The following is a 144,179-nucleotide window of genomic DNA, read 5'->3' as shown; positions in this document are numbered from 1 at the left end:
GAAGAAATATTCTCTAAAAATAAGAAAGAAAAAATAAAATATTAAGAAGAACAGCGTAATTATTTTGGTAAGTAAAAAGTTTTTTGCTAATATATTTATATACAATATGTGTTGTAGTTTTTCTTTTTAAAAGTCATACGCCCTGATTATGACAGTAGACTAAGGTCGCAATATAGGCAAAATATTTTTTTAAAAATTAAAAACAAAAAGCTGTGTTTATTTTTCTTTGACCTCAAGCCGAAAAATTTTATAATAAAGTAAAAATAGTCCAAAGATCAACCATAAATATTACAATAAATATTATAAAATTCTTTAAAAATTCACGTCCTTAAAAAAAATATTCATAAAAAAATTCCGTGTCCTTGAAAAACATCTATGTCCTTGAAAAAAAAAATATTGCTTAAATAATTCCATGACCTTGAAAAAATATTTTTTAAAAATACAAGTCCTAGAAAAGAATCTTCTAAAAAAATCCAAAATTGAGAAAAAAATACTTTAAATATCCACGTCCTTGAAAAAACTATTACTAAAAAATCCATGATCTTCAAAAATACTCTTTAAAAAATTACGTCCTTGAAAAAAGTCGTTAAAAATTCACATCCTTAAAAAATCTTAAAAAAACCCTTTTCTGTACAATACAGACGTATCTCGCTTGAGCCTGACTTTAATGATCTGTACATGGAATGTCCTTGAAAAAAATATTCTTTGAAAATCCACGTCCTTGAAAAAATATTATTAAAAAAATTCCATGTAATTGAAAAAATATTCATTAACAATCCACAAACTTAAAAAAAATTATTCCTAAACAAATTCCATTTTCTTAAAAAAATAAAAATAAATATTCTTAAAAAATAAATCCACGTCCTTGAAATAAATATTACTAAAAATGCATGTCCTTTAAACAACAATATTGAAAAATCTACGTCCTTGAAAAAATACTTTAAAAATCCACGTCCTTAAAAGATTAAAAAAATCCCCTATCCTCCTATCTCGTTTGAGCCTGACTCTGATGACCTGTTCGTTGAATGTATGGCGGCAGCAGTTAGATGCCGAGGTAGAGCTGATTAACGTATTCATATGTACATTACATATACATTATCAATCCAACATTAGCCCGCTTTTGGAAGGTCGTAACCGACTGGCCTTAGGTGACTTTAGGCAGCGACCATAGTTTTATAGCGCTGGATGAGCCGATTGGTAGCTCTACGTTTCGCACGGTCAATGGCGACGCCCTTAACGGAATTAGCAGAAAGAATCACAGTTCGCCACACAAAATCATTGTATCACCTGGTCTGACAAATGACATCAACAGGTAACCTGTTGTATCTTTTGGGCCTGACCAACTCCCTATAATCGTTTCCATTAGCGGGAAAGCTAGTTGGCCTAGATTTAGATAGTTCACCAATCATCGCCAACCGTGTAGCAGAAAAAGTGTTGAAGGACATCATCACTCTTGCTGCCTTCAGCTATATATCTGCAGATCGAATACCCGAAGTGAGACCAAATTTTCCTGCAGAGCTGGAGTGTCTGGCAAATGAGCGTAATGAGTGACTCCGAGTGCGAGAGTAACGGTGCTAACACTGGAAGTTAACAGGTTAGTCGCTGAGCACAAGGGAATCTGAAGAGTTCCAAGTTAGGAGACGCAATTAGGAATTGTAGGCAACGTTTAAGTCACACCCAAACTCTGGCGAGAATTAAGATAGAACTTCAATCACGTTTGGTGCCGAAAAGGTGAACAAGTTAGTTTAATTGACCATTTGTCGAGTATACCGTAAGTGAAAGGACGAAGAGAAAATTTCTATGTTTCTTAAAACGCTTCTTAAAACGCTTGTACCCTGAGGGAATCTCCACGTTAATGCTGAAACAGATGAATGAGTCGGGAGTCCTCAATCTGACGCAAGCCCATATCGAGCCCGAAAATAAAATGCCGGCAAAGGTTAATCGTACAAACTGTACGTCTCTGTTGCTCGTATCCATGATCCATTTACCCATCATCTGCAGCCTGATTTAACAAAAGCCTTTCATGTTTCATGACATCGTATCCTAAACCAATTTGAACTCCTATTAATCCGTTCCTAAATCTACGGGCACTCTGTTTAGTACATGCGGAGATGATTCTGGGGGTCACATTTGAGAATATGTTCACGTCGTCCACGAATGCCACAGCAAGCTGAGATATAGGAGAAAAGTAATTAAGTTTCTAGCCGGTAGCATATAAGGCGTTACTGATAGCTGCAACAGGATGCCTCATGTTATCCATCTGCATGAGGAGACGAAGCGTGGGCCCCGAATGGAAGAGTATTTGCTCGGGTGTAAACGTGAAATTCATTCTAAACATCATACAGATGACAGATGATGTTCTTCAGCTGCGATAAATTGGGGATGGTCTCCGATGACCGCATTCTATGTCAATGGCTTCTTCGACTACTTTTGTGTAAATCCTATCCAAACCTGCCTAATAGGCTTGCTTATACTGGGACGTTTGATCTCTCTCAAGATAGTGAAGATCCCTCTTGACATGCCTTGGTGGAGGGATCATATTTCTTAAAGTATTTGTAAGTTCTTCAATTTTGAATATATTTTCAAGAATATTTTTTTTTTCAGTGTTTTTTCTTCAGTGTACTTAACTTTTAAAGGAAATTGAACGTTTTTAATATTTAAAACAATTGCATGCAAACTGCAATAATTATTGTGAGCATTTTTTTTGCTTTACATTTGCATCTGTATGCACTTTTTTGCTGTTGTTAGTAATATTTCTATTCTATTCATTTTATTCAAATTCAAAAACAAAAGAGGTGTGATTTGTGATCTGTCAAAGTCACACAGCTTACCAACAGATCACTTCCAACGTCAATAACTTTTCACATAAACGTCAACGGTAGTTGTTGTGTGTGACGCCCGCCTGGCGTCTTTTTGCCGCCTTCTGTATCCACGAGAAGGTTTGTTGTCAATGTTTGTCTGAGTGTTTTCAGTTAATTTAAATATGAATTTCATTTAAATCTTTAGAACCCATGGTAAAAAGTAACCAGAACGTTGTCATGGTTAAAAATCGTGTTTGCCACTAAACTATGCGTTGACAGTTTGTCAGGGCTGTTGAGGGACAAAAATTATAATTTTTTTTTGGTTTTTGTGATATTTCCATTACTAAACTCAACCTTTTGTCACTCACAGAAAAGTTATTGGATAAAATGTTATTAATCATCGTAAATATGCAACAAAAAGCTAAGAAAAAAAATATGGCAACACGCATAGATTTAAAGTTATTTTCCTGTTGACAAAAAAAAACTATGACTATTTGTTTTGCATGTTAGCAACAAATAAATCAACTGTCTCTCAACTAATTTTCAATTTAAAAATCAAAAAGTTTAAATTTTCATTACAATTCAATTTGAAAATATGACTAAACAATTTAACCGGTGGAATTTCATGAACTAGTGGTTGTTGCAGGGTCTTGAGTTCGATACTCCGTGACCATTTTCAAAGTCTTTCGGATATTCACAACGTATCTATAAGTAGAGTGGTACTATGTGCGACACGCCGACATGCTTAATCCGGCTGTGGATTTATCTGAAGGTGTATGAATGTGGCTGCTTCGATTGGTTGTAACCACAAAGCTACTAGATTTATTTGGGAAAATGTTTTGTCATCAATTCTTCCCCTATAGGAATTTAAACGGCTGCACCATCCCGAATATAGTTGAGCCAAAACTGCTCAGGTTTGTCGTGGCAACTGAAGTTTGTCAGCTGCGTTAGAAGAGAGATATACTCCGAAGACCGCATGTACGCAATAATTGTTCAGGGTATCTGCAACTGCATAAAAGTGAACGCTATCCAAACCAGATTGATGAGTTTCCAGATCTAGGAGTTATCTCTTATATGGTAGGACCTCTATCTCTCTCTAGATCATGAAGATCCCTCCAGGCATGCCTGGATGGGGAAGTCCTATCCACCATACCGTGATTGGAATGACTCCCACTGTAACACGCGAGCAAGTACTGCAACGAGTGTATGTCAATGTGTTACCGCACTGGATGAATTTTCGACTCCTCCTTCAGATGGTCTAGTGATAATATGAGGAGGCACCCTGTTGTAGTTCTCAGTGCGATGTTCTGACGGGTTTGAATACTGTTCCATCGAGTTAACGAATAACAGACTGACCTATCGCTTTATAGGCGGTCAGCAAGTTTTCTTTGTCTGCACCCCAAGCGAGCCCCAAGGAACTTGAGGTCCTTCTTCCCACATCACAGTTTGTCACAGATAGCTGTGGTATGCATATCGAATGGTACCCCAGTATCTTGGGGTAATTACCAATAAATTTAACTCTACGCTAATCTCCGCCATGGTGATCTGAGTTGCTTTAGACTTAGTGGTAAGATCGAGCAAATAGAATTTAAGCCTTGGAAAAATGGGAAGGTACCCGAAGCCAATATCGTACAATCATCCGCATACGTAACAATCACAATGTCGTCTGAAGGGGGTGAAATACAGGAAAGTTCGATTTTAAACAGTTCCGGAGATAACACCCCACCTTGGGAAACTCCCTGTTTCTTTCTACGGGGCTTCGACTTCGAGAGTGCCTTAACTTTTGCCCACAATTGACTAATTTCGGCCCCGGCAATGTTGCAGCTCCTCAGATGATCTAGCCACTTGTTCCGCTTGTGCTCACCGTATTAACTTCCAGTATAAGCTCCCCAATCCTGTGGTCACTAGAATGGACTCGACGTAGCTTATCACTTTCATTCGTTTGTCCCCCCGCCCACACTGGGAAATTTAATCACACTTCGTGTTTTCGAACAGCAGGTATATAGCGACCGGCTGCAGCTGTGAGATGTCCCGGAATATTCTTTCTGCTAGCCGAACCTCAGAAGGCTTGGGCAGTTCTCTGAAGCGGTGATTGGAGAACTCTCTGAAACTAGGGCACTTAACCTTGCCATGTTGTTGTTGTTGTAACAGTGTTTGTTATTAAGTTTATATGTTTGTTCTTCTGTTCAATCTGGCTCTGGGTCTATCTCCAGTTCCAGGAAAGTGGCTGCTTCGATGGGATGTAACCACAGATCCACTGGAGTTAGAAGAGTAGGTTTGGCTGGGCAGTTGAAAAGGTGTTTTGTGTCGTGCGGGCCCATGCTACATACTGGACAGATGTCTTGCACGGCGCGGTCGATTTCCGCCCAATAAGAATTTAGGCGACTGCAATATCCCTAGCGTAGTTGAGCCAAAACTACTCTAGTTTGTCGTGGCAGCTGACGCTCCTCATCTGCAATAGATGGGGGATGTATTTCGAGGACTTTATTTTACTATAATTGCTTAAGGCCTTGGCAACTGCATCCGTGTGAATACTATTTAAACCTGCTTGATATGCTTGTTGATCTAGGGGTTCTCTCCTGTATCGTTGGAGCTCTCCCTCCAGAGCATGGATATCCTTCCTGATCTGCCTGAATGTGTCGGGCCTACCCATAAGATGGTGATTGGGATGGCTCACACGGTAACATCCAAGCAGGTACTGCAACGAAAGCTTATCATTGTGTTGATTTACTGGAAGAATCTTTGCCTCCTCATGTAGATGGTCCACTTAAGATTTGAGGAGGCACCCTGTTGCTGTTCTCTGGGCGGCATTCTGGCAAGTTTAAATCTTTTTCCAATTCGTATCCCATAATCTCGGGGACCGGACTGGCGCCGCATAGCTTACCACAGACCGACCTATCGCGTTATATGTGGTCAACAAGCTTTCTTTATCTGCAGCCCAAGTGCTGCCGGCTAGGGACTTGAGGACCTTGTTCCTAATTTTCAGTTTGTCGCAGATGGCTGTGGCGTGCGCGCACGTCGTGAAAGTAGTGTCGAATGTGACCCCTAGAATTTTGGGGCAGTTTGTGGTCGGAATTCTGCTACCGTTGACCACGACATTCAATTCTCTTCCAAACTGCGCTGTCCATGTGGTGAACAGAGTGGCTGTTGATTTTGTGGCGGAAATCTGCATATTCCTCGAATGGAAAAAGGTGTTAAGATCATCATCATGTCATCAGGATAGGTACCCGAAGCCAGGATCGTGCAATCATCCGCATACGCTACGATCTCGATGCCGTCTGGAGTGGACGGAAAACAGGAGAGGTAGAGGTTAAACAGTTCCGGACATATCACCCCACCTTGGGGAACTCCCTGTTTCACTCTACGAGGTTTGGACTTCTTGTTCCTGAATTCCACGTACGACTGGCGTCCACACATATAATTGACTATCCAACGTTTAAAGCTTGGCCGGAGGGTTGTCTGCTCAATGTCCTCAAACAGCGTAGAGTGCCTGACTGTATCAAAGGCTTTTGATAAGTCAAGCGCCACCATCACTTTTCTATCGCACGGCCGTCTCTGGTTGAGTCCTTGACAAATATGTGTGGTAATGGCGTGCAGCGCAGTTGTCGTGCTGTGCTGCTTACGGAATCCATGCTGATGATCGGCAACTTGATAGCTATTTCTGATACTGGGGAGGACTAAGGCGTCAAGGGTCTTTGCTACGGGCGACAAAAGCGAAATCGGCCTATAGGATTCACTTTTGCTGGCATCCTTGCCGGGCTTCCGTATTGGGACCACCCATTTTCCAGACTTCGGGAACAATGAGGGTGGATAGCGACAAGTTGAGAAATTTGGTGAGATACTGCACTCCCGGCTTATCTAGCTGCTTCAGCATTACCATGGAGATTCCATTCCAGGACCCAACGCTTTGGATGATTTAGCGTTCCTGATGGCATTGGCAACATCACTCATTGTAAACTGTGGTGGTTCCTCCTCGGCAGGAAGAGATCTGATGCGACATAATACTCTTCTCTTCGCCCTGTCGCTCTCGGGGTGCTCGACAAACTGTCGATTGAAATAATTTGCGCATCTCTTCGGGTCATTCAACGTAACGCTTGTACATATGTTTGTTAGCCTTGCCATGATGGACAAAAGTGCGGAATTCAGAGATGAATAAATCGGCCGGCCTGCCGACGAGACGAATACAGGGGGATGGTCTGACCTAAGGGGGTTGCCAGATGACGTCATTCGTCAGACTAGGTGGAACGATGGTTATGCCTGGCGAACTCTGGCATTCTCCGCTAATTCTGGTAAGGGCGTCCTCATTGACCATGCAAAACGTAGAGCTGTCAATCTGCTAGCCAGCGCTATACACCTACGTTCCTTACCTCGGTCCGAAGGCCGCAAATCTTGATTAACTTTAAAGTCCCCTAAAACCAGTCGGATAGTACCTTTCAAAAGCGGGCTAATGTTGGGCCTCTAACCTGAAGGGCAGCTATTAAAACATACCCCCCATATATTCCAGTTTTAGCCATCACAACGCTTCAGGCTGAAGTTTCGACCACAACTTCAGTTTCCAGCACAGCCGCGACCATGAAGTTCTTCCGATCCATAAAGTCCACTATTTTTAAATTTTACCTCGGAGTTCATTGCAATTAATTTGCAAAAATGATGCATTTCCAGTGATTGGTACAGCAACGACCAAGGTTAAGTGCTGCGTGTGCGGTTGGTGTTGGGTGGATTGCGGCGGAGTCTCGTATTCTGATGATGAAGATGACTCATTGGGGGCTGTGTTCTCGCAAAAAAGACCGTGGCGTAGTTTCTCACATAGACACACGCATCTACTCACGACACTTATTGCAAATCATCGAAGTTTGAATGTGGTGGATGGGGATGTGACAAACCGAGCGCATCCAAGTTGGTCCCTGGGTTTCTTCCTCACCTCACCTCATAATAACGATACAAATATGTATATGGCTCATTTACTCAAAGAGTGGCATAACTCAAAAAATGAGTTTTCTGAGTTAGCAATTTCTATTATTTTATGACCTGTACTTTATCCTGTGTCAAATTTTCATGCTGTTCATCTATTAAGCTCGACGAGTTACAGCTGATTTACTACGAGTTTCGCATAATTCAATACAAAAGTTTTAGGAGTTTATGAAGCAATAAAACTCTTCAAATCATGCTTGATCTTGCACAGAAATTTAGCACTGATACCTGGCTAGCTATTTGCAAAATAGGGTCCACGTAGTTATTTTGTTTTTTGTTGTGTAATATTTTTTCAAGTTGGGAAGTCAAATTTCAATCGCCAACTTAAAACGCATTTTTCTCGAAACTCGATTTTTTGAAATGTGTCACTCTTTGAGTAATTGAGCGATATGTACAATGAGGCGGGGACGTACGCAAGGTGTTTTCAAGATTCCGCGGACATGCTCATTTTGGTGACTTGCAATTATTTAAAAATTCATAGTTCTAATATTTATTATCGAATAATTGAATAAGAAAAAAATAAGATCTGATATACTTTTCGCCTCCGAAATTGTAAAGAATTCCTATATATTCCTGCTTCTAGCTTATCTCTATTGACACATATGTATATGGTATGTATGGGGATAGCAGTGACGAATAGAGCGGTATGCAAGCCTGAAAAGAAACTGTGATAATTCTCTTGTGTGGTCTGGATAACCTAACAAATTGTATTTGCACACATTGGACACTGATTAAATACCCAGGTAAGTTCAATCTGTCTGCACATAAAATGATTTTCTCAAACATGATATTCGAAACTAAAATCACCACCAGTTTTCTTCTTAGCCAACAAACAGACTGGAATTGTTTGACTTGCCTTCGAAACACAAGTTATCAACATCAATTTTAGCCACTTTTAAATATTTACCAATATTATGAATATTTAACTAAAATAAATTGCATATTAATAATATTTATTACTTTTAGGCGATAAAAACCTACGCTTTTTTTGCCATTCCATATGGTGAACGAGCTTTGCTTGCAAGCCGTTGTTGTTCATTCTTTGACATATTTCATTGTGCCTTGCTATTCGTCTTCATGGGAATTTCAATTTGGTCGTTTTCTTTATATTTGTGTGTTGCACCCGTGAATTGAACACTTAGGTGCTCACCTATCCTATCTATCTAGCAGCCTGCTTGCCTACCTACCTACGTAGCGAGTGCACCAAGGCATAGAGTCGTGTACCAGTGCTGTTGACTGGTATGGTGGATGTTTGTTTGTGTGTAAGTACGTACTTGGCAACTGCGCATGTGCAAATTGACAAGTTAGACGACACAAAAATATGCACATGTCAATACACAACATTTTGATCAATATTTTTCTCAATGCCACTACCAAACTAAACGACTGCGAAGGCAAAACCCATACATATTATCAATAGCCAAAGCAAACTTGCTTACAAATATACAAAGGTTCCCAAATCCACAATAAATATGATGTATTGCTTGAAAAAAAAAAAAAGAAAAAATAAATATCAAAGAAAAATAAAATTAAATAGAAAAAGCAATTGGTTGATGTAGAAACGACAACCGAAACAAGTATTTTAATTTTTGTTTGTCTCTTTTTTCAGTTAATGCACAGTGCAACTGAAGAGTTTGCAATCCTTAACAGATAAAGTCTAATTCTACATTTCGCCACTCTGATCTTATATATTAAGACCTTCTAGTATTTTATACGAAGACCTTCTTGCATTCTATAACGGGTGACGTAGGGGATGGAAGATACCAAGCAACGGTCCTGACCGGTTTTAACATGGCAAAGCCCAGGATTTATCTTGGTCCCTCTTTCATCTCAAGTGGACACTGACCTCCCCGTGGTGTCACCTGGGGAACTGCCTTTAATACCCGTTAAAGGTAGTGAGCTAACATGTGCCGCGCGTTCACCCATAAGAACGTTAAAAACTTGGGTTTGGGCGTCGGGTTAGTAACCCTCCCCTAGAAAAAACAGCCTACTATGAAAAAACGAAAGAAAAGAAAAACAAACCCCTCTAAAGTTGACAAACCCCGCAAACGTTTTAAGGACCATGATCTGCGAATCTGCACCTGGAATGTTCGCACTCTTTATAGAGAAGGTGCAGTCTTCGCATTGGCAGACGTACTTGAAAAGTACAAGACCGATATTACTGCCATACAGGAAATACGATGGATTGGGAAAGGCGTCACAACAACACCTAAAGGTGGCGCACTGTATTATAGCTGCCATGACGTAAAGCATGAGTTTGGTTGTGGATTCGTAGTTAGTCGAAGACTAAAACATCTGGTATCCAGCTTCACCCCAGTGAATGAAAGACTTGCTGCAATTCGAATAAAAGCTAAATTCTTCAACATAAGCTTTATTTGCGCTCATGCTCCCACTGAAGAAAAGGACGAACAGACCAAAGATATATTTTACGAGCGCTTAGAAGAAACATATGACCGTTGCCCTGCCCATGACATTAAAATCATTCTAGGCGATTTTAATGCCAAAATTGGAAAGGAGAATATTTTTGGCCCAACAGTCGGGAAATTCAGTCTCCACAGTGAAACATCTGACAATGGTATGAGGCTGATAGACTTTGCAGCTGCAAAAAACATGGTAGTTAGCAGTACCAGATTTAATCATGTCGATATTCATAAGGGCACCTGGCTGTCTCCAGATCAGAAAACAAGAAACCAAATTGATCATGTTGTGATAGATGGAAGACATTCATCGAGCGTGTTGGATGTACGATCGTTCCGAGGCGCAAACAGTGATTTGGACCACTACCTTGTTGCAGCAAAAGTACGCACCCGCTTAAACGTAGCAAACAAAGTACGAACAGACACAACACGAAAGTTAGACATCGGTAAGTTGCAATCACAACAGATAGCCACAGCATATTCCACTCAACTAGCCCAATTGCTTAATCAAAGCACTCCTCATCCCGATAACATATCAGCGCAATGGCAAAGCATTGCCTACTCCATGCAAACAGCCGCAAAATCCATACTTGGATACCAGAGACCTCCACCAAGGAATCCATGGTATGATGAGGAGTGTCGTGCTGCCACCGAAGAGAAAAATGCGGCATATAAGGCTACTTTACAATCCGTAGGAACGCGTAGCGCACGAGAGAGATACAGGGAGAAAAGGAGAGAGGAGAAACGTCTTTTCCGCAGGAAAAAGAGAGAGATGGAAAAGCGGGAGTGTGAAAAAATCGAGATGTACAGGAGTCAGAATGAAGTCCGAAAATTCTACCAAAGAGTCAAGCATCAAACTGATGGTTTTGGTACAGGCACATCCTCCTGTAGAGACCAGCAAGGTAATTTGGTAACTGATACAGATAGTGTACTCAGGATATGGAAAGAACATTTTTCAAATCTGTTGGTATCCAATAGCAGCGAAGATGACGAAGATACCACAGTCCCAATCCCAGAAGATGGTATTGAATGTATACCGCCCAGCCAAGATGAGGTAAAGACAGCAATAAATCGGCTGAAGAATAATAAGGCAGCAGGGGCCGATGGCTTACCAGCCGAGCTGTTCAAAACCGGAGGCGACACGCTGATAAGGTGTATTCATCAGCTAGTTACTACCATCTGGCAGGAAGAACGAGTACCCGACGATTGGAACCTGAGTATCCTGTGCCCCGTCCACAAGAAGGGAGATAAGTTTGTATGCTCTAACTATAGGGGCATAAGTCTACTCCCTATTGCCTACAAGATCGTGTCAGGGATATTGTGCGAACGTCTAAAGCCTATGGTCAACGAGATAATTGGACCATACCAATGCGGCTTTAGACCTGGCAAGTCCACCATTGACCAGATATTTACCCTGCGGCAAATCCTGGAGAAGACCCAAGAGATGGAGATCGACACCTACCACCTTTTTGTCGATTATAAAGCAGCCTTCGACAGCCCGCTGCGTTCCAAGGTATTCCAAGCCATGTCTGAATTTGGTATTCCCGCAAAGCTCATCCGGCTTTGTAAAATGACTTTAACTGACACGAGGTCCTCAGTTAAAATAGGAAAGAACCTCTCCGAAGAGTTTGGTACCAAAAGAGGTTTCAGACAAGGAGACAGCCTTTCGTGTGACCTCTTCAACATCCTGCTAGAAAAGGTTATACGAGAGGCAAACGTCAAAAGAAGTGGCACAATCTACACCAATAGTCACATGTTACTTGCTTATGCTGATGATATAGACATCATGGGCCGATCAGTAAAAGAAGTAACTGATACCTTTATAAAGGTCGAAGGAGAATCTGCTAAAGTGGGTCTGGCGGTAAACGGTGAGAAGACCAATTGAGGTAGTAAAAGACTTCGTCTACCTCGGCACCTCCGTAAACACAACAAACGACATCAGTTGTGAAATAAAAAGAAGAAATGTATTGGCCAACAGATGCTACTTTGGTTTAAGTAAGCAGTTTAAAAACAAAGCCACATCTCGTCAAACAAAAATAACGCTCTACAAAACACTGATACGACCAGTGCTGATGTATGGCTCCGAAGCCTGGGTACTTGCGCAAGCAGACATGGCAGTGCTTGGTGTGTTTGAGAGAAAAATTCTTCGAAAGATCTACGGACCAATCTGCGTTGACGGTGAATATCGACGTCGCATGAACCACGAGCTGTATCTGCTATACAACGACATCAATATAGTTAAACGTATCGAGATGCAGCGATTGCGTTGGCTAGGCCATATCATAAGAATGAGCGATGATGAACCGGCTAAAAAGGCGCATGAATACATGCCACATGGCGGTGCACGCAGAATTGGCAGGCCAAGGAATAGATGGCGCAAACAAGTGGATGATGAGATGAAAAGGCGCGGTATTCGTGCAAAGTGCAAAGCAACAAATAGAGAGGAATGGAGATCTCTTCTTAGTTCGGCCTATAGAACAAATGTTCTGTAATGGGCCAGCTAAGTAAGTAAGTAAGTAAGTAAGTAAGTATAAGAAGTCTTTCTAGTTTTCTTTGAGAACACCCTCTGGTCTTTTATAAAAAGATATTCTGATCTTCTGTAAGAAGGCCTTATGGTCTCCTATAAGAAGACCAACTTTTCTTCTATAAAAACACCTTCTAGTCGTCCTCTATGGAGTCCTTCTGGTCTGGAGATTTTTTCCGATATTTTATTACATGTCTTTCTGTCCTTCCATAAAAATACATTCTGGTATTCTATAAGAAAACCTCTGATCATCTACAACTCACCACTGTCCCCAAGAACAGTTTACTATTTTATGGTAAGCCCATATTGGCAAGTACCTACAAACGCCTGTACGCGATATTGCTTTACACATATCGGTGGCGGTGACAACAACGACAGAGGATACAGCCAGTCAGTCAGTCAGCAATTACCACCTGCTTATTTGTGCAGCTACATATGAATAAATAGAAGTGAATATGCATAATGTTTAAGTGTAATTTATGCTGTTAAGCCCGTAACAAGAACAACAAAGACTGCCAAGAGAACTTGTGCAAGATATGCTCTGAAGACAAACGTTTTCTACGAGTGGGTTTATTCTTTTGGCACAGTGTGTTCTTGCACATTCAAGCCAAGAAATGTGCAATAATAAATTGCCCAAAGGAATTAGGACAATTATATTAATAATTTTTAGAGCCGGCAGCGTCAATGAATAAATTTATGAATAAAAAATATTTTTTTATAATAAAAGAATTATTACAATAACTTGGAAAAATTAAAATGGAAATTTTTAGAAACTTACATACAATTTATTTAATTTTCACACATTAACAATTATTTCATAAAAGCTCATACAAGTAATGAAATATGGAAAATGGTTTATATTTATAAAAAAATAATAATAATAATAATTGTTATGTACATACAAACGTATGAGAATATCAGAAGAATTGTTTTACACTTCAGACATAAGAAAATTTGTACATATTTGGTCTGTTCCTTTACTTCTGAAAATAGTAAAACCGGCAAAAGTAGTAAAAGTTTAAAACCGCTCCCATATGAATTGTATTGTGTCTGAAGTAAAGGAACGCTTTTCGAGTAAAAAGTGGTAAAACTTGAAGATTCTTGAACGTAAAGGAACAGAGCTATTGTCAGTTTTCCTATACCTTAAGTTGAATTTGAAAAAGCTTTATCTACATAACAGCAGTTTGACCATAAAATTTAATGGACATTACTCAAATTTATGACAGATATTGTATGTAAATTGATTCTTTATCGCAAAAAAAGTCTTTCGCTGAAGTCTTCATAAGTCAGGTATACCTATGTGTTGACTTTCTGATTTTTTTAACCGAGAACCTTTCTGATTTTCTAAAAAAATTCTAGTTATGAGATAACATTCTGCGTTTTTAGTCTTCCTTGAGGAAACCTTTTTCTTCTATGAGATGACCTTCAGGTCTTCTATAAGACGAAGTTGTGTAAAACGATATTCCTAAAAAAAATTCGATTCTGTAAAAAGACAACATGTAAAACGTTTGGAAGTCATGTTCAAATCTGGACCGTGTTTACTACTTACTTACTTAGCTGACCCATTACAGAACATTTGTTCCATAGACCGAACTATTGCTTCGCTTTCTGGAATTCCGCGCCTTGTCATCTCTTCATCCACTTGCTTGCGCCATCTAGTCTATGGCCTGCCAATTCTGCGTGCACCGCCATGTGGCATGTATTTATACGCCTTTTTAGCGGGTTCATCATCGCTCATTCTTATGATATGGCCTAGCCAACACAATCGCTGCATCTCGATACGTTTATCTATACTGATGTCGTTGTATAGCTGATACAGCTCGTGGTTCATGCGACGTCGATATTCACCGTTGACGCAGATTGGTAGGTAGATCTTTCGAAGAATTGTTCTCTCAAACACGCCAAGCACTGCCTTATCTGCTAGCGCAAGTACCCCGGCTTCGGAACCATACATCAGCACGGGTAGTATCAGTGTTTTTATAAAGCGTTATTTTTGTTTGACGAGTTGTGGCTTTGTTTTTAAAGTGCTTACTTAAGCCAAAGTAGCATCTGTTGGCCAAAACAATTCTTCTTTTTATTTTACAACTGTAGTGCGATTCTCTAACACATTTTTTGATTTACCGACAAGAATCGGTAAAATTAAAATGCTTATAGATTCGGTAATTAACGATATTTTTCGGTAAGTTAGCGACCAAAAGAAAGTAGTCGTAAAGTTCTGCCGATGGCAACAGTGTCGTCAAGTTTTACTTGAACTTTTCATTAATAATTTTGCGTTTTAATTTTACCGACATTTGTCGGTAACTCAAAAAATGAGTTAGAGAATCGCACTACTGATGTCGTTTGTTGTGTTTACGGCGGTGCCGAGGTATACGAAGTCTTTTACTACCTCAACATTATAGGAACCAACTTTAACAGCTGGTCCGAGTTCAATGGACCATCAACTTGTTCTTCTCGCCCTTTACCGTCAGACCCACTTTTGCAGATTCTCCTTCGACGTTCATAAAGTTATCGGTTACTTCTTTCACTGATCGTCCCATGATGTCTATATCATCAGCATAAGCAAGTAACATATGGATGTTGGTGTAGATTGTGCCACTTCGGAGAGGTTCTTTCCTATCTTAACTGAAGATCTTGTGTCAGTTAGAGTCATTTTACAAGCCGAAAGAGCTTTGCGGGGATACCAAATTCAGACATGGCTTGTAATACCTCTGAACGTAGCGAACTGTCGAAGGCTGCATTATAATCGACAAAAAGTTGATAGGTGTCGATCTGCATCTCTTGGGTCTTCTCCAGGATTTGCCGCAGGGTAAATATCTGCTCGATGGTGGACTTGCCAGGTCTAAAGCCAATTATTTCATTGACCATGGGCTTTAGTCGTTCGCATAATATCCCTGACACTATCTTGTAGGAGATAGGGAGAAGACTTATGCCCCTATAGTTGGAGCACAAAGTCTTTTCTCCTTTGTTATGGACGGGACACAGGATGCTCAGGTTCCAATCGTCGGATATGCGTTTTTCCTGCCAGATGGAGCTAACTAGCTGATGAATACACCTTATCAGCGTGTCGCCTCCGGTTTTAAACAGCTCGGCTGGTAGGCCATTAGCTCCCGCTACCTTATTATACTTCAGTTGGTTTATCGCTGTCTTCACTTCATCTTGGCGGGGTGGTATAAATTCAATACCATCTCCTAGGATTGGATCTGTGGTATCGTCGTTGACTTCGCTGCTATTGGATACCAACCGGTTGGCAAAATGCTCTTTCCATGTCCTTAGCACATTATCTGTATCAGTTACCAAATTACCATTCTGGTCTCTACAGGAGGATGTGCCAGTGCCAAAGCCATCAGTTTGATGTTTCACTCCTTGGTAGAATTTTCAGACATTCCTTCTCCTGTACATCTCGATTTGTTCACACTCCCGATTTTCCATATCTCTTTTTCCTGTGGAAAAGACGTTTCTCCTCTCTCCTTTCCTCCCGATACCTCTCTCGTGCGCTACTGATTGCAAAGTAGCCCTATATGCCGCATTTTTCTCTTCGGTAGCAGCACGACATTGCTGGTCATACCATAGATTCCTTGGTGGAGGTCTCTGGTATCCAAGTACTGATTTTGCGGCTGTTTGCATGGAGTGGGCAATGGTTTGCCATTGCGCGGATATCGGGATATCGGGACGAGGAATGCTTTGATTAAGCAATTGGGCCAGTTGAGTGGAATATGCTGTGGCTATCTGTTGTGATTGCAGCTTACCGATGTCCAACTTCCGTGTTGTGTCCGTTCGCAATTTATTTGCTACGTTTAATCTGGTAAGTACCTTTGCTGCAACATGGTAGAGGTCCGAGTCTATGTCTGCACCTCGGAACGATCGCACATCCAACACGCTCGATGTATGTCTTCCATCTATCACAACGTGATCAATTTGATTTCTTGTTCTTTGATCTGGCGACAGCCAGGTGCACTCTATGACTATCGAGATGCTTAAATCTGGTACTGCTAACTACCATGTTTCTTGCAGCTGCAAAGTCTATCAGCCTCATACCATTGTAAGATGTTTCACTGTGGAGACTGAATTTCACGACTGTTGGGCCAATTCTATTCTGCTTTCCAATTTTGGCATTAAAATAGCTTAGTATAATTTTAATGTCATGGGCAGGGCAACAGTCATAAGTTTCTTCTAGGCGCTCGTAAAATATATCTTTGGTCTGTTTGTCCTTGTCTTCAGTGGGAGCATGAACGCAAATAAAGCTGGTGTTGAAGAATTTAGCTTTTAATGGAATTGCAGCAAGTCTTTCATTCACTGGGGTGAAGCTGGAGACCAGATATTTATACCTCCGACCAACTACAAATCCGCAACCAAACTCATGCTTTGTGTCATGGCAGCTATAATACAGTGCGTCAGCTTTGGGTGTTGTTGTGACGCCTTTCCCAATCCATCGTATTTCCTGTATGGCGGTAATGTCGGCCTTGCACCTTTCAAGTACATTTGCCAATGCGTAAACTGCACCTTCTCTATAAAGAGTGCGAACATTCCAGGTGCAGATTCGCAGATCATGGGCCTTAAAACGTTTGCGGGGTTCGTCAACTTTAGAGGGATTTGTTTTTCTTTTCTTTCGTTTTTTCATAGTAGGTTGCTTTTTTCTAGGGGAGGGTTACTAGCCAGGCGCCCAAACCCAAGTTTTTAACGTTGTTATGGGTGAACGCGCGGCACATTTTAGCTCACTACATTTAACGGGTGTTAAAGGGAGGTAAGTGTCCATTTGAGATGAGAGAGGGACCAAGATAAATCCTGGACTTTGCCATGTTAAAGCCGGTCAGGAGCGTTCCTTGGTATCTTTCATCCCCTACGTCATCCGGGTTTAACATCAAATTTAATCACCAATGGGCATAATGTACCTCTAAGATATGTACCTTCATTAATAAAATACATATATAGACGTATGCATAATATGGATGGATGTATATCCTGAAAAGTTTGTATACAAATGCACAATATCTTGGATAAATCCAAATTTACCTTCTTTCAGCATAATAAAGTGAATGGAAGAGTGATTATCTGAAAAGAAAAAAATAAGCTGTGATTAGTATTTATAATGACGGAATGTAATGCGAGGGAAGGTAGTATTAAAAGGACGCTATTTTGGCACAAATTGTTAACTTTACTGCAATTATCTATTTCCGAAAATGGTGCCAATTTATTAATTTGTTTTGAACTGAAAGAAAACCCGACTTCGGCGTGTACCTTAAAGCCTTGAACTCCATTTGTTCGCTGAAATAAAAATATATTTCATATCTATTCTGATTATTAGACTGCGGAATCCTATGCAAATGCATATATGGTTAGGATGGTCGTAGAGAAAATCTGATTAGACAGAAACTCGTTTTATTACAAAATAAAACGAATTAGGCCCAGAAATTTATGCATATTTTGCATATTCTGCATATCGTGCATATTTTGACATATTTGTACATATCTGCATAAAAAGAGCATATGCAAAACCATATGCAAAAATATATTCAGGGATTTGTGGTCTAAATATCCTACCAAAATGGCTGAAATTTGGTATTAAGTCTTCGTTAGGGGTATGCAACTTTACAACTGAAATCTGTCCGCATAGGCCCACGGCTTCATATAGGCCCCATAGAACGGTACCTACCGATATTCGGTATTTTGATAGTTGTAGCCTCAATATCCCACCGAAATGACTGAAAATTGGTATTTAGTCTTCTTTGGGGTATAAAACACTCCACCTGAAATTTGTCGGCATAGGTCCACGTCTTCATATAGCCCCCATAGTATGGGACCTCCTCATTTTCGGTATTTTGAAGGTTGTGGCCTCAATATCCCACCGAAATTACTAAGATTTGGTATTTGGGTTTCGTTGGGGGTATAAAACTTCCCACCAGAAATTTCTCGGTATAGGTCCACGTCTTCATATAGCCCCCATAGAACGGTTCCTACCGATATTCGGTATTTTGAAAATTGTAGCCTTAATATCCCACCGAAATGACTGAAAATTTGTATTTAGTCTTCGTTGGGGGTATAAAACATTCCACCTGAAATTTGTCTGTATAGGTCCACGTCTTCATATAGCCCCCATAGAATTGTACCTCCGGATTTTCTGTATTTTTAAGGTTGTAGCCTCAATATCCTACCGCAATGACTGAAATTTGGCATTTTGTCTTCGTTGTGGGTATAAAACTTTCCAACTGAAATTTGTCGGTATAGGTCCACGTCTTCATATACCCCCCATAGAACGGTACCTCCCGGTTTTCGGCATTTTGAAGGTTGTGGCCTTAATATTACACCGAAATGGCTGAAATTTAGTACTTAGTCTTCATTTGCAGTATTAAACTTTCTCCCAGAATTTTTTCGGTATAGGTCCACGTCTTCATATAGCCCCCATAGAACGGTACCTCAGGATTTCTGGTATTTTGAAGGATGTGCCCTCAATATCCACCCGAAATGGCTGAAATTCGGTATTAAGTCTTCGCTGGGGGTATAAAACTTTCCAACTGAAATTTATCGGTATTGGTCCACGTCTTCATATAGCCCCCATAGAACGGTACCTCCCGATTTCTGGTATTTTGAAGGATGTGCCCTCAATATCCCTCCAAAATGGCTGAAATTCGGTATTAAGTCTTCGTTAAGGGTATAAAACTTTCCACCTAAAATTTGTCGGCTTAGGTTCAGGCCTTCATATAGCCCCCATAGAACGATACCTCCCGATATTCGGCATTTTGAAGGTTGTGGCTGTGGTTATACATTTCTCTATTTTATTGACTTGTTTGAAGGGAATTTTAAACAGAAAAATTGTACACATAGACATTTTTGTACCTATTATTGAAATATTTGTTGCATAAGAAAATATGTAGAATGCATAAATTTTGCATATGCAAAAATTTATGCATTTTGCATAATTTTGCATATGTCATATGTTTCGATTGCAATATAATCAGAAGCCAAAAATATTCCCAGTCCCAAAATTTGACATGAATCGGACCAAAAATAGGGGTTGCATAAAATTCCGCTGTCTACTGATTATTCATTGCACAAATCCCTCTGAAAAAGAATTAATATCAATTTAGGGATATGCTAAATGTTGCCTATGAAAAGTAGACTTTAAAGCAGTTTTTTCGAAACGTTTATGAATATAATTTTAATTTATATATTCTCATTATATTACACTTCATTCAAATGACGATGAGATGACCTTAGATTTTATAAATACTAACAATCTTTCTCGCACACTAGTATCCGATAGACGACAAATCGAAATAAATAATTGTACACTAGGGTTATGACTTTTTACAGCCTCGTATCCCTGTATGATATTTTGATGACTTTTTACCTAAGATTACATACAATCTTAATAAAAAAGTGATTCGATAAAAAAGCTTCCGCACAAAAAGCTTTTAAAGTTTTTATTTTTCCGAATTTTGGGAAAATGTTTGAAATCACTGTGGGCCGATATTTATCTTAAATCAAGGTATAGGTTAACACAATATAACCAAGATGACATAGCTGTTTGTTTTTCATTAAGTTTATCCTCATATCATTACATATATATCATTTATATTATATATAACTTCATTTCATATATCATAAAATTTAAAAGTGGTTTGTATGGGACCTTATTCAATATTTAAATGGAATAAAAATTATTTTAGTTATTAATAGGCAAAAGGACATTCATTCGTGCAAAAGGAAATATTTTGTTGAGGAAAACAAATTTTCGTAACATAGTATTTTTTAATTTTTTTTTTTCAAAGTGGTTTGTGCGGAACCATTTTTTATAATAAAATGGAATTAACGTTATTTTAGGCATTAATGGGCAAAAGTTTATTCATTCTCACTACAGGAAACCCGTTTTGAGAAAAGATGTCAAAAAGTCATTTTTCTCATCTATGAGAAAAATTAAATAAATCGCGGTCAAAGTTCACATTTTTACGGTTTTTTAGGTTTTCGCATTTTTGCTGGGAAACCGCAAGCTATATCAAAGTGGAACTAAAAAAATGTTGTAGTAGCAAAAATTCTGTACAAAATTGTTCTTTATGATATTTGTGTAGGTTTTACCATTTTTGAGATATATAAGTTTTAATTTGGACAATTCACTGACTATAACGTCTCCTTATAAAAAATGTCATGACTGCAATTTTCCAATTTAAACTTATATGTATATCTAAAATATGGTACAACCTAGTAATGAATTACAAAAGCAAGTCATGTAGAGAATTTTCACAGCTATAAGATGAAGCTGAAGAAATGTACATACGCCAGAATTAATTCCGAAAATTCTACCAAAGAGTGAAACATCAAACAGATGACTTTGGTACAGGCACATCCTTCTGTAGAGACCAGCAAGGTAATCTGGTAACAGATACCGATAGCGTGCTCAGGATATGGAAGGAACATTTTTCCAATCTGCTGGTATCCAATAGTAGCGAAGACGATGATACCACAGATCCAATCCCAGAAGATGGTATAGAATGTATACCGACCGGCCAAGATGAGGTAAAAACAGCAATCAACCGGCTGAAGAATAATAAAGCAGCAGGAGCCGATGGCTTACCAGCCGAGCTGTTTAAAACGGGAGGCGACGCGCTGATAAGGTGTATGCATCAGCTAGTTACCACCATCTGGCAGGAAGAACGCGTACCCGACGATTGGAACCTGAGCATCCTGTGTCCCGTCCACAAGAAAGGCTATAAGACTGTATGCTCCAACTATAGGGGCATAAAGCTTCTCCCTATTGCCTATAAGACCGTGTCAGGGATATTGTGCAAATGACTAAATAATTGGACCATACCAATGTGGATTTAGACGTGGCAAGTCCACCATTGACCAGATATTTACCCTGCGGCAAATTCTAGAGAAGACCCAAGAGATGCAGATCGACACATATCTCCTTTTTGTCGATTATAAAGAAGCATTCGACAGCCCCCTCCGATCCAAGGTATTCCATGTAATGTCTGAATTTAGTATCCCCGCAAAGCTCATTCGGCTTTGTAAGATGACTTCAACTGATACTAGGTCCTCAGTTAAAATTAAAAAGAACCTCTCCGAACAGTTCAGTACCAAAAGAGGTTTCAGACAAGGAGGCAGCCTTTCGTGTGACCTATTCAACATTTTGCTGGAAAAGGTAATACGAAATGCAAATGTCAAAAGAAATAGCACAATTTACACCAATAGCCACATGTTACTTTCCAGCAAAAATCCTCATTACAAACCTGCTTTCCGACCCATTATTTTAACAGGGGCATGTCGCGCGATATATCTGGTTATTTTGTAACCACTGAAAAAAGTAGATACTGAGTAGATTCTGACTGACTAGCTTATGCTGATGACATAGACATCATGGGACGATCAGTAAAGGAAGTAGCTGATACCTTTAGGAAGGTCGAAGCAGAATCTGCGAAAGTGGGTCTGGCGGTAAACGGCAGGAAGTAAAATTCTTCGAAAGATCTACGGGCCGATTTGCGTTGACGGTGAATATCGACGTCGCACAGTGGTTCAGAATGGTTTTTTCCTGGTCAAAATTCTGTAACTTTTGAACGGATAGAGATATTTTCATAATTCTTTTTTTGTTAGACAGATAACACAATTTGCTTTCAGACGAAGTATAGGCGGTAAAATTCGGTCTGGTTTTTTAACAATTTTTATCAAAATATGTGTGTTTTTGTGGTTTTTATATCTTCCTACATATTAATGATGGTCAAACACCAACAAATAAACAATAAAATTACCAAAAAAACTAAAAAGAAAATTCAAAAAAAACTTCGAAAATTTTTTTTTCAAAAATTTGCAAAAAATTTAATTTTTTCAAAAATTAAAAAAATACTCCTTGGGGTTTTATAACACTTATACAACTCGTATATAAACTCATATACTCAAAAAAATTTTAATTTGTATCAAAAAGCTGTAATTCATATGGAAAAAGTATAGAAAAACGCATAATTTTACCCATGTAATTTCAATAAATTGAAAAAAGTGTTAAACGGACGGAACGGGACGGGTACAAAAGTATATATGGGCTGAAAGAGGAGACTCTCGGGTATCTTTCTGTGGAAACAGAAGTTTGTTCCACGTTGTTCCACAAAAGTTCTAGTCCACTAAATTTGGAATTTCATAAAATTTAGTACCGGAGGAAAAATAGATCATGTTGTGTAAACGCTACGGTTATTTACTAAAACGATTTTTAAAGGCCACAATCCTGCCTACCTTACATAAAAAACAATGAACCCAATATATGTTATAGTTTCCGAGAAATAGCTACGTCTTTCTCCAAAAATGTGCAAAAATTACGTATTTCTCAAAAATGGGGAAAATGTTCGTCTTTAGGGGCACACCACGCCCACACCTTCCAATATTTTGACCTAATTTTTTGGTTTCCTTAGTTCCAATATGTTTACTATCGCATCCCATATAGAAATTAAATATCTTTGACAAAACAAAATTTTGATTTTTGGCCAGGAAAATCGATTCCTGAACCATTGTGTGTCGTATGAACCACGAGCTATATCAGATATACAAAGACATGAATATAGTTAAACGTATCGGGATGCAACGATTGCGTTGGCTATGCCATATCATAAGAATGAGCGATGCCACATGGCGGAGCACGCAGAATCGGCAGGCCTAAGCTTCGATGGATGGATGAAGAAATGAAAAGGCGCGGTATTCCAAAAAGCGAAGCGAAAAACAGAGAGGAATGGAAATCTTTTCTTAGTTCGGTCTATGGAACAAATGTTCTGTCATGGGCCAGCTAAGTAAGTAAGTAATAAGATTGTCTCAGGTCCCATATCGATAAGACTTGCCGTATTTAAGCAAAATCGCAAAACCCTAACAAAAAAAACAAAACTAAAGTAAAAATGCGACCTGAGCTTCTTTATCTCAAAAATGGTACTACCTGGGAACAAATCATACAAGACAATCCTCTAGAGAATTTTCACAGCTATGACATTTTCTTTAGCCCCATTTCGATAGGACTTTCGGTTTCCAAGCAAAATCTCGAAAACCTAAAAATGGGAACTTTGACAGCGATTTATTTTAAAATACCTACGGCGATGTTTTCTTGATTTTGGATTTTTCTCTTCTATGAACATTGCTGTTTCAGAATCCGCAAAAACTTCCCAGGTGTAAGCGGTGTTTATTTAAAGTTAGTTAAGGCGCACCGTAAATGGCATTGTTCTATAAGTCCCAATTTACATTAGGCGAGTTTACTTCAAACCCGTTCGTGGGTATTGATTTGGTTACGAAGTTTTTCGGCAAATCACACACACGCGACCCGAACGCAAAGTAAGAGAGCAAATGTTTTGATTTTTTTACTTCAGTCTTGTACTGAATTTCATGCAAGCAGGTTGATGCCGCTTTATTTGTTTATTTTTGGGTACACAGAAAAGATTTTGCAGTTGTACAGCAAATATGTGGAGGGAAGAATTTGAAAATGATTTTTGTTTTGTATTAATATTTTTAATGACGCAGAATGCCTCGTCTGCAATGCAACAATAAAAAATGTATGTATGCTTAGAAAGTTTTAAAAAATCATTTTTATACACAATTTGTTTTTTCTCTCAAAAAAATTAACATATGAAGAAAAATACTTTTCAAATTATGAAGTTATTTATATTATTTTAAATTTAAGTCATACAAAGCGAAAGCGCCAACAATATATTTTTCAGTTCACACTCAATATGAAAATCATCACCCTGTTCTGTCAGTGTAATTTTACCCACACATAAACAATTTAAGCGCTCGCTCTTCTTGGTCGGCTATGGTTTACTTGCGGCAATTGTCAGTTTGTGGGTGAGAGAGGGTGTTGAGAGGCAAAGGGTTACCATATACCTCACCTCTCTCTCCTTCAAACTTACAATTGCCGCAAGTAAACTCGCCTAATGTAAATTGGGACTTAGGGGGCATACAGTCAGTGCATTGTCCCAATTTGAACTTCTATATCTCAAAAATTTTAAAATCTACAAAAATATGATGAAGGTCAATCTTGTAGAGAATTTGAACAGCTACAATATTTGCTCTAATCCCGTTTAGATAGGACTTGCGGTTTCCAAGCAAAATCCCAAAATGCTTAAAATGTGAATTTTGACAGCGATTTATTTGAAAAGCGCTCCGGTGATTTGTTGTTTTTTTTATTTTTCTCATTTATGAACATTCTAGTTGCAGAACCCGCAAAAACATTTTGGTGTAAGCTCCTTTCATCTAAAGTTGGCTCAAGAGCACAGTGCAAAATTTGCCAGACCTTAATCGTCGTATTTTGCACAGCTTCAGCCATCTAATAGAGATAAAGTCGTAATTTTTCGAGTTGATTTTACAATTTTGCCAAAGAGTGCAACTGTAAATTCCAATTCTAAGATACGAAAGCGTTATAGGAGTATTCGAAAAAATATAATTTAACACTTCACAGAATTCAATATTTGAATTTTTTATTTTTAGTCTTGTCTAGGTGTTATCCACCTTAAATTATGAACCGAACATCATTCATGTGCGTCCATTTTACCCATGTCAATGTCGTCTGATAAAAAACAATTAACTGAAAATATGACTATGTTGTGCAACAAACAGCAGCAGCAACAACAACAACACATTTGAAATTTCTAAATTAAGCATTGACAAAACAGGATTTCCATATGCCTGCCAGTCTTTTTGCCTATGCTCTTTGCATAAATTGTTAATAAAAATGTTTAATTTTAATAAGGAAACCAACTGCCGTGTGCTTAGCTAGCAATCAATTAAAGCGTTTTTGCCGGTTTGCTTCATTATCAACTTTTTCTTCTTCTTCTTCTTTTTAATTTTCAAAGCTTCGTTGAATTCTTAGAAGACAACAGAGACAATTTTCCGTTTGCAAGTTGTTGCATTGTCTACCAGTTTTTTCTTTGCAAATTAAAACTGTTTGTCAGAAGAGAGATATGAATTCCTTTGGCAGGCAACCTGGTTGGCATTGTGAGTGACGTTGTGAGCCGGGCTAGGTAAGCTATACAAAGACACATTCATCGATAATCACCTGCTGTGTTATTAATAGACACAACATGTGCGAAACACCTACCATGTGGGCTAGGCACACACACAAAGAACTTGTGGCGTTAATGGCTGTAATAATCCTAAGCAGCCGCAAGAGGTAACTAACTAAACAAGGAATCGAAGCTAGTTTGTTGTGTTGCAACTGCAACTTCATATAAACCCCTGTCTTGTTAAAAAGCAAATGCCTTGCATTGGCAATTAATAGTTGTGAAATCAACGTTGTCGTCATCATCCTCATCATGCTCATCCTCATCGACATCATCACCAACTTTAGCCAACTGCTGAAAGATCATCACACTATCACAGCACTTAGTAATGTCAGGCATTTAAATATGTTTCACTCACTGGCAATGTTATTGCACATTGACGCAGGAGCGACCAACAACTCCACCTTGCAGTTAGCCACAAGTCAACCTGTACAGTTGTCTGTACTTAAAATGGTTACCTAATCTAATCGGGAGCTTGAATGTATTTCTTTTGCATTTGTGTTGTATAGCTTCGTTTTGTTGTTGTTGTTGTTGTTGTTGAAATTCCACAGTGTTTTCTTCCTTTCAATTGAAGTTTATTATATGACAAATGATCATAAAATAAGGCCATTTCAAATTTCAAATACTTGCCGCTTATGGACTTGTGTCGTTTATTTCAATATTATTCGACAGCTACTCAGATATAGCTGCATTCCGTCCAGAGTCCGGTGGTCTAACTCTCCACTATGTTTGGGATGGGCTGGCCGGCGGCTGGCTGACTGGCTGGTGCTACAAGTGTGGCTGTGAAAAACCTGCATGGAGTGTGGAAATTCGCATTAATGCGCGTATATGTATTTGTATCATAATTAGTATCAATTATGGCCAGTTTTATGTTTTCACGACTGGATGCCAAAGATTATGTGCGCGCGGTAGTAAACTCTAATCAAAGTTATTGACAGCGTGTCAGAGAAAAGTTGATGGCCATAAAACATGTTCCCATGTAGGTATATGGTTGTTGTTGTTGCTGCTGTTATTATATAGCAAGTGTGACTATATGTGATATCAAAAGGAAGCCGGTAAACTACACAATTATGGTACAATATCGATATTAAAAAGAAATTTTCAATGAACATTTAGAGTGATCATCAAAACAATAATTATGAAATCATTGGTATGCAGATACACATTTCCATATGCATGAAGATACAACACAGAGGCAGAGGCTATGGTAAAAAATCTTCTTGGAAGTTATGTCCATGTTCATTGGAGCACAAATATTCCAAAATCAATTTAAGAGTTATGTCCGAACATCCAAATTTATTATGGAGCTTGTATCGAAACCATGTGAAATGTCAAATGACATACTTCAACATTCGCGACATCAGTATATACCGTTATATGGTACCAAAGCACACTTCAGGTTCCTAGAGTAGACTTCAGGTTCAGACGCCAAAGGTGGCTAAAATCTTCAACATACCCCCAATCCTAAGTTACCGTTATGTGAGAACGTGTTTGGTACTTTCGGGCCATTGCTTCCGGAAGTATGGGCAAATTCAAGAAAAGGTTAACACTTTTATCCGAAATAGACTTTAAAATGTATTAGCGAACAGGTTTCAATCTGACTAAAGCCAAAATTGTTTAACTGTTGAGGAGAAGATGCCGTGAGGTTTGGACCGATATAGTCCATCTTTGAGTTTGAGGTAAGTTTTAAAGAACGAATAAGAATGTATCAGTCTGCTGTGCCGACAGAGATGCGAGTATACCATCAACCTCGAACCTAAATAAAGGGAGATTTTGGACCATTATCTCAGGAAGTAAGAGCTTGCCGTCGTAACTGATATAGTTCAATATAGTTCATATTCCAACCTGATACATGACTAGATGAAATAATACAATGTGAAAAGTTTGAACCTTTCAGAAACTCAATGCGAAAATTATCTTGCGGTAGCGTCTGGGAGCTTTTGGCCATTATCTCCGGAAGTCGGGACTTACTTTACTTACTTAGCTGGCCCATTACAGAACATTTGTTCCATAGGCCGAACTAAGAAAAGATCTCCAATTCTCTCTTCGCACTCTGGAATACCGCGCCTTTTCATCTCATCATCCACTTGTTTGCGCCATCTATTCCTTGGCCTGCCAATTCTGCGTGCACCGCCAAGCGGTCCGTGTTTATACGCCTTATTAGCTGGTTCATCATCGCTCATTCTTATGATATGGCCTAGCCAACGCAATCGCTGCATCTCGATACGTTTAACAATATTGATGTCGTTGTATACCAGATACAGCACGTGGTTCATGCGACGTCGATATTCACCGTCAACGCAGATTGGTCCATAGATCTTTCGAAGAATTTTTCTCTCAAACACACCAAGCACTGCCATGTCTGCTTTCGCAAGTACCCAGGCTTCGGAGCCATACATCAGCACGGGTAGTATCAGTGTTTTGTAGAGCGTTATTTTTGTTTGACGAGATGTGGCTTTGTTTTTAAACTGCTTACTTAAGCCAAAGTAGCATCTGTTAGCCAATACAATTGTTCTTTTTATTTCACAGCTGATGTCGTTAGTTGTGTTTACGGAGGTGCCGAGGTAGACGAAGTCTTTTACTACCTCAATATTATAGGAACCAACTTCCATAGTCGGTCCGAGATCATTGGACGCATTGCGCGTCGACACCATCAACTTGGCCTTCTCACCGTTTACCGCCAGACCCACTTTAGCAGATTCTCTTTCGACCTTCATAAAGGTATCAGTTACTTCCTTTACTGCATAAGCAAGTAATATGTGGCTGTTGGTGTAGATTGTGCCACTTCTTTTGACGTTTGCCTCTCGTATAACCTTTTCCAGCAGGATGTTAAAGAGATCATACGAAAGGCTGTCTCCTTGTCTGAAACTTCTTTTGGTACCAAACTCTTCGGAGAGGTTCTTTCCTATTTTAACTGAGGACCTCGTGTCAGTTAAAGTCATTTTGCAATGCCGGATGAGTTTTGCGGGGATACCAAATTCAGACATGGCTTGGAATACCTTTGAACGCAACGGGCTGTCGAAGGCTGCTTTATAATCGACAAAAAGGTGGTATGTCGATCTGCATCTCTTGGGTCTTCTCCAGGATGTGCCGCAGGGTAAATATCTGGTCAATGGTGGACTTGCCAGGTCTAAAGCCGCATTGGTATGGTCCAATTATCTCGTTGACCATAGGCTTTAGTCGTTCGCACAATATCCATGACACGATCTTGTAGTCAATAGGGAGTAGACTTATGCCCCTATTGTTAGAGCATACAGCCTTATCTCCCTTCTTGTGGACGGGGCACAGGATACTCAGGTTCCAATCGTCGGGTACTCGTTCTTCCTGCCAGATGGTGCTAACTAGCTGATGAATACACTTTATTAGCGTGTCGCCTCCGGTTTTGAACAGCTCGGCTGGTAAGCCATCGGCTCCTGCTGCCTTATTATTCTTCAGCAGATTTATTGCTGTCTTTACCTCATCTTGGCTGGGCGGTATACATTCAATACCATCTTCTGGGATTGGGACTGTGGTATCTTCGTCGTCTTCGCTGCTATTGGATACCAACAGTTTTGAAAAATGTTCTTTCCATATCCTGAGTACACTGTCAGTATCAGTTACCAAATTACCTTGCTGGTCTCTACAGGAGGATGTGCCTGTACCAAAGCCATCAGTTTGATGCTTGACTCTATGGTAGAATTTTCGGACTTCATTCTGGCTCCTGTACATCTCGATTTTTTCACACTCCCGCTTTTCCATCTCTCTCTTTTTCCGGCGGAAAATACGTTTCTCCTCTCTCCTTTTCTCCCTGTATCTCTCTCGTGCGCGTTGCTACGGATTGTAAAGTAGCCCTATATGCCGCATTTTTCTCTTCGGTGGAGGAGGAGTGCTTTGATTAAGCAATTGGGCTAGTTGAGTGGAATATGCTGTGGCTATCTGTTGCGATTGCAGCTTACCGATCTCTAACTTTCGTGTTGTGTCTGTTCGTACTTTGTTTGTTATGTTTAAGCGGGTGCGTACCTTTGCTGCAACAAGGTAGTGGTCCGAATCAATGTTTGCGCCTCGGAACGATCGTACATCCAACACGCTCGATGAATGTCTTCCATCTATCAGAACATGATCAATTTGATTTCTTGTTTTCTGATCTGGAGACAGCCAGGTGCCTTATGAATATCGAGATGATTAAATCTGGTATTGCTAACTACCATGTTTTTTGCAGCTGCAAAGTCTATCAGCCTCATACCATTGTCAGATGTTTCACTGTGGAGACTGAATTTCCCTACTGTTGGGCCAAAGATATTCTCGTTTCCAATTTTGGCATTAAGATCACCTAGAATGATTTTAATGTTATGGGCAGGGCAACGGTCATAAGTTTCTTCTAAGCGCTCGTAAAATATATCTTTGGTCTGTTCGTCTTTGTCTTCAGTGGAAGCATGAGCGCAAATAAAGCTGATGTTAAAGAATTTAGCTTTTATTCGAATTGCAGAAAGTCTTTCATTCACTGGGGTGAAGCTGGATACCAGATGTTTTAGTCTCCGACTAACTACGAATCCGCAACCAAACTCATGCTTTACGTCATGGCAGCTATAATACAGTGCGTCACCTTTAGGTGTTGTGGTGACGCCTTTCCCAATCCATCGTATTTCCTGTATGGCAGTAATATCGGCCTTGTACTTTTCAAGTACGTCTGCCAATGCGAAGACTGCACCTTCTCTATAAAGAGTGCAAACATTCCAGGTGCAGATTCGCAGATCATGGTCCTTAAAACGTTTGCGGGTTTCGTCAACTTTAGAGAGGTTTGTTTTTCTTTTCTTTCGTTTTTTCATAGTAGGCTGTTTTTTCTAGGGGAGGGTTACTAACCCGTCGCCCAAACCCAAGTTTTTATCGTCCTTATGGGTGAACGCGCGGCACATGTTAGCTCACTACCTTTAACGGATGTTATAGGCAGTTCCCCAGGTGACACCACGGGGAGGTCAGTATCCACTTGAGATGAAAGAGGGACCAAGATAAATCCTGGGCTTTGCCATGTTAAAACCGGTCATGACCGTTCCTTGGTATCTTCCATCCCCTACGTGACTTACCTCGCGACTTACCCTCGAAAAAATTGTACCGTCGTAACAGGGCCCCAAGGACAACCTGCTGAAAAAAATTCAAAACGATGCAAGAGGAGCTCTTAGACTTTACATTTACCGAATTTTTTGTGGGAGATACCCTAAGGATTGGACCGATATTGTCCATATTCTAACCCGATCTATGCCTTTAAATATTATTACCATATTCATATGACCAAGTCAGTTACTCCCTTCAAAAGTTACTCCCTTCAATTTTATCGAACATATTGTCACTCTTTTGGGGGAGGTACTGGAAGGAGTGGACCGATATGGCCCATATTCGAACTTAAACTAAGTTTGGACAAAATATTTCGAATGGAAAAGTTTGGACCCAATCTGTTGCTCCGTTCGAATGTTATCGAGCGCACCAGCCCGATTAGACAGACGGACGTGGCTAAATCAACTCGAAATTGTCTGAAACAGATTTCGTCCAAACATATTCTAAGCAGTCATATTCTAGGAATAAAATAGCCTATTTTAAAAATCTGGCAAGCAAGCATCATAATGGCACAAAATATATTGTTGCGCCAACAACATATATACTAAAATTTTCAAAATACCCTACAATATCTCTTCTCTGCTTGATCCGTATAACGAAGTCATCACCCTCATTTCCTAGTACTGTCGCTTCTGCTGGAAAATTTGGTAGAGAGGGTCTGGAGTTATGATGATTTTACAGAAATTTCTTTCAGCTACTCAAGGGTCTAACGGAATAGACAGCTTTCTAAAGCCCTTCATGGTTCAGTAATGCACGACGGTCAGATGTTATGAATTCGAGAGACCTGTTATCAGACCAATTGGCACAATGGTGATGTCTGGAGACAATCTCCTTTTACCCTAACAGGAACGTCTTCATCCAACTTGCAAAATAAAAAAATATATATATATAAATTTTCCGTATATTTTAATAACCTCCACCATAGTGTGATGAATATATTTAGTTTGTTTTTATACCCCCAGCATTTATGCTAACGAGGGTATATACACTTTCATACGGGCAAAATGTGCCTAATCGAAATAATGGTTTTAGACCCCAAGTATGCTTGGACGAAAACCGTTTCAGACAATTTGGAGTCGATTTAGCAATGTCCGTCTGTCTGTCTGGCTGGCTGGTGCGCACGATAACTCTAGAGCGGATGAGCATATTTGGTCCAAAATTTGGCTTTCGTAATAGTTTGTCCAAACTTAGTTTAAGATAAGGTACCTCCCCCACAAAAGTTCGAAAATGTTACACATCCTAATATGTATTCCAGATATAGATCAGTTTCGAATTTAGGCTATATTTTTCCACTTCTTCGGGTACCTCCCACACAAAGTTTCGGATAAGTTCACTTTAATATCTGCCATCGGATCACTTTGATTTTTATTGAAACAACTTGCATTCGCTGCCTCAATTATAACGGTAAAAGTTTTTTCAGGGGCAAGTCCATATTCATTGAGAAAACAGCGCGAAAGGTGTAAAAACCCCTATGCCCGATAACTCTCGAACAGAACAACCGATTTGGTTGAAATATGGCATTCGTCATATTTTTTCCAAACGTAGTTTCAGTTCGAATATAGGCAATACCGGTCCACAACTTCCGGTATTTCACCCCAATGGTATGCACGATATCTCTTGAACAGGGCAACTAATGTCCAAACTTTGGATCTCCTAATATGTTATCCAAATTTAGCTCTAATTCTGAAATGGCCCATAATCATCCTCTTCTTAGGGTACCTCCCCCACAAAAGTTTAATATTTGTGTCTAAGTGCAGATTAAGGCCCGTTCGAAGATCCTTTGGAAATGTATTACGATGCTGTTCGTTGTTTTCCTGTTTATATCGACAAGTCCATGCTTCCTGGCATACTGGACCTACTGAAATGACTAGTGGATGCGATATCTATCGAAAAAATATGACTCCCAAAATAAGATCCACTTCCATAATGGACTATGTCGTCAATTCCTTCAAGTGCCTGTTCCGCAACGTTTTTGAACTTTATTCCTAATCCATATTTCTCTCGCAAAGTTCAAATGTCCAAAAAGGCCAACAATTCTGAAAAGACCCTAAATACATTCGATCTGTCCGTAGATGAAAGTTTCATTTCACATAGGCTGAGGGTATATTTCTGTCGGCAAAGCCGACTGATACTTATTTACTTGTTATTTTTGTTACTCTTCGAAATAATCATTTGCGACCCCATAGTCACGTTAAGTTTGAGTATGGGCTATATAGGTCCACGTTTTAGTATAGCCGCCATATAACGGCACCTCCGGTATTTTGAGGATTTTAGCTGCAATTTTTGACCGTTCTACCTGAAATTAGACATTTGTGGTTCTCAGTGGTCACAAAACTTCTCCACCAAACATATTTACATGATTTGATTTCAGTTTCTTTAAATTTTTAATTTAAATTAAATTTAAATTTTTATAATTAAATTGATCATTTCGTTTATAACAAATCGAAATATAAATTCTTGATCAGCATAACATTCTATGTATATATAGCCGTATCCGTCAGTCTGTTGAAATCAAGACACAGCTCGAAATTTGTAAGATAGAGCTTTATAATTTGGTATAGAAGTTTTTAATACTTACGTTTGGTATTGAATTCGGTCCACGCTTTGATTTATTTCCCATGGAACGCTACCTGCCTTTTCGGTATTTTGAAGATTATAACCGAAATTACTGAAATTTGGGCTATACAATTTTCAACCTACAATTTTTCGTTATAGGCCCACGTCTGCATATATCCACCATAGAACGTTACCTCTCGATTTTCGGTATTTTTAAGACTTTAGCCTCATTATCACACCGAAATAAATTTGGTATCGGCTAAGCGTATTAGGCTACCGACTTTGGTCATAAACACCATAGTCTCCTTCTGTCTTATAAGTCTTCATATATAAGGCTAAAATTAAAAAATATATATTTAACTCAGACTTATGTGCTGATAAAAATAGTCTGTAAATTCCACTTAACTAACCGGCCACACTTGTGTGATGTTTATCCTATCAGATGTTTCAATCATTGCCATACAAAAATAACTCCATTAATTTTTCTCAAAACAAACTGAATTTCCACCCATCAAACGGCGGAGCATATACATTCTTATCCGAACAAAAAGTCTTGTTTTGTAATCAGTCAGCGTGGCACTAAAAAATCTATCAACTTGACAAACATTTGATTTTTATCTAAATTACAGCTGCCCAGTTTTTTTTTTTTTTTTTGCTAAAGAAAATTGAAAATATTTCATTTGATAAAATTTTAGATAGCCTTTAAGCAGCAGGTTTCAATTGTAAAAATAACAAGAAGATTGAAATAAAAAAGAAATAATTATACATTTCAGTGCAACAGCGTACAGATTGATGTTAACACTTTACGCCTATGGCAACCCAGCAAAATGTTCGATGCCAAAGATGACATTCAATCATGGGTACAAGTGATCTAGCATGTCATCTTTTTAGCATCTTCATCGATGAATTTTATATGAGCGTGGACCCCAAAAGATGACGTTCTTTTCTGGATCCTAAGCATGTCATTTTAACCAATGCGTTGACATGTCATTTCCACCAATGCTTTGGCATGTCATTTCCACCAATGATTTGACATGTCATTTTCACCAATGCTTTGACACGTCATTTTCACCCATGCTTTGACATGTCATTTTAACCAATGCTTTGGCATGTCATTTTCACCAACCCCTTGGCATGCAATTTTCATGTCTTGTTTGGAAAATGGAAATGCTGTATTGAAATATGGTTTTCATGAAAAACAAAACTCTTTATTAATTCAAACGAATTCATGAAATAGCTACAATTAATTTATCAGTTTAGTTTTTGAAAAGTTTACATCCAAAATTGCAATGTAATCACCACCGCTGCAACGCAAAAGATTACTTCCTCCGTTCTCCGCAACTGATATTCTTTCATCTTACAAAAGGTTTTTTCAATTATCTTCCCATCACCAGTTCAGATTTCAACATGGACTCCAAATGCACTCCTTTAAGTATTTTTATTTCGTAAATTACTTTTATTTTATAATTTTGTTATTTTATAACAACATTTTGGTAATTTATACTCTTTTGTTTAGTGACGGAAATATGTAGGGATCTACAACCCGGCTTGCTTTAGGGATCTCTAAGAACAAAATGTAACGAACGGGGAGGAGAGACTTTTTATGGAAAATACCATTTATGCTTAATTAATTTATTTTTAATTGTTTCTTTCAAAAAGTAGTTTCTTCTTTATTTTCAGATTCTTGTTCATTTTCGTTTCGGACGTTTTTTTTTTTTCAAATTTCAAGAAGCGAGATTTGATTGATTTCATTCTATGTCAGATTCAGAACAGACAAGGGAACTTTTAAAATAGCAATGTGTACAGTCCGATTATATTTTTAGCTCGATGGTTGGGACTTCATATAATACCAATTGTTTAGAAGTTTTAGTTGTTTGATATGCAGGAAATGTAAGATAACATCACGACGACAGTTCTAACAACTTTGGTCTGTTCCAGAAACTGCAAGAATCTACTTATTTTTACTACGATAACAATTTTTCCTTTATGTTACCGAAAAAAATAGTAAAAATTAGTAGATTTTTGCAGTACTGGAACATACCCAAATGAAAATAAACAGGTGTGTAAATAAAAACACAAACATCATCTCTATTGGATCGATGGAATGGGTACAAATGGTGATGAAAAGATCGGATCTTTCACGACTTCCTTTGCAGTGGTTCAAATCCTAATGAAAGGATCGGATCTTTCACGACTTCCTTTGAAGCAATGCAAAAGATGACATGAAATCACGTCATCGCAAAGAACCCCTTCCGTCAAATATTGCTGGGAAGGCAAGTAGTACATGTTGGTTAGTCTATACGAAATGTTCAATATTGTTTGGGAATAGTGATGATGAATGGCATATTTTCTATGGCAAATATCACAAAATTTAATTTGATTATACCTATATTTTAGTCACGGTAATCAAAAACAAAGGTACGAAAGGTGGGCAAATTAAACGTACCTTTTATTTATGTACAGATAAATCGAAATTGAAATTTTATTATAGCGTTATTTTGATATGCAAAGCATTTCAAAACACGCAGATTTAGTTGCCACTTGGTATTTCTTTGTCAAAAATATTTTTTGTTCACTCTGTTCAAATAGCCTTCATCGCTTGTAATCAATTTCTCTGGCCAATAAACACACACTGTTAGTTTGTAAAATAGTCTCATATCAATATGCCAACACAAAATAATGTTAATCCAGTTACCGCATTTTCTTCATTGATTGCCAATAATAAATGAACGGCAGCTAAATGAAATTTCCAAAGCATAGTTTATTTGGAGGCTTGAGTGAAAAATGTTATCTAAAGCATTATTTTGTCTGCTTCCATTTGGATGTTTTCTTTTTCAACATAACTGAAGCATCTTCTTCATGTCGTCAGCCTGTAATGTATTTCTTTTATTTTTCTTCCCAGCAATTTACAAACTGCCAACAAAATTCAAAAATAAATTCCTGTCAAAATTACCAATTGTGGCCATTAATTTAACGGATAGCCGAAAGCTATTCAAAGTTGTATACCGTTCATGTTCTATTTCTTTATTGAACATGCTTCGATCATCATTGCTGTGCAAAGGAACCTGTTTAAAAATTGTCTACAATGTTTCTGCTATATAAAATGTTCGTACATATAATGTATGGTTGAGAATATTGATTGGATATTTTTTTTGTTTTGAATTCCAGAATATTTTGCAAATCTGCTAAAGTGCCAGATGAAATTATTAGTTACGGTATTTATTATGAAATGAATTAAAGTCAGAAGCAATCAATTTTATGACAGCTTAGAGAAGTTGTGGACAGGTTGTATGTATCTATGTAGGCAAATGGAATGTTTGAATGGAGTAAGTGTTTGAGTTGAAAGCTAATTGAGTTTAGGCGCATTGGCAATAATCTATAACCAAAGAAAGACGTTTTAAAGAAGTTGAAAACATTTCCGTAGCATAGTAAGAAAAGATCAATTTACACTAAGTTATTTGTTATTGAACGAAATAATAGAAATTTGAGCAAATAAACAAGTACAAAACAATCAGCTTGGACAAAAGCAAAATAACTTCAGTCTGTGATTATACAAAAAAAAAGAAAACTATAACAAGAGTTGTGGACTTAAGTTTACTATGAACAGGTCCTCAATTTTAAAAATAAACTGAAATCTAATTACATAGGTAGTTTTGCAAATATAATATATAATTGTTTCGGACACATCCCACACAAAGTCTCTCATATCAATAAGTGCACCCCGATTAATATTAGCTCAATAATATGGGACCTACTGCTTATCGCCGAGTCCGAACGGCCTATCTTAAGACACCAGTTATTAGAGAAGTTTTACATTGCTGAAATACTCAGGAAGTGTCGCCAACATTACTGGGGGGATTTTGTCACCGTTGAAAATTTGACGTTGACTGTAAATAGTGAACCAAAATATTCCACAGCCTGACCCCATCAGCACCAAACAAGTAAGAACAGCGTTAAATTCGTTCGGCCGGGCTCATCTTATGTACCCTCTATAACGAACTGTATTGCATTAAATAACAACCATTAGTTTCCTTTCCATTATGAAAGCACTAAGCTCTTCCCGCTTTAATGCTTATTCCATGGAGGCATAGAATATTTTAAATCATGAAAATCACTTTATACGAAGGTCACTAAAAACCTTCTATCCTATGCAACACGCAGTCTCGCCAGGCGTCATTTGACATTTTTTTCGAAATTTGGCAGTTTTTAGTCTAAGAGTATTCAAGACAGTTTGACATACGACCATGTGTTGGGTTGTTTCCAGTAGCTTGATTGAGACACCTCCAAAATATGGTTTTTGAACGTTTTTACAGCATCTTCTGGCGATCGCTGCCATTTTTCGGGTTCATACGCATAGTTCCATGATTCGTCATCTGAATCCATTTTATAAAAGTCTTTTGAAGAGCCGCGATTGTATTTTTTCAAAATTTCATGCACAGGTCGTCAGGGAATCCAACGAGAAAACCCCAATTTTTGCCGCCAAGTGCAAATGCAATTTCAAATTTTAGTTGGTGGAATAAATGCTAAAGGATGCCTCTATCTCACGGTATATAGCACTGCGTTCTTGCTTAATTTTTTCTGGCACAACGACCGTGATTGGACCACCCTCAAGATCTTGGTTTTTTTTTGGCGAGTGTCAGCCACGATTGAATTCATTAAACCAGTTTTTTATAGTACTATAGGATGGTCCTTTATCGACATAATTTGTGAAAAATTATCGGACGAAAATGTTTACAATTAAATTCCAATTTTTGCAAACTGATTTTTTGCAAGTCACTGTAAACAACTCAACATATGGTCGTATATGCAACTGTCCTGAGTACGCTTAGACTAAAAACTGTCAAACTTTCCAAAAATGACGTCTGGCGATACTGCCTGTTGCCCAGGCTAGAAGTTCTTTTTATTTATTTTTTTTTATTTCAAATATTTATTACAATAAAAAATTACAATAAAATTATATAAAAATGCACTAGCATCTAAGGTTATCGGCTAACCATGGAAAAAGTTTTTTTTAGTGACCCTCGTATTGATAATTTTCTGCGTGAAGGTTTTCTACCCATTGAGAACCCAAAATGCCAAGTTACATCCACTTCAGACGGAAAAAGTAGCAAAATCCTTTAAAGGAGCTCGCTTGGGGTGTCATCCTTGCTCTTTCAAAAACATGGATGTTTTGTACCTGTCATAACGTATTGTACTACTAGCGAAGACTTATTAAAAAATTTCAGTCAGTTCGGTTGAAAAATGTGTCTAGAAAGAAGACTAATGGCCTGTTTCTCTAAAGTGATTCGAATTAATGAAACAGGCCATCTATACGAAATTTCAGTTAATTTGGTTGAATAAAATATGTTCAAAATATCCCATCCTAGACTTAATAGAGGAAATTTGGTTCAAAATTCCGAAAATCGAGAGGTACCCTTCTATGTGGGGTAGATGAAAATGTGGACTTGTAGCGATAAACTTCAAGTGAAAAGTTGCATGCACCCACTGAAGACTAAATTCCAAATTTCTGCTATATCGGCCGCATTCTGAGACCACACAGTTCAGAATACCGAAAATGGAAGGTACCCCTCTATGAGGACTATATGAAGACTAGAACCTATACCGATAAACAGCAGGTGAATTGTTTTATACAACTACCAACAACTAAATACAAAGTTTAAGCCATTTCGGTGTGGTAATAATGAAACAATCTTCAAAATACGGAAAATCGGGAGGTAGCGTTCTATGGGTTCTATATGAAAACGTGGGCCTATAGAAACATTTCCCTTCTGGAATGTCTTGTATCCCCATCGAAGACTTAATACAAGATTCACCCATTTCGGTTTGATAATGAAGCTAAAACCTTTAAAATACCGAATATCGGGAGGGAACGATCTTTTATACACCACTGAAAACTTAATACCAAATTGCATAAATTTCGGTGTAAAAATGACGTTGAAATCCTCAAAATATTCGGGAGGTAAGGATCTACGTGAGCTACATGAAGACGGGGACCTATACCGTTAAATTTCTGAAGAAGAAATCTCAAATTTCATCCATTTCGTTGTTATATTGAAAGCAACCTTCAAAATACCTAATATCGGGAGGTACCGTTCTATGTAGGCTATATCAAAACGTGGACCGATATAGCTCATTCTCAATAACAAATATCCTAAGAGTAATATAAACATATTAGCAATGTTTTTTTTTTTTTTTTGTTTTCAAACACAGTTCACACCAACAGTTTATTCTCGCATTTCGGATTTCACTACATTATTGACATTTTTATTTTACAACAATGACATGTTCTGAAGAGTTGTGTACTACATTCCAGGGAATATTTTTCCAAAAAATATTCAGAAAAAATAACGGTTTTGGAGATACGGTGCGAAATGTATAAAAATTGTGGAATTTTTGCATATGTTTTGAAATTTGAGGCAATAAATGTAGTTTTTCGAGTTCATTATTTCTCCAAATATTTCATTCTTGTCCTTATCTACAAATTTACTTCAGAGGTCAGACGATGATTCGCATTGGTTTCAGAGATATAGCCCCGAATTTCTTTAAAACTCAATATTTAACTGTGTTTAGATGGGGCCATAAAATCCGAGCTGGATCTGACACAACAAAACCCAACTAGGGTTTCTTGTCGTTTGGGTCTGTACTTTTAAAAAATCCTCAGCTCGAATTGTTTGCACAAGATCACCTTAAAAATATTGCACGGTGTAATTATATTATCCATATAATAACTCTTCTTATTGAACTTTTGCGTAGAAAGTACCTGAGGGAATGGGTTGACCATCGTGGAACTGATTCTAATATTGGGAGTATATTCTTTCGATCATTTCGTGTCAAACAACCATTTTAATTGGCCACACTAGGACTTTTTTGGGGCTTTTCGCTCAGTAGTCAGGAAGTATGGACTTGTCCACGAGAAAAATTATATCATTGCTGTCCGAATTGAAGGAGTGTTATCCATAAAATTTTCAAAACATTCACAAAACAGTCCTTAAAGGTTACTTAAACGAACATTTTTGAACTTTTGTATGGGAAGTACGGGAAAGGGTTGTGCGATATAGTCCATTATTCACCTTGACAGGTGCACAGGTTTTGCCAACGTAACTCACTCCTTTCAATAGGAAATGGGCCCACAAACAATTTTATTTGGTTGCAATGCCTACGAAAAACATTATTTCGTTATAAACACGACCGTAAGACTTTTGTAAGGGCGTATCCGAAAATTTTGGGCTAGTAATTCGAACTTGATGTACCTTTGCAAGAAGTTTTATGACATGCTAATTTTCGATCAAAGAGGAAGTTTAGTTCGTAAATTATCGTGTTCTTTACTCATTTTAGTTTGTGCAGGCTCCTGTTTTTATAGCTATCAGGAATTAAGGACTTGAAATAAAATTGTGACTGCAATTGTACCGCCGCAATTACAACCTTCTGTAAAGTTAGAAGGAAAGTCGAAAATGTCAACTTTTTTTTATACTTCTCCACTTTAGCATTGGGTGCTGGTCTTTTATAACGCGGATCCACCCGATCAATCAAACTATTGTGACTCCACTAATATGACTTCACTAGAACATTAAAGCCAAAATATAGGAAGTTTGGAATTTCCGAAAAAATGTATCGCCGCAAAAAACATCCTACTGTATACTTCTTTTCCAGAGACTTTTGATTTTGTTTATCAGGTCTGAATATTTCCGTCTATTCATTTCTTGAAGGCCGTCGTTCGTGAAGGCCACTTTTGGTCCACAAATTTGCATCTTCTTAGATATTTTCCCAGTAGTTAAATGTACAGATTGAGCAGATGGAATGACAACACCTACGTATTTGTATATAGTTATTTAATCTTAGTTTTTATTTTAAAATCCTCAATTACTCAATTTATTTATTTCATATGTAGTCAAGTCCATAACATAAGACAAAGCTTAATGATGTTCTAAACAAAATTTCGATTTATTGAAAATGCATGTCCTCTGTTGCAAGTACTTTGCTCATATCTTTAGTTTTTACCGAATATTTCGACCATTTGTTATACCATTCGCCGTTGGACGACTATTGACCTCTTTCCTTTCTAATTCATGCATATAACTAATAAAAGTCTATACCTGTTAATTCATGTTATTTCTAATATAACTTTATCATGTCATTTAAATTCATTTCAATATACTAAAGCTTCTTGTAGGATTCCGACTAGTTCAATTAAAAGTAATTTAGTTTTTATGTATTTTTAATAGTTCAAAAATATATTTATTCATTTTCTTACTTAAGTGGTAAGATAATTTAAATCGATAATAAATTTTATGTTGATTTGTTTTAATGTTAAAAATATCACATACCAAAGTTTATTAATATTTTATGACTAAGTGCCCGTTATGAATCGTTTGGTAGTTTTTGTAGTTGTGACTTTTATTCTGTGACAATTTGATTTCATATTTTTTATGGGAAATATGAAATACATTTGTTTTTTTAGGGTTTCTGAAGGCAGTGTCATTTATGTCGGATGTACGTGCTTTTTGAAAGTGTTACCAATAATAATCATTGTGTTGAACATTTATATAAAATACGAGAATATAAAAAAATAATAATATGTCGTTGATAAAACTTGGATAGAGGTGTTTATTTTCTCTTATACCTTATTTAAAGTTGTTTCTTGTAATAAAACATTTAACTAAATAGTTTTTATTTTGCAGAATCTTGATGATTCTTTCTTTTCATTTATTTATTTACTAGCAGACCCCGGTTCGCGTTGCTGGCCCGTCGTAATGAGTTTTAATGACAACTTTTTATGGAGATTGGTATTTTCTACCTCGCTTCTGGTATTTTCTACCTCGCTTCTTCGTCCATTATCAAACCGGGGAGGATTATAAATATATCAAAAGATTTTGTCTGTAACCTTTTTTTCTCTTACGGACTTTGTAAATTTTTTTCGCCCATTAATGCTGTTTAGAAATTATCATCGGCCATGCCACCTGCCTTCTTCTAATTATTAAAGTTAAAAAAATGAGTAAGTCGAATTCTCCCGCTTATTGAGACTTATATGTTTTAGTTCTCTTGGCCGCTGAACCTCACCATGAACCTCGAAAATTAATTTGCAAGCCGATGCACTCATAAGCTTAGCAAATATAGTGATTATAAAACAATAAGCATCCGACATTCGCGTACAAATTTAGAGCATTTGGGACCAAGGGACATTCCTGAACATTTTCTGAAAATTGCATGAAATTAGGTTTAGTAGTTTTCCAAAAATAATGTTTTGAAAAAGTGGGCGTGCTCATTAATTTTCAATATATAACAAATATTGCCTTCCAAAATTTATGCTCAAACCGATATAAGCACATATTCGGCTTATACATATAGCGTTTAAAAGAAAGGCGAGGGGAAAATACCCCACATCCTCCGAAATTCATAAAATATACATAACAACAGCAAACCTTCAGTTTTTGCTGCAAATTTCATGGAAATTGGTACAGTAGTATTGGAGGCGTGGTCAGGTCTTTAGGTCACATAGAAGTACCTGGATAATTTTTAAACCGATACATTCGTAATATTTGCAAATATAGCGTTTTTTTTAATATCGCATGGCGGATATTCCGCGCCACCTTTTGGAATTCAATAAAATATGTAACCTTATTCGGCAGCCATCCCTGAACATTTCCTGACAATTTCAGGAAAATCAGTTCAGTAGTTTTTGTGCAAAAAATTTAAAGTGAAAATTGAAAAAAGTAGTCGTGGTAAAATTTTCTTTCCATAAAAACCCAAGTTGGGTTATGACGGCATTTGATTTTTGTTCATAAATATTTGGCGTTTTTTTTAATATGACAAAAGGAAGTACCCCGCCCCTTCGAATTCGAAAAAATATGCATCCTATTTTCACCGGGTCTATCTCTGTATATTCCCTGAAAATTTTAGAAAAATCGGTTCAGTAGTTTTGTGGATGTAACATATTGAAAGTGGGCGTGGTCAAGTTTTTGGGTCCCAAATAAGGTAAGGTCGGAGACATAACCACAATTGCCTCGGAAATTAATTTCCAAAACGGTACATTCGTAGTTATTGTAAATATAGCATTAATAAAAGGTTATATAGGAAGTACCCCGCCCCTTCCGAAATTCAACAAAATAGGTGGCCTATTTTCACCACGGGCTATCTGACAGTTTCAGATAAATCGGTTCAGTACTTTTTTTTGCAGATAAGAAAAAATTGGAAAAAAATTCTTTTCAATTTTTCTTTGCATAAAACCTAAGTCGAGTTCTGATGAACATTTCAAATTCATTTATAAAAATAGTTCCAGACGTTTAGACTTATTTATTTATTATTATTGTTGTTGTTGTTATTATTATTATTATTATTATTATTATTATTATTATTATTATTATTATTATTATTATTATTATTATTATTATTATTATTATTATTATTATTATTATTATTATTATTATTATTATTATTATTATTATTATTGTTGTTGTTGTTGTTGTTGCATGGAGAAGTATGACTCAATAAAATAATCACTCTCGGGCTTTACAAAATTTGGACCAAGGAGAAAATTTTCTTCCATTAACCACAAAGTATACGTAAACAACGTTATTTCAGCTGATGTCGTAATTTGAAAAGAATCGTACAAGGCTTTTCCTATTACCTCCATGTTTCTTGAAAGAATACCATTAATCGTTTTCCTACAATAAAATTTAACAAAGGGAAAACACATGCCCAGAAGAAGTGATGTTTGGCATTCGACTCTAGCCTTAGCTTTCTTCTTTTATTTAGAAAGATAATTGCCTCATGTGGGTCATTGCACCTTAAGATATTATTATCACTAAGCTATAAAAAATACTCTACAGAACAGACAATTCGCAATTTCCATTTTACTCATTTTCGCGCCTTGGTTTTGTTTCTGTCCTTCTAGCCCACAACAAACAAACGAGAACGATTTCCCGCGTTTTCTTAGTTCCTCAGTCTGCCACTCATTCATTTATTTGAAATAAAAAATAAAATTAATGGAAATGAGTGGTACTCTTTGAAAAAAGAAAACTTTCAATGGGTATGGTGGCTGCTAGATCTACTTTACTCATTTGCATTCTTCCATACCCACCCACAATGTCTAAGAGTAGTAAAACAGTCAAGACGAAACCTCTAAATGAAATTAAAAGCAAGCATACATTTTTTAACAGCATCACCCACCAACTGCTATTATATGAAACCACCATGATAACAGTCCCCCCCAACCAGCAGCCGCAATGACACCTACATTCATAGTAAGGATAAATGATGTTTGTAAGGAGACCAGACTATGGAAAAAATAAAACAAGAACACAAAACAGTTGGAAAACTTTGTCCTTGGCTCTTAAAAGTTAGGTCCTGCATCTTAGACGTAGAAAATGCGCGGTAAATGTCACAATCTTGGGTTTCATTTCCAAAGTGGGAGGAGGCGAAAGCAAAAGCTTTCTGCCGCATTTACACATTTTTCATTTCCTCATTTGCTGATTATGCACTTTGTCGCCTCATCTAACTACCAGACAGCCTGCTTGGTTGCCTTGTTCTTGGTGTTCCAATTTATTACTCTCGACTTCAAGGGTTCACAGTAACGTCCTTGTTGTTGTTGTTCTCATTTATTTTCTTGGTTCCTTCACTTTTCCATGGTCTCATTTCGTTTCGTTTTTTGTTTTTTTTTTAGTTCAGTTATTAACCCAGTTTTTAAGCACAGTCTGAGAGAAGACGTTTCAATTTTGTTTTTCTTTAATTTTCTTCATCTGTTTGCTTCCAGCCATGAACAGGAGAATAATGAGGTTGGGGGTTCTAATGAATGAATGACTGAGCATTAAGTTTTCTTGGCGGTCTGATGTTTTGGGTTGTGGGAGTTTGCTCTGCTTACCGGGTGTTTTTCTTTGCACTAATTTTCTATACAGCATTTATTCTTGTTGTTGTTGCTATTTTTCTGTAGTCATGTCGCGGCGTTCTTGTTTTAATTTTAATTTTTCCTGCACTTGTTTTTCTCATTTTCTTTCAACTTTTTCCTGTCTAGTGACATTGTGTCGTCATTATATTATTTGCCCTGCTTTTTGCAAGGATTATATATTTTCTAGGTCAAGAACTTTTGGGGGAGTGTCGTCGTCGTCGACGTCAGTTTGTTTTTCTTTAGACTTTGTTGTTTTAAATGTTCCACAATAAGAAGGTCATCATTAAACAGAAATGAGTAGAAATTTCAAAAATAATAAAGGGAAATTAAAGTGGCCTGATTAATGTAAAATTAAAAAAGGTTTTAAAAAATATATGTATATACTTTATCGATACTTCTCTCAATAAAAATTAGTATTTTATGTTAACATTTAAATTCTTAACAATAATTATTATGACATTATGGGCCATTATTACATGCTATATTTTGCTATTGGATGGATATTAAATCGCAAAATAAGCCAATTTGTCGCCATTAAAAACAAAATTTTCACATTAAAAGTGAATGTCAAGAAGGTCCTCCTTGAAATCTATTCATCACTTTTAGCTTAAAGTTAACCGGAACGCTATAAATCTGTTCGGGAAATCCAAACTAAACCATAATTGAAATTAAAAACCATAATATTGTTTTGAAATGTGCTTACTCATTTTTTTATGAGTATTTTTAAGTAATTCCATTTTTAGCTTTAAAATAAATGTAATCAATTGAACACAAAACAATTAATCATTTTTATCAAATTTAGCAGGGACAAAAGTTGTTCGGTTCACATCATTAATTTTGAGGAAAGATATCATTTAGTGGGAGTTTATGTACTGAACAAATGTTACGCTACAGAATGAAATATCTAAGATATTTTTCGGTTCCTAAAAACATCTGTCATACAGTTGAACAACTAAATGTTTGCAGCAGGGCTTCGGAGTCTAGCCATTTTTGGTCAGACTCCGACTCCAGTTCATTTTTTTCTCGACTCCGACTCCAACTCCGGAGTCGACTCCGAAAATAGATAAAATAGAATTCACAACTTAAATTACAGTCATCTCACTTTGAACTTTCAAGATACATTACATTGGGAGGATACCAATTTTTTCTCGTTGACAATAGGAATACAAAGTAACAAGCACTTCAGCATACTTCACACTTCAGAACATGTAGCAAACCCCTTCAAAAGACCGAATATGTCGTTTAAAAAATAGCAGGAACATCGTCTTTAAGAAGATTCTAACATTTCTCATACAAATTCAGCAAGAAGTCTAGTAGGTCTTCCGTATGATTTCCCTTAAAGTACTACAAGGTCTTTCAAAGAAGTCCAACAGGTTCTTTCACAGCATACATAAATGACTTCTAATAAAAAAACAACAAGAGAAGACCAGTGAGTCTTCTATAAAATGGCCTGTAAATCTTCTAAAAGATCTTCCCTAAGTACATTTGGAACATGCAAACATTATTCCAATCAATTGACCCAAAAATGTTTCCGATATGCATTTTGTAGTCAAAATAGAGATTAAAAGTTTTTTAAATTATGATCATTTAAATAATTTAAATTGATTTGACAAATTTTGATAAATGTAGAACAGATTGTTGCCCGGAGTCGGAGTCGAGCTTTTTTTCACGACTCCGGCTCCGACTCCAGCAAAATTTGCTAGACTCCGACTCCAGACTCCGACTCCGAAGTCCCGGTTTGCAGAAGATAAAATAAAAAAGTACTATAAAAAATGTGCTTAATCGAAAAAATGGTTCCAAATCCCAAGTATATTTGGACGAATTCCGTTTCAAAGTGTTTGGAATCAATTAAGCCCTGTCTGTCAGTCTGTCTGACTGGTTCAAAATTTGTGCCTCGTAATATATCTTCCAGACATAGACCAAGTTCAGTACCCCCACTCAAAATTTCAAGATTTTTGCACAAGTTTAGGTTTAACGGCGTGTTTCAAATCGTTTTGAAAAATTTTGCATCACGTTTCCCTCGCGGTTCCTTTTGCCACGGTACAATTTTTTTCTGGGGCATGTCAATACTTCACGAAGTAATAATGGTCCAAAAGAATCAAATTCCGGCACCAACTAAAATGGCAGGACGTTTGTGGTCTAATTTACAGCGACACAGTGTAAAACTACTGTGGGCAAGTCCATTTCTGCTCTAAAAAATCCAAAGTGACATAGTTAAATGGTACTCAAGATAATCAAATGTAGTAACATACAGTGGTGTAACCTTTGAACATCATTATACTTTTCTACAACGTAAAAAAGTAAATGGAAAACACCACTTTTTCTTTCTTTCTTTCTTTTTTTCTTTCTTTCTTTCTTTCTTTCTTTCTTTCTTTCTTTCTTTCTTTCTTTCTCTCTTTCTTTCTTTATTTCTTTCTTACCATGATAAAGAGTAACATCCCTAACGATATGCTCAAGTACAAACAACATGCATACGTAAAAGGTAGATCAGTGGCAACCGCATTACATGAGGTAGTACACCACATAGAGAGAACCTTCGAGATGAAGTTGTATACTCTCGCAGTTTGCATCGACATCGAAGGAGCGTTCAACAACGTCAGCACCGAAACGCTAATTCACTCCTTAGACGAGTTTCAGGTAAACCGGACCTTGAGGCACTGGATAGACCACATGCTAAGGAATAGACGTAACAAAAAGAGACAAAGTTGGTCAGGGGACGCCACAGGGAGGAATACTATCACCTCTCCTATGGGTTACCACCATAAATAGTCTACTAAGGATCTTAACCGACGAAGGATTTGAACCCATCTGCTATGCAGACGACGTTATAATACTTCTTAGGGGAAAGAATCAAAATATACTATGTAGAAGGGCCGAAACGGCTCTAAAAATAGCATACAACTGGGCTAGACCGAGAGGTCTAAATGTCAACCCGGAAAAAACAGAATTATGTCTATTCACTAGGAAAACGAAAATAGGAGCTTACGAAGAACCCGTTTTCCTAGATAAGATGATAAACATTTCTCCAACAATTAAGTACCTGGGAGTAATTCTAGACAGGAAACTTAAATGGAGAGACCATATTCAGGAAAGGGCTAATAAAGCCCACAGATGTTGGTCAACGTGCAGAAGAGCTATAGGCTCAAAATGGGGTTTCAATCCTAGGATGACACACTGGTTATACAGAAGCGTAATTAGACCGATTCTAACTTACGCTTCTGTGGTATGGTGGACAGCTACGGACAAGAAATGCAACGTAAAAGTACTGCAAAAAGTCTAAAGAACGTGCTGCTTAAGTATTAGCGGGGCAATGAGGACTACACCAACTAGGGCTTTAGAGACAATTTTATTTGTCCACCCAATAGAAATTCAGGTAAGGTATGAGGCAGCCATCGCAGCTATAAGACTTAAGTCGATGAGCGAGTGGATCGTAAGAGACCACCAAACATACCACCAAAGCATATTACAGGTTACAACGGGTGAGTCAATAGATCATATTGTATCAGACCGTATACCTGAAACAATTGAATCCGCCTTGTGTGAAATTTTAATACCAGACAGGGACATGTGGATCGATGGAACCCTGGAACGGATGCCAACTGGAAGCTGTGGTTTCACAGATGGGGCCGTTCTAGGGGGAGAACGGGTCTATATATCGAAGACCAGGAAACTAGAATCTCCCTTCGACTGCCGGATCATAATACGAACCTACAGGCCGAAATTCGAGCGATCACAGAGTGTCTGAACTGGTTTAAAGCTAACGGACAGTAAAGCAGCAATTAAAGCAATAACAAGCAAGACGGTGAAATCAAAAACTGTCCTGCAGTGTAAAAAATCAATCAACGACCATGGTTCTGTTAACATTATATGGGTACCAGGACATAAAGGAATTAGGGGTAACGAGATAGCCAACTCCTTGGCAAGGCAAGCCAGAGAGCAAGCTACGATAAGCCTAGATAATGCTAAGCCTTTAAAAGCGGCGCGTCTAGAGTTAAAAGCATGGGCAGAAAATGCCCATACATCCCTCTGGAATACTGAAGAGAAAGTGAAAAATACAAAAATCCTCTGGGGAAACCCAGACGAGGATAAAACAAAGGAACTCCTTCAAATGAGTAAAAAAGACATTAGTAGACTGACAGGCATCCTTACAGGACACCTAGGGCTACAAGCACACCTGCACAAAATCGTTTGTGCAGAAAGCAGCGAATGCAGGGCATGCGGAGAGGACGACGAAACGTTGGAACATTATCTCTGTCATTGCCCAGCCTTCGCGACGCTAAGAAACCAATTTCTAGGAAATAACACTATACCAGAACTCCACCAAATTAGGGCAAGCGAGTTCAAAAACTTAAGAGATTATGTCAATAACACAGAATTTCTTAACTGATAAATTTATTTTCTTTTAATAAATTAAGCAATAAAAAATGTATTCCCCTTAGGCTTCCGAAATTAGAGCACCATACGGGCATGTGGCGATTCTTATATTCGCCCCTCTTTTCAACCTAACCTAACCTTCTTTCTTTCTTTTTTTCTTCTTTTCTTTCTTACTTTCTTTCTTTCTTTCTTTCTTTCTTTCTTTCTTTCTTTCTTTCTTTCTTTCTTTCTTTCTTTCTTTCTTTCTTTCTTTCTTTCTTTCTTTCTTTCTTTCTTTCTTTCTTTCTTTCTTTCTTTCTTTCTTTCCATCTTTCTTTCTTTCCTTCTTTCTTTCTGCTTATCTTGCTTTCTCTCTTTCTTTAGAATTCAAAAATAGGTATTTTCTACATAATTTCTTCGGGTTCATCGCCAAACCGAGTTATTCATTGAGGATTTAAAATTTATCAACAGATTTTTTCTCTTACAGACTTTGTCGGATTTTTTCGCCCATTGATGCTGCCTAGGATTTATTATCGTCCTAAAGCGATCTAATAATAAAAGTTAAAAAATGGTTAAGTCAAATTCTCTCGCTTATTGAGTTTTGTTTTCAGTTTTTCATGGCTGATAGACCGTTGAACTTCACAATGTAAATATGTCGTTTTTCTTACAAGGAGAGATACTGTGCCAACTTCGAAAGCTTTATACCACCAACGTAGACTAAGTAGAAAGTTTTATACCTCTATGGAAGACTACTTACCAAATTTCAGCCATTTTGGTAGGATAATGAAGCTAAAACCTTAAAAATACCGAAAATCGGGAGGTACCGTTCTATGGGTGCTATATCAAAACGTGGACCGATATATCCCATTTTCAATACCAACCATCCTGCAAGTAATAAAAACTTCGGCACCAAATATTGACTCTCTATCTTTAAAATTGCGAGCTGTATCTTGATTTCAACAGACAGACGGACGGACAGACGGATATCGTTAAATCGACATAGAATTTTATGCTGATCAATAATATATATACTTTATAGGGTCTCCGACGAATATTTCGATGTGTTACAAACGGAATGACAAATTTAATTATACCCTCCATATGGTGGAGGGTATAATAATTATCAAAATCGGTCCAGCCGTTCTCAACTGATTACCAACGAACGACATTTGATTTTTATTTATATAAGTTTATTTATTCATTTATAAATTATTTATTATTTTTTGTACTGTAAGGGGTTGAGGGCGTTTCTATTCAGTCGCAAAGCTCATAACATGGATATTGGTTTACTTGCATGTGTATTGGATCAGGTATAGAAATCCACGAAAACCATTATCAATCAATTTTTCAATGTAATCTCCGTAGGTCATAAAAAGCTCGATTAATTAAATTAAATAAATCTCACAAATAATGGCCTTCGCCTCTAAAAAGGCAAAAACTTAAAAACAATTGTTAAACTTACCTTAAAAATAAAAATATTTGTTTATAGGGAACCTCAACGGTCATGGTCCGAAAATTTGACATTGAATCTGAAAACAAAAAATAAAAGTGTATTCATTTTATTGAAACTATTTTAGTTCATATCAATTGAGAACTCATAAAGCTAAAATACAACAAATTTTATTAGGAAATCTTATTATATAAGTAGTGCTTCTAATGCTACGGTTGAAATGGTAAAATGTTGACATATATACCAGAGGTGCACACGAAGAGAATGCTATTCCGGGTGATTGCATGGGAAAGAGAACCCAATTTTTCTAAGAGTAATATAAATATTTTAAGTAATGGTTTTATTATTATTTTTTTATTTATTATTAAATTTCAGTCATTTCGGTAGGATATTGTGGCTAAAATCTTGAAAATTCCGAAAACCGGAAGGGTATCATCTGTGGGGTTATATCAAAACGTGGACCCATGTCGACAATATGGGGAACCTACATAACATTTTCAGATGAAAATTTTTGTAGAATTTTTATCATGTAGAAAAGAAAGAACAAAAAGGACATGGAATGTACTGAGCTAGAAGAACTTTTGTTATGGGTCACAGTGTAATCAGTAGGATTTTCCCATAGTTTCACCGAGGGCCATCCCTGTACATTTCCTGAATACTTTAGGAATAGTGGTTCAGTAGTTTTCGAAATAGTAGAAATTGGAACCTTTCAAATTTTCTTTGCATAAAAACCTAAGTTGGGTTATGACGAACATTTCAAAAAAAAAAATATCCAAAGAAATAGTGTATAGGGGAAGTACCCCGCTTTTCCGAAATTCAGCAAAATCTGTAGCCTATTTTCACCGGGAGCAATCCCTGCACATTCCATGACAATTTCAGGAAATCAGTTCAGTACTTTTTGTAGAAAAGATTAAACAAGACAATTGAAAAAGGTGGGCGTAAAAGTGGACATGGTCATATTTTTTGCATAAAAACTCAAGTTGGGTTATGAAGAACATTTCAAAAAAAAAAAAATTATCCAAATCGGTCCAGCCGTTCTCAACTAGATTTTCTGATTAGAAATCTTTTATTATTAGGAAAAATAATTTTACTTCAAATAAGAATTGAAGTATTCATTCATCTGTCTGCGACAATTATTAGTGGCATCACCTTTCTTATTCAATCAACCACCAGCAAATATTTCAAACACATTTACATATTTGTATGTTATTGGAAATCTGATATCAACAGATTTTTGGCAATATTTTGAGGGATGGATTGATTTTTGCACAAATTCATATTCCAAAATTGTTGGGGTGGTTTTACAAATAAAAGCTTAGGGGATGAGAAGAGTAATAACAATATGTAATAATTATACTAACAGTCGAGTTGTACATCGTATACTTCGTATGCGAATCAGTTGTTGGGTACTAAAATCTACATATGTATGTACCAATCAATGTGTTTCCTATTCAAAATCCATTGAGAATCCAATAAGAATTGTTGTTAGTAATAGACTTTTTTTCTAGTCAAATATATTTTCTTATTGTAATAATAAGTAATAGAATCTAGTTTTGACACCTTTTGATTTGCTATAGCAAATGTCAGTACCAGGTGAATATTTTAAACTTGCTCTATTAAAGAAATCAGTTTATGTTAAATTTTCTTGCTTAAACTTCCATATTTGTTTATTACAAAAGAGTGGTTAAGGGGGAGTGTAGAAATACGATTTATATTAACAAATATTTCCTTTGGCTTGTCAATATATTCGATGCTGTGGCATACATACACAATCCTATTTTCTCCATACCTTTCATTTCAAAATAATCTCCGGATAAAAAAAAGAAAAATATGTATTCTCCTCTTCATTCTGGCAACGAAAGCCAAAACATGTAAATCAAATATTTTCACTTTGGTTGTTAGTTGTTTTTTTTTTGTGCTTGGTTCTGCTTGTTCTTTATGTTTGCAATCCAATTTTCTTTAGCCAGACTTTGATTTGAGTTCGTTTTGTTTGTGACATCCTTTCACGTTTGTACAAAGTCAATGTGAATTGCATTCGTTCGATCTTCAGGATTGCAGTCAAGCGTAAACATCAGATGTTTAAGTTGAAGAAGGCTGAATGGATGGATGATGGAACGAAACGAACAAATAGAGTTTTTTTCTTTCTTCTTTTTTTGGCAACATGAACATGCCAAAAAGAAAATATTTGTAAATTGGTTTGACGTATACCTGACACAACAAATCCTATCCAATGATGCATATTCCAAGGAGAACAAATAAGGTTATGTGCGAACAAAAATATAATCAAATATACCTTGTGTAGTTATTTATTTTGTACTTTTTACTTTTGGGTATTGAAAGGTAAATGCAAAAATTGGAAATTTTATTTTACCTTTGGGTTAAAGTTAAAAATAGAACCGGATGATGAGCAGCATCCCCACAGCAAAAAATAAAGGAATCAAAAACCTCATTTTGAAATCCAGAAATTTCCATATGAAAAATACACAGTACAACAAAATTTAACTTTTTTAAAATTACAAGAAACCCCGCACAGATTATGAAAGAGTACCGAAAAAAAGAAGACACGTGTATCGGAGTTTTGAAAGTTTACGTCGGGAAGTAACTTGAATAGGCGTGGCAAGTTCCGCCCATTTCTACAGGTTTTGACATATTTGACATCATATTCCTTGGAATCCTTGTATTTTAGGTATAAAGTGTCTTTGGTAATATTACTGACAACAATGCGGGCTATCTTTTTATGAAAAGAATTAACCCTCATGCGAGTCACTAAAGGGGCCTTTTTCGTCCATTTTTTCAAAAAAGTTTAAAAACTCCTTTAAAATGAGATCGTATCAAACAAAATATTATACAAAATTATTTGTCATATACATATATACATCAAATTTGCCAAGAAAACACCCAAATATTTTTTTTTTTATACCCTACACCACTATGTGGGGAGGGTATTATAAGTTGGTTTTGGCCAAAAAGTTTGTAACGCATCGAAATAATCGTCGTAGACCCATACTTATATATACCAAAATGAATGTCTAGATGAGCTGAGTCGATCTGGCTATGTGTGTCCGTCCGTCAGTCCGTCCGTCCGTCCGTCTGTCCGTCTGTCCGTCTGTCCATCTAAACCTTGTAATCACGCTACAGGTCGCAATTTTGATCGGATCGTCACGAAATTTTGGATGTTGATGGAGGTCCCGGAGGGGAAGAAGCCTATTGATTTTGGTGATGGTCGGATAATATTTAGGGGTCGGAATGGGCAAAAAACTTATGTGGATAAAAAGACAACGTTTTTTACCAAAGCGAATATCCCAGATTCTATACTGGGCATACCAAAAGCAAAACCTGACGATAAAAGTAGAAAATATCACCTTTCTAATGATGTAAAGTAGGTTCTCGTAGGTGATCAAACGACGGAGATATCACAATAGTCGCAAATAAAACCCAAATTTTCATTTTTGGGATTTTAATTATAATGACGAATATCACAGCTTTGGTTGGGGACTTTCCAAAAACAAAGCCTGGCTATGAACGTAGAATATCCCATCTTTACAATGATGTAAACTAGGTCGGCGTAGGTGACCAAATAACGGAGATATCGCAATAGTCGGTAATACATCCCATATTTCCACTTTTTTGGAAATCACGCTACATTTCTCAATTTTGATCGGATCGTCACGAAATTTTGAGTGTTAATGGGGGTCACACAGATGAAGAATCCTATTGATTTTGGTAATGGTCGGATAAAATTTAGGGGTCGTAATGGGCAAAAAACTTATTTGGAGAAAAAGACAACGTTTTTTCCAAAAGCCAATATCTCAGCTTCAATATGGGGTATACCAAAAGCAGAACCTGGCCATGAAAGTAGAAAATATCGCCTTTCTAATGATGTAAAGTAGGTTCTCGTAGGTGATCAAACAACGAATATATCGCAATAGCCGCTAATAGAACCCAAATTTTTATTTTTGCAATTTTAATAATAATGACGAATATCATAGCTTCGGTCGGGGATCTTCCAAAAACAAAGTCTGACTATGAAAGTAGAAAATCCCATCTTTACAGTGATGCAAAGTAGGTTGGAGAAGTTGGCCACATAACGGAGATATCACAATAGTCGGCAATACATCCAATTTTTTCATTTCTTTGTAATCACGCTACAGGTCGCAATATTAATCGGATCGTCACGAAATTTTGGGGGCTAATGGGGATCCTACAGAGAAAGAAGCCTATTGATTTTGGTGATGGTCGGATAATATTCAGAGGTCGGAATGAGCAAAAGCTGATGAAAGTAGAAAATATCACCTTTGCAACGATGTTACGCAGGTTGTCGTAGGTGGTCAAACAACGAAGATATCGCAAAAGCCGCTAGTAGAACACAACTTTTCATTTTTGCGATTTTAATAATAATGACGAATATTAGGGCTTTGGTTCCGGACCTTCCAAAAGCAAAGTCTGACAATGAAAGTAAAAATCCCATCATTACAATGATGTAAAGCTGGTTGGCGTAGGTATCCAAATAACGGAGATATCGCTATAGTCGGTAATACATCCCATTTTTCCACTTTTTTGGAAATCACGCTACAGGTCGCAATTTTAATTGGACCGTCACGAAATTTTGGGTGTTATTGGGGGTCCCACAGAGGAAAAAACCTTTTGATTTTTGATAATGATCGGATATTATTCAGGGGTCGGAATGTGACAAACAAAAATATTTGGAAAAAAAAGGCCAACGTTTTATTTCAAAGTTAATATCTCCCTTCTGTAGGAGGTATATCAAAAGCAAAACCTGGCAAGGAAAGTAGAAAATATCACCTTTACAACGATGTGAAGTAGGTTGTCATATATGGTCAAACAACAGATATATCGCAATAGTCGGTAATGCATCCCTTTATCCATTTTTGTGCAATCACACTACGAAATTTTGATCGGATCCTTACGAAATTTTGGGGGTTGATGGGGGTCTAACACAGAAAGAAGCCTATTGATGGTTGGCATACATCCCACTTTTCCATTTTTTATTTGGGTTGTAATGTCGATGCACTTAAATGCGTTTCAAAAAAATTGACCTGTGTTAATGTAGACATTCAGAGCAAAGGCGCTAAGCTATCCAATTTTAATATTTTGAATTTTGGTGTAGGGTATCACATAGTCGGCCCCGACCCGACTATAGCCTTGGCTCGCTTGTTTTTGAATAATATGGTTTTGTTCTTTTTTTCGAGTTGTTGCATGAAAGTAACTTGAAATTTAGTTTTAGACGAAAGTTGTTAAAAGAAGAAATATTCTACACAAAATTTCACTGTAAGTCCCAGAACAAACTATATATCTAAGTAAAATACTTTGTTAAGAAAATCACGTTACAAAATTAGATATTATAGGTTGAAATTATTTGTTATACTTTTAGACTCTTAATTCAAATTTATTCCATATTGATTCAAAATCTCCTAAAATACTTTACTTTTTGGGGATTGTGTCAAAAGAAGAAATTTTCCAAATCAAATTTCATTATGAGTCTCTAAACAAAAGAAATTTGTAGCTATAACATTTAACATCTCCAGAAGCTTTCGCCTTTTATATATGATTCCATATTCTACCGTTTTTTTCACATTTTGGTTATCTGCGGTCACAAAATATATTTTATTGATGTTTTTTCATTACATGTGCTCGATCCAAACTGTTTTTGGAATATCTATGGTGAATATATATAGAGAAAATATTGATTACCCAGATAATAAAATATATTCTTATGATCCATTGGAGATAGTACAGAATTCTCGCTATAGGTCCACGTTTAAGTATATCCCATGCCCGATTTTCGACATTTTTTAAGTTTTAGTCACATTATCCGAAATGGCTGCAAATTGCAATATATATTGGAGGTTATAAAAAGTTCGACTAGGCCGGATTGAACGTCGTTTTCATTTGTAGTACCCTCCAGCATAATAGACTTTATCATTCTGTTTGTTACACATTTAAATATTCGTCGGAGATCCTACAAGGTATATATGTATGTATATTTATGATTGGCATACAATTTTAAGTCCGTCTGTCGAACCGTCTGTTGAAATCAAGATACGTTTTGCAATTGTTAGAGCTTTATAATTTGGTACCGAAGTTTCTATACCTCCTAGGATGTTTGGTATTGAAAATGGGCTATATCAATAAACGTTTTAAAGTAGCCACCATAGAACCTTACCTCCCGATTCTCGGTATTTTGAAGGTTGTGGCCTCTATATTCCACACAAAAGACTGAAATTTTGTATTAATTTCTCGTTGGAATCGAGCTTAATGATCAATAATGCAACTGAAAAAGGAAAGCCGACGATTCGAAACCACACACCCACCACTATGTAACATCAAATGTTGCGCCTTTGGTAAAGGCTCCTCAGACATATCGGATGTGGAGCGGCTTCGCTGTCCTCGAACTTTTCTTCTTTCAAATGCACTTTGTTTTCTTTTGTACAACAACAATGGGGTTTTTCCCATTTAATTGTGCTTGCATGACTAACGCTTAACGCTGCCTTTGAAAGTAATGAGTTTGGCTCTGAACGCTAACACGCCGTGACAACACGTTTTTCCTGTGTTTTTAGTTTTCGTTGGAAGTATAAAACTTTCAACAAGAGATTTTCGGTATAGATCCACGCCTTCATATATTTTGAAGAGTGTGGCCTCAATATCTCACCGAAGTGGCTTAATTTTGGCATTTACTGTTCGTAGTAGGTATTGAACTTTCTACTAGAAATTTGTCGGTATAGTGTACGTCCTTATATAACCCCCATAGGGTGGTACATCCGATTTTCGATACTTTCTAGGATGCGTCATCAATATACTACCGAAATTGCTGAAATTTGGTATTTGCTCTTCGTTGGGGGTATTAAACTTTCTCCCCTAAATGTGTGTGTCCACGCCTTCATACAGCTTCCATTGAAGGTACCTGCCGATTTTCAGTATTTAGAAGGTTGTGGCCCAATATCCCACCGAAGTGACTGAAATTTGGTACTTAGTCTTCGTTATGGGTATAAAACAATCCACCTAAAATTTGTCGGCATAGATCCACGTTTTTATGTAGCCCCATAGCCCCGATTTTCGGTACTTTGAAGGTTGTGGCCTCAATATCCCACCGAAATTGCTGAAATTTGGAATTTAATCTTGTTGGGGTATAAAACTTGCCAACCGAAATTTTTCGGTATAGGTTCACGTTTTCATATACCTCCCGATTATCGGTACTTTGAAGTTTCTGGCCTCGATACACAACCTATGTGGCTGAAATTTGGTACTTAGTCTTCGTTATGGGCATAAAATATTCCACCTGAAATTTGTCGGCATAGGTCCACGTTTTTATATAGCACCCATAGCCCTGATTTTCGGTACTTTGAAGGTTGTGGCCTCAATACCCAACCGAAAGTGTTGAAATTTGGAATTTAATCTTCTTTGGGGTATAAAACTTTCCACCAGAAATTTGTCGGTATAGGTCCACATTTTCATGTATCCCCTATAGAAGGGTGCATCCCGATTATCGGTATTTTGAAGTTTGTGGCCTTAATATCACACCGAAATGGCGGAAATTTTACACTTAGTTTTCGCTGTCCACCTGAAATTTTTTCAGAATATGTCCACATCTTTCTATAGTCCCAATAAAATTGAAGGCTATTGCCTCAATATTCCACCGAAATTACCGAAGTATTTAGTCTTCGTTGGAGTTACAAAACATAGCGCCTGCCATGTGCTGGTATAGATTCACGGTTTCATATAGCCCCCATCGGAGGATACTTACCGACTATCGGTATTATGCAGTTTGTCGGCTCAATATCCAACCGTAATACGAGGGCGGTTCGGAAACTTCTTAGCTTATCAATGAAAGGGAATAGTTAGTTTGTCAAAAATATTTTTATTTTTCGATACAATCTCCTGAAACTTCAATACACTTAGTCCAACGCTTTTCTAGCAATTCTATCCCTTGATTAAAATAGTTTTCCTCAAGGTCTTCAAAATAGTGGTTTACAACTGTAATTGCATCTTCATTTGAGGTAAAACGCTTGCCAGCAAGAAATTTTTTTTGGATTTGGGAACAAGTAAAAGTCACTGGGAGCTAAATCAGGAGAATAAGGTGGGTGGTCAAGCAACTCGTACTTTAATTCGTTGATTTTAGCCATTGTTAAAACACTTTTGTGCGCTGGTGCGTTGTCTTGATGAAAAATTATTTTTTTGTGTTTTAAGCCAGGACTCGAATTTGTACATTTAATTGATCCAAAAGGTTGCAATAGTACTCTGAGTTTTGTGTTTTAGTCAGCAGATAGTCAATCAATAAAATACCTTTGAAGTCCCAAAAAACCGTTGCCATAACCTTACCAGCCGATTGAATTGTTTTTGTCTTCTTTGGGGCACTTCCTCCAGCTTCAGTCCATTGTTTGGATTGTTCGTTTGTCTCTGGAGTATAGTGGGGGATCCATGTCTCATCAACAGTTATGAAACGACGCTTAAAATCCATTTTATTTCGCTTAAAACGATCCAAACAAGCTTGAGAAATGTTCATTCTTATGCGTTTTTGATCGACTGTTAACAAATGCGGCACCCATCTTGCAGAAAGCTTTTTCATCTGTAGTTCTTCATGCAAAATTGAATGGACTCGATCATTTGAGATGCCCATGATATTAGCAATTTCACGCACTTTTATTCGTCGATCATTTAATACCATATCATGCACTTTGGCTACAATTTCTGTTGTTGTTGCTGTTTTTGGACGTCAACTACGTGGTTCACCTTCAGTGTTTGTACGACCACGTTTAAGAGTAGCCAGATCGAAACAAAATTTAACATGTGTTCATAACAGAGATGGAAGTTTCCAAAACACTTAACTTTTTTCTGTTTATACCGCGCTTTTTGTGCTAGGCTAAGCAGTTTCCGAACTGCCCTCGTAGCTGCAATTTGGCACTTAAAAACTTTCCACCTGAAATTTTTCAGGTGAGCCTATGTCTTTATATAGCCTCCAATAAAACGGTACCTCCAGATTTTCGTTGTTTTTAAGGGTTATTGAAGCAATCCCACCAAAATAATTGAAATTTGGTATTTAGTCTTCGTTGGAGTTACGCAACTTTCCTCCAGAATCTTTTCCATACAGGTCGACGTCTTGATACAGCCCTCAACGAACAGTACAACGATTTTCTGTATTTTGAAAGTTTTAGCCTCATTACCGGAATAACTGAAATTTTGTTTTAGTTTTCGCTAGGGGTACAATTTATTATAACAGGTACAAAACATCCGTTGCACCGATTTTTGAAAGCTTACGTCGGGAAGTAATCAAAATACGTGGGGAAAGTTCACCATATTTGTACATTTTTGAAAATATTCGAGCTAGGATTTCTTGCAATCTTTGCATTTTAGGCATATAGTGTCTTTGGCAATATTACTGCCAACAATGCGAGGAATATTTTGGTTGCAAAATTTAACCCTCAAGCGAGAAAATAAAGGGGTCTTTTTGGCCCTTTCTCCAAAAAACGTTTTAAAATCCCGAATCGGATCCGAATATTCTACAAAAATGTTCGTCATAAAAATCCGACTTGGTAAATTGGATTGATAAATTGGAATTTTGTATTCCCAAACTTTCTCGCGAAAATCTATCTACGTACATATATCCGCATTTTAGTCTAGCCCTCATGAACGGATTGTCGAATATTCTAACCAAGATTGCTGTAATTTCATATTGTGTGTTCTCAGAGTATACTAAAGCTCCAAAAATTATAAATATTGGCCCATTTGTTGGAAAGAACAACGATGACGCCCCATGTGAGCTCTTTTAAAGGGTTTTGCTACGTTTATGTCCCTCCAAGGAATAAGCCTTAACTTAGAGGAAGAGCTTAGCAATTTCATAAACGAAAGGAAACTAATTGTTGCTATTTACTTCAATGCAGTTCTTGGTGGAGGTTAAAAAGATAACTTAACGCCGTATTTGTAGCGCGCAGTTTATCCATCTATTCTTTAGAACGTGATTTATCCAGTTCCTCAGGGCCTGGTCTAACTGAAATTGGTCTAAGAAGTCGATGCCTTTAAAATGTAGATAAAAACTTCAAATTACTTAAAATCGGACGATATCGTTCATTATATGGGGGTTATAACAAAATGTGAGTTTTGGTCCACAATTTTTGATGGAGAAAATGTTTTAAATATTTAGAATCGGGCGGTAAAGTTATATGTTATATACTATATATTTTATGGGATCGCAAGTGATTATTTCGATGCATTACAAAATGCTTATTTTTTCGTAATATTTACCTATAAGCTTTTGCATACAAATGTACTGTTTTGTAGCTGTACTTGGCTAAGCCCATGGTAATATACCCTCCATACCATGGTGTAGGGTACAACAATGAAATTCGTTTTCTTTCAAGTACCCAGCAAACACAATGTCGGACGTCCGACGCGTCTGCTCAAAGTCGGAAGTTTTTTCCGACGCGCCTGACCGACTTCGGTCCGAACTCTGTCCGACTAGTCTGACGAACTTTTCCCGTCCTCTCTCTCCCTCTCTGAAGGGAATTTTTCTATTTTCTCTTGTGCTGCTTTGGCAAAATTAAGTGTAAGTAAGCAGAGAGAAAAGAAAGTGTAATTGTTGATGCAGTTCGAACGAAAAATTGAGTACTCGGGTTTTAATTTCTGTATCGGGGAACAAATTTGGTTTATTTTTGTTATGTGTGTTGATGCATAATAGTGTTTAAATGTTATTCATAGTGATCGGTTGCATACATATTTCTTTATTTTTATTAAGATAATGCAAGTAAAGATTTTCTTCGTCAAACTTCAACACTATTCCGTGGAAAGTCATATGTTTTATATTTGTATATGACCAAATTTATGTTTCTGAACACTTTTATGTTTATCAAAATTTTTTTGCATGTAAAGACATTTATTTTTTCATATACATGTTAATAACAATTGTTTTACATATTTCACAGATCGTGTTGACGAATTTGTTGTTCTCCACAGTTTGTTTTTCCACCAAGTTTAACACAGCATAAGATGATATTAAAACCTTTAATATGTTTATAGTAGATAAACTTTTATAGGATTTGAATATTTCATGAATTAACTGTGTATTTTCAACATCTGTTAATAATAGAAACAAATTCTGGTCGAATATTGGTAAATAAATCAGAAGTTCATACGATAGTTCATATGACTTCGCACCAAATTCGGTCCGAAAGTCGACAAACACTTTCGAATTTCATAAAATTTTACTTTCGAATTCGGACCGATACCTGTCCGATAGAAATTTATACGACAGTTCATCAGAGTTCGGACCGAATTCGGTCCGAAAGTCGGCTAAAACATCCGATTTTCATCCGAATTTCGGTCAGAGAACACGTCAACCACGCCATATGACTTTCGGACAGAGTTCGGACCGAATTCGGATCCGAACTCGGACGTTTCATCCGACTTTCGGACCGAATTCGGTTCGAACTTTGATGTTTCTTCCGATTTTGGTTTGCTGGGTAGATACAAGGTAGAAACAATACGATTATTTTGTGCATGTGTGTGTGTGTTTAATCTACAAATAAAAGGAAAATTCCATGTTTTTTCACCCAAAAAAAGCAAAATGGTCTACTCTATTGTTTTTGTTGTTGCCTTTTTGGCACACAACACACAAAGAAAACAACATGGAGAAAACAAGAAAAGGATTTGTTAACCAGCACGCACACAAATACACATACATCTTTCATACACAAGCACATATGGATTATATGGACAAGAGTTTGTCGTATTTATTTGTTGTGTAGGCAGGGTTTTTGTCTATATGTATGTATGTATTTTCTTATGTCTGTATGTATGTATGTATGAATGTTCACATGTTTTTCCATGCATGACTATCAGGAAAAAAAACTCACCCTCTTGCAATTTTCACCCTCACGCAATTACTTGACATGTGTGGCATATGAGTGAAAATGTTATTGTGAATGTAGCTACGTACATGTGTATGTACATACATACATATATACATATGTATATGTACATATGTAGTACTTCGTGTTGTAATTTTTGCAATTTAGCATTGATTTTGCTTTAGTTGTTTGTATATAGTACATAGGTATTTATGTACATAGTATATTCCATTAATTTAATAACTTTATAATTGTCTGTATGTATTTTTTAGAATTATCCATTACTAATTTATTTTATTAAATCCTATTTAAATCAGCTGCTCTATATATTACTCAATATATCAAAGAAACACTTGCTTAATTAACTAATGCAAGCGAAAGAGAAAGAAAGTTCATTGAACGCCCACCATAAAACAACAATTATACACATTATATTAACCATGGTCATGGTTTCTTTCCGTGTTCTTTCATTTTTTTCATTCCATAATCAAAATTTTATAAAATTGAAAATGAAAATAAGCATGCTCCATATACAGGCATGCCGCCACATTTACATTTACACACACACTCACTCACCCAAACACACAAATGCCCCACTAATTATCCTCCAACAAAAATAAAATAAAACCCAAAGAGACTAAAAACAGTAGTATTGCCGGAAGTCGGCAGAGAAAATTCGTTCAATTATTTATTCATTCATTGGCATGGCCTTGGCCGTGATTTTTAAAATTTAAACGAGAGATGCGTCCCATATATACATACATATAATATAATAATGAATATTGTATCTTCTAAACCGAGCGACCGAACGACTGCCTGACTGCCAGCCTGTCTGGCTGGCTGATGAGCTTAAAATATGTATGTATGTATGCCTTACTGTCTGTCTGTACCTTCATATAATAATTTTCTACAATTTCGCATTCAAAATAAACCACCAAAAAATTTCGAGCACAAAAAGCCAGACACCAAACAGATATGCAGATAGATACACGACGGCGGCCCTTTTTGGACAAACGTACAGAATACCATTCAGTCAGCCAGACCGCCAACCAGCCAAATCGACAAAAGTTCATGATTATTACGTTTAATTCGAATGCAGGCGGCTGGCTGTGTATGTACCATGATGGCCCGCGTATTATTGTCTGTGGCGGTTGTAGCCGTTGCCAATGTCAATGATGATGCTGCCTGTTGTGGCTGGCGGTGGCTGCTGGCTGATTCACTCTCTGTTTCGTTATAAAATATAAATTGTTCATTCATTAACATAATTTTAATTTGGGTTAGGAAGTAAAAACGGGCCAACGATAACAGGCAGCAAGCATCAGCATTTCAACAGCATTGTGGCCACAGTACAACAACACAAGCAAAAAACAAGACAACATCAAGGACAGAAGAGAGTTATTATTGTACAATTTTAATTTTTTCCTTACAAATACATATACTACCAACTGTTGAGAGCAATGACCGATTCTCTCAACAATTGGCAATAAAATATTTTCACATTAAATATCTTTAATTTTAGATCCTTACAAAATTTGACACAACAATTTAAAGATATAGGGATTGGTTTATTACACCGCAACGCATTCCAGCAAAAATTCTCATGGTTGGAGTAACTACTTACAAATCACCCGAACTTAATGGGCTTGAACTTTTAGGGTATATCTTGGAACAAAGTCCTGTTTTCACAGAATGACATTTTTTGTAATGGACATTGTTTGTAATATATGAGTTTTTATAAGAGTTATATAAGTTTTATGAAAACCCAAGGAGTATTTTTAAGTTTGGAAAATAATAAATTTTTTGAAAAAAAAAATTTAAATTTTTTTCAGGAGGGTTGGCTTTTTAGTACGGTTGGGTTTTTTTTTATTTGGGATGACGACTTCTATTTTGCTTTTCAAAATAGTCAGGCTAAATCCCATAGTCGTTGTTTTAATATTTTATTAAAACAACTTTAATTTATTAGTTGGAAAAATTGGCGATGTTAACCAAGGGTTAAGGCAGGGAACCATAGTTTCGCATCTCGCCACAGATCCTCATCAATTCCCTTGTTTCTTGTGTTTCAACAAGGAACTGTTTATAACCAAGTGGAAACGTATCTATTCGAGCCAGCTGGCTCAAACAAGGGAAACAAGGGAACTGATGAAGATCTGTGGCGAGATCCGAAACAATAGTCTTCCCTGCCTTACACCTTGGTAGACATCGCCAATTTTTCCGACTAATAAATTAAATAGTAGACAAATTGAAACTAAGAAAATCAAATAGGTCAACATACTGTAAGGTGTGTCGTGCTCCCAAATACGACAATTTTTTTTCGCAATTTTGGAAATATTTTTTAGCAAATTTCTGGGGAAACAAGTAAAAAAGTATCAGTCGGCTTTGCCGACAGAGATATACCCTCAGCCTATGTGAATTGGAACTTTCATCTACGGACAGATCGAATGTATTTAGGGTCAGAATTCTGTGGCACTTTTTGGACAATTGAACTTGCCGACAAAAATGTAGATTAGGATTAAAGTTCAAAATTTTGCGGAGGAGGGAATGGACCGACATAGTACATTACGGAAGTGGATCTTATTTTTGAGAGTCATATCTTTTCCACAGATATCGCGCCCACTAGTCATTTCAGTGGGTTATCGTACACATGTTGGACCTGTATGCCAGGAAGCATGGACTTGTCCACGGAAAACATAATATGGCTGTACATCATCGGTATAAATTTCCAAAGGATCTCCGAACAGACCCTAAACTGCACTTGGACACAAATGTTGAACTTTTGTGGGGGAGGTATCCTAAGGATAGGACCGATATGGGCCATTTTAGAAGTTAAACTAAGTTTGGACCAACTATGACGAAGGCCAAATTATGGACCAAATCAGTCTATCAGTTCGAAAGTTATTGTGCTCTCCAACTACTACATATGGTGCCATAGGGGTTTTTTACAACTTTCGGGCTTTTTCCCAAGAAGTATGGACTTGCCACTGAAAACATTTTACCGTTGTAAATGAGACAGCGATTGCAAGTTGCTTCAACAGAAATCAAAGTTAGTCAAGAGCAGGTCTTAAAGTGAAATTATCCGAAATTTTGTGTGGGGGTACCTGAAGGAATTGGCAAATATAGTCCATATTCAAACCTTATCTATACCTGGTAGATATATTAAATTGCGTAAAGTATGGACCAAATCGGTCCGTCCCTTAAAGAGCTACCGTGCGCACAATTTTTCCGAACATTTTTGAACTTTTGTGGGGGAGGTACGTGAAGGAGTGAACCGATATTGCTTATCTTCGAACGTAAAATAAACTATGTTTGGACGAAATATTACTAAGGCCAAATTTGGGACCCAATCGGCGTATCAGTTCGAGAGTTATCTTGCGCTCAGGAAGTATGGAACTGCCCCTGATGAGACTTGTACCGCCGTACCGAATACAAGTTGCTACAACAAAAAACGAAGCGATTCAAGAACAGGTCCTGAACTGAACTCCTCCGAAATTTTATGTGGGAGGTACCCGAAGGAGTGAACCGATTGAGTCCATATTGAAACCTCATCGAAGTCTAGCAGAAATTTCACGATGTGCAAAGTATGGACGAAATCGGTTACTCCCTTCAAGAGTAATCGGGCGCACAAATTTTCCGAACATTTTCGAACTTTTGTGGGGGAGGTACCGGAAGGGGTGGACCGATATAACCCATTTTCGAACTTAAACTAAGTTTGGATGAAATATTGCGAAAGCCAAATTTTGGACCGAATCGGTTGATCCGTTCGAGAGTTATCGTGCACTCTAGCCAGCAAGACAGACAGACGGACGGACATTGCTCAATCGACTCAAAATTGTCTAAACACATTTCCTCCAAACATACTTGGGGTCTAAAACCATTATTTCGATGAAGCACATTTTGACCGTATGAAAGTGTATATACCATCGTTAGCATAAATGCTGAGGGTATAAAAACGAAAAGTTCTAGGACAGAGAAGCCATTCCACAGTCGATACGTCTGAAGAGCTGCTCAACTAACAGCGAAACCAAGTCACGTAATTTGGTGACTGTGTGGGTTCGAATCCTTTTTTACTTGCAAAAAATTTCCGATCATCAAGTTTAACTCTAAACGAGAAAATTAATAAAAATCATTAAAAATTATCTTCGCTCTAACAGGCAAAATTTAAGAAAAAATAAATATTTTTTTTGATTTTTTTTTAATTTTTTAATATTTTTTTTAATTTTTTATATTTTTATGGTTTGTTCATTGGCGTTTGATCTTTTTTAAATATACAGAACATATGAAAAACTCAAAAACTCTTATATTTTGGTGCAAAATATGAAAAGACTCAAATTAAGACTAAGATTATGTTATCTGTCGAACCAAAAAATATTCAAACGTTACACAATTTTGACCAGGAAAAAAGGAATATGAACAATACCGAATATCGGAAGGTACTGCTCTATCTTTATTTTTATATTTATTTATTCTGAAATTTGGTTTGGGGGTATACAACTTTCCACTTGAAATTTGTCCGTGTAGGTCCACGTCTTCATATAGCACCCATAGAACAGTACCTCCCGATTTTCTGTATTTTGAATTTTATGGCCCCAATATTCCACCAAAATGTCTGAAATTTAATAATAATTTTTCCACAAACATCCCTGAAGAGACAAGGGAGACTTCTCTCATATCAATGAGTGCACCCCGATTCATATTAGCTCAATGATATGGGACCTACAGTTTATCGCCGAGTCCGAACGGCGTGTCTAAGACACCACTTGTAGAGAAGTTTTACATGGCTGAAATATTCAGGAAATGTCCCCAACATTGTTGAGGGGTATTTTGCCACCGTTGAAAAATGTTTGATGTTGTCTGGCGGGGGCATCGAACCCACGACCTTCAGCGTGCAAGGCTGGTGTGCATACCACTGCACCACGGTGGCACCTACGCCTGAAATTTTGTATTAAGTTTTAATTGGTGGTATAAAACTTTCCCCCTGAACATTTTCCGCAAAGGTCCACGACTTCATATTGCCACCATAAAACGGTACCTCCCGATTTTCGGTATTTTGAAGGTTGTGGCCTTAATATCTCACCGAAGTGACTGAAATTTGGTATTCAGTCTTCCTTGGAGGTATACAACTTTCGACCGGAAATTTGTAGGTATAGGTCCACGTCTTCATATGGCTCGCACAGAACCAGGGACGTACGCAGGGGGGGGGGGGGGGGCACGGGGGGCCCGGGCCCCCCCCAGTAATGGTTTGGTCGAACAAAATTTATTAAGCTACTGCAACCAATTATTAAATTTTTTCTTTATCATAAACATTTTTTATGTTAGGAGATTTCAAATGAAAACTTATATATCTATCTTATATATATGATGTTTCTGTACAGAAAATGTACATCAAGTCAAGTTAAGTAAGATTTTTTTTTCAAATTTTTTGTTTGTATACTCCGTTTGGGAGAAACTTCCAATGAAATCTGAATTACGTCTTCATGCCACATCATTCCACTGTTAAATACGAATTCCGTAATGAATATACTCCATATTTGTTATGTCTTATTCAAGCTTTATTGAGGTCTCGAGGCTTTACACTCATCCTGAATCCAAAATAATTCAGTTTTGTGGGAATGGAAGTGCATCAAAAATGTCTATTGGACAAAATGTATGAAGCGTTCTTCGTGGACTATATATTGAAAGCCAATTAGAAATTTGTTTCGCTGCTTTCACCAACATTTTTTTTACTTGTTGCTAAACAAGAGGAGAAAATTATGAAGAAAAATTAATTTGTGCTCGTCAAAAACCGCTAAAATCTGCTATATGTAGCAGACTCTCTTGCATTTTTTCCCTATAATTGCACATATCGCTCATTTATATTTCAAAAAATAAAGTTACGAGAAAAACGCGTTTTAAGTTGCGGAATGAAATTTGACTTCCAACTTAAAAAGTTAATACACAAAAAATAAAATAACTATTGGGATCATCTTTTGTACAGATCTTGCCAGATATTCGTGCTAAATTTCTGTGCAAGATCAAGCATGATTCGAATTGTTTCAGTGCTTTATAACCTCAAAAAACCTTTTTGTTGATTTATGCCAAACTCCTAGAAATCAAGCTGTAACTCGTTAAGATATCAACATGAAAATTTGACACAAGATAAAATAGAAGTGGTAGAAAAAATAGAAAAAAACCGTTTTTTGAGTTATGCCTCTCTTTGAGTAAATGAGCGATATGTTTGGACGGACAGCCCGTCCGTCTGTATCTCAGTTGTCTGGCCAGGCTGGAGCGCATGATAACTTTCGAACGGATCAACCGATTTGGTCAAAGTTTTGGATCTCGTAAAGAAAAAAAATTCGCTGAAATGGTAGTAATCGATTCGATCTGAACTTTGCACATCGCAGTATTTCTTCCAGAAATATATCGAACCCAAAATTGATTATATCGGTCCAGTTCTTAAAATAAAACTTTTTTCCAAATGTACAACAAGTTCCAAGAGAATATGTGTGGCCAACATCTTCATGTACGTCTCTCTCAAAATTCAACATAAGTGCAGCTTAAGACTGATCCTTTGGACTTTTTTGACATTTGTAGTCTTGTTTACTGTGATATCAAATTTTGAGGGGGAAAGTCCATGCTTCAAAGCTCTAAATACTATGGAGACCAAATAAAATGGCTTGTGGGCGCAGTGACTATTTATAGATGAGAAAAAAAACGAAAAAAAAATCGCCGGAGGAATTTTCAAATAAATCGCGATTAAAGTTCACATTTTTTGGGTTATTTAAGGTTTTCACGATTTTGCGTGGGAACGACAAGTCCTATCGAAATGGGACTAAAGAAAATGTTAAAGACGATTTTCACTGCTACAACATTTTAGTTAGTTGCCTTTCGATAGTACTTGCCGCTTCCAGCAAAATCCTGAAAATCTAAAATGAACCTAAAAATGTGAACTTTGACCGCGATTTATTTAAAAACCCCTCCATATATTTTCCCAGGTGTAAGCCGTTTTCAACTAAAGTTAGTTAAGGACACCATACATGACATTGTTTTATAAGGAGGCGATACAGTCAGTGCATTGTCCCAATTTGAACTTCTATATCTCAAAAATGGTAAAACTTAGGAAAAAGAAGTAAAGGCCAATCTTGTAGAGAATTTTTACAGCTACAACATTTTTTAGTCCCATTACGATAGGACTTGCAATTTCCAAGCAAAACCGTGAAAACCTAAAAGACACCTAAAGATGTGAACTTTGTCCGCGATTTATTAAAAAATCCATCCAGCGATTTTTTTCTTGTTTTTGGATTTTTCTCATCTATGAACATTTTAGCTTCAGAAACTGCAAAAACTTCCCAAGTTTAAGCACCTTTCATTAAAGTTAGCTAAGGTTTAACATGTTAAAGTTTAACATTATACCAAAGGTAAAGAATGCAGCCGGAATAACAATCATCAAAATGTTCGACTTATATTATTTTGTCACGACTTAGCTAGAGTTTGCCAATTGGTTTCTGAAATATTTGATCGACCATGCTGTGGCTTTGTCCAAACATGAGTTTTGTAGTCTTAAACAGTACTCTGAGAAGGATTTGGAGTCTATGAATCGTAGTCTGTATCGTCCGTTTTTAAATTTCTAAAGTTTTTAATTAACCAAATTTGGTGTTTTTATGGCATTAAAGAATAGTTTATTCTTAGGTTATCGACACAATAGCTAGATATAGAAGTCCAATCTGTGCTCGCAGATTCGTGTTATTCTTCTTTTTAAAGGTAATTAATTTATAGAAGTCGTATGGGTATTTCGATATGTAATTAAAAAAATGAGACGTTATGTTCGGGTCGAACTATATCCCTATACCCTATAACTCCTGTATAACTCAATTCGTCCTACTCGCGAATATAGTTAAGTAGGGATTGGATTAAAACGTGGATATATCTTAACCACTTTCTGCATGGAGGCTCTTTCACAAAAAGGAATCCCAAAATCTGATATTCTAAAAATTAGATTAAGAGCTTTGAAATACTGAAAATCTTGCGATAGCAGAAATAATGGCAATTCTCTGTACTTTTAAAATTCTGGGTTATACTATAACGTTGACCTATATTTTTTAATCATATACATAGGTCCAACATACTGAAAACGGGGCGCAACTTTTATATGGCGACTATACCAAACGTGGTTTCAATTTCAATTCTAAATATCTTATATATAACTTATATTTAATGATCTGTAAAAAGTTAAAATTGTATCCTAAATATTGTGATCTTTCTCTACTGAATTGTTATACTTTGTGTCAATATTTCATATAAAATCAACAGCAAAACCTTAAAAAAGCTTTACGTGACCCTACACACCATTTTCAATTTTCATGATTTTTGGTCAAGTTGGGCCCCCCCGAAATGAAATCCTGCGTACGTCCCTGCATAGAACAGTACCGCCCGATTTCCGGTGTTTTGAAGGTTGTGGCCCCAATATAACACTGAAATAGCTGAAATTTTGTATAAAGACTTCGTTGGCGGGTATAAAACTTTCCACTTGATATTTGCCGGTATATGTAGGTCTAGGCCTTCATATACATACATAGAACGATAGATCCCGATTTTCGGTATTTTGAAGGTCGTGGCTGTGGTTATGCATTTCCATATTTTATTGACTTGTCTGAAGAGAATTTTAAACACAAAAAATGTACTCTTAAACATTTTTGAAGATATTAATGAAATATTTGTTGCATTCGAAAATATGTAAAATGCATAAATTTTGCATATGCAAAAAATAATATTTGTATATGCATAATTTATGCATTTTGCATATGTGATATGTTTCGATTGCAATCTAATCAGAAGCCAAAAATATGTCCAGCCCCAACATTTGAAATTAATCGGACATGAACTACATCAAACTTTTGAGAAATGAAGTCATAAAGTCATTACCCTAATGTGTATGTACAAAAATATTCACACATTTTTTAGGATGTAATAGGTACATATTATGAAAAAATAGTTGTTGTTTTAATATTTTATTAAAACAACAACTTTAATTTATTAGTGGGAGAAATTATAATTCAGTAAATTTTATCAGAGCAGGAGTAGCTGCCATCATTAGAGCATTTAGGACCATGCCAAAACCATGGATGTTAGGACTCGTATGTCAGATATATATTCACTGAACAATAGCCGTAGACTATCCCCGCATTCTCACACACAATATCAGTAACCTATGACTTATCCTGATGACGTTTTTTATTTTATAGTACTAAAATACGTAATTTTACAAAGTCCGATGTAGGTTATCAATATTTTCCCTATAAATATCAACATCAATAACAATATTTTCCCTTCTGAAAGAATTTATTATGAAAAACATCAATAAAATATATTTTGTGACCGCAAATAACGAAGATGTGAACAAAAACGGTAGAATACGGTCCTAAGTCATATATAAAAAGGAAAGCTTCTGGAGATGTTAAATATTATAGCAACACATTTCTTTTGTTCAGAGACTCATAATGAAATTTAATTTGGAACATTTCTTCTTTTGACACAACCCTCAAAAAGTGAAGTATTTTAGGAGATTTTTGCTCAGTATGGAATAAATTTTAATTATGAGTCTAAAAGTTTAACAAATAATTTCTACCTATAATATCTAATTTTGTAACGTCATTTTCTTAACAAAGTATTTTACTCAGATATTTAGTTTGTTCTAGGACTTGAAATTAATGAAATTTTGAGTAGAATATTTATTCTTTTAACACCTTTCGTCTAGAACTAAATTTCATGTTTCTTTCATGCATCAACTCGAAAAAAGAACAAAACAAATTTATTAAAAAAAAATATTTGGGTGTTTTGTTGGCAAATTTGATGTATATATTATCTTGATATATATTACAAATACATATTTAATTTATTCGGCGACTTATATTGAAATTTGATGTAGATTATTTTTGTCTTTGACGTCTTCTATCTGGAATGAAGTTTTGTGGGACAAAACTTAATGAACTCAGACAATTAACCCTAAGACATTAACCCTAAAACGGATTTTACTTTTGGCAGATTCTTGGCGTTTAGGTACGATTTAGAGTTTTGGTGTATTCGGAGGCATATAGTACAATTTTATGACAAATAATTTTGTAGAATATTTTGATCTGATACGGTCACATTTTAAAGGAGTTTTTAAACGTTTTTGATAAAAGGGACCATAAAGACCCCTTTATTGACTAGCATGAGGGTTTATTTTTTCCTAAAAAGATACCCCGCATTGTTGTCAGTAATATTGCCAAAGACACTTTATACCTAAAATGCAAGAATTCCAAGGAATCTGATGTCGAACTTGACACGCCTATTTAGGTTACTTCCCGACGTAAACTTTCAAAATGCCGATACACGTGTCTTCTTTTTTTCGGTACTCTTTCTTAATCTGGTCGAATTATCTTGTAATTATTTTTAGTGTTGTACAGTGTTATTAGTTTATGCGATTTTGACTTTGACAAATTTGTCTCTGATTCCAGAAGTCTCGACATACGAGTATATGAGCCAGACAAACTTATTTGAACAAATTTCCATTTTCCATTGCGATAATATTTATTATTGACTTAAATAGTGAAAATCCAAATTACAACAACCTTGTATGAAAATGAGAAGAACCTCATCTTGTTGGAAAATCACAATTTTTTAATATTTCATATTCACATGCAAAAAATTACGCATACCTTATGCGTGATTTGGAAAATCAATTTCTACCTACCTACATACTCGTTTAAGCATATTCGTTAATAAATAGGATAAGATAGAAAGAAGCATTTGTGAGAAGCTTTTTGAGGGTAAGTGATAAAAAATCAACCCCCATATATTTTTTTACCGTAATCCTAAAATCACACTCTCGTTTTTTTCGCTTAGCACAACTTATGCAAATTAGCCTTGTTTGCAAAAACAGAAAAAAAAACCTACCACAGTAGGAAAACGCACCCTTTTTTCAAATACCTGTAAGCGTATCTTTGTTTCGCCATTCGCACAAAATATTCTAACAATTTTACTGCAGCTGCGTGTTAGTTTTTACGAATAGACGACTAAACAATGTTAGAAACGTGATGCGAACGAACAAAAAAAAACTAATTTACATAAAATTTGCAAATTTTATGCAAATTCAAGTGCATTATTTACAAATCATGTTTCCGTCAATGTCAGTCAATGACGACGATAGAGCGCAAACGATGACATTTGAATAAACTAAAAAGGGAAAATTCCGCTTACTTAGAATACTCGTAGGCACACTGTGTTTTTATGTTTAAACCATCGTTGTTAAAATAACAGCAGCAAAAACAACAACAATTGGCATGCTTTAAGGCATTGAATTTTGGCTGTCATACCAATTAAAGGATTTTATTTGTACATCCGGTGTGTTGTAGTTTTCAATACGTTTGGTTGCCACTAACAAGCATCATTTGACGCATCCACTTAGGGACAAGGGAATATCCTGAATTTGACATTCACTCTAACAAGAATTTGTATTTTAGATGTCAACTTATCAAACAATATGCTAATTATTTCCTACGGCTGTGTTTGCAAAATCGGGAATGTGTAAATGTAAAATATACCAATAACAGTTATTTCAGAATTCATATAGGTTTTAAGCTGAACTCAAAAATTTTGTTGCTAAATTGTTAAAAAATGTGTTTTTCTAATTATGTTTTCTCATTTTGAAAAATTGTATTTTAGATCGACAGATTTCTTATTTTATTTACAAAGGTTGAGCTAATTATTCAACTAAATTTACTGTATACTGGAATTTTTGTTGCAAAAGAAAGCCGAAAACTGTTTTCATATAATTTCATTCAGTTCTTTAAGGTATTTAGGCTGACAAATTTAGTGGAAATTTATTTTTTTCCCAAAAAGTGGAAAATATCCTTGCAAAACCTCCATATATAATTTTGTTCCCTCCATGATGGAGGGTACTAAAGTTCGGCTATGACGAATTTACTGCTTTTTACTTGTTTTGAAAAATGACTTTATTTTTTTTTTAATTTTGGCCACTGTACCTACTACACACGGTGCTCTTGAACCAATTTTAAATGGCATGTGTTTACGCCTAGATGGAAAAAAATTAAAAAAAAAACAAAACGGCGCCGGAGCGCTTTTTAAATAAATCTCGATTTAAGTTGACATTTGTAGGGGTTATTTAGATTTTCAGGGTTTTGCTTGGAAACCACAAGTCCTATAGAAATGGGACATAAGAAATATTGTTGCTATGAAAATTCTCTACAAGATGGGCTTTTAGGATATTTTCGTAGGTTTTACCCTTATTGAGATATGGAAGTTCAAATTAGAACAATTCAATGACTGTATCGTCTCCTTATAAAACAATGTCGTTACTGCAATGTCCCAACTAAAACTTATATATCTCAAAAATGATACAACCTAGGAAAAAATTGCGGAAGCCAATATTGTAGACAATTTGAACAGCTACAAGATTTTTTCTAGTAACCATACGATAAGACTTACCGTTTGCAAGTAAATCGTGAAAACCTAACAAAAAAAACCTAAAAATGTGACCCGAACTTCTATATCTTAAAAATGGTAAAACCTAGGAACACATCATAACAGCCAATCCTGTAGAGCATTTTCACAGCTACAACCTTTTCTTTCCATAGGACTTGCGGTTTCCATGCAAAATCGCGAAAACTTAAAATAAGCCTAAAAATGTGAACATTGACCGGGATTTATTTAGAAATCATTCCAGCGATTTTTTGTGGTTTTCGGATTTTTCTCACCTATGAACATTGCTGTTTCAAAATCCGCAAAAACTTCCCAGGTTTTCATTAAAAGTTAGTTAAGGCGCACCATGTATGACATTGTTTTATAATGCATTGTCCCAATTTGAACTTCCATACCATAAAGGTCAATCTTTTAGAGAATTTTCATAGCTACAACATTTTTGTCAGTCCCAATTCGATAGGACTTGCGATTTCCAAGCAAAATCGTGAAAAGCTAAAAAAAAAACCTAAAAATGTCAACTGGAATCCTGATTTATTTAAAAGGCGCTCCGGCGATTTTTTTGTTGTTTTTTGATTGTAGTTTCAAAATCCGCAAAAACTTCCAATGTGTAAGCACCTTCCATTTAAAGTTATTTCGAGAGCACCGTGTACACTTTATCGCCTAACTTATATCGAGTCTACATATTGTTATAATTCATATGTTTTTTTTTCGAAAAATATATTGCTTAACCTCTTAATAACTTTTCTTCACGAAAACATGTATTTTTTATACCTGTAGTCTTATGGAAAATGAGGGTACATAATACATCTTGAAATACCATAATCTATTTAGACTTAACACCATATCTCCGAAACTGTTAAGTTTTTTTTTCGTAGTGTTATATTTGTGAACCAGCAAGGAAAGAATCAAAACCGAATTTGTAAAATATATATTCAAATCTGTAACTATTTCGATATAATTTGGCACATTAATTTCTAGACCAAATTTCGTCAAAGATTAAAAGTTTCATCAGGACAGATATAATGTATTTGGTGCAGCAAATACGTGAAATCAGCCGAAAACATATATGGGAGCTATATCCAAATCTGAACCGATGTCGATATAATTTGGCACATTTATTTCTACACTGAATTCACTCACACATTTTAAATATTACCAAATATTATCTAAATTCCAGCAATATTGGACACAATTTGCGTGTTTGGTGCACCAAATACCTCAATTCGGGCGAACATGTATGTATATGTGAGCTATATCCAAATCTGAATCGATTTTCACCAAAAGCGATAGCGTTCTTTCTATAACTAAAAAGTGATATTCCCCAATTTTCAGCTGAATCGGTCAATATATGCGACCTGTATGTTGAGAACGGACGGACGGACATGCAGAAATCGACGCAGAAAGTGATTATATGTATACCCCCAAAAGAAGCTATGGGTCTCTCTCGTTTCCTTAGCCATGTTATATAGAAATGCACAATGTGGTAAAGGGTATAAAGAGATTTTGATCATTTTCCACAAAATTTTGTAATATGTTTATGTACAAAAATCCAGAAAGTTGTTTTCGATGTGGTGTTTCAGAGAAAACAAGTAAAAAAGTATCAGTCGGCTTTGCCGACAGAGATATACCCTCAGCCTGTGTGGATTGAAATACTTTTGTTTTCCAAAAAACTTATGTATTTAGGGGGTTTTCAAAATGTTGGGCCTATGAACCGACAAAAGTATGGATAGGATTAAAACTCAAAAATTTGCGGGGAAATCGAAAGATAGAGCCTTTTTATCACACTAGCCTACGAAAAGCATAATATCGCGGTAAACAGGGCCACTAGGAAACCCTTCGGTAAAAATGTCCAAAGGATCCTCTAACAGACCCTTAACCACGCAAAAATGTTGAACATTTGTGTGGGTGGTACCACAACGATTGGGCCGATAGGGCCTAAATTCGAACATAAACTAAGTTTCAACAATATTTAGAGCAAAGTTTGGAACGGTTGCTACGTCTATGAGAAACCGCGCGTACCATTTTAGCGAATATTTTCGAACTTTTGTGGGGGAGGTACCGGAACGAGTGGACCTATAAGCACCACCTTCCAATTTCATCTAATATTCGAAGAAATATTACAATATCCAAAGTGTGGACGAACGCAGTATTGGAGCTCTCCAGCCACTACATATGGTGCCATAGGGTTTTTTTTAAAACATTCGGACTGTTTTCTCAAGAAGTATGGACTTGCCCCTGAAATAACTTTTTACTGGCAGCGAATACAAGTTGCTTTAACAAAAATCAAAGTGATTCGAGAGCTGGTTTTAAAGTGAATTTATCCAAACTTTTGTGTGGGAGGTACCCGTAGGAATGGACAAATATAGTCCATATTCGGACCTGATCTATATCTGGTAGATATATTAGAATGTGTAAAGTATGGACCCAATCGGTCACTCCCATCAAGAGTTATCGTGCGAACAATTTTTCCAAACATTTTTGAACTTTTGTGGAGAAGGTACCTGAAGGAGTGGACCGATATGACTTATCTCCGAACTTAAAGTAAGTTTGCACAAAATATTACGAAGGCCACATTTTGAACCGAATCGGTAAATCCGTTCGAGAGTTATCTTGCGCTCCAACCACTACACACGGTGTCATAGGGGTTTTTTGTACCTTTCAGGCTATGGACTTGCCCCTGATGAATCTTATACCGTCGTATGGGGGGCAGTGAAAACTAGTTGCTACAACAAAAATCAAAGCGATTCGAGAGCAGGTCCTAAACTGAACTTTTCCAAAATTTTGTGTGGGAGGCAGGGTTTCGGAGTCGAGCCATTTTTCCTTCGACTCCGACTCCGACTCCTGGCCAGTTTTTTGTCACGACTCCGACTCCGGAGTCGACTCCGAGGGTAATTTCCTATACCACTAAAAATTAAAAAAATTTGCTAAATTTTTCAACTTTTCCTATACTAGGACCCTATATGCTTATGTGTTCTTTTCTCTAAGACAATTTGTAATGCAATGCGATGAAAAATTGATGTTCCGTATTGAATCTGCTGTATCTTATATCAAAAAGAACAACAACAACAGAAAGAATTTAGAAAGTTTCAGTAGATTTTGCCGAAATATATGTACGAGTATACCCTCCGATTATCAATTTAAAACAAAAACAAGTAGAACTGACGAGTTTGATTAATTTTTTTTTTTGTACGGACGCACGGAGGGTAAACATAGGCATAAAGTTGCTCAAAACTCAAAATATGAAAATCGTTTTTTTATAAAAAAATGTTGATAAACGGCAACCAGACTCTTTTCTACATTTGCTATAACCATCCTCGACTTTGTAAGATTAACCAATCCAATGCAGCAGTCGATTGAACTCAGCCTTACTGAAAACAAAAAGTAAATTTTCGAAAACTAACTAAATTAGGTGAACATTAAAATGACATTATATTCGCGAAAACTAATATTTTTCAAGATTTATTGTTTTTGTACAGTCTCCGAACAAGATTAGCATTTAAATTTTTCAGATTGATTTTACATCTTTGCTCTTTGATAATGGTAATACATATCCTCTTTATGAAAATTGTTTATGATCATTTTTAAGATTACTACAATTTCAATAGTGAAAAAGTCTATTTCCCCGTCGTTTTCCGACCATAGTTTCTTCTAATGTTTTATGCGATTGAGCCTCAAATATCAGATTCAATCATAAAAAATTGCGCATATTTGCGCCATTCCGAAAAAATTTAATTTGAAAGGTTTACTCACACTAAATTTTGCTCCGCGTTATAACCGGGGCTCTAGTTTATCAAACTAAACCAACACCTATCAAATATGTTTGCATTATTCAGAAACATTCACGGCTTTTCTCATGTGAATTGAGAAAAAATGTTATTTAACTAAATTTCAAAAAATAAAATTTGGAATGAAATATATGTATATGGGACTATATATACATCTGTACTGATTTGTTTGAAAATTGGCTCAATGTTTTTTAAGGCTAGTACAGGTTGCATGTGTCAAATTTCAGTGATTTTGGTGCATTTTTATTTCATATCAGATGCGAATATATATGGAAGCTGCATCCAAATCTGGACCGATTTTCATTATTTTCTATAGGATTAAACCTTGTGCAGAAGATATGCTTTGTGCAAAATATTATATCAATCGAAGTATAAATGAGCTTTCTAGGACTTTTGATCAACTTTCAACACAAATTTCCCCTCTGTGGGACGGGTCACATATCTTTTTCGTTTTATTTTGTCGAAATATGAAGATGGGTATGCCAACAGTAATTTGTTACTTACAGATTTTACGAAAGCGAAATTTTGACTTCTACAGTTCCCTTTTTTTAAATGCATATTTTTTAATTCGTTTCGCTTAAATACACGATTATTATGTTCTTAATGATCCCACAAAAACATATGCTGATCGGTTTATTCGTTTTCGAGCTTCAGTGGTCACCGCAAACTGCTTTAGTAAAAACAGTGTTTCGTAGGTGGCCATTTGTCAGAAAACTGTGCAATATTAAAAAAAAAAAAAAAAAAAAAAATCTGAAAGTATAAATCAGATGAAAACAATATCTTTTGGAAAAAATTGGTAGATTACTTGTAAAAATTCATGAAAAATTTCATTTTTCGTGCACAATAAGTGACCATTAGCCCTTAATTGTGGACAAAATAAACTTATAATACTTTTTCCACATTATATTGTGAAGTATAAATATATGAGATCTAAAACTAGTATTCCAGAGTGTATATATGTTTTGTCATAAATGTGATGGTATATTAAGAAATCGATTCATATTGAAAGATGCAATTATAATTCTTTTGTCATGGAACATTACTAAATATAATAAATCCTTTGCTTACAAGTTTACTCATAAAATGAATAAACGATTTATCAAAATGTTAATAAAGTTAATCTTAATAAAGTTAGTCTCTCTATCATAAAAAAAAAAATAAAAACTCTTTTGATAAATGTAGAAAAAAACATTTTGCCCGGAGTCGGAGTCGAGCTTTTTTTCACGACTCCAGACTCCGACTCCGACTCCAGCAAAATTTGCTAGACTCCGACTCCAGACTCCGACTCCGACTCCGCAGCCCTGGTGGGAGGTGCCCGATTAGAAGGATGATAGAACTTTATATAAGATTCGCAGAAATATTTCGATGTCAAAATTTGGACCAACGCAGTTTCAATTTTGGGGGGTTTTGCAGCTTAGGAAGTATGGACAGTAAAAAACATAAACCGCGACAAACAACCTGTTACAAAAAAATCAAATCAATTTGATAGCAGGTCTTAAACTGCACTTTTCCGAAATTTTGTGTGGGAGGTAAAGGAGTGGACCGATATAGTCCATATTCGAACTTGATCTATGTCTGGTAGAAATATTACGATGTGCAAAGTATATATCAAATTGGTTAGTTACTGCGAGAGTTATCGTGTGCATAATTTTTGGTCACAAATTTGAATTTTTTTGGGAAATACACGAGGGAGTGGACCGCTATGGCCCATCTTTGAACTTGATCTAAATTTGAATAAAATATTGCGATAACCAAATTTTGAACCAAATCAGTTAATCCGTTCGACAATTATCTTGCGCGCCAGCCAGCCAGACGGACGGACATGGCTAAATCGACTCCAAATTGTCTGAAACCGATTTGGTCCAAACATACACCGGGTTCTTCGGGTCTAAATCCATTATTTCGATAAGGTACATTTTTAGTCGTATCAAAGTGTAACATTAGTTAGGCTAAGGGCTGATATTATTTTAAATGCCTTAAATATTGAAAATGTCTCATCATTCCCAAGGACTGTCATTTTGTTCTAAGCTAATGAATTTTTAATTTTCAAAAATAAAAAAAAATTCTCTTCTGTTATTTTTATAAAAATAGTTCATAATTCCCAGATAGTTAATACTTTTCTAAAAAATGGGAGTATTTGCAAATTTCCAAAACAAATATATTATTTTGTTACTATTTTGTTATTACAGTGTTTGATTTAACTTGCTTTGTGTCTGTTACATGAATATGAAACCCAATATGGGTCCATTTTATCTTATAGCCCCCATATAGCGGTACCACCCGATTTAAAGTATTTTAAGGATTCTATATTTATTTTTAGGCCGAATTGGCAATACTTTGGCATTTGGGGTTTCCAATGATACACAAATTTCCTCACCAAAATGTTGGACATAGGTCAAGGTTTTGGCATAGCCTCCATCTTCAATTTCAACCCAATTTGGCGGAAACTTGGCATTTGGAGTTCCCAATTATACAGAAACTTCCCCACCAAAAATTATGGGCATAAGTCCAGGTTTTGGTATAGCCCTTATATAACGGTTAGACTGGTTTTAACTCAAAGGGAAAAAATCGATGTCGGATTTTTTATGCGGCGACCTCCTAAAATGTTTAGTTTTGTTAAAAATTAAGATTGCCAAAGTTTGAGCTCAATCGGAATATGTTAACACGCGCCACTGGGGCCTAAAAGTTTCCATGGGCCCTTTATATATCTAATATTAAAATCTGATCCGATTTCCAAATTTTTTGTAGGATTACTTCTTTAGCCACTACAAAGAACTGGTAAACTGTTTCCATCGATTATACAATAAATGTGGTCAGTAGAGTGATTTTGTGAAAATTCGCCTTTGGTCCCATACAAATTCGCCTTTGGCCCCATACAAATTTTAAAGAAATCGCTCTACAGGCCACATTTATTGTATACTTGATGGAAACAGTTTACCAGTCCTTTGTAGTGGCTAAACAAGTAATCCTACAAAAAATCTTGAAAATCGGGTCAGATTTTAATATTAGCTATATAAAGGGCCCATGGAAACTTTGAGGCCCCAGTGGCGCGTGTTAACATATTCCAATTGATCTCAAACTTCGGCAATCTTAACTTTTAACAAAACTTAACATTTCAGGAGGGTGCCGCATAAAAATATCCCACGTCGATTTTTTAAAATCACTCTAATAACGGTACCACACGATTTAAGGCATTTTAAAGTTGTTATCTACATTTTCAGTCTAAAATGGCTATAGAGGTTCTCGGTGGCCAAAAAAATTAATTACGGAAAATTTAAAAATAATTAAAAAAATTAAGTACAGTGTTTTATTTATAAATACACTTAAAACTAAAAAATTATTTTTCATGATGGAATCTCTCAAATAAAACGCTTGCATTTGAATAAAAAATTGTGACAATACTAAACGGCAAGCGTTTTATTTGAGAGATTCCATCATGAAAAATTATATTCTAGTTCTAAGTGCATTTATAAATAAAACACTGTAACTTTATTATTTAATTATTTTTTTATTATTTAGTAAATTTCCTTGTTCTGCTGCATTGAAAAATTAAGATCACTACATATATTGAAAGACAGATCAATTAAAACAAAACACCAACATAATTTTGGTTCATATTAAATAATAATAAAATTTTCCAACGTTACATACCTCATAATAATTTAAATCTATTCATGTTATTGCCACTTAATATTATTTAATATTTAACGTCACATTTGCAAAAAGTTATATTTAATTATTTTTTGTTAACATTAATTTTTGTAACAATATTTCACTGCTTTTATTAACACTTTAAAATTGAAGACGTTATTCAAGTGTCAGTCCGTGAAACTTTTACAACACCTCATAAATCACACAGAGAACGTATAAATGCAGACACATAGACCGGCAGGCAGCGTCTTTGTTGCTTTCCTTGTAGCCGGCAACGACTAGCATTAGAAGAAATAAAATCATTGCCAAGAAATATCACGCTGTCACTTTTGACACAAAAGTTTCAATTTTCTTTTCTTTTTATTTCTTTTCTTTTTTTGTAATTCAAGAGAGATTATAAAGATTCCCTTTTTGGGGTCCAACCAGGCAACCTTTACTGTGGAGTTCACGTCAAGGAATGATACTTAAATTTGATATTTTGCGTTTTCTTTTCGGCCAAAATTGTCTCACACCAAACAAAGGATTTCAAAGAAACTGTTTTACAAAACGCGGCGGCGGCCAAGGCAGCGACAACGACCAGCAACAACATTGAAATTACATTTCAAATGGATTTGAAGTGTTTTCAAAGAAACTTGATTTGACGGCTGCGTAAACGGAATTTCTTTAGATGTTCAGCTGTTTTTTTTTATTGCAGAATTCTCATCAGAAGCAACACTCACTTTTATGGCCAACAAACACACAACATAAACTTCAGGATGTTACAACGACAACATCAAAGTTTTGCACACACAAAAAAAGGACATGAAGAAATAACACTCTCGCGTTTTGATTGTAATCACCCGCGTTCTAAGACGTAACTTTCACCGCTACACATACACAAATTGAGAAGGACACTGTGGCTGGCTGATGTGTTGGCGGTAACGAATTGTTTGTTTCTTAAAGAAGTATCCTCTAGAGGAAAGCGTACCAGTCGGACTCGTAGCCCGATTGCTACTAAAGTGTACAGAATTTGTGGCCATAAAATTATGCATAGAGAGCCAGTTAGTCTGATATTTGCAACTGGATGGGTCTGGTGACTTAAACACCACAGTTTGCCACCCCCTTTTTCTGGTTGTTGAACAGAAAAAAAACACAACCCAGCACTTGACACTCTCTCATCGTTCGAGAACTCAATCATATACACGCGAAAATGACTAAAGTTCTGCCACTGCTAGGACGCCTGGGGAGAGGTATGCTACAGCAGTTAGTGAACATGCGCAATGAACCTTACAATAGAAACCCGCACACACAGGACACACATGTTTGCTGCTTTACATGGTGGGTAACATGCACCCTCTCCTGTTTTTATGCTATTGCAGCAAGCGTCGGCAACAAAAATAAAAAAACACAACTTTCATCCCATACAAACATGCATTGAGCGAGTTAACTCAAAAAAATTACCCACCCTAAATTTTTTGCTTACTGAGTTTCCGTAATACTCTCCAACGGGCAGGAAAAAAAGAAATAAAAATTCTGCCCATTTTACACTCAAAATTCAGTCTATTATTATTCCAATAATGGAAATGAAAGAAGTTGCGAAAGAGTGGTAGGTTGAGGCAACTGCTCTGCCGGCGCATACCATGGCCCAAAAATGACGATGGAAGTATGAGAAAAGTCACAACACCACACCAGAAAAAACACCTTCGCCCATGCCACAGCACAAGGATAGCAATTTATTTTCTTTTTGTCGTTAGAAACCTTCATCCTGTACACCTTCGTAAGTGTCTGTGGCATTGAGAGTGTCAAGTTATTATACTATTTTCCATTTTTCATTCTCATTTTCGCACCAACAAAAGAGAGCGATTGCGTCCTGTTCATTCATTCACACTCTCTCTCTCTCGCTCACTTTCATATAAATTAATTCATTTGGCAGCAAACAATTAACAAGATTAGGTCAAAGGCCACAACACAGTAAACTGTGTCTGTGTTGGGGTAATGAAAACAAATAATTAACGCTTTGTTTTTATTGTTGTGTCGTCATCAGCATCGTCTCGTCCTTGTCTGTGTTGTTGTTGTTGAGACCATTTTCGGCAACTTGTTGATGGTGTTCGAAATTAAATGTGTTGAATGACGTTTTTCAGTTTGGGGTTTTCTCTGTTTTCCGTTAATTTATGCAAAATGAATTTTAATGAAATTTAAGGCAGTGTCTTCCCACAACGTTAATAGGTCGTTGAACTTTATGAAAGCATGGCGAAAGAGAAAGCTTAAAAGGATGATAGCAAATTAAAAGTATTTGAGTAAAGACAACAATTAAAGTTTATGGTAATTTAAGGCGGCATTGTTATGTCATTCCAAAATTTTAGTTAAATTGTTCAAACGATCATGGGTAGAATTTAAATGTAAGTAGAATTTTATTCTTAATTGAGATACTGAAATACAAAACAAGTTTTTTCCCATAAATATTCCCTAAGCGACAGGGGAACATTTCCTCAGTTCAATTCAATATTAGTTCGATTATATGACACCTCGACTCATTAGTAGAGAGTTTTTACATGTCTGAAAAATACTCTGAAAATACAAGTCAATGTAATGCCAAGAGGTTTCGCCACCGCTGGAAATTGTTAATGTTATGTAGTCCGAATCCTGGCAACCTGTGTGCAAGGCGGGTATATTAACAATAGCTCCACTGCCGCATCCAATTGTCTTATCTGTAGACATCGAATTTTTGCATATTTTTGAAAATTATGACGCAAATAATGCGTTTATTAAACAATGGAAGCTAGAGCTTTGAATGTATTATTGATTATTTTCAATATAATATCGAAATTCTATCTTTGGAACGATATAATTCTAAATAATAACGTCGTTAAAATTGGTTGAAATTTCAAAAATATACAAAAATCCGTGTCTACTTATCTGTCATATATGAATGGGAAACACCTTGACTGGAATTAAGGTAATAAATTTCCTTAAAATTATGACAAATAGATACAGATGTATGTACATATTTTTTTATATTTTAATACCCACCGCCATAGTATGGAGGCTATATCAAGTTTGTTCTTCCCTTAGTAGCGCATTGAAATAATCATTTGCGACCCTATAAAGCACATATACTAGAGAGAATGATGCTCACTTTTCGACTTTCCCAAAAAACACCAGAACAAAATATTTGCAAGCTGATATTTGTAGCGATCAGTAAATTTTGCAGGCTGTCAGCGCAGTTTGTAAACATTACTCTCTGTAAAGAAAGTAATGATGAAGTTAAGCCAATGGGGGAATACTTCAGACTGAAGCAATCATATGATTGAATCTTCAACAATAACAAAACAAACAGAAAACAGCGAAGGCACGCGCAAAAGGGAATTTTTTTAAAAAATACCAACAACATACTCACAGGTTACTTGTGTTGATTTTATTCAACTTAAGGGGAGTACACACTATCATTCAAAACTGACAGTCAACGTACTTTTAGGACGATTTTCCGGCAAATAAAAACTTTTATTTATCTAAAAACGTTTGAAATGGAATATATACGGTATTATTTAGAGATTACAAAAGACATTTTTCAGTTAGGCGTTGATATTCACGAAATGGACCTCGATGACTGTCAGTTTTGCTTGTCAATGTGTACTATACCTTACAGAAATCGATGATTTCTTATTTGAATCGTGCTGTCAGCTTGCAAATATTTTGTTCTGGTGTTGTTTTGGGAAAGCCGAAAGAAAAAATGTCAAAAAGTCATAACCCTAATATATACATTTTGAATCAGGATAAAATTCTGGAACGATCTGGCCAAGCCCACCAGTCCGTTTGTTGTAATTATTCTAGCGTCCACAATAATTGAGCTTGATCCCTATATTTTTCCGCCCGATTGAATTTGGAAGATGGACATATCGGCCCAGCAGTTGGTGTAGCCCCATATAACGGTACCACCAGATTTCAGGTACTCTGAGAGATTAAGCTAAATTTCTTGAACGACTAGTTGTAGATTGACATTTGAGGTTCCCGGTGGTCAGAAAACTTCTTCTGTGTCATTTGCGATTCCTAGCTGTCACAACACTTTTCCACGAAAAATTGTTAATATATGTAGGTATAGGTTTTAGTATAGTCCCAATATAACCATACCTCCCGATTTAAGGTATTTTAAGGGTTTAAGTACTTTTTTAAACGAACAAACTGCTATATGACTTTTGACGTTATTAGTGGTCACATTACTTCTCCACCAGCAATTGTCTATATAGTCCATGTTTTGATATAGCCCCTACACTGAAAGAAAAAGTACGTAATATGAATGAAATCCTACGTTGTATCAATGAAATTTGTCATTGATTTTGAGCCAACGTAGAGCTTCATTGAATAAATGAAAAAAATTTCATTGAGTTTCATTGAAGTAAAATTAACGAAATTGTTCATTAATGCAATGAAACTCCTTCATTTATGCAAAGAAACTTTTTCGTTAATGCAATGAAACTTTTTCATTAATGCAATGAAATTCCTTCATTCATGCAATGAAACTTCTTCATTGATGCAATGATACTTTTTCGTTAATGCAATGAAACTTTTTCATTAATGCAATGAAACTCTTTCATTGATGCAATGAAACTTTTTCATTAATGCAATGAAATACTTTCATTGTTGTAATGACACTTCTTCATTTATGCAATGAAGCCTTACGTTGGTTCAAAATCAATGACAAATTTCATTGATACAACGTAGGATTTCATTCATGTTATGAAGTCATTTCATACTCACGTAATGAACAAAAATGAAGTCAATGCTAAATATGTTTATTTCATTTTATTGCAATTAGTTTTGACCATTAATATAACAAGTCATATTTAGTATCTCAGGTATTAAGCAGATTAATGATAGTGATGGGCGTTGTCATCTGTAAGTAAAATTGAAACAATAAACAAATTGCTAACAAATTGACTGGTTTTCTAAAGAATAACTTACCTCCAACTTTTGCCGTTATGTCATCCCCTGTGTACGTCCACGATGTTAGGATACAGCATGTTCTTCTTAAGGGAGTAGTGCTTCATTGGCCATGGACAGTCTACGTAATTCCACTACAACTACAAAAAAGTAATTTAAGCAATATTTGAATTTTTATTTCACATTATTAAACACTTCATACTTACTTTCAGCAAAGTTAATTACCCAGCAAAATTTGAAGGAAGGGGTTCCATGCGATGACGTGATTTCATGGTATCTTTGCATTTTTTCAAACGAAGTCGTTAAAGATCCGATCTTTTCATCAGCTTTTAAAGCCATGCAAATGAAGTCGTGAAAGATCCGATCTTTTCATCAGCATTTCAACCCATTTCATCCATCGAATAGAGATCAATTTTGTGTTTTTTTACACATTTTTCTAAATAAATAAGATTAATTATTTACAATAGGCTTGATGTTGTTGGGGACTCGAAATCACAACCAACGTCGTTAAAACTCTCGTCGTAATGATAATGTCATTGCAAAAGTTGGTGAAAATGACATGCCAAAGCATTGGTGAAAATGACATGCCAAAGCATTGGTGAAAATTACATGTCAAAGCATTGGTGTAAATGACAGGCTTTGGATCCAAAAATGAATAGCATATTTTGGGGTCCACGCTCATTTAAAATTCATCGATGAAGATGCTAAAAAGATGACATGCCAGATCACTTTCACCAATGATTGAATGGCATCTTTGGCATCGAACATTTTGCTGGGTAACTTTTTGAGCGTTGTCATCTGTATGCAAAATTGAAAACCATAAAACAAGTTTTAGTATCTTATTTTTTTTATTTTAAAATATTTATTACAATTAAAAATTATAATAAAAAGCACTAGCAACTAGGGCTATCGGCCTTATTTGAAACTAAATTACGTCTAATCGTTATATATGTACATATATGCACAAATTATATTTTATGGTGAATATTTAATATTTTGAGAAAATTATAAATGTTTGTTATATAGTTATAAGATGGAGTTTGTAGTACATCCAATGCATTGTTAGATGAAAAACATGTTGATCGCTGGTTTTGGAGTGACGGACATTCAAGGATTAAATGATATGTCGATAGATTTGAGCTTCTGCAGTAATCGCATATTGGTACTGGTTCTCTTGTAAATAGGTGTGAATGGGTTAACTTGCAGTGTGTTAGTCTTAAACGTGTATAACACTTATTTTGGAGGACACTTGTGGTTGAAGGCAGCAACAATGGTTTTCTGTAAGTTTTAGTAATTTATGTGGTTTTCTTTCTAGACATTAACTTACCTTTAACTTTCGCCGTTGGACAGAAAACTATACAACAATACAACATTTTCTTTTTCCAAGTAAGAGATGCTTCACTTGTCACTTTTTATATACATTTTTACATAAAAAGTGACAACTCATATGTAAAAAACATATCGTGTAAAGTACCCATAAGAAAGCGGTGGTTGTTTTGCCGACAAGTGTTTTCTGCTTGTTAAATACTCACACACAACCACAAATGGAATTCAATGAACGACAATACAAACAATAACAAAGATCTGAGAAGATCATTCTTTTTAATGTGGATGGATATTTATGTATACCAACGCCAATCGGCGACGAATTTTTATACAGTTGATGACGTTTCTGCTAGTTTTGGAAAATATTCATTCATACATATTTATGTATGTGATTCTATACATACAGTGGTGTGAAAAATAATAAGGACAGTGACGATCACTACCTTTGATCGCTCATAAAATGTGTAAAATGGAAGAATTGGCAATGGAAATTTGTTTTTGAAAATGTACATGTATTGCAATAAGAAATTCCGTTACAATTTTGTTTTCTTCCTGTCTCCTTTTTATACAAAACAAATATTTTTCATAAAATACGCGATTTCTGCTGTGAAAAATAATAAGGACAGTTTTTCGTTTTAGTGAAAATAATTTGATATTATTTCTTGTGATCCCTTCCTGTAAGTACATGTTTAAAATGAATTAATTTCTATTCATAAAATGTTAAATTTACCCATATTTTTTAGTTTTTTTTTTAATATTGGTAAAAATGCGGGCTGTTATCTCGCTACTCGAGAAATCACTAAATGTTTACATAAAGAAAGAAATTCATATAAAAAATTGCAGGAAAAGCTTGGGATTTTCAAAACAATGGTAGAGAATGCAGTTAAGTGGACTTAAAAAAAGAAACTCGTTGCAGAACACCAAAAATGACACCTGCAATATTAAGACGCGTTATCCGATGAGTAAAAAAGATCCTTTTACCACATCCTTACAAATGAAAAACGACTTAAATATTAATTTTGACGAATCAACAACTCGTAAAACCATCTTTGGTGTCCACATTAGAGCTCATAGTGCCAGAAAAGTATCATTTTAATCGAAAAATAATACCCTTTCCACGTAGTGGTGTAGGGTACAAAAATATTCAACAAATAATACAGAAATCATATCGCTTGGTCTAAAAAAAATTGCGTACCATTCATTGGTCCGATCAAACCAAAGTTACTTTTTGTGTTCGGATAGAGGAGTTCATCAAGGTAGAAGACCTAAAAATCAATAATATAACCCAAAATATACTCTGAAGGCGGCTAAATATGGCAGTGGTAACAGCATTGTGTGGGGCTCATTTTCTTACTATGCTGTGGGATCTCTATACAGTATTCAAAGTGTTTTTGAAATCACCAGGTTACATTGAAATTTTGAAAAATATAATTCTTCCGTATGCTGAAGGGGGTATGCCTCTCAAATGAGTCTTCAGCAAGGTTAATGGCCCAAAAATGACGGCAAAATGAAAAAAGGTGTTCCAGGATAATTAAGTTAAGTTGTTAGAATGGCCCATACAATCCCTTGATTTGAACCCGATTGAAAAATGTTGTGGAATGATGTTAAAAAATCAAGCAGGGGAAAGTGTCCATCAAATTATGGCGACCTTTGGCAACTTATACAGGTTGCGTAGGACGCGATACCAGTAGAGAAGTGCCAAAATTTGGTCGACTCGATGCCCAGACGATGCGCTTCCGTTTTAGAAAACAAATGATCGTCTACAAAGTATTTATGACACTGAAACACTTTATCTACCATTATTTAGTAAAAACCTGCATTAATTTCTTTCAAGTTTGGCCCTTATTAAAAGATGCCATGAAGTGTCCTTATTATTTTTCACACACCAAACTACGACAATTCGCATAAAATATAAAAGATAAATAAAATATGCTTACAAGCAATCAAAATATTTTTATAATACTTTTCTTAACATTTTAAGAAAACAATAAATTTTATAAACTAATGTAATTTTTACTTTTTTAGTCAGTTTTCAATGTAATCTTGGTTATGGATTGAAGTGTCCTTATTATTTTTCACACCACTGTATGTATGTAGCCAATATATAAATGTGTTCTTTTTATGATTCTCAAAAATTTAATTTGTTTAATAAAGACGAAATATGTAATTAGAAGACAAATTTTATAACTTAACAGATTTACAAAGAATACGCAACGTAAAAAGGAATTTCAATAATGTTTCGTTTATCTAATGAAACTCTTTAATTTATTTAATGAAACTGTTTCATTTTTTTAATGAAAGCGAAGCAAACACATCGAATATATACATTTTTCGCCATTTTTTAAAAAAAGATGTTTGCGTACTAGTGTTTTTAGCCCATTCTATTTAGTTTGAATTCAAAACATACACATTTTTCTTAAATTTATAGAAATTAAAAGTTTCATTGCATCAATGAAATCCGTTTCGTTTTATACAATGAAACCAAAAATCATTGAATTTTAAATAACGTAAAGTTTCATTGCATGAATGAAACATTTCATTATATTAATGGAACGTTTCATAGCATCAATGAAAAATAATCAATGAAACCTGTGCATTGATACAACGAAGCATTTTTCTTTCAGTGTATATAATGGTATCTTCCGATTTTCGGTATTTTAATGATTTTCACTAGATTTTTTTAAAAGAACTACCTGTACTTTGACATTTAAAATTCCCAGTGATCACAAAACCTTTCCATAAAATTTTTCAACATACAGTGCCTGACATAATACAATTTTTAATTCCAATATACGCTTGCACTTTTGTAATGGAAATAAATTTTCACTGCGTGGCATAAGTATTTTGACAAAATTGTTCTATTGATTTTTAGACCTCAACACTTAAAAATGTCTTTTTATACCCTCAGCCTTTAGGCTATGAAGGGTATATACACTTTCATACGGGCAAAATGTGCCTCATCGAAATAATGGTTTTAGACCCCAAGTATGTTTGGACGAAATGTGTTTCAGACAATTTGGAGTCGATTGAGCAATGTCCGTCCGTCTGTCTGGCTGGCTGGCTGGAGCGCACGATAACTCTCGAAGGGATGAACCGATTCGGTTCAAATTTTGGCTTTCGTAATATTTTGTCCAAACTTAGTTCAAGTTCGAAGATGAGCTATATCGGTCCACTCCTTCCGGTACCTCCCCCACAAAAGTTCGAAAATGTTCGGAAAATTTGTACGCACGATAACTCTTGAAGGGTGTAACCGATTTGGTCCATACTTTGCCCATCGTGGAGCGTGTACCAGACTTAGATAAGGTTTTAATATGGACTCAATCGGTCCACTCCGTCGGGAACCTCCCACACAAAATTTTGGAAAAGTTCAGTTTAGGAACTTCTCTCGAATCGCTTTGATTTTTGCTTTAGCAACTTGTATTCACTGCCCTCCTTACGACGGTATAAGTTTCATCAGGGGCAAGTCCATACTTCCTGAGAAAATAGCCTGAAAGTTGCAAAAAACCCCTATGACACCGTGTGAGGAGGTTGGAGGGCAAAATAACTCTCGAACAGGTATGCCGATTCGGTATAAAGTTTGGCCTTAGTAATATTTTGTCCAAACATAGTTTAAGTTCGAAGATAAGCCATATCGGTCCACTCCTTCAGGTACCTCCCCCACAAAAGTTCAAAAATGTTCGGAAAAATTGTGCGTACGATAACTCTTGAAGAGAGTGGCCGAATTGGTCCATACTTTACACATCCTAATATATCTACCAGATATAGATCAGGTTCAAATATGGACTATATTTGTCCACTCCATCCGGTACCTCCCACTCAAAATTTCGGATACATGTTCACTTTAAGACCTGCTTTCCAATCACTTTGATTTTTGTTGAAGCAACTTGCATTGCTGCCGCAATTGCGATAGTAAAAGTTGTTTCAGGGGCAAGTTCATACTTCTTGAGCAAACATCCCTGAAGTTCTAAAAAACCCCTATGGTACCATATTTAGTGGCTGGAGATCCATTCTTTTTAGTATCTCCTCCGCAAAACTTTTGATATTAAATCCTAATCAACATTTTTGTCAGTTCAAACGCCCAAAATTCTTAAAACTCCCTAAATACATGCGTTTTTTGGAAAAAAATTTTTTTCAATATACACAGGCTGAGGGTATATGGTAATATTCAAAAATGTTTTACAATCGTTGAAGTTGAGGTTCACTATTTAATAAGTCGCGAACTGTCAATATATTTTATATTATATGAATATATTTATATTAATTGAAGTGTTGTAGCCGGGGTCATATAATATAGACCATAATAAATAAATTACGTGGAAGCTGTGTTGGTGGTAATATAAAAAAATGGGTAAAAATGTGTTGAAGTTAGCAAGTTTTTTTGTGTTTTTTCTTGATTTCTGGTCAAACCAGGGAAAATTCAGACCTGAGCTCAAAAAAAGAATTGAATAATACCCCTTGGCCAACATGGCTATAATGTATGACATCTCGATATATACAGTGCATCCCCTTTAAATCGATGCTGACATTTTGAAGTTTTGAAATCGGGGTTTTTTAAATTTTTCTTATAATTGGAGGGCGCAACCAGATAATGACCTAAACTATTTATTGGATTGTAGAACTCGTGATTCCACGTCGTTTGATGTATATCTCATGAGTGTGCTCCTTACAGCGCCCTAGTAATAGGAGTCCAAAGTCGAATTTTTGGTGCGTAAATTTTCCGTAAAAACCAATTTTTTGGCTTCAAAATTTACAACTGTGACTCAGGTACCCTTGAACCCCGCGTGATTTCAGTTTTTTTCCGCGCCGGATTAAATGAGCCCTACCGCGATCGAATCCATCCACTAAAACCGCTGCTATTGATACCCTGAAAATAGGAAAATAAGCAAAATTTTATTTTGACTAATCCGCATACTAAACCGCGATTTCCCTTAAAATTTTTTACATACATGGAATCCTTTATACGCGATTATAATATTTGTCAAAAAGGTGTGTCATAAATTACAGAGATTCGGCAGTAGTATTTCTATTTAACCAAAAATAGAATCAGGTAGCACATCCGCGCTTCTTGACGAATTTGTATCAAATTTGTCTTATTGACATATTTTTAACAGGGGGTCACTGAAATCGGATGCGCCTTATAATCATATGAACATCGCGTTATTTTTACCCACATGAAGCATTTTGGTGTAGTAAGATGCAAATGATGGCACACTTTGGTCGCTGAATGAAACATGGAAAAATGCAAACATATTGACAGAGATGCACTCGCTCTATGCGAAAAGCACATGCGCCTCAACTGATTTTAACTATTTCGCACGTTATACGGTTTTTAACTTGTATGTTTTTTCTTTGATTGTAATATCAATATCACTATTTATTTCCTAATTCTATTGCTTATCACACTAAGCAAATATACTTTCACGATGATAAACTATTTTCCTTGAACAGGTTTTAGCAAAATAATTCAGGTTTTGTTTGGAAATTTAGCGAAATAGTAGAATAACTCCAAAAAAATGTTCTCAAATTTTTCGTATTAAACCAAAAAATATATTCTTGAAATAATGTTCCAACAATAAACTTTTGTCTTTTGTTGTAACTGCAATATGCAATTTAAAATCCAAATCTATAAAATTTTGGTCTCACATTTTTCTGGACATTGTCTAGATTCTGTACGTATTTTTAATTTATTCTGAGTTAAATAAATAAAATTTACTCCAAGATTCCTTCATTATTTTTTGATTTTCCGCGAAAATGAAAATAAATTTAGCAAATATTTAGGCGTCTACGGATAGATCTTAAATGTTGTTACCGATTTATATATACATTTTGGTATTACACCACAAAGGGAATTTTTAAATATTTTTTCTTTATAAGGGAATAAAACCCCCCCATAACTTTTGGGCGCAGCATCCAATTTTGTGAATGCGAACAGATTTGAAACCACGATTATTATCAGTTACTTTACAAATAATATATTTCACACACATCTGTACCATTATGGACCAATTTACGGATAGATATTTCAAGGATATAGGGATATTCAAGAGATTTATCATTAAACAATATTCGACTTTTTTATGAGAGTGAGAACATTTTTCTCTTACAAGTGTGATTTTTGAAGGAATTAACTTTAAGTTTGAACCCGAAATACGCTATAAACGTGCTCCTTACCATAGCAGCAGTGTTCTGTAAATAAATACATAACACTTCGACCATGCTGTTATGAAAGATCGTTCAAAATGCCAAAATATTCATTATGGTCCACATCATTATAGTCCGGTCAAAATAGACATTGAAATAGCAAAAATTCCCACAAAGCTGAATTTTGGTGGAGAGCTAGAGTTTGCCATTAGAAGCAACGTCCTAAAAGTCCCCATCGATCCCATGTGTGCAAAAAAAATTATTCGGGGTCAAAGGTCAAATTTTAAGGGTTTTTTGGTTTTCGGATTTATTTTTTGATAACGGTTGATCTAATCAAAAAGTGACTAAAGTAAATATTGTAGACAGAAAAATTATCTACAAGTTTGACCTTTACAATTTTTTTCCTAGAAGGAACCATTCTTGAGATATAGCTGTTCTAAAAACACATGATTTTTATGCACTTATAAGGGAAATATGCACATATTCAAACGAACCGGCTAAAATAAGCGAAGTAATCGGGTCTGTCCCCCAAAAATATATATATATTCTTGAAGAGCGAGATTATAGCTATCTTCTAAAAAAAATTTTAACTAAATCGGAGGGTGTTTAGTAGAGTTATTCAATGTTAGATTCATTTTATGCAAATATAGCCCATTTAACCCACATGTATAATCGAAAGCCCAACGGGAACGACCCCAACGAAAACTCTCCGATTTTTTTTTCAAGTTTTGTCCGAAGGTAGGGTTTGTTGCGCTGATTACGGAAGTGTATAATTTTCAACGGTTGCGGATCCGATTCGCCGGTTATTCGACCCGAAAGGCCAAATTTAAAAACCGGGTTAGACCCGGTTCTACTGAACCGATTACTGCAAAGTTGGTATCGTTTGAAAGCTTACGGAAGTATCTAACACATAGTGTCGTTACTTTAACCGGCTTGTCTCATAATGTACTTACGCTGCTAATTTTTTATTTGACCTTTAGATCGCGATATCTCGAAAATGGTAAGTATTTTTTAAGTATCATAAAGACCACTCTTGTAGACAATTATTGAATCTACAACTTTTACTTTAGCCGGCTTTTGCTAAGTCTTACCGTTTTTGAGAAAAATTAAAAAGACTGAATAATGCCTCCAAAAATTACCTTTGACCCCGAATAACTTGTTTTGCACACATGGGATCGATGGGGACTTTTAGGACATTGCTTCTAATGGCTAACCCTAGCTCTCCACCAAAATTCAGCTTTGTGGGAATTTTTGCTATTTCCCCCTTATACGCATGTCTATTTTGACCGGACTATTAACGATACAAATTAAATACCGCAGTATTTTAAATGGTAGATCAGACTATTCTTAAGCCTTGGAGCATTTGGGCATGGAAATAGCATCAGAAGGACATTTATTTCACAAAGATAGCCAACTTTTTGACGGGTGTTTGACTCAGGATTACTGAAAAGTGAATTTTAAGATGAATTATGTTCAAATATATTTTTATCATTTCACAATATGCCCTGCCGCAACGATAGTGGGGGATTTTCAAATTTTTATTGAAAATCTAATTGATAATTTTTGTAGTTATGTCTTATCAACCGAGTGCAATAGCAAAATATGGCTTCAAATTATTTTTTCTAATGGCAAGAGGTTCTAGCCCTAATAGAGAACTTGTTTTGTAATCGAAATTGCTCAGAAGATGAGGATTGGTGTTCATTAGTAAGATTAGATTTTTAATTTTGCTCTATTTACCGGACAGAAACTTCTGTAATTTCACATGTTCTGTCTAGATCGTGCATATTTACAGCGTTTTCAGTATTTTGTTATTTATTCGTTACAAAATAAATATATAACTGCAGCAATATCTAATCATTAGCTACAGGGTGCGGCTAAAGTAACTATATGATTTGTTTTTTAAATAACTATTGAATGGAATGAAAACAAAAAATTTATGATAAAAAGAAAGTTTATTTTATGTTATTTTTTTACATTAATTATGAAAAATAATATCAGTTAAATGAGAACCGTTGTCTCTAACGCAAAAATGTGCTCTTTTTATGGCATTTTCCATAACTTTGTTGAGTGTTTCTTGTGGTATACGATCAATTTCTTCTTGAATGTTGTCCTTTAGTTGCTGCAAGGTTTGGGGCTTATTCACATAAACTTTGTCTTTGAGATAGCCCCACAAGAAAAAATCCGGTGCAGTCAAATCTGGCGATCGTGGTGGCCATCCAAATCGCCGTTTTTAGAAATTATCCGATTTGGAAATTGTTGTCTTAATAAGTCCATCGTTGCACGGGCTGTATGAGCTGTTGCACCATCTTGTTGAAAACAAGAAAGAAGTGCAAATCGTGTTTTAAAGTTCGCCGAAGAGTGCGGTCAGAAAGCTGCAACTGGGAAGATCGTCTTCTCGTTGATGTCTCCGGATTTTCTTCGACGCTCTGTCGCACAGCATCAATATTTTCGGCCGATCTGCCAGTTCGAGGTCTGCCCGTACGTCTTAAATCTCCGACTGCCCCATATTCAGCAAAATTATTCATCAACGAACGAATGGTTGGACCCGTTGGAGCAGTTCTTACACCATAAAATCTTCTGTATGCACGTTGAGTATTAATTATCGAACGATGATTTTCAATGTATAGAAAAACAATCTTAGTTCTTTGCGCAATTGTATAGCGTTCCATTTTTAAATATTCTTTCAAGTTTAATTTCTGAAATAGGAAAAAAGAAAAAGTTAAATACTCGCAAGCAAAGAAGTTACAATTGTTTTACATCATATAGTAACTTTAGCCGCACCCTTACATGTATAACCGAAGCTGTCATTTTACATTTCTGTACAACTTTTGACACCAACATTCCCTATTTTAATTTAAAATCGATGACTGTCAAGTACATTTTTACTTAAATGTTAATAACTTAGCTAAAGCAATAAATTTTGGTACCAAAAGATACGATTAAGTACCAAAAAGCAGCATAATTATGACGTGTCATCCCGTTTTATGAATGCTGACAATAATTATATGCCTTTTAAGGCAAATGCAGATTTTGTCAAAATAATTATGCCAGGGACTGTATGTCCGTGTTTTGTGCTCGCTTAGGCTCAATTTAAGGGCTGTTCAAGGATCGTTTTGATATTTTTACCAAATGCAATCCTTGTGGTCCTCTTTAAGGTGGTCACAGTCGTGTCCACCACACTTAACCTTCGGTGGTCACCTTATTTTATGCTCATATACCTAGGTCATTTTACATCTTAGCCGATATCTTTTATTGCTAGTGCTTTTATAATTTTCTTTCTTATAATTTATAATTATAATAAATATTTTTAAATAAATAAATAATGCATATCAGGATTGCTCTGGACTCGTCTATGAGATGTACTACGACAAGGACTATGTTGCGAGCACTTGTCCAATTTTTTGTTTTTTTACCAATTTCTCAGGAAGTATGGATTTGCCCCCGAAAAAATTGTACCGTTTTAAGTAAGACCGCATGCAATACATGTTGTCAAAGATTTAAAAAACGAGACGAGTCCTTAAACTAGACTCTTTATAAACTTTTGTTTGGACCAATTAGAAACTCACGCGAGAGTTATCTTGCGGATTTACAATTTTAGTTGGTGCAGTCAAAGCTTCTTGGAGCTTTTAGGTCATTACCGTCGTACCTGCTGATGAAAATTTCATAACGATCTTAGAGGAGCTTTTTAACTTTTTAACACTTTTCCGAATTTTTTGTGGGAGGTATCTGAAGGTGTGAAACGATGTAGTCCATATTCGAACCCGATCTATGTCTGGAAGTAACATTACCATGTGACTAATTCGTTTACTCTCAGTAGTTTTCAGTAGTAATCGTGCTCACCATTCTAGGGAACAATTTTGAACTTTTGTGGGGGCGATACCGGAAGGAGTGGACCGATTTTGGCCCATCGAACATAAACTAAGTTTAGACAAAATAATACGAATATTAAATTTTGGGCCCAATCGGTTGCTTCGTTCGAAAGTTATCGTGTGCACCAGCCAGACAGACGGACGGACATTGCTCAATCGACTCCATATTGTCTGAAGCAGATTTCGTCGAAACATATTTAGGGTCTAAACTCGATGAGACACATTTTTGCCGTATGAAAGTGTATATATCCTATTTAACCCAAAGTATGTGGATATACAAATGCGATGGCGGTGTTTTAAAATGCGTTAATAAGATCGTCAAATAAGATCGAATCATGGATCTATGCGTATGAGCCCGAAACAAAATAGCAATCGGCCATATGGGTCTTCGAAGACGAACCAAAACCAATAAAAGTTGTTCATGGAAGGAATACTTCGAAGAAATTTGTCGCCTGTTTCTTTAGCCAACTGGTCATATGGCGAATATTCCGCTTGAATAACGTAATGAACAAGAAAAGACGAATCACTGTGCACCATGACAATGCAATCTCTGACATATCGATTTAAACCCGCGCCTTTTTGACCGGACAAAACGTGCAGTGCAGTCCTGGCACCCAACGACTTCTTTTTATTCCCACACTTCGTCGGGAGAGAATGCTGTTGATTCGCTCAAAAACCATGTTTTGTAGGTGTATCATTCGGAATGGAAAAAGTGCGTCCACAATCGGTTTGAGCACATGCAAAAGTGTATAATAAGTCATTCTGGAAAATACTTTAGAAAACAATTAATTAACTATGTTTGATGATAAAATATTCCCGTTTTCATTATTAGTCCAGAAACTTTTCTAGTAGCCTTCGTACAATCCGAGGAAATGTATCATTTTTAAAACTTAATTGAAATGGACTCCAGTGTAGGATCGAGGAACTAGAGGACTTTATGAGCCGAATGAATATCAAGGTTGCGGTAGTGCAAGAGACCAAGCTTATAACCTTGTGATGGTTACAACATACTGAAGAAGAAGTGGAGGTTGGGGGACTAGTTGTACTGTTGCACCAGTCTGTTAAACACCAACTTATTTCACCCGAAGGAGTGGACCGATTGACTCCATTTTGGAACTTCATCTAAGTTTAGTAGAAATTTCACGATGTGCAAAGTATTTATCAAATCGCTTGCTTTCTTCAAGAATTACCGTGCGCACAAATTTTCCGAACATCTTCGAACTTTTGTGGGACAGGTACCTTAAGGAGTGGACCGATATGGCTTATCTTCAAATTTAAACTAAGTTTGGACAAAATATTACGTAAGAAAATTTTTGGATCGAATCGGTTGATCCGTTCGAGAGTTATCGTGCGCTCCAGCCAGCCAGACAGACGGACATCGCTCAATCGACTCCAAATTGTCTGAAACACATTTCGTCCAAACATACTTGGGGTCTAAAACCATTATTTCGATGAGGCAAATTTTGCCCGTATGAAAGTGTATATACCCTCGTTAGCATAAATGCTGAGGGTATAAAAATGATCGCCATAATAGGCAAGATTTTCAAATAAATAAAGCCAGACTGGGGTTTGAACCCACGTCCTTGAAAAACGAAGGAAAAAGGGCGTGTTAGCGTTCAGAGCCAAGCTCATTACTTTCAAAGGCAGAGCTAAGCGTTTGTCATGAAAGCCATAGAATTGAATGGGCAAATACCCATTGTTGTTGTAAGAACAAAAATTGGATCTGAAAGAAGAAAATTTCGATGACAGAGAAGCCACTCCACAGCCGCTATGTCTAATAAGCCGCTCTACCAACGGCATGCCACATAGTGGTGGTTGTGTGGGTTTGAATCTTCGGCTCTCCTTTTTTACTTGCAAAAATAAACGGCCATTAAGTTCGACTCCAACAAGAAATTAATTAAAATTAATATTAACCCAGATATGCCTATGGCTTCACAATGATCATGATCATTTTTTAGAATTTTTTTCTATATTTTTCTCACAAAAATTAAAATTTTGTGTACTGGGCCCGTCCGAAATGGTGTCGAGATTTATTTCTAGCTATATCCTTGAGGTCAGCAATAAAGCGGTACTTTGATAAAGCTGGCATGTAATGGAAACAAGAATTTTGTGTGCCCTATATAGGGCATTGGACATATCTGGGTTAAAAAAATATTCGCCTAATAGGCAAAATTTTCAAGATAATTTATTTTTGCTACCATTCGGAATCCGGACAATTCGATAATTCGACTCAAACATGTACAGATTAGCGATATTATAATGTACCAATTTCTTAAAGACAACTGTCCTAAACAAGAAGGAAAAAGTTGAAGCGATATCTATAATACGTGTTTTCTAAAATAAAAAATATGTCTTCCGTTGAACTTATTTGTGGAATTATGTTTTGGCTGATAAAATGGAAGACGAAAATTGTTCTAACCTTATAAAGCGTCTCTCACTCCTTTCATTTATAATAAAAATTATCTTTATCAATTTCCAATTTTTTAAATTTAAGAAAATCCTTGTCAATCATGATATAAACATCGAAACAAAAGCAAGGTTTATAAAATGCTACATCTGGTCAGTTCTACTGTATGCCGTGGAGACGTGGACTATTAAAGCTGCTGATATACGACGATTGGAAGCCTTCGAAATGCGGGTCTACCGCAGAGTTTTAAAAATACCATGGACTGCGCACGTGACAAATGCCGAAGTATTGACAAGAATGAATCAAAGAAGAGAACTCATAGCTACAATCAAACAACGAAAAACCTCATATCTGGGACACATCATGAGAAATGTAAAATATAGATTATTACAAAAAATCCTGAAAGCAACAGTTGAAGGTCGGCGTACCAGAGGCCGAAAAGAGATGACCTGGCTAAAGAACATAGAAGAATGGACAAAATATAATAATTCGGCAAACCTTCTAAATGCGACAAGAAATAGAAACACTTTTGAGATAATTGTTAATAATTTATAAATATATAGTACTAAATAATATCAAATTTAATATGTATATAAATAAGTAAATGAAATGTACCTCGATATGTATTGTATTGTATGGTCGCTTACATTCGAAAATCGAATTAGCAAATAAAGAAGAAGATCAATTTCCATGGTTAGCAAACTAAATACAATCTATACAAAACAGGACAGGATATTTACATCATCATCGTCATATTCAATTGTACAAACATCATATCAAAGAATACTCAAGATTCAAGAACTATATGTGTGTGTGTTGCATGTGGTGATCCAGCCAATCCAATATTAAAAGTTAAGAAAAACTAATAATAAGCAAAATATTCATACGCATTTCATTCTCGGTTACTTTATTAAAAAATTTACAATAACTAGACGAACAAACGAACGAAGCAGCTAAAGAACGAACGTACGAATGAAAATCATAAAAATACTAGAAATCCTTTTTATGAGCAACTCAACACAAATTCCTTTAGATGCAAAGAATACAACAAAAAAGAACGAACTTCTACTTATAGTCAATGAGGGGTAAAGCAAAGAAAAAACAACAACACGCTACTAGAAAACAGTACAAAAAAATGCAAAATGCCAACAACAACAACGTTCCATCATCAAACTGAAGAGGAAAAATAGTTGTATTCATAAAAGAACAAATTTGTTTTATAAGTTTATTCTGTAACCCTTATAAAAACTACAACTTTCTATACATACGAATAAATTCATATTGACATATATACGTCAAACGTACGTACGGCTGTATTGAGGGGAATCAATTAAGGCCCATGTATTGTGGACATTTTCTTGAGGATTTTATGTCAGCAAATAAGCTATTCCTAGTCGCATGACATTCTGAGGAAAATTGTTCTTGAACCCTACCGTTTTCAGTTACGACGTATTATGTGGCGGAAAGCTTACTTACTTACTTAGTTGGCCCATTACAGAACATTTGTTCCATAGACCGAACTAAGAAAAGATCTCCATTCCTCTCTGTTTTTCGCTTGACTTTTTGGGATACCGCGCCTTTCCATTTCTTCATCCACTTGTATGCTCCATCGAAGCTTAGGCCTACCGATTCTGCGTGCACCGCCATGTGGCATGTATTCATACGCCTTTTTAGCGGGTTCATCATCGCTCATTCTCATGATATGGCCTAGCCAACGCAATCGTTGCATCTCGATACGTTTAACTATATGCATGTCTTTGTATAGCTTATATAGCTCGTGGTTCATACGACGTCGATATTCACCGTCAACGCAAATCGGCCCGTAGATCTTTCGAAGAATTTTCCTCTCAAACACACCAAGCACTGCCTTATCTGCTTGCGCAAGTGCCCATGCTTCGGAGCCATACATTAGCACGGGTAGTATCAGCGTTTTGTATAGCGTTATTTTTGTATGACGAGATGTGGTGTTATAGTACCATCCAATATTCTCATAACACCTACAAATATTATTTAACAGAATCATGTCTCCTAAAATTCCCTTACACGCGCAACCCAATTTTCATAATTTTTACAATTAAATGAAATAAAAACTAAAATCATTTTTGTAGTTCTTTTTGTTCTTCCGCTTAAATAAACGAAAGAACAAACACACAAACATACCCTCTTTAACAAGTACACATGCCACCTTAACTTTCATCATCCATAAACAAAAGAAGAAATAACATTCGATTTTGCAATAGTACTTCCGTTCAAATAAACGCGCTGCCTAAAGATTGCATTATTAGCATTTCTTTTCAGCAGACAAAATTCTAATTAATTTGTCAACTTGTAAAATTAATTCGGTGAAATTGTGGTTGACATAAACATTTTAATATTGTTCTAAGTTAAGAAAAAAATATATAAATAGCAAGTAAAATTATTGTAAAGTCAGTCTAAAGATAGATTCAAAAGTGAACTCGTGAATAAAGTGATCATCTGAAAGAGTGATAAAAAAAAGTGTTTTTTTTTTGTTTTATTACAAGAAGGTGATAATAATTATGTGGCTTTGTTTTTAAATTGCTTACTTAGACCATAGTAGCATCTGTTGGCCAATACAATTCTTCTTCTTATTTCACAACTGATGTTGTTTGTTGTGTTTATGGCAGTGCCGAGGTAGACGAAGTCTTTAACTACCTCAAAATTGTAGGTACCAACTTCCACAGTTGGCCCGAGCTCTATGGACGCTTTGCGCGTCGACACCATCAATTTGGTCTTTTCGCCGTTTACCGCCAGACCCACTTTCGCAGATTCTGCTTCGACCTTCCTAAAGGTATCAGTTACTTCCTTTACTGACCGTCCCATGATGTCTATGTCATCAGCATAGGCAAGTAACATGTGGCTATTGGTGTAAATTGTGCCATTTCTTTTGACATTTGCATCTCGTATTACCTTTTCCAGCAAAATGTTGAATAGGTCACACGAAAGGCTGTCTCCTTGTCTGAAACCTCTTTTGGTACAAAATTCTTCGGAGAGGTTCTTTCCAATTTTAACTGAGGACCTAGTATCAGTTAAAGTCATCTTACAAAGCCGGATGAGCTTTGCGGGGATACCAAATTCAGACATTGCGTGGAATACCTTTGATCGGAGGGGACTGTCGAATGCTGCTTTATAATCGACAAAAAGGTGAAATGTGTCGATCTGCATCTCTTGGGTCTTCTCGAGGATTTGCCGCAGGGTAAATATCTGGTCAATGGTGGACTTGCCAGGTCTAAAGCCACATTGGTATGGTCCAATTATTTCGTTGACCATTGGCTTTAGTCGTTCGCACAATATCCCTGACACTATCTTATAGGCAATAGGGAGAAGACTTATGCCCCTATAGTTTGAGCATACAGTCTTATCTCCTTTCTTGTGGACGGGACATAGGATGCTCAGGTTCCAATCGTCGGGTACGCGTTCTTCCTGCCAGATGGTGCTAACTAGCTGATGCATACACCTTATCAGCGCGTCGCCTCCGATTTTGAACAGCTCGGCTGGTAAGCCATCGGCCCCTGCTGCCTTATTATTCTTCAGCAGATTTATTGCTGTCTTTACCTCATCTTGGCTAGGCGGTATACATTCAACACCATCTTCTGGGATTGGATCTGTGGTATCTTCGTCGTCTTCGCTGCTATTGGATACCAACAGTTTTGAAAAATGTTCTTTCCATATCCTGAGCACACTTTCTGTATCAGTTACCAAATTACCATGCTGGTCTCTAGAGGAGGATGTGCCTGTACCAAAGCCATCAGGTTAATGTACATCTCGATTTTATTCACTGTCCCGCTTTTCCATCTCCCTCTTTTTCCTGCGGAAAAGACGTTTCTCCTCTCTCCTTTTCTCCCGATCCCTATCTCGTGCGCTACGCGTTGCTACTGATTGTAGAGAAGCCCTATAAGCCACATTTTTTTCTTCGGTAGCAGCACGATACTCCTGATGGATTTTGCGGCTGCTTGCATGGTGGGCAATATTTTGCCATTGTGCTGATATGTTATCGGGACGAGGAGTGCTTTGATTAAGCTGTTGGGCCAGTTGAGTGGAATATGCTGTGGCTATCTGTTCTGTTTGCAGCTTACCGATGTCCAACTTCCGCGTTGTATCTGTTCATACTTTATTTGCAACGTTTAGACGGGTACGTACCTTTGCTGCAACAAGGTAGTGGTCCGAATCTATGTTTGCTCCTCGGAACGATCGTACATCCAACACGCTCGATGAATGTCTTCCATCTATTACAACATGATCAATTTGTTTTCAGTACATTTTTCAACGACGATTTAATAAAAATGTCAATAATGTAGTGAAATCCGAAATGCGAGAATAAACTGTTGATGTGAACTGTGTGAAAATACCGCTGAAACAAAATGAAGTAAGCATTTTAGAGTTTCAGAATGGTCTAAAGAATTGCTGAGAACTTTATTTGGAAGATTTTTGCAAAAGGTTATTTGGTTCAACTCCCAATAGATTAGCCGATACTGACCAGAATTTCAGCAATTATGTAAAATTTTCTATATTTTATAGATTTTGATGCCCTAGATGGAATTTTTCTTATGTGGTTTTTTTTTTTCAAAAGATAAGTTCTACTAGTTTAGCGTCACAATATTGCTAAAGACAGCAAGGCCAAATTTATAAGTTTCTGAGATAAATGCCTGATAAGTGCAAAAAAAGTGTAGATTTAGCACGGTTTAGAGGAGGCCATAAATTCCGAACTGGATCTGACAGGACAAAACCCTTCTAGGGTTTTTGTAGTCTAAATATGTACTTTCAAAAAATGCATACTAGAAGTTGTTTGCATTTTCAGTGTTGCATAGTGTTACTAGGAACCTCAACTGCCAAATTACAGGTAGTTCGGTCAAAAATTGTAGCTTAAATCTTCAAAATACCGAAAATCGGGAGGTAAGGTTATATGGGGGATATACCAAAATATGGATCACTTGCGACCACTTGGAACCTCAAGTGTTCAATTGCAGGTAGTTTGGTCAAAAAATGTAGTTAAAATCCACGAATTACCAAAAATCTGGAGGCACCGTTATATGGGGTTCTATACCAAAATATGGATCTATGCTGACGGTTCTTAGTGGATATATTTTGTGACCACTGGGGACACCAAACGAGAAATTACAGGTAGTTCGGTCAAAAAATGTAGCTAAAATCTTCAAAATACCGAAAATCGGGAGGGAGTAAAAGACAGTCGGATGGAAAAATATAGCGCTCTTGCGAACGCTAGAGTGATTACAACAGACGGACAGACGAACATGGCTAGATCGTCTTAGAATTTTATCCTGATCAAGAATAGGTATATATTGTAAGGAGCTCAGTATCAAGCATTCATACAGATTGGACAAGAACTGTAGTGTCTTGCAGGTGGAAATCTTCGCTATAGTAAAGATTCTGGAATGGGTGGACTATTTTTTCTTCGATAAAGCTGGTCGGAGTTGGTCCGACGAACCCAAGTGTCGGATTGCGAAACTCATCTAGCAGTTCTGTCGAAACGTATACCTTCAGAGGGTATGATTAAATTTGTCATTCCGTTTGTAACACATCGAAATATTCATTTGAGACCCTATAAAGTATATATATATATATATTTGATCCGGGCAAAACTCTATGTCGATATAACCATGTCCGTCTGTTGAAATCAAGATACAGCTCCCAATTTTTAAGATAGAGCTTTGTAATTTGCTATAGTAGTTTCTATTACTCCTATAATGTTTGGTATTGCAAATGGGCTATATCGGTCCACGTTTTGATATAGCTCCCATAGAACGGTACCTCCTGATTGTTGGTATTTTCAAGGTTTTAGCTTCATTATCACACCGAATTGGTAGAAATTTGGTACTTAGTCTTCGTTGGGTGTACTAAACTTTCCTCCAGAAAATTGTCGGTATAGGTCCACCCCTGCATATACCCCCCATAGAACGGTACCTCCCGATTTGCGGTATTTTGAAGGTTGTGGTCACAATAAGCCACCGAAATGGCTGAAATTTGGTATTTGTGTCTTCATTAGGGGTATTGCATATTCCATATGAAATTTGTCTGTATAGGTCCACGCCTTCATATAGCCCCCATAAAGCGGTTCCTCCCGATTTTCGGTATTTTGATGTTTGTGGCCACAATAATCCACCGAAATGGCTGCATTTTGGTATTTGGTCTTGATGTGGGGTATTAAGCATTCCCTATGAAATTTCTCGGTATAGGTACACGTCTCCATATAGCCCCCACAGAACGTTCGGTGTTCGAATTTCGGTGTTTAGAAGGTTGTGGCCTCAATATTCCACCGAAATGACTGAAATTTGGTATTTGGTCTTCATATGGGGTATTAAACGTTCCATATGAAAGTTGTCGGTATTGTCCACGCTTTCATATAGCCCCCATAGAACGGTACCAGCCGATTTTCTGTACTTTGAAGGTTGTAGCCTAACTATTACACCGAAAAGGCTGAAAGTTAGTACTTAGTCTTCGTTGGGGGTATAAAGCTTTCTTCCAGAAATTTGTTGGTATTAGTCCACGCCGTTGTACAGCCCCACACAACGTACCCCCCGTTAGGGGTATAAAACTTTCCCCCAGAAATTTGTCGGTACAGGTCCACGCCTTCATATAGCCCCCATAGAACGGTACCACCAGATTTAGTCTTCCTCGGTGCTAAAAAAACTTTCTCTTCGAAATGTATAAGTATATGTTTACGTTTTGATATGAGGCGCTCAGCGCCAAAACGGCCTAACCCACATGCACAAAAAAATCAAACTGACTATAAAGATTTAACCGGAACCTTTTGAAATAAATACTAGAAAACTCCGCATTACATTATTTTAGAAGGTATAACTTAGGGTAACGTAGGGGATGGAAGATACCAAGGAACGGACCTGACCGGCTTTAACATGGCAAAGCCCAGGCTTTAGCTTGGTCCCTCTTTCATCTCAAGTTGACACTGACCTCCCCGTGGTGTCACCTGGGGAGCTGCCTTTAACACCCGTTAAAGGTAGTGAGCTAACATGTGCGCGCGTTCACCCATAAGAACGTTAAAAACATGGGTTTTGGGCGTCGGGTTAGTAACCCTCCCCTAGAAAAAACAGCCTCCTATGAAAAAACGAAAGAAAAGAAAAACAAACCCCCCTAAAGTTGACGAACCACGCAAGCGTTTTAAGGACCATGATCTGAGAATCTGCACCTGGAATGTTCACACTCTTTATATAGAAGGTGCAGTTTACGCATTGGCAGATGTACTTGAAAAGTACAAGGCCGACATTACTGCCATACGATGGAACTGGAAAGGCGTCACAACAACACCTAAAGGTGATGCACTGTATTATAGCTGCCATGACACAAAGCATGAGTTTGATTGCGGATTTGTAGTTGGTCGGAGGTTAAAACATCTGGTCTCCAGCTTCACCCCAGTGAATGAAAGACTCACTGCAATTCGATTAAAAGCAAAATTCTTCAACATCAGCTTTATATGCACTCATGCTCCAACCGAAGACAAGGACGAACAGGCCAAAGATATATTTTACAAGCGCTTACAAGAAACTTATGACCGTTGCCCTGCCCATGACAAAAATTATTCTAGGCGATTTTAATGCTAAAATTGGAAAGGAGAATATCTTTGGCCCAACAGTCGGGAAATTCAGTCTCCACAGTGAAACATCTGACAATGGTATGAGACTGATAGACTTTGCAGCTGCAAGAAAACATGGTAGTTAGCAGTACCAGATTTAAGCATCTCGATATTCATAAGGGCATCTGGCTGTCCCCAGATCAAATAGCAAGTAATCAAATTTATCATGTTGTGATAGATGGAAGACATTCATCGAGCGTGTTGGATGTACGATCGTTCCGAGGGGCAAACATAGATTCGGACCACTACCTTGTTGCAGCAAAGGTACGTACCCGTCTAAACGTTGCAAATAAAGTACGAACAGATACAACGCGGAAGTTGGATATCGGTAAGCTGCAAACACAACAGATAGCGACAGCATATTCCACTCAATTAGCCCAATTGCTTAATGAAAGCACTCCTCAATGGCAAAATATTGTCCAGGTGGAAAATCGAGATGTGCGGGAGCCAGAATGAAGTCCGCAAATTCTACCAAAGAGTGAAACATCAAACTGATGGCTTTGGTACAGGCACACCCACCTGCAGAGACCAGCAAGGTAATTTGGTAACTGATACAGATAGTGTGCTCAGGATATGGAAACAACATTTGTCCAAACTGTTGGTATCCGATAGTAGCGAAGACGGCGAAGATACAACAAATCCTTCTGGGACTGGATGGTATTGAATGTATACCGCCCAGCCAAAATGAGGTAAAGGCAGCAATAAGTCGGCTGAAGAATAATAAGGCAGCAGAAGCCAATGGCTTACCAGCCGAGCTGTTCAAAACCTGAGCCGACACGCTGATAAAGTGTATTCATCAGCTAGTTAGTACCATCTGGCAGAAAGAACGAATACCTGACGATTGGAACCTGAGAATCCTGTGCCCTGTTCACAAGAAAGGAGATAAGACTGTATGCTCTAACTATAGGGAAAATGTCTTCTCCCTATTGCCTACAAAATTGTGTCAGGGATAATGTGCGAACGACTTAATCCTATGAATGAAATGAAATAATTGGGCTATACGGCTTTAGACCTGGCAAATCCGCCATTGACCAGATATTTACCCTGCGGCAAATCTTAGAGAAGACCCAAGACATGCAGATCGACACTTACAACCTTGTTGTTGATTGCAAAGCAGCCTTCGACAGCCCGCTGCGTTCAAAGGTATTCCAAGCCATGAATTTGGTATACCCGCAAAGTTCATCCGGCTTTCTAAAATGACTTTAACTGACACGAGGTCCTCAGTTAAAGTAGGAAAAAACCTCTCCGAAGAGTTTTGTACCAAAAGAGGTTTCAGACAAACTTCAAAAGAAGTGGCACAATCTACACCAATAGCCACATGTTACTTGCTTATGCTGATGATATAGACATCATGGGATGATCAGTAAAAGAAGTAACTGATACCTTTATGAAGGTCGAAGGAGAATCTGCTAAAGTGGGTCTGGCGGTAAACGGTGAGAAGACCAAATTAATGGTGTCGACGCGCAACGCGTCCATTGAGCTCGGACCAACTGTGGAAGTTGGTTCCTATAATTTTGAGGTAGTAAAAGACTTTGTCTAACTCGGCACCTCCGTAAACACAACAAACGACGTCAGTTGTGAAATAAAAAGAAGAATTGTATTGGCCAACAGATGCTACTTTGGTTTAAGTAAGCAGTTTAAAAACAAAGCCACATCTCGTCAAACAAAAATGACGCTCTACAAAACACTGATACTACCCGTGCTGATGTATGGCTCCGAAGCCTGGGTACTTGCGCAAGCAGACATGGCAGTGCTTCGATCCCACGACCTTATGTGTGCAAGGCGGGTGTGCTTAGCATTGCACCACGGTGGCACCCGAGCGCCTCATATAGCCACCATTGAACGGTACCTCTCCATTTTCGGTATTTTGAATGTTGTGGCCTCAATATCCTGTCGATTTTTTTAAGACTTTAGTGACATTTTCCTACCGAATTGATCATTATTTGGAATTTTGTATTCCCAGAGAATAGAAAACTTACTCGCAAAAAGACTAAATCTACATATTTATATGTTTTGAGGGTTTTTTCATTAAAATTTTCCAACTGAGATTGCTTTAATTTGGTATTGTGTGTAGTCAGATGATAGAAAGAGCAACGATGACGCCCCATGGGAGCTCTTTTGAAGAGTATTGCTACATATTACTTCTGAAGTGGTGGTAAATTTCTATTTGTAATTTCAAGGGGTAGAAAATCTACGCACAGAAAATTATCTAAACATGAAAAAAAAACCTCAAAATTTTAACTTTGACCTTGAACTCCTCTGCAACTACTAGATTGAAGTTAAAATTATGAAAATATCTCTATCCGTTTACTGTGTGCCGTTCATAGTCCTCCATTGCACTTCCTTTAATGCCACAATATAGGCATTTTAATTTTAGGAGAGTGATTTACTTTGCCTTTCCTATAAAGAGTCGAAACTCACATTAGGTCGGATAAACAGATCATCGTATTTCTGGATTCGTCAATATTTGTTGGTGCACTTTCTATAGTTGTTTTTTTTTTCTTAAATTAGACTACATACCAAAAGATGGGCCCATAAAAACCATATTTGTACATAAACGAAGTTCGAAAGAAATATTTTGCGTATTTGGGCCAAATCGTTTAATCCGTTTGATTAAAAATCAATATATTTTATAGCCCATGTATGTCACAAGCAAATGTAAATCTTGGCAAAGCTATTATTTTACCTGTGTTTTGGAAAGAAAAAACGTTGCACTGTTGGAATAAGAACCGCAAGAACTATACAAAATGGACTTAAAAATATATGTATTCCCCTACAGGTCTCAACAAGGACAGGATCATCAAATTTAAATGTTATTCTAAATTATTGCTACGTTCGGGGCCTTCGATACATTGTCTCTGTCTTTACTGTAAGTGAATACGTCCACTTTTAAATGTATGTGTTTGTATATTTGTGGTACCTAAGAAATATAGTAAAGGAATTGGGAATGTTTTTATTTGCAAAACGTATATAAGGAACTACTATAATATGAGTGGTATTATGATAAATTTCTAACAACTCTACTGAAAGCAACAGCAGAAAGATTCACAACCAACTAAACAAGTTGGCGTTTCTTCTGTCTGAGAAAAAAGCGTTCTCATTCTATACAAAATTGTTGGTTGGTTCACTATGCCAACACATAGACATGGAATCAAAAGGATATATGGATATATTTCGACATGTTTGAATATATATGGCTTTTGTATCTATGACCAAGCGCTATGAACATCATGTTTTGAACAAATATGTAAAGAATGAGCCTTTTTGTCTAGTTTCCATACAATATATACATCGATGAACGTACATACATACATTCATATAGCTTTAGAATTCACTTGGAAGAAAATATTAGTTAAAATATCGAATTTCGTTTTCATATGTGAATATTAAAAAAAATATGAACAACGTAAGTTATATCTGAAATGAATTTTTAGGACTAGGCGAGGTAAATTTAATGACGTCGAAACAGTGTTCGGAAACAAACAGTACCTTATCATAAGGTACCGTACATGTACACAAACACTAAAAAAAATTATAAAGTTTATGAAGACGTACACAAACATTAAAAATCCATTTTAGTGTTTGTGTACGTGTACCCAACGAGATTCGAAAAGTTCGTCAAACACACATGTTTGGTACGCAACCTCCATCGTAATGTAACAACCACGTACCCAACCGAAAAGGTTGCGTACATCAGTGCGTACATTAAAAAACCACGTAGAGTACATCATAATGTATCTTCAGAAAGAAATTGTCGGTAGCGTACACTTACATTTGTTTGGTTAATAAGGTATTAAAAATATAAACTTTAATTTTTGTGGAATATATACAAATGAAATACAAGTAAATATAAATGAATATGTATCTTCAATTAATTAGGACTATAAATGTCATTATTTAAATGTCATAAATACTTATGCAAGAAGTTAGTAATGCCTAAACAAAACGCTCTCATCGAATATATAAAATATTGACATTTTTTAAAAGGGTTGCTATAGGGCTGTAGTTTATGGAGGAGTTTTTTATTATTAAAAATCGTATCATTTGTATTGTGAAAACAGGTGGTTCATTTTAAAATTTTAGCAGTTTCAAGTAAGTTGTTTTCAATATCAACATCATCTTACAAAAATAAATGCTACAACACCACAATAAGAATTACTTTTTGCTTTTTTGTGTTTTTCCTATTTATGAATTGCCGTTGAGGTAGCCAAGGACTGGTACCTATGATATAATTTTAAGTATAATTTATGGAAAATTTCGCGAAACCCCTTTGGAATAGTTGCAGGTAATTAAATGTTTTAAGAGAATTCATTTTTTGCAAACTGTATATGCAAAAGAACCCCCGCAAATGCTATTTAGTTCATTTTTAAACGTTAAGTGGAAAATAATTATAAAAATGCCAAGACCAACAAATATTGTTCTTCGTGATATATTCAGTACAAACGAATCAAATCAAACAGTGTGTAATTTACAAAATTTCGTCAACAATGTTTTAAATTGGCATTCCGCAAATTTAGAGCGACATTTGAAAAATGTGCATCCCGATTTGTATGCGTACTATATTGATCAAAAGCGGGAAAACGTAAAAGAAAAAAGTGACATCAAAGTATTATTAAAAAAGTGTGAATCCCAAAAACATTGAAACAGCATTGGTGGAACTGTTTACAAAAAAAAAAAAAATGGACGTACTTTACATATGGACGAAGATAAAGCCTACAAAGTTCTTAAAGAACCTGTTTTAAGTGTACTCGGGATAACGGTAAATGAACATAACGTAATGGAACGATTTTTCTCAAAAAATATTAAAACGGGAATCTCAAACGATCTTAAAGGGATATTATTTTCCCTTAAGATGGATGTCGCAACAAGGCTGGACTTAAGTATGCTGTTAAATAGATTAAACATGGTATAATCGTTGTTAAAACGTTGGCTATAAAGGAACTTAGATAAAATCACACTTCTAAATATTTAACAACAGTTATATTGGATGTTCTAAAGGAATATGATGTTGATTTAGGTAATATTTTAACGATTACAACCGACAACGGATCAAATATGCTCAAAACTGTACGAATCCTGAACTCTGAAATGCAATTGTCGATAGATAATGATGCCGTGGATTTCGAAGAAGATGAAGATTATATCGATTGGCGAATAGCTATTGACACAATTGAATCAATTGATTTTAACATCTCATCGAACACAATTACTAGCATTCGTTGTGGTGCTCACACTCTCCAACTGTGTGTAAACGAACTAAAAAGATTTTAAATTTTCAAAGAAGTGAACTCTACAAAAAACCTATCATTGATTGTGCAACACGTTGGAATTTAACATATAAAATGATTGAAAGAATCCTGGAAATGAGGGATATTATAAATACACTAAGCAAGGATTATCCTGATTTATTTCTTGAATCTGAAGAATGGTCTTTCACAACTGAATTCTTGGGACTATTTAAACCTATTTACAATGCTACCATTAAGTTACAAAGCGAACAGTTGTGCTATAGAGAACGTCATTTCAAATTGACGCTTTACCGGATAGCAACATGAAAACCCTTCTCAAGGAGTCCTTGAAGATAAGAAAGGATAAACTTTTAGAAAATGAACTGTTTAACGCAGCTGTGTTCTTGGATCCACGAATCAAAGTATGCTTAACTTGTGAACAAAAACAAAGGGCGAAGAGCTACATACTATCGTTATATAAACCCATGAAGTCAACAGAAGCTAAATTTGCTTAAGTTAACCAAATCAATGCATATTTATTTATATCAATCATATTTTATGTTTCAGAACACAATACAAGCCACCCAATATTAGAGGAAACTCCATCACCGAGCAGACCACATGCAGCCAAATCTTTTTCCGAGTATCTGCAAATGATAGATCCTGCCACAGAAATTCCGAGTTCATCTAATTTACACAATTTAGAAGCTGATTTTGCCACTTATGTGCTGCAATCAAGATTGCGACTAAATGAAAATATAATAGCATTTTGGTACTCTCAGAATACCATCATAAGTGAGATTGATAATATTGTAATACCGTCAACCCAATTAAGTGTGGAACGCTTATTTTCTGCTATGAAATTCATATTATCTGATCAGCGCAACCGCATGTCAGCAACAATTCTTGAACATATGTATATTAATGGTAAAAGTCAATGGGGATTTCAATTATGAAAGTTGAGCTTTCTCACATGTTAATCTTTCATATATTCGTTAATTTTTTATAAAATAAATAAATGTTTTCATATTTACTGGTTAAATATAAATATATATCAAGCTTTTTGTAGAAAATTAACTTATGTTGAAACTGAGGTATGGGGTATTGTAACTCGCGATCAGTTTTACTATACCATAACTTTTGACCGCATTTCGGTAAAATAAACTGTTTTAGCCCGATTCACCGAGGGGTTTCTTAAAATAATAAATTGAGCGGAAGCTGTGGTCGTACTAATGTAAAAAAATCGGAAAAAAATCGCTGAATTAAACGAGTTTCATTATGTTTTTTTCCAATTATTGGTTTTACAACACAATGTAGAGCTTAATGTTCAAAGGAGAAGTTAAAGAGTACACTTCAAAGTTGAAGTTTCTAATGTATGTTTTTTAATATATCCACTGTATCTACCTCAAACGGATGCTGACATTTTGAAGACTGAAAAATGGGGTTTTTGAATTTTTGCTCTAATCGGGACGCGCAGCTGGATTTCCCTAAAAGCTTATTATTTGATTGTAGTACTCGCGATTTCGCATTTATTAATGTATAACATGAGGGTGCAGTCCTCACAGGATCACAGTAATCTGCGTCCAAACACGAAATTTTTGTGCGTAAATTTTTCTGAAAAACCTATTTTTTTGGTTTAAAATTTACAAACGTCATTCGGTTTCCGTGGAAACCCGCGTAAATTTAGTTTTTTTACGTTCTAAATCTAACAAGCCACCACGCGTAAAAATCCACCCACTAGATCGGCGGATATGATACCCCTCAAATTTCGAAAATTTGCAAAAAATTATTTTGAAAATATCGCATATTAAAAAGCGTTTTGGCTGTGTCAGTTCTACTTAAACAAATAGATCGATACGAGTGTTTAAATTGCGCGAAAACAGATATTTAAAAACTCTCGTGCGCATAAAATGTAAATGAACTTCGCGGAAATTATGAACATTTTACCGTATTTTGCACCCTAATATGCAGCAGATGCTACATCGTGGCCGCCAAATAGAATTTGACAAACTGTACATCAAATAAAAGGGATTGATTCGCTGTGTTGGAAAATCGGATGCGCATCATGTCATTTTCATAATTACGCGGTTTATATGCGTCTCAAATGTTGTAATATTCAATATAAAACCATAAAAAAATAAAATTAGAATAATATGATTTTAATTTTTTCCTAATATTTTCTTCGTATTTTTGCAAATAACATGAATACTATAGCTCCAACCTTCACAACTTAGGTTTCATTTTATTCCTCAAAATGTCTGGATGCTGTTATAATTTTTTTATATATTTTTCGTAAGTATGAGCGCTATTGTTTCAAAAATATGTTTGTTAATACCTGAAATTATTTAACAAATTTGATTTTTCGCGAATCCATTTAGACTTTGCTATTATTTTTTGCATCATCGCAAAGGTTACGAATTCAGTTAACGATAATAGGATATAACAGCTAACTATATTAAATCACGATTTTTTTAGAATTTTTTCTAATTATCATAATTAAAACGGTCATATATTTTGCGCGCAACGATCAAAGTTAGTAACGAAAACAGATTTGGAATGCAGATTTTTTTCTTAATCTATGTACCAAAAATCATTGATGTAGTATCAAAAAATTTGTTTTATTTTTTTGAAATGGAAAAGACAATTTTAGATATTTTCCTGATATACTTTTGTATTTTATTTATACGATATTCACTCTTATTTTTATGGTTGAATTTTTCCTCATGCCATTCATATTTAGTATTTCTTTATAAACTTCACTCAGGTGTACGCAACCTCTTCATAAACATCACTCAAGTGTACGCAACCTCTATTTGTTTTTTAGGGTACATAATGATGTACGCTACGTGGTTTTTTAATGTACACGCAACATTTATAACGTACGTACCCAACCATTTCGGTTGGGTACGTGGTTGTTACTTTACAATGGTGGTTGCGTACCAAACATGTACGCTACGATTTTCGTTGGGTACATGTACACAAACGCTAAAATTTTTTTTAAAGTTTGTGTACATGTACGGTACCTTATCGTAGTGTAACTTTTCATGCTAGGTACGCTACAAAACGTTATTGTACGGTACCTTAATGTAAGTTTTCGAACGCTGCGTCGAAACAACCTGTCAGAGTCCGTCTTCGAGTGTCTTTATAGGCAGGTCAAGTTTGAAGATGGGCTATATAGGCCCAAGTTTTGGTATAGCCCTCATTTAACGGTACCACCAGATTTAAGGTATTTCGAAGAATTTAGCTAAATTTTTTGATCGAACTAACTGAAATTTGGCATTTAAAGTTCCCAGTGGCCAAGAAATTTCTCCACTAAAAATTTTCAAAAAAAGGTCCACGGTTTGGTATAGCCCCCATATAAGGGTACCACCGATTTTCGATATTTTTGGGATTTTATCTACAATTTCAAACCGAATTAGCTGTAATTTGACACTTGAGGTTTTCGAAACTTCTTCGCCAAACCTTGTCTACATAGGTACATTATTTGGTACATTCCCCATATAAAAGTACCCCCATTTTCGGTATTTTGAGAAGTGTAGCTACAATTTCAAACCGAATTAGCTATAATTTGACACGTTGTTGCGGTTACAAAACTTCTTCACCAAACGTTGTCCACATAAGTCCATTTTTCGGTATATCCACCATATAAAGGTACCAACAGATTGAAGACATTTTTAGATACGTGGTCGAAAAATGGAAACCAGTTATTCCATTTTAGTTCAGAAGATTTTTGGTTTTTTGTTATTTATTTATTATTATTTATTTTTCTATAGTTCTACGATTTAAGTTTCCATCCATGTCTTCCACATGCCTTCCAAAGTTATGAAACATTGTAGTTTTTCTCTGAGTTTAAACAGCTTTACTAACGAAGAGTTCATATATGCACATAACATGAATTAGATTCTTCTTAGAAAAGCATGAATTCATACGAAGTACAAGTATTTTTATTATATTTTCTTTTGTTGGAAAATTTGATGAGCAGGAAAACAAAAGGATTTGCAGTATAAGTATAGAATTACCGTTCACTTACGATTTGTGTACACAAATGATGTGTAAAGTTGTGATTTAACAAAAACGTATAGACTTCAATCGAAATTGCATTTGCAAAAAGAAAAATTGTTTTTATTGTAAGAACCAAATAATTGAAATTACATCTATCTATACTGCCTGATTATTATGGTCATTTGCATGAAATGCAATTGTAATCACATAAAAAGTTCAATTGAGCTAATTCGATATAATGATGTAAGATTATGTAACACATGTTATTTTAGTTTTGGAATCACTAAATATTTTAATACTTTATCATCAATATACAAACAGATCGGTGGGTATAAGGATAGAGCTCGCCGTTAATGTGGGAGAGTCAATGATGCCTGTATTGACAAGTCGAATTTTTTCTCACCTCTATACATCCTGTAGCACAATAACCTATACGAACCATTCATTTTTAGGTTTAGGTGTTGGGTTAATAGGCCATCATACCAAGAAACACATTTATGAGGAAACAAGTAAGAACGGCGTTATGGTTTATGCCCTACAACACGAGTTATATTGAAGAAAAATGGAAACAAATAAAAAAGTATCAGAGACATACTTTCAGCCTATGTGAATTGGAACTTTCATCTACGAACAGATCGATTGTATTTAGGGTCTTTTCAGAATTTGTAGCACTTTTTGGACATCTGAACTCGCTGGCAAAAATGTGGATTAGGATTAAAGTTCAAAAGTTTTGCGGAGGAGGGAATGGACCGACAAAGTGCATTACGGAAGTGTATCTTATTTTGAGAGTTATAACTTTTCGATAGATATCGCGCCCAATAGTCATTTCAGTTGGTTATCGTACACCTGTTGGACCAGTATGCCAGAAAGCATGGACTAGTCCACGGAAAACATAATATGGATGTTAACAAGACCACAAACAACATCATTGGTATACATTTCCAAAGGATCTCCGAACAGACCCTAAACTGCACTTGGACACAAATGTTGAACTTTTGTGGGGGAGGTATCCTAAGGGGAGGACCGATATGGGCCATTTTAGAAGTTAAACTAAGTTTGGGCAAAATATGACGCAGGCCTAATTTTGGACCAAATCGGTTTATCAGTTCGAGAGCTATTGTGCTCTCCAGCTACTACATATGGTGCCATAGGGTTTTTTTTACAACTTTCGGGATGTTTCCCCAAGACGTATGGACTTGCCACTGAAAAAACTTTTACTGTCGTAATTAAGACAGCGATTGCATGTTGTTTCAATAGCTCAAAGTTAGTCAAGAGCAGGTCTTAAAGTGAACTTGTCCGAAATTTTGTGTGGGAGGTTTCAGAAGGAATGGACATATATAGTCCATATTCAAACCTGATTTATATCTGGTAGATATATTAGGATGCGTAAAGTATGGACCAAATCGGTCCTTTCCTTCAAGAGTTATCGTGCACACAATTTTTATGAACATTTTAGAAATTGTGTGGGGGAGGTAACTGAAGGAGTGAACCGATATGGCTTATCTTCGAACTTGAACTAAGTTTGGACAAAATATTATGAATACCAAATTTTGGATCGAATCGGCAGATCCGTTCGAGAGTTATCTTGCGCTCCAAGCAGTACACATGGTGTTTTTTTGAACATTTCATGGGGGTTTTTTTGAACATTTCAGGTTTTTTCTCAGGAAGTGAGGTTTTGCCCCTGATGAAACTTGTACCGCCGTATGGGGGGTCGTGAATACAAGTTGTTACAACAAAAATCAAAACGATTCAAGAGCTGGTCTTAAACTGAACTTTTCCGAAATTTTGTGTGGTAGGTACCCGAAGGCGCGGATCGATTGGGTTCATATTAGAACTTATCAAAGTTTAGTAGAAATTTCACGATGTGCAAAGTATGGACCAAATCTGTTTCTCCTTTAAGGAGTTATCGTGCGCACAAATTTTCCGAACATTTTCGAACTTTTGGGGGTGGGGGGAGGTACCGGAAGGAGTGGACCGATATATCTTCGAAATTAAACTAATGTTTGGACAAAATATTGCGAAAGCCATTTATGCTGAGGGAATAAAAATTTATTTTTGTTCGTGTATGAAAGTACTTAGCTCTTCCGCCACGTTACGGCTTATTGCAAAGAAAAGAGGAATCTGCTAACTGAAGAATGTCGCTTTATTTTAAACAACGTTTAATGAGTCATCGATTTTTTCTACCCGTTCAGAATCCGAATTACCATGTTACATTTATTTCATTTGGGCGATGCGTGTTTAATAGGTTTATGTAAGCTATTTTAATGAGTTTTTACCTAAGATTACATAAAATCTTAATTATAAAGCGATTCGATAAAAATTGCATATGGGCTATATCGGTCCACGTTTTGATATAGCCCCCACAGAACGGTACTACCCGATTTTTTAAGGTTTTAGCCTCATTATCACACCAAAATGGCTGAAATTCCGTACTTAGCTTTCGTTAGAAGTATAAAACTTTCCCCCAGAAACTTTTCGGTATAGATCCACGCCTTTATATAGCCCCCATAGAAAGTACCTCCCGATTTTCGGTGTTTTGAAGGTTGTGTCGTCAACATTCCTCAGAAGTGGCTGAAATTTGGTATTTAGTCTTGGTTAGGGGTATAAAAATTTCCCACACAAACTTGTCGGTACATGTCCACGCCTTAGTATAGCCCCCATAGAACGGTACTTCCGATTTTCGAAACTCTGAAGGTTGTGACGTCAATATCCCACAGAAAAACTTTAATATGTTATTTGGTATTCCATTGGGGTTCCAGAAAAGAAAGTATAGTTCCGCGGGTTCTTACCCAGCAAAAAAGGCCTCCAAAAATCATGGGTTTCGTAAGGGATTTTTGGTTAGGGGTATAAAAGTGTTAAAATCCCATATCGGTCCACGTTTTGATATAGCCCCCACAGAACGGTACTACCCGATTTTTAAGGTTTTAGCCTCAATATCACACCAAAATGGCTGAAATTCGATACTTAGCTTTCCCCCAGAAATTTTTCGGTATAGGTCCACGCCTTTATATAGCCCCGATTTTCGGTGTTTTGAAGGCTGTGTCCTCAATATTCCTCAGAAGTGGCTGAAATTTGGTATTTAGTCTTGGTTAGGGGTATAAAACTTTCCCACACAAACTTGTCGTTACATGTCCACGCCTTAGTATAGCCCCCATAGAACGGTACTCCAGATTTTCGAAACTCTGAAGGTTGTGACGTCAATATCCCACCGAAAAACTTTAATATGTTATTTAGTATTCCATGGGGGTTCCAGAAGAGAATTATCAGTATAGTTCCGCGGGTTCCTACCCAGCAAAAAAGGCCTCCCAAAATCATGGGTTTCGTAAGGGATTTTCGGTAGCCGTAACTACTCTCAAACCCTTTTTCTTCCCCATTATTTTTACAAGGGCATGTTGCACTCAGTTTCTAGTTATTTTATTACCACTAGAATAACTACATAGTTATTCTGTGGCCAATAAAAGTTGAAAAGTAAGGTAAAAAAAATCTATTTTAGAACAGTTGATGTGGAGAATTTGTTTTTAATTTAAACACACTTCTTACTTTTATTTTACTTTATTTCTCGCACACGAATATTAAGGGTTGCTTAAAAATTTAAATGCGCAGAGCACATGTGACCAACGAACTGTTATATTTTCATTAACAAAAAGTTTTTGCTTTTGTCAAAAACGCGCGTGCCGACTGTGAGCGTTGAACACACAACCCTAGGATTAATAGTCGGACACACACACACTGTGCCACCGTCGTCATTACTTAGTGAGGAGTTAAGTAAGTAGGTTTACCTTGTAAATTTTTTAAGAAGTAACCCATTACTTTTCAGATTACTTGTAATGCGAAAAGAAAACTCGCGTGCCGACTGTGAGCGTTGATCACACAACCCTAGGATTAATAGTCGGACACACACACACTGTGCCACCGTTGTTTACATTACTTTGTAAAGGGTTACGTAATGATTACCGGATCCAAATTTTTGCTGGGTATATCCCCCATAGAAGGGTACCTCTTGATTTTCGGTTTTTTGAAGGTTTTACCGAAATATCGGAAATTTGGTATTTAGTCTTCTTTGAGCCTAAACAATTTCTGCCATAAGTTTGTAGGTACAGATCGACGTTTTGATATAGCCCCAATGGAACGGTACCTCCCGAATTTCGGAATTTTATAGGTTAGCCACATTGTTTTACGCAACATGCTAAAATTTGGTATTTAGTCTTCTTCATAACGACGGAAACTAATTTTTCCTTTTTACTTCGATACAACTCGTGGTGGAGGGTATAACAAGTTCTGCCTGGCTGAAATTAACGCCGATCTTACTTCTTTTGTTGCAAGAGATTAAAAAACTTTTCTATAAAAAAAATGTAAATATAGGTAAGCGTTTTAGTATAGCACCCACATACGACCCCATATAACACGCCAGTTCTCCTGAGGCAATTTTGAAGTTATTAGTGCAATTTCACTAACGAATATGCTATAATTCGGGAGTATGCATTTCGAGAGTTAAAAAACTGTCTGTACAGATCCACGTTTAGGTAAAGCCCCCATAGAATGGAACATTTGGATTTTCGGTATTTTTAAAGTTTTAGCCTTATTATCCATATGTCGGTCTCCAAATATTTTTTTTTTAAATAATTCGCCACAGATAACCCAAAAAACATGTTGTGGTGTGCGACGTATGCTTTGCTTTCCGACAATAATCAAAACGATAGTCGAATTGTCGATAGTGTTTTCAGCTCTACCCTTATAGAACGGTACCTTCCGATTGTCCTCATTATCCCATCGAAATGATGAAAATTCAGTATTTAGACTTCGCTACAAAACTTTTTTTCCAGAAATTTGTCGGAGCAGGTCGAAGTTTTGTATAGCCTCTTATGAACGGTACCTCCGGATTTTGGGAATTTTTAATTTCTTAGCCATATTATCCAACCGACTCAGCTCAAATTTGATATAAAGTCTTCGTGCACGATCCACATTTTGATATACTCCCATACCTCACGATTTTCGGTGTTTGAAGGCTTTACTCTCATTAATCTCAAACACATTATTTAGTTGGAACTATAACATATTTCTACACAGAATTGTCGGTATTGGTCCACATTTTAGTATAGTCGCTGTAGAACGAACGGTACCGCCCAATTTTCGGTTCAAATCTGTTTTCTTTTTTTAATTAAATCGCTCTCAAATAAGTTCTTCTTACCTCTATTACATATTCTTCCAAACTGCGATGTTTTAAGCGATTATTATAAAGTAACTGGTTTTTAGCAAAAAAATAAACAAAATGTTACGAATGGGTTTTTAGAAGTCGTGGAGGAACAGTTTTCACCAAATCGGCCTCAGTAGTGCGATACTCTAACTCAATTTCTGAATTACCGACAAAAAACGGTAACATTAAAATGGAAAATTATAAATGAACAGTTTATATAAAAGTTGATAACACTCTTGCTATCGGTAGAACTTTCCTACTACTTTTTATTCGTCGCTAACTTACCGGATAATATCTTTAATTGCCGAAATTATTAGCATTTTAATTTCACAGATTTCTGTCTTTACCTCAAAAAATGAGTTAAGGACTCGCACTACTGATATTTTAATTCTTCAATTATTTACATATACCCTCCATCATAAGATAAAATGGTCTATCACATGAGTCTTAAACGATGTGACAAGCAAGGTGCCTTATATTAAAGCCTTGCCAACAACTATGCAATTTGTAATGTACAATTCTTGGAACAAAGCTTTTATTCACTTTCGAGACAACACTTTAAATAATACCTATTCGCAATGTGTATGTATGTATGAGGAAAAGGATTTCCTTCTGACATTCAAACCATCATCATCACCATCATCGAACTGAAGGAATATTAATCATGGTTGTATTTGTTGATGTTGTTGTTTGCACATTTTGTTAATATCCTTCAAATAGTTGTCATAAAAAAATCATTTTACGAAGACAACAATTCTTATCAGAAGCTGACACGCATATTGTCTCTTTAAGGGAGATATGCTCGAAGGATGAGCAAATACCAACGCAACGCAATTTAAACGCTGGTGTTAAGTACTCGTACAACAACATTGACACTCTAGTAGCAAAATTTGGTAGGGAAAAAAGACTGAGTAAGATGAGTACTTCGTTATAGTAGAAAAAAGGAGAACAAGCAAGCAAGACGAACATAAAATTATGAGTATTGAGAGGCTAGATTTTTGATGTACAAATATTTTAGACGGGATGAAAGATAGCAAGGAACGGTCCTGACAGGCTTTAACATGGCAAAGTCCAGGATATATCTTGGTCCCTCTTTCAACTCAAGTGGACACTGACCTCCCCGTGGTGTCACCCGTTAAAAGTAGTGAGCTAAAATGTGCCGCGCGTTCACCCATAATAACGTTATAAACTTGGGTTTGGGCTCAGGGTTAGTAACCCTGAAAGAAGAAAAGAAGAGAAGAACTTATCCCTCTAAAGTTGAGACCCCCGCAAACGTTTTAACCTGGGGTAGCTGCCTTTAACACCCGTTAAAGGTAGTGAGCTAAAATGTGCCGCGCGTTCACCCATAATAACGTTATAAACTTGGGTTTGGGCTCAGGGTTAGTAACCCTGAAAGAAGAAAAGAAGAGAAGAACTTATCCCTCTAAAGTTAAGACCCCCGCCAACGTTTTAAGGACCATGATCTGCGAATCTGCACCTGGAATGTTCGCACTGTTTATAGAGAAGGTGCAGTTTACGTTGGTCGGAGGTTAAAACACCTGGTCTCCAGCTTCACACCAGTGAATGAAAGACTTGCTACATATCGAATTAAAGCAAAATTCTTCAACATCAGCTTTATTTGCGCTCATGCTCCCACTGAAGACAAGGACGAACTGATCAAAGATATATTTTATGACATTAAAATTCGGAAAATTAAGTCTCCACAGTGAAACATCTGACAATGGTATGAGGCTGATAGACTTCGCAGCGGCAAAAACATGGTAGTTAGCAGCACCAGATTTAAACATCTCGACATCCATAAGGGCACCTGGCTGTCTCCAGATCAGAAAACAAGAAATCAAATTGATCACGTTGTGATAGATGGAAGACATTCATCGAGCGTGTTGGATGTGCGCTCGTTCCGAGGAGCAAACATAGACTTGGACCACTACCTAGTTGCAGCAAAGGTACGCACCCGGTTAAACGTAGCAAACAAAGTACAACAGACACAACACGAAAGTTAGACATCGGTAAGCTGCAATCACAACAGATAGCCACAGCATATTCCACTCAACTAGCCCAATTGCTTAATCAAAGCACTCCTCATCCCGATAACATATCAGCGCAATGGCAAATTATTGCCCACTCCATGCAAACAGTCCCCAAAATTCATACTTGGATACCAAAGACCTCCACCAACTAATCCATAATATGATCAGTAGTGTCGTGATGCTACCTAAGAGAAAAATGTGGCATATGGGGCTACTCTAATTTCCGTAGCAACGCGTAGCGCACGGGAGAGATATCGGGAGAAAAGAAGAGAGGAGAAACGTATTTCCACAGGAAAAAGAGGGAGATGGAAAACCGGGACTGTGAACAACATCGAGATGTACATTAACCTGATGGCTTTGGTACAGGCACATCCTCCTCTAGAGACCAGCATGGTAATTTGGTAACTGATACAGAAAGTGTGCTCAGGATATGGAAAAAACATTGTTTTAAAACTGTTGGTATCCAATAGCAGCGAAGACGACGAAGATACCACAGATCCAATCCCAAAAGATGGTATTGAATGTATACCGCCTAGCCAAGATGAGGTAAAGACAGCAATAAATCGGCTGAAGAATAATAAGGCAGCAGGAGCCGATGCCATACCAGCCGAGCTGTTCAAAACCGGAGGCGACACGCTGATAAGGTGTATGTATTCATCAGCTAGTGAGCACCATCTGGCAGGAAGAACGAGTACCCGACGATTGGAAACTGAGTATCCTGTGCCCCGTCTACAAGAAAGGAGATAAGACTGTATGCTCTAACTATAGGGGCATAAGTCTTCTTCCTATTGCCTACAAAATAGAGTCAGGGTGCGAACGACTAAATAATTGGACCTTACCAATGCGGCTTTAGACCACTGCCGACCAAGAAGAGGGCACACGAAATTCTGAATATTTGCAACTTTTGACAGTATGTTAGTAAGGTTGTATGCAGGCATGCTGCAAAACAAAAACAAACCAAAACATTTGCTCTCTTTTGTGTGCTCTTTCGTTGTGTTCGGGTCGTGTATGTGTGAATTGCCGAAAAACTTCGTAACTTTAACAATACCAAAGAACGGCGTTGCTTTAGACCTGGCAAGTCCACCATCGACGAGATATTTACCCTGAGGCAAATCCTGGAGAAGACCCAAGATATGAAGATCGACACCTACAACCTTTTTGTCGATTATAAAGCAGCCTTCGACAGCCCGCTACGTTCAAAGGTATTCCAAGCCATGTCTGAATTTGGTATCCGCGCAAAGCTCACTCGGCTTTGTAAAATGACATTAACTGACACGAGGTCCTCAGTTAAAATAGGGAAAAACCTCTCCGAAGAGTTTTGTACCAAAAGAGGTTTCAGACAAGGAGACCGCTAAGGAAAAGGAAAAGGTTATACGAGAGGCAAATGTCAAAAGAAGTGGCACAATCTGCACCAATAGCCACATGTTACTTGCTTATGCTGATGATATAGACATCATGAGACGATCAGTAAAAGAAGTAACTGTTACCTTTATGAATGTCGAGGGAGAACCTGCTAAAGTGGGTCTGGCGGTAAACGATGAGAAGACCAAGTTAATGGTGTCGACGCGCAATACGTCCATTGAGCTCGGACCAACTGTGGAAGTTGTTTCCTATAATTTTGAGGTAGTAAAGACTTCGTCTACCTCGACACCTCCGTAAACACAACAAACGACATCAGTTGTGAAATAAAAAGAAGAATTGTATTGACCAACAGATGCTACTTTGGTTTAAGTAAGCAGTTTAAAAACAAAGTCACATCTCGTCAAACACAAATAACGCTCTACAAAACACTGATACTACCCGTGCTAATGTTAGGCTCCGAAGCCTGGGTACTTGCGCAAGCAGACTTGGCAGTGCTTGGTGTGTTTGAGAGGAAAATTCTTCGAAAGATCTACGCACCAATCTGCGTTGACAGTGAATATCGACGTCGCATGAACCACGAGCTGTATTTGCTATACAACGACATCAATATAGTTAAACATATCGCTCATTTACTCAAAGAGTGACACATCTCTTAAAAAAACCGAGTTTCGAGAAAAACACGTTTTAATTTGGCGATTGAAATTGAACTACCCAACTTAAAACGATTATTACACAAAAAATAGAATAACCACTTGGACCATATTTTGCAAGTAGCCAGTAGGATATCAGAGCTAAACTTCAGTGGATGATCAAGCATGATTTGAAGTGTTTTAGTGCTTCATAAACTCAAAAAACTGTGTTGTTCAATTATGCCAAGCACGTAATAAATGAGCTGTAACTCGATGAGTTTTAAAAATATCCGCATGAAAATTTGATACAAGATAAAGTAGAAGTAGAAAATTGATAACTCAGAAAACATATTTTTTGAGTTATGTCACTCTTTGAGTAAATGAGCGATATCGAGATGTAGCGATTGCGTTGGCTATAAATAAATAGAGAGAAATGGGGATCTTTTTTTAGTTCGGCCTATGGAACAAATGTTCTGTAATGGGCCAGCTAAGTAAGTAAGTAATATTTCTACTAGACATAGATCAGCTTAAAATATGGAATATATACACTCTAAATTATTTGTTGAAAATTGCAATGAAAATCACTGTGAATGTTCAAAACTTTTGTGCGGTTAAGGGTCTGTTCGAGGATCCATTGGAAATTTTACCGAAGGTACTCCTAGTGGCCCTGTTTCAAGCGATATTATGTTTTTCGCAGGCAAGTCCATGTCTCCTTATATAATGGTCCAAAAGCTCTAAATTATATGATGACCAACTGAAATGACAGGTGGGCGCGATATCTATCGAGAGGAATATCTCCCAAAATAAGACCCACTTCGAAAAAGGACTATGTCGGTCCATTCCGTTAGATACCTCCCCCACAAAACTTTTGATATATTATATTTTTGTCGGACTAAATGGACCTCCCCCGCAAAATTTTTGATATATTTTATTTTTGTCGGCGAGCTCACACGAATGAATAATATTCAAAATGTATCGATGCCACAACCTGTTCAATTTGCCTTGGCGAAAGGTTTTTCAGTTTAGTCTTTAGTGATTTAGTTATTCTTTAGTCATTAATGGTCAAAAGGTCATTTATACGTGCAACAGGAAACATTTTTCAGAAAAAGAGTCAAAAAGTAATCACCCTAGTGTATATGTATGTAATACGTTCTTATTATAACTGTTACAATCGATGTGGGAGCTGGTGTGAGCGATAGATGAATGGATTATGATTTTCTGTTGGCATAAATTAAATTGCCACACGAGAAAAATCATTTGTTATTTTTAAAGTAAATGTGATTTTAATAAAACATTAAAACCCATCTGAAAATTAAGTCTTTGAACATGCATTTCATCGGTAAAGCTTTGAGGATTTTTTAATTCAAACTTTAGACATAGTAATATTTATTCTAATGTTCGGATGCAGTAAACAAGTGCAAATCGAAACGAAGTAAATCAACGGATGCGGGAGAGTGAAAATCCTTTCTTAGTGCGGTTTGTGGGATCAATCACATTGTCTGTATTTTGGTATTTAACCTTCAATGTGGATATACATATAACCAGCACAACACACATATGTAAGTCCAAGTTAACTGCTTTCTTATTATTCCAGCAGCCGAATCATGATCTCTAACAGCGGTATCGAGACATTTATCTGGTTAAAGTTGTGTTTATAAAATATCGTAATGAAGTTTTAAGCAAATGGGAGTGCAGAAGCCTTATTGGCAAGACCATATGGAGAAAAAACCTGATAATCTTGAGTGAAGAAACCGAATAAAAATGAACGGGTTTGGGATTGGAACTAGCTTTCTGTTTCGTGTATTTTAAGTACATATGTAAGTATGTTAGGAAATTTATTATAAATGTCACATTATACCGTCCGAAAATTTTGAAAAAAATGTCGTCACACTTGAACCGGACTACATACGTCTGAAACTACAGGCAAAATGGAGTAAAATGACACTTAAGACTTTTCGTTGTATCATCCTGTTCACCTTTTAAAGGACATTCAAATTTCAAAGGACAACATTTTAAAAAAAAAAATATTTTAAATACTTGTACTCATTGCACGATACTGGTGTTGGTATCATATTAAAGAGGATAATATTGGCTTCATGTGTAATTTATGCTGTCGGACAGTGTTATGAGTACTTAACCCCCGAATAGTAATAATATAGGTTTTCTAACTAAGTTTACACAACATTCGATTGGAATGTGTTAAATCCTAATGAAGTGATACATATTTCGTAAACGAATATGCATATACATACATATTTGTATGAGAATGGCAGATATACATTATTGTTATAATCACAAAATACAAATTTCTAATTACATTTTGAAGTATGAATACCTATGGATATCCAGCAAAAATGATATGACGATGGTGATGGTGAAGCCACAATCAGCAATAGCTTTGTCGGATGATAATGACAATGATGGGAACTTAAATGACAGGAAATTACCAAGACTTTATCTTCATTGAGAAGGAAATTAAGAAGCAGCGTGTACAACACACCACACATGCCAAAAATGTTGTCAATGTTTTCAAAATTGTAACATTTTATCAATGTGAAGAAGCTTCGCATATTAGACCAATGAGTATTAGATGAAATATCTCATCGAAAGAATTCTTACATACAATTCGATTTTACACACAAACTCTTATACATGTTTGTTCATTACCCAGTAGAAAGTGTCTTTAAGACATTTTTGATGAAAAGCAGACAGATCTTTGGAGACGTTGATGTAATTTTCACAAAACGAAATATTTTTAGTTTTTAAATAATAGGTCCCATATCGAAAAGCCAATATGAATCAGGTTGCCCTCACTGTTATGAGAGAAGTCTCCTTTGTCTTCGATAAATCTATTTTCTATTGGGCATACAGGTGAATACCCAATTACGTATGTATCAAAATGTTTATTCGTATGCATACCTGTAGTATTCAAGAATTTTTATTTACATGTGGGAAATCATACAAACATATCGCTCATTTACTCGAAGAGTGGAATAACTCAAAATATGTGTTTTCTGAGTTAGCAGTTTCTATTTTTTGTACGACTTCTACTTTATATTGTGTTAACTTTTCATTCTGATATCTTTAAAACTCAACTACACCATTTTCACATGTAATTCGAAGAATTTCAGTTGTAATTTGATTATTTCATTTGAAATTCGAAACATTTCACTTGTAATTTGAGAATTCCAATTGAATTTCGAATTATTTCATTTGTAATTCAAATTTCAAATGGAATTCTCAAATTACAAATGAAATAATTCGAATTTCAAATGAAAAAAATTCAAATTACAAATGAAATAATTCGAAATTCAATTGGAATTCTAAAATTACAAGTGAAATGTTTCGATTAACAACTGAAATTATTCGAATTGCATGTGAAAATGGTGTAGTTACAGCTCATTTACTACGTCTGTTGCAAAATTCAACAAAAAAGTTTTTATACCCTATACCACAATGTGGAAAAGGGTATTATAAGTTTGTTTTGGTAAAAATTCATGTAACACCGCGAAATATTCGTCGGAGACCCCCAATGTAGTATACCAATCTTCATATCTCGACGAGATAAAGCGATTTTGAGATGTGTGTACGTCCGTCCCTCCGTCCGTCCGTCCGTTCGTCTGTCCATTATAAATTGTAAACACGCTCCAGGCCGCAATTATGGACCGATCGTCATGAAATTTTGTATGGAGGTCGGGTTCAGATCAGAATAGATCCCTATTCTTATTGGTGATGATCGTGAAATACTTAGCGGGTGAAATGAACCAAATACATAATATTTATCCAATTTTCTAGCGGCTCTGTAGGTCTCAATAATAGTCCGATCAACGCGTAATTTTAAATAAGGTAAGAGTATATCACAAAGGAGAAGCTTGCAATTTGAGATGGCGATAGGATAATATTTAGAGGGTTAAATGGACCAAAACTTTTGTGTGAAAATTGTGAAAAATTTTAATATACAGCTTATATCTTAATTCCTGGAAGTGACATTCCGGACAAGTGAGATATACTTGAAAGTGGAACGCTTGACCTTTCAATTGATGCCAATTATGTTGGCGTACATGCTAAGATAACAGAGTTACAGCCTAATATATTCCATTATTTGTTTGTAGTGTAATAATAAACTCGCTAGAAGTCGCAATTATATATCAATAGTCACGAAATTTTGCACCGGGTAAGAGTATTGGTCGAAAAAGATGCCTACAATTTTAAATGAGCGGGTAAAATGGACCATTACTTTTGTATGAAAAATATAAAAATGTTATTTTTGGTCGATATGTTAATTTTTTGAGGACATATATTTCGCAAAGTAGCCTACATATGGAAAAAACTACTGACCTTTCCTCTAATGTAAATTGCAATAAAGTGTTTGCTAATTAACGGGCCTACTGCCTAATATATAATGGGTTCTGTGTAGAGAACCACATTTTTATCCCATGCTACATATTGTCTCTCCAAAAGTTTATATAACACCACGAAATATTCGTCCTAGACCCCTTATTTCATATCTCGACGAGATAAAGCGATTTAGCGATGTGTGTCCGTCCATTAAAAGTTGTAAACAAGCTTAAGGCCGCAATTATGGACCGATTGTAACGAATTTTTAAGGAGGTTGGGTTCGGGCCAGAATAGAAATGATTAGTTTTTGGGGATGATCGTGAAATGTTCAGGGGATGAAATGGACCAAAAACAAAATTTTGTAGGGGCTCTGTAGGTCTAAATAATAACCCGCAAAATTTTAAAGAAAGTTTGAGTTTATGTTGAAGATGAAGCGTACAAACCAACGTGAAGATCAGATAATACTTAGCGGGTTAAATAGACTGAAACTTTTGTGTGAAATTGGTAAAATTTTCAATAACGTAGCGGTTAAACAACGGAAGTAGTAGTACTACATAAGTGGGTTTCATTACATTTTAGTTTGTGTGAAGTAAATTTTCCTTTCCTGCTACAAAAATTTCTTTATCATGCTAGATAACTTTTTGGTTTTGGTCATAAGTATTATACATTACATCTCTGATATTTGATAATTAAATTTTCACAATCATTGAAAAGAATTTCCTTGGAGAGCGATTGTCCAGGGATAGTGGTATAGGGTATCCCATGGTCGGCTCCGTCCGACTATAGACTTTTCTTACTTGTTTTAATTTATGAAGCACTACAACACTTTAAATCACGCTTGATCTTGCACAGAAATTAAGCACTGATATATGGGATATATGGCTAGCTGTTTGCAAAATATGGTTTAAGTGGTTATTTTATTTTTTGTGTAATAATCTTTTGAAGTTTGAAAGTCATTTTTCAATCGCTGGATTTTTTGAGGTGTGTCACTCTTTGAGTAAATTAGCGATATGTACTTATTCAGCAATGTTGATTCAAATCATAAAGCTTAGTAGCATTTATCCCTGAAAACATTTTCAGTCGCCTAAAGATAATTCGCAATTCTCCAGGAAGATCAATTTGATCGCGGAAGAGCTACCCTGAAACTCGTTTGGGAACCCCCAACATAAAGTACTTGTGAGAATAGCGGTTTCGAACGCGAATTTTTCAAAATATATTTTTGCTGATTTTCCTATTTTCAAAGTATTTGTATTCGCGTTTTTAGTGATTGGATTTGAACGCGGTCGCGGTCTTCAGATTCGGTGCGTAAATAAAACTAAATTCACGAGGGGTTCAAAGGAAAGTGAATGACACTTGTTCATTTTATACCAAAAATAGATTTTTTGGGAAAATATACTCATCAAATTTTAATTTTGGACTCCAATTACTAGGATGCTGTACAGAACACACTGAGACATGAAGTAAAATCACGAGTTCTGTTATCCTATAATCAGTTTTGAATATTATCCTGTTGCTCGTCCGGATTATTAAAAAAAATCAAAAAACCCCGAATTTCAGGCTTCATAATGTTACCATCAATTTTAGGTAGATGCTGTGGGTATATCGAAAAATCATTCACATGTTGCCCATGAAGTATTCTCTGATTCTTTCATTAGGCATAGGTCCATGAAATGCAAGGCTAAGCCAGAAATTGGAAAGGAATATTCAAAACTTGTTGGCTTCAACACTCATTTTTCTACATTGATGTCTACACAGATTCCACGTAAATTTAATGGTCGATATTATGAGTCCCCTTCTAAAACATTTTAGTTTAAGGAAATTGAGTCAGTTAGCGAATTCTGAAAGGTTGAAACTCGGATTCATCGATTGTAAAACTTTTCTGATTTTTACCATATATTCTTGATCAGCATTAAATTCGAAGTCAATATAACCATGTGCGTGTGCCTGTCCGTCTTTCTGTTGAAATCAATCGCAATATTTGATATAGAGCTTTATAATTTGTTACAGAAGTTTATATTACTCCCAACATATTTGGTATTGAAAATGGGCTCTACCGGTCCACGTCAGCCCCCATAGAACAGTACCTACCGATTTTCGGAATTTTGAATGCTTTGGACACATTTTCTAAGCGAAATGTGTCAATTTTTCTATTTAGTCCCAATGGGATTTATGTCCGTTTTCAAAATTTAATTGATTTTTATTTGAATACAATTTTTAATTCAAATGTATAAGAAAATTAAAAAATAACTATAAGTGCATATATATTTTTCATTTAATAATATAATTTATCAATCCTCATTTTTCGAGTATTTTATTGACGGACTAGGGTGTACTCTTATTTTTAAATACCCTAATGAATCCTCAAAAAATAGGAGTAAATGGGGTGAACAAAATGCTTGAGGCGTGAAGTGAGAGGTGAAGTGTGTCTCAAAAATCACCCTATAATTGATTTACAATTTTTAAAAAAATTAAGTACAAAATACAATTCAAATCGAACTATATACAAAATTTGCATTTAAACCTATTTTAAATGTAAAACAAGTGAGCCAAGGCTATAGTCGGGTCGGGATGATTGTGTGATACCCCACACCACTACCCTTGAGCATAAGCTTTTTAATTGTAAAATTTGCCTTTGCTCTAAATGTCTTCATTAATACAGGTCAATTTTGTTGAAACACATTTATATGCATCGTCAGTACAACTCAAATAAAAAAATCAACCCCCAAAATTTCTTGAGGATCCGATCAAAATTTCGGCATGTAGCGTGATTACAAAAAAATGGAAAAATGGGATGTATTTCCGACTATTGCGATATCTCCTTTATTTGGCCACCTACGCTAACCTACTTTGCATCATTGCAAAGATGGGATTTTCTACTTTCATAGTCAGGCTGTTTTTGGAAGGTCCCCAACCAAAGCTGTGATATTCGTCAATATTATTAAAATCGCAATGAAATGAAAAGTTGGGTGCTATTAGCCGTTATTGCGATTTCTTCGTTGTTTGCCCACCTACGACAATCTACGTTACATCGTTAGAAAGTCGATATTTTCTACTTTCCTTAGCAGGTTTTGCTTTTGATATACCCCATATACAAGCGAAAATATTCGCTTTGAAATAAAATGTTGACTTTTTCTCCAAATTTGTTGTTTGCCCATTCCGACCCCTGAATATTATCCGACCATCACCAAAATCAATACGCTTCTTCCCCTCCGGGACATTCATCAACACCCAAAATTTGGTAACACACTTAGACAGATCGACTCAGCATGTCGAGACATTCAATTTGGTATATGGGCAATATTTTTGAAAATTTAACATAGTTGAAGCCAAGGTTTAGCATTTAATAACTCGCGAAATGTGGTTGAATATTACACAAATTAAATGCTTTTGGATAAAATGAAATGTTTTTAGACTTGGAAAAAAATATTGGCCTTAAAAGTTAATTTTTGTGGAAGCTGTGGCTACATTTATGTTAAATAATGGGTAAAAATGAGTTGAAGCCAACGTGTCTTTTTTGTTTTCTCTCGATTTGTAATTAAACCACTCTTTTCACGAATTTCCCGTCCAAGTAAAAGTAGAAGGCAACTGAATAAGGAACATCTCACTAGTATAACTTCTCAAAATTTTATCTGCGTCTACCATTAAATGATGCTGACATTTTGAAGCCAGATTTTATGTGTTTTTTGAAAATAACTTCTAATTTCGTTCCGCAAACAGGTTTTTCAAAAAATCGTATATAGGATTGTAGAACTCGTGATGCTGAGTTATTTGATATATGTGTCGTGAATGTAGCCTACACAGCTTCAAAGAAATCTGCATCCAAATTTTTTTTTCTAAAAATCATATTTTTCGGGCCTAATTTTTACAATTGTCATTCGATTTGCTCGTACTTGATTGCAAATTTTAGATTTTTACGTTGCGGATCAAATAAATCTTTACTCGTGAAATTCCATCTACTAAAACGCGAGATACGAGAAATTCCAAGGTAGGAAAATCACCTAAAATGGTTTTCGAAAATATCGCGAATTTTATCGCGTACTCTGGGGGTCGTTTCCACTGCAATGAAAAAACTAGTGCAGCATCTTCGTTTTTGTGGAAACAGAGATTTAAAAACTTCACTGATAATGGAGCTGAATTAATTTTATCCCAAACAAGTAAAAAAGCATTAAGTTCGGCCGGGCCGAACTTTTCATACCCTCCACCATAAAATATTCATTCCTGTCCCCAACTTTAAGTGAGTACGTTAAAATGTCAGGTAATGTACATAAAATGCTTCATTCGGGAGGCCCTTTTTTGTGGTGCCTATATCTAACTGCTAGAATCCTCAAAATATCGAAAATCGGTACATAACGTGGGAACTTCAAATGACATTAACAGCTAGATCGTAGGTATCTGGGCTATACGAAAATATGAACTTAAATGAATAATTTTTGTTGCAGAATTTTTGTTGACTTTTAAATTTCAAATTACAGAAAGTTCGTCCAAAAAATAAAGCTAAGGTACGGAAAATCGTGAGGTTTGTTTTGGTTAAACATTTTAAGTAAAATCCTCAAAGTACCGAAAATAGGGATGTATCGTTATATTGGGGCTATGTTGAAAATTGTTGATGCAGATGTGTGGTGACCACTACAACCTTCAAATGTCAAATTACAGTTAGTTCTGTTAAAAATTGTAGCTAAAATTGCCACATTACTGAAAATTGGGAGGTACCGTTACATGGGAGCTATATCCGAACATTTACCTATGTTGATAATTTTTGATGGAGAGGTGTAGTGACCACTAAGAACTTCAAATGTCAAATTACTGCTTGTTCGGTTTAATATTGTAGCTAAAATCATCAAATTACTGAAAATCGGGAGGTACCGTTATATGGGGGCTTTCTTGACAATTTTTGGTGGAGAGGTGTGGTGACCATTAAGAATTTCAAATGTCAAATGTTCAAATTACAGATAATTCGGTTAAAACTTGTTGGTAAAATTCTCAAAATACCTGAAATCGGGCGGTAACGTTATATGGGGGCTATTCCAAAACATGGACCTATGTCCACTAGTTATATACGTTTATTGACATTTAAGAACCCTAAATGTCAATTGATAGCTAAATCGGTCTGAAAATGTAGATAAAAACGTCAAAATGCCGTAAATCGGGGGTACTGTTATATGGCGGCTATACCAAAACTTGGACCTAAGTCCACAACTTTTGTTATATAAGTTTAGTTACACTAAAGAACCCTAAATGTCAAATTATAGCTATATCGGTCTGAAAATGTAGCTAAAAACGTCAAAATACCGTAAATCGGGGGGTACCGTTATATGGGGGCTATACCAAAACGTGGACCTCTGTCCACAAGTTTTGTCACATAAGTTTATTGACATTTAAGAACTTCAAATGTCAAATTATAGCTAAATCGGTCTGAAAATGTAGCTAAACCCGTCAAAATACCGTAAATCGGGGGGTACCGTTATATGGGGGCTATACCAATACGTGGACCTATGTCCACAACTTTTGTTATATAAGTTTATTGACTTTTAAGAACCCCAAATGTCAAATTATAGCTACATCGGTCTGAAAATGTAGCTAAAAACATCAAAATACCGCAAATCGGGGGTACCGTTATATGGGGGCTATACCAAAACGTGGACCTATGTCCACAACTTCTAATTTATAAGTTTATTAACACTTAAGAACCCTAAATGTCAAATTATAGCTACATCGGTCTGATAATGTAGCTAAAAACGTCAAAATACCGTATATCGGGGGGTACCGTTATATGGGGGCTATACCAAAACGTGGACCTATGTCCACAACTTTTGTTATATAAGTTTATTGATACTTAAGAACCCTAAATTTCAAATTATAGCTAAATCGGTCTAAAAATGTAGCTAAAAACGTCAAAATACCGCAAATCGGGGGGTACCGTTATATGGGGGCTATACCAAAACGTGGACCTATGTCCACAAGTTTTGTTATATATGTTTGTTGACACTTAAGAACCCTAAATGTCAAATTATAGCCAAATCGGTCTGAAAATGTAGCTAAAAACGTCAAAATACCGTAAATCGGGGGGTACCGTTATATGGGGGCTATACCAAAACGTGGACCGATATAGCCCATCATCGAACTTGACCTGCCTGCAAACAAAAGACGCATTTTCCCAAAATTTCAGCGTCCTATCTCTATTTTTGTGGATGCTAGAGTGATTACCACAGACGGACGGACGGACGGACGGACGGACGGACGGACGGACGGACGGACGTGCTCAGATCGACTTAGAATTTTATCCTGATCAAGAATATATATACTTTATAGGGTCGCAAATGAGTATTTCAATGCGTTACAAACGGAAAAACAAACTTAATATACCCTCCATACTATGGTGGAGGGTATAAAAATAGTGTGTGATGCTACATCCACAGTTCCTGATTGACCGCCTTGAAATAGATATATATGGATGTAGACATTCGTGGTGACACTGAAACCGGATGCGGAACAAAATTTATTGTACATTGCGCAAATTAGAGATGTTTTATAGGTTTTTTAATGCTTAGATGATGCCGTTACTACATCTTAGCGTCCAAGTTATATTTCGAAAAATATATACAAATTAAAAGATATGGTCTTGCTGTACATGAAAATCACATGCGGTAAAAACGATTTTGATAATTACGCGATTTACACATATTTTAATAATGCATATAAGTTAAAGCGGTTTATTTGAACTTTATTTCCGCTTAAGAAGTCTAATGATTTATTTCATTAACCCGATAACTTTCCTCAATGGGAAACCTTCTATGTGAATGTAGATAAAGCAAAATCCGCCCATTTTCTTGGGAGTTTCAAGAAAAATAAAAGAAGTACTCCTATAGAGTTTTTCCAATATTTTCAACTCTAGAATGCATTGGAAAACTATTATTCCAAACCAAAATTTGTTTTTTGTAACACAAATATGTGCTTATTTTGGCTATAATATCCTAACTACTATCCCGATGATTATAAGTTTGGTCTCATTTGATTCTCCGTGGAGTCTTTATTTAAAACAGTTATTTTTTTTTGTAATTTTGAATGGTAAATGGACCTATATTTTCAAAAAATTCGGATTACATTTAAGATTTTGCCAATTTTTTGTAAATTCCGCGAATGCTGAGTAACATTTTACAAATATTATGCAATCTACTTAATGACGTCACTTCGTGATAACTTTTTAGTGACAATTGTGCTCAATAATATAATTAGCGTTTTTATAATAATTTTTTCTTAAAAGCAGAAGTAAAACCGCGATAACATTTGTCCGCAACAACCAAAAATTTGCTCGTGAGCGGATTTGTACTGGGGAATTTTTTCAATTTTTTGGAAATGGAATTTGAAATAATTGGCAACATTTCCCATATATCTGTATGGGTCTACGACCATTGCTTCGATGCGTTACAAACTTTTTGGCCAAACCCAACATATAACCATGCAGGAAAATAATAATTAAGAAAATTAAATTGCTAAAATTTGCAAATACTTTCTGAAAATTAGAAGCGCCGCAGAAAAAATTATTTTTTAAAAAAATCGCGCCATTTTGTACAAACATGTTTTCACTATTTAAGAAAATAAAAAATTGTTGGGAAGATGAGCAAATAATTTCTGAAAAGCGAATAGCGCCGAGGCGAAAGTACTTTAGAAAAAAAAATCACGAATTTTTTTAAACAAATATTTTTACAATAAAAAAACATACAAACTTTTCTAAGAATTTGCAAATACTTTGAAAATCGCTGGATTAAAAAAAAAAAATAATACTTTGTTACTACTCCAAACTAAGAGAAAAATTATATTTACATATCTGTATTAAAATATATAAATAGTTATCATGTTTACAAAATGTCTTCGTGGAATACCGTCGTAGTTTGGAAAAACTTCTCCATTTCGTTTTTAAATAATTTTATGTAATCAGGAGGATATTGTGGATAAGTCGGCATTGGTTGGAACTTAGGCCTTCTCAATTGTATAATTCCGCTTATATTCTAACTTCTACTCTAAAATTTATAACAATCTTGTTTTACAAAATAGGTTGGCTTAATTATATTGTTGTTGTTTTAATATTTCAAAACAACACATATATTAGTGGAGAAAGTTTGGCATTGTTTGCCAATGGGTAAAGTAGGGAAAAATAGTTTCGATCCTCACCACAGGATCTAATCAGTTCCCAATCGTCGGCTCAAACTATAAGAGTGACCAAAGAAAAAACAACAATGGAATTAAACCAGACTATTTTGAAAAAAAAAAATTGCAACAGCTTTCCCAAAAAACAACACACCTTGGTCAAATTTCCAAAAAAAAAACTGGCCAAAAATCCAAAAAATTACATCAATTTACACTAAATAGTGTCAAATATTGTTGAAAAAGGGGACCAAAAGACCCTTTTATGGCTCGCACGAGGATTAATTTTTTTAAGAAAAATATACCTCGCATTCTCGCTATTAAAAATGGTACTAAAGACAACATATACCTAAAGTGCAAGGATTTCAAGTAATCTTCTTAACACAAATATTTCCAAAATTGTAGAAATGGTAGACGCTTGCACCACTATTTTATTTATTTATTTTTTTTTTTTTTTGCGAAATTGATACCGATATTCCATTGGTATGTAATGCAAATAGAGATTTCATTTCTTGGTGACTTATGGTGAGCGGAGAACATTTTTGTCTTTGACATCATTCTTCTAAAATGATGTTTTGTATGATAATTTTGCCAAAACTCACGACTTTAACCCTAAAATGTTTTTTAATGTTTAATATTTCTGGAGATTAGGTAAGATATAGAGTTTTGGTGTATTCAAGAACCTGTAGTAAAAATTAATGTCGAACAAATTTTTAGAATATTTTGATCCGATGCGATCACATTTTATAGGAGGAGGGATCAAGGAGACACTTTTAATGGCCGTCTGGGGGTTAAAAAATGAAAACTGAATCCAGCGAACCGAAAAACACAAGAACCCAAGGTTATGTCTAAATCCATTCAGTTTAAGAGTTTTGGCCAGGATTTTCGTAAAATTGGCCACAGTGCAACGCCACCAATGTTCGAACTTAAAACAATTTTTATAATTATTAATTTCAAAATTAAGCAAAGAAATAATTTTGAAATTAAGAAAACAATCGCGGACAAAATCATGTCGGGAGTTATGTCCGGGCACCGCCAAATTAGCTTACCGAATTGGCTGAAATTTGGTATTTGGTCTTCCTTTGCGCTACATAACTTTCTCGCAGAAACGATTTTCGGTATTTTAAAAAATGAGAATATACAACATTCCGGCAGAGAATTGCCGTCTCATGTTATTATACTTTGTTTAAAAGAAAGCTATATTCCTCACTTAGCGTGTCGGAAGAGCCTTAGTACTTTCATGAACAAAAGGAAACTAATTATTCCATTTTACTTCAATACAACTCCTGGCGGAGGGTATAAAAACGCTGCTGTTATTGTTTTTTTTTAAACAGGTTCATAATCCGAAGTTTAGCATACTACTCGACTTCCTGAATTGTTTTCTGCTGAATTATCTGTGGCAAACTTTACGACAAGTATCCCATTCTTCAGAAAGGAACATAGAATCCTTCAATTTCTCATCCGAATACCGACGTTCCGCTTCTTCACTAACTTCACTATTCTGTCCAAAGTTCCTATACTAAGGTTAAATCAATCGATTTCTTATTTTCTCAATTACGTTGCTCTGATCCACATCGTTTGAAATGAGGATTACCCTGAGACTACCCCAACCCCACGGCAGAGGGTTCTTTTGTACCGGATTGATCCGAAACCATACTGTGTCTTCCAGTGGCTGTCAATCAAACCTACATATGTATGTATCTACGTAGGGTTCTTTGCGGATACATCCACAGTAACTGATACATATATATTCGGTCATTCTGGATCAACAGTCGCACAGCATTGTAAATACGCATCGATAGCAGTTAACTCTATCCATTAAAATTTTTACCAGTCTGTATATTTTCTATCGGCCTCGAAGATATTCTCCTATCCAAATTTGGCATTCAACATTCTGGTCAGTAGAACGGTCATATCGCTCATTTACTCAAAGAGTGACACATTTCAAAAAATCCACTTTCGAGAAAAACGCGTTTTAAGTTGGCAAATGAAATTTGACTTCTCCACCTAAAAAGATTGTTGCACAAAAACTAAAATAACTACTTGGACCTTATTTTGCAAACAGCTAGCCAGATATCAGTGTTAAATTTCTATGCAAGATCAAGCATGATTTGAAATGTTTCAGTGCTTCATAAACTCAAAAAGTTTTTGTGTTGAATTATGCGAAACTCGTAGTAAATGAGCTGTAACTCGTTGAGTTTTAAAGATATCAGTATGAAAATTTGACACAAGATAAATTAGAAGTCGTAGAAAAAACAGAAATTGCTAATTCAGGAAACGCATTTTTCGTGTTATGTCATTCTTTGAGTAAATGAGCGATATGTTCTATATAGGAGGTCATAGTACACGTAGGCATATTTTTGGTTTTCTTGTTCTGGTATTTGGTATGTACATTGTACATTTCCACATTGTCCATAACCTTTTTTCTCAGAGTATAAAAATACACCGTGCAGAAATGTTGCACTATAGGTCCCCGTCTTGACATATGGAATAATATATTTTAGAAATGATCTACTATCACTTAATTGAATACAAAAACTGTTTCGTGTTTTGATGTAGCCAAAATATAATGGTATCGTTCAGTTTGCGGTGTTCCTCGTTATTCTTTCTGTCTAAATCTAATTCACTTCAAAGCGTACTACCTCTTACATATGAACGTAAATATGTATCTATGTCCGTGTATAAGGAACGCTTGTAAAATATTTCTGCATACAAGCGGACCTACAAAACTCACCCACCAATCAATCACATTTACAAATAATTCTTGAGTGTGATAAAAAAAATTGCATATCAAAACTCAATAAACCAATATTGTATTGAGTGTACGCACATGTGTGCTGCAACCACACCTCCCACTTATATTCGGAATACATACATATATGGTACTGGAAGCGAGCGAAAGGAAAAAAACATCCACAACGGTATAATAGGAACCTTAAACTACAAATATGTATGTATGTACATATGTAAGTATGTTTGTATATTCAATATTTTTGTTAACAATCAAACTCCGTGCCATTCAAAGGGGCACTCCTTCTCTTTTTCATTTTGTCAAATCACAAGTATACCACCACCACCTCAATGTTATTGTGTGGCGTTCATCCTTCAATGTGAAAGTTGTTGTATTTTTTTTTTTTTTTTTTTTTGCAATACTTCAACCCTTATCCCGGCAACAAAACCTTCACAACAAGCTAGCGTAAATTGTGAATTACACGAGAAGAAGAATTCGCAAAAAAAAAAAAACAAATGCGAAAATATATCCTTTATGAATAACAACAGATCAGAATATGTATGAGGCAGAGTATGTGTGACAGGAACTATGTGTGCGTATATGTCAGCATTGTCGAACATTTGACAAAACAAACTTCACTCATATCTTCTACAGCGAATAAAACGAAAACATTAGATTTGAACACAGTAATACGAAGTGGAGGACCAAATATCTACCTTGGCTGAAGAAGTCCGATATCATATTAACAGAAGGCAATACCATGGTGCGCCTGAACCAACTTTAAATGGAAGGTGCTTACACCTGAGAAGTTATTGCGGATTCTGCGGATTTTTAAATAAATGGCGGTCAATTCTCACATTTTTAGGGTTTCTAGGGTTTCACGATTTTGCTTGGAAACCGCACGTCCTATTGAAATAGTATTAGAGAAAATGTTATAGCTGTGGAAATTCTACACAATATGGCCTTTATGATGTCTTCGTAAGTTTTACCATTTTTGAAATATAGAAGTTCAAATTGGGACAATGCACTGACTGCAACCTAAAAAGGGTGAATTTTTAAAGCGATTTATTTAAAAATCGCTCGGCCGATTTTTTTTTTTTTTTGGTTTTTTGATTTTTCTCATTTATAAACACTGTAGTTTTAGAATCCGCAAAAACTTTCCAGATGTAAGCACCTTCCATTTAATGTTGGTTAAGGCGCACCGTGATACTAGATCAATGTCTAACAAATGGGGAAGAAACGATTTCTACAGGCTCTTCGATGATGAGGAGGAAATAGAGACAATCGAGCATTTACAATGTCGCTTCTCAATGTTCACGAGCAAGGGACTGCAAATCATGGGCGAACTTACGATCCAATCTCCCACAAATTTCTGCGAACTAGAGCCGAATTTATGATCTTTTTGCCAAAGGCTTACTGCTGTACAATCTTGGAT

General features: G+C 36.1%; 1 long non-coding RNA gene across 1 annotated transcript; it reads right to left on the bottom strand.

Moving 5' to 3' along the window:
- Nucleotides 1–49,911: 49,911 nt before the first annotated feature.
- On the bottom strand, nucleotides 49,912–83,796 carry LOC141400610 (uncharacterized). The gene is made up of 2 exons (XR_012412158.1): nucleotides 82,802–83,796; nucleotides 49,912–51,133 (listed from the first exon to the last, which is right to left on the bottom strand). It is a non-coding gene; the product is annotated as an uncharacterized lncRNA (long non-coding RNA).
- Nucleotides 83,797–144,179: the final 60,383 nt, after the last annotated feature.

Source organism: Musca autumnalis, unplaced genomic scaffold (assembly GCF_047663935.1).
Source record: "Musca autumnalis isolate F117 unplaced genomic scaffold, ASM4766393v1 scaffold_4, whole genome shotgun sequence".
Taxonomy (NCBI): domain Eukaryota; kingdom Metazoa; phylum Arthropoda; class Insecta; order Diptera; family Muscidae; genus Musca; species Musca autumnalis.
The sequence above is the reverse complement of the archived record's forward strand: the minus strand, read 5'-3'. Positions and strand labels throughout refer to the sequence as shown.